At 42.2% G+C, this 144179-nt stretch overlaps 5 protein-coding genes and 1 long non-coding RNA gene across 12 annotated transcripts in view; 2 read left to right on the forward strand and 4 right to left on the reverse strand.

Annotated features, from left to right (window-relative positions):
• Window positions 1-1961, reverse strand: part of LOC113013743 (troponin T, fast skeletal muscle isoforms-like) — a 17576-nt gene extending 15615 nt beyond the window's left edge. For 3 of the 5 annotated variants that reach the window (XM_026154990.1, XM_026155134.1, XM_026154916.1), the window contains exon 1: window positions 1826-1961. The gene's annotated coding sequence lies outside the window, so the exon portion shown is untranslated. The remainder of the gene's footprint in view (window positions 1-1825) is intronic. The other 2 variants (XM_026155059.1, XM_026155206.1) reach the window with 2 other exon arrangements.
• A 21518-nt stretch (window positions 1962-23479) lies between these two features.
• LOC113014084 (uncharacterized) lies at window positions 23480-32883 on the forward strand. 2 transcript variants are annotated; one of them, XM_026155423.1, is made up of 3 exons: window positions 23480-23797; window positions 24107-24155; window positions 26582-32883. In XM_026155423.1, the coding sequence occupies exon 3, from the start codon at window positions 26588-26590 to the stop codon at window positions 32414-32416; it is 5829 nt and encodes a 1942-aa protein (XP_026011208.1). In that variant the 5' UTR covers window positions 23480-23797; window positions 24107-24155; window positions 26582-26587; the 3' UTR covers window positions 32417-32883. The 2 variants fall into 2 exon arrangements, with proteins under 2 accessions (XP_026011208.1, XP_026011271.1); XM_026155486.1 differs by lacking the exon at window positions 24107-24155.
• LOC113014197 (lymphocyte-specific protein 1-like) lies at window positions 25809-87312 on the reverse strand. 2 transcript variants are annotated; one of them, XM_026155610.1, is made up of 15 exons: window positions 87122-87312; window positions 81472-81612; window positions 78723-78981; window positions 64582-64736; window positions 63559-63853; window positions 61901-62026; window positions 44165-44188; window positions 43743-43784; window positions 42852-42883; window positions 42552-42636; window positions 38428-38568; window positions 38144-38242; window positions 36639-36722; window positions 36450-36555; window positions 25809-26076 (listed from the first exon to the last, which is right to left on the reverse strand). In XM_026155610.1, exons 1-15 carry the CDS (start codon window positions 87178-87180, stop codon window positions 26051-26053), a joined length of 1674 nt encoding a protein of 557 aa, XP_026011395.1. In that variant the 5' UTR covers window positions 87181-87312; the 3' UTR covers window positions 25809-26050. The 2 variants fall into 2 exon arrangements, with proteins under 2 accessions (XP_026011395.1, XP_026011474.1); XM_026155689.1 differs by lacking the exon at window positions 44165-44188.
• Window positions 48801-50741, reverse strand: LOC113014317 (uncharacterized). The gene is made up of 2 exons (XM_026155788.1): window positions 49832-50741; window positions 48801-49699 (listed from the first exon to the last, which is right to left on the reverse strand). The coding sequence occupies exons 1-2, from the start codon at window positions 50255-50257 to the stop codon at window positions 48935-48937; spliced, it is 1191 nt and encodes a 396-aa protein (XP_026011573.1). The 5' UTR covers window positions 50258-50741; the 3' UTR covers window positions 48801-48934.
• Window positions 87313-113265: 25953 nt separating the features above from the next.
• LOC113014083 (uncharacterized) lies at window positions 113266-115556 on the forward strand. Its single transcript, XR_003270952.1, has 3 exons — window positions 113266-113695; window positions 114385-114553; window positions 115499-115556. It is a non-coding gene; the product is annotated as an uncharacterized LOC113014083 (long non-coding RNA).
• A 15688-nt stretch (window positions 115557-131244) lies between these two features.
• On the reverse strand, window positions 131245-134626 carry LOC113028028 (uncharacterized). Its single transcript, XM_026178005.1, has 7 exons — window positions 134568-134626; window positions 132769-132862; window positions 132318-132662; window positions 132082-132199; window positions 131906-131997; window positions 131668-131782; window positions 131245-131585 (listed from the first exon to the last, which is right to left on the reverse strand). The coding sequence occupies exons 1-7, from the start codon at window positions 134624-134626 to the stop codon at window positions 131272-131274; spliced, it is 1137 nt and encodes a 378-aa protein (XP_026033790.1). The 3' UTR covers window positions 131245-131271.
• Between the last annotated feature and the right edge of the window lie 9553 nt (window positions 134627-144179).

The following is a 144179-nucleotide window of genomic DNA, read 5'->3' on the forward strand; positions in this document are numbered from 1 at the left end:
AAAATGAAAAGTATGACAAATCAGTCAAATCAGATGCTAAAAAAATGGGCTAAACAACTTCAAGCAAATGTCTTCAACAAATATGTTTATGTGCTTTAAGAGTTCGAAAAGCATGACAAACAAAATCTAATGAACCCCACTGTGAAAACCTTCTTTTAGTCCCTTTTGCAATGCTGAGTTCCAAACAACTTCCCCATGGTTAAACGTACAAGGATAAGCTCTGTTGGAGGACTGCTACCTCTCTACATAGTCTATATTCAACTATATCATATTTGATATATAAAAAGTGTCTTTGGATGACTCTTTCACACTTAGTGTGGGCACAGCTGCAGAGGACCCAGAGGATTAGCTCTGGATCCTATTTCTACCCATCAGCTGAGGAACAGTGTCCAAATAGCTTCTTTAATCCCTCGACTCCGTCCAGCGGGAGGATCCTTTCCAGTTAAACAGCCAATCTCCAGCCACCTCCGACAAATGAGCTCTTTGATCGACTTACAGCTGACAGCAGTCTCACCTCTGTGTGTCCAGCATTCATACAGCACATACCTACATTTCAGCGCTCTGTATATTTAGTGGATGGCGACTTCATTTCTTCAGTATGAGAACACTGAATGCTGAGAAGTCTTTCTGAGTCTTTCTGAAACTAAAACTTGGCGCTGAAACTGAAAGACTGACATAACAGGTGAGACGGCGGAGGAAAGTCGCATCCTGAGCCAATCATACTCAGATTTAGATTGAAATACCAACTTGATAGGAATATATAGACACATCACATCAGTCTGGGTGAGAGAAGATAGGTAGGTAGAAGATCAAACCTCTGTGTCTCCAAGATGAAACACCTGTTTGCAGTGCTTCTAAGAGTACAAAGGATATGGCATAATGACAATGATCTAAGATTAAAGAGCTACCAAGGCAAAATGCTTGATTAAATGCAGAAATCTAACAATAAGCATCTTCTCATCTACAACCTGAAACACAATGCTAAACTGGTGTACATGTGAGCATCTCTTCAAAAATCTTAATGTGTACATATTTGTGTGAATTTGTAAGTGGAATCAATGAAAATAAAAATAAATACCTGCTTGATGTTATGAGGCTCAGAGAATCTGCATATCTTTGTGGTTAGACCCCCTGATAAGCTCTAGGCTTATGTCCATTGCTCATTTGAAAGCCTCTCCAAACCACCATCACAGTATTATCCTGGAGTTACATTCATATCAGACATTTCAGAAGGACTAACTTCACATCTGAAGCCATGCTTCATCTCGATTGCAGCAGGTATGTTATTTGGGAATGACTGTAAATGTAACATAGATTAGATACTTAAAGTTGGAGTATCAAGTCCCTTCGCGTCTTCACAGTATGCAGTTTCTTGTACAACAAGCTGCTTAAACGTACTAAGTACAGCTGTCAGATTGCTTGAATGCATTTCTCCTTCATTGCAAATGATGATCAGCTTTAGAAAGCACATACATTTTGTTTCCAGCTTTCATCTTACATAGAAAATTTTTTAAGTGAACTTCCCAATCAAATTAGCCCAAGAAATTGGACTCCAGCTCTTGATATGGACTATAAACCATCCAACACATAAAGTACACATGCAGTGAACATGTCTATGTCCAAATGCTACTTTGCAGTGTTTGAGGACAAACTGTTATCTGGTGTTTATGACCCTGAGACTTCCTTCTCCGCAAATGTAACAAAACCAAAACCTCCAAAGCAGATATAAAAGAGCAAACAAAATCTCAGAAACCATCTTCAAATGTGAATCAGAAACCATCTTCAAATGTGAATCCAGGCTCTCGAGTGTCTCTTGTCATCTTACCTCAGAGATGAAGAGAAACTCCTCAGACGATGGAGATGAAGGTCTGTAAGGAACTGCAGGCTCCGCTCAGAGAATAAGTCCTTGTGTTATAGTATGTGATACTTGAGCCCATCAGGCCCTTATTGGCTGTGGGATGAGAACGAGGTGTGTGTGTAGCATATATGTTTATGTGTGGAGAAGGTGGGGAGGGTGTGGGGGGCCTGCAGCTATGACCCTGGAGAAGGAGATGGGTGAAATACTATGGATGGAAGAGGAGGGCTCAGGTTTTGGAAAGGAGCAGCTGAGAAGCTTCTGTTGCTAAATTTACAGTGATAGAAGGCTGAGTGTGGGGCTTACACATAAGCTTGGCATCCAGACAATGGAGAGAAAGTGTGTGTGTATGTGAGTGTATGCGTCAGCCGCTTCATCAGCCAGTCAGTAAAACAGTCAGTCAGAGTGAAAGAACAATAATAGAAGCGGGCTGCACACTGAATGCCCGCTGACAATCTGTCAGTTTTCTGTGATTTAAGGAACAATAAAAAAGACAATACTATGTCCTGCAGAACAAGCCTTTAATAAAACGAATAAACCTTTGAAAAACAGTTCATCAAATAGATTCAACAGACAAGATTTAAGGCTTTGTTGCCTGTTTTTGATAGTCATGGTAGTGTTGTTACTCCAGTTGTATAAACAAATACATACCATTGCATAAGGGTGGTTTTCTGTGGGGGCGTGGTGAACCATGGATGTATAAAGAGAACTGGATAGTGTGCCATTGCACTGTGCTTTGCAGCCAATGTTTCCAACAGCTCAATGGTGCTATAACAGTAAAGAAAAACCCCAACAACTATTAACTCTAAGTCTTTTATTTTCATCCATCCATGTTCTTAAACTTGTCCAATTCAGGGTCACAGGGGGGGTGGAGCCTATACCACCTGTCACAGGGCTGTACCTCATCAGTCTAACACACAGAGACAGACAACCATTCATGGCCTATTTGAAATTCACTAAGTAACCGAACATGCATGTCTTTGGACTGTGGGAGGAAGCCAGAGTACTCAGAGAGAATTCATGCAGACACGGGGAGAGCATTTGCAAACCCCACACAGAAAAGTCTCAGGCGGCTGGTGGATTCAAACCCGGGCCCCTTTGAGGTGACAGTGCTATCCTGCATCACTACTGTGCCTCTCCTCTCTCTGGCTTTCTACTCTTCATATTGTAATTATTTTTTCCAAGCTGGACTATGTGTGTAAGAACTTTATTTGCCACTCAGGCTGAATAAATTATACAAAATGTACTTAATTTTGACTATTTGAATTTTACTTTTACTCTATCAGTCATCTGTACTGTACTTTGCCAGTATGCTTGTTTCACTGAAAAATATGGACATGATTTTTTTTCAGTTGGTATCCCCAAAACTGTTAATGTCTATTTTCGACTCTAGATCCAGTCTGACACAGACACTCTCAGACCACCTCCTCAGGCTCTTGTGTGGGGACATTCCAAAGCCAGATATGCTCATAATGTCAGCATGTCCTGGGTCTTTCCGGACCAGTTGAACAAGCTCAAAACATATCACCTAGGAACCATCCTAGTAGAATGCCGGATACCCTTAGCTAATCATCACTAATTGACCATGAGAGTGATAAACAGGTACATTGTGGAGTAACTAAAAAGCAGTAGGGGCATTATTTATGCTTGAATGATTCATAGGATCATTCAAGCACAAATGTTTGTTTCATAAAGTGCTTAAGCGGTTTATGAAACAAACAAACAAATCAAGGAGTGGACTGAAAATGAATAAACAACCAGCTGATGTCCAAAGAAAACTTTGAAAGAAATTCAAAAAGCCTGAAAAACTACTTTATAAAAATAGAAATAGGAAAGAAAAAAAACATGGTTTAAATGGACTCATGAATTTATCTTACCACTTATCCTGTACACAGTGTGCTGCCCGATTAGCTGCTTCTCAAGATATTAATAAATTCTGTTAGGATTCATTAAGGCCTCCAAGGAAGAAAGCCCTAATCCACACTGACAAATATAAATACATGAGTACCAGCAGAGTAATGAAGAGAAGTCTCACCATACCATACCATACCACCTTTATTTATAAAGCACTTTAAAATAAAACCAGGGTTCACAAAGTGCTGTACATATATAAACAGAAAATAACATCAAATATGTTAAAAACAGGGGATTATAAAAAATAGAAATAATCTCTTAAAAAGTGCCAAAGACCTCAGCAAATAAATATGTTTTAAGAAGAGTTTCAAACTCACACAATAAAGTGTGTTAGATTAATCCAGCTGAGATGTAACAAAGGCATGGATTACCGTCTCAAAAAGTTATTTTGGCTAACTGCCTCAAATGAAAAAAGCTAGTTCTTACAACAGTTCTGACCTGGCTTTCAAGTTTAGGATCTGCATCTATTTTAACTCCCAGATTAGCAGTGACCAGTTTAACATAATGTGCCAAGGAACCAAATCCACCAAAAACCATCACTTCTGTTTTTTGCTCATTAAAATGTAAAAAGTTCAGCGTAAAACCATGACCTAAGCTCTTCTGAATCATTATGGTCGAGCTGCATTAGTGAATAAATGACTGGATTTAACTGGTCAGCTGAAAGTCAGAAGTAGCCATGAACATGCTATTGATTATTAAGCATGGCTAAATGATGACAAATGCTGATAATTCAGCAGACTTCAGTGCTTTGCTTGAGCAAATACCGTTGCAGGAGATATAAGTCTTTAACCTCTCCCTGAGGCAGTCACGTCCCTCAAAACATCCACCATCATTCCCATTCCTAAGAAATAAGTGGTCTCCTGTCTGAATGACTACAATCTTGTTGCACTGACATCCGTCATCATGAAGTGCCTCGAGCGGCTAGTCAAAGGTCACATCTGCTCCTCCCTCCCCGACACAATTCAATTCAATTCAATTCAATTCAATTTTATTTATATAGCGCCAAATCACAACAAAGGTCGCATCATGGCGCTTCATAGATACAGAGAAAAACCCAACAATCATATGACCCCCTATGAGCAAGCACTTTGGCGACAGTGGGAAGGAAAAACTCCCTTTTAACAGGAAGAAACCATCTGCTGTGACCGGTTGGGGTGAGAGAAGGAAGACAGGATAAAGACATGCTGTGGAAGAGAGACAGAGGTTAATAACAGATATGATTCAATGCAGAGAGGTCTGTTAACACACATAGTGAGTGAGAAAGGTGACTGGAAAGGAAAAACGCATCATGGGAATCCCTGGCAGCCTACGTCTATTGCAGCATAACTTAGGGTGGATTCAGGGTCACCTGGTCCAGCCCTAACTATATGCTTTAGCAAAAGGAAAGTTTGAAACCTAATCTTAAAAGTAGAGATAGTGTCTGTCTCCCGAATCCAAACTGGAAGCTGGTTCCACAGAAGAGGGGCCTGAAAACTGAAGGCTCTGCTTCTAGGAACAACAAGTAGGCCTGCAGTGCGAGAGCGAAGTGCTCTAATAGGGTGATATGGTACTACAAGGTCATTAAGATAAGATGGGGCCTGATTATTTAAGACCTTGTATGTGAGGAGCAGGATTTTGAATTCAATTCTGGATTTAACAGGAAGCCAATGAAGGGAAGCCAAAACAGGAGAAATCTGCTCTCTCTTTCTAGTCCCTGTCAGGACTCTTGCTGCAGCATTTTGGATTAGCTGAAGGCTTTTCAGTGAGTTTTTTGGACATCCTGATAATAATGAATTACAGTAGTCCAGCCTGGAAGTAATAAATGCATGAGCTAGTTTTTCAGCGTCACTCTGAGACAGGATACTTCTAACTTTAGAGATGTTGCACAAATGGAAGAAAGCAGTCTTACATATTTGTTTAATATGTGCGTTGAAGGACATATCCTGGTCAAAAATGACTCCAAGGTTCCTCACAGTGTTACTGGAGGCCAAGGTAATACCATCCAGAGTAAAAATCTGCTTAGATACCATATTTCTAGGCTTTTCAGGGCCGAGTACAATAACCTCAGTTTTATCTGAATTAAGAAGCAGACAGTTAGCGGCCATCCAAGTCTTTATGTCTTTAAGACATTCCTGCAATTTAACTAATTGGTGTGTGTTATCTGGCTTCATGGACAGCTAGAGCTGGGTGTCATCTGCATTGCAGTGAACATTTATGCTATGTCTTCTAATGATGCTGCCTAGGGGAAGCATGTATAGTGTAAACAGAATTGGTCCTAGCACTGAACCCTGTGGAACTCCATAATTAACCTCAGTGTGTGAAGAGGACTCTCCATTTACATGAACAAACTGGAGTCTATTAGATAGATATGATACAAACCACTGCAGTGCAGTACCTGTAATACCTACAGCATGTTCTAATCGCTCTAATAGGATATTATGGTCGACAGTATCAAGCGCTGCACTGAGGTCTAGCAGGACAAGCACAGAGATGAGTCCACTGTCAGAAGCCATAAGAAGATCATTTGTAACCTTTATTAAAGCTGTTTCTGTGCTGTGATGAGCTCTGAAACCGACTGAAACTCTTCAAATAAGCCATTCCTCTGCAGATGACCTGTTAGCTGTTTGACAACTACTCTTTCAAGGATTTTTGATATGAAAGGAAGGTTGGAGATTGGCCTATAATTAGCTAAGACTGCTGGGTCTAGAGATGGCTTTTTGAGTAAAGGCTTAACTACAGCCAGCTTGAAGGCCTGTGGTACATAGCCGATTATTAGAGATAGGTTGATCATATTTAAGATCGAAGAATTAATTAATGGCAGGACTTCTTTGAGCAGTTTTGTAGGAATGGGGTCTTAAAGACACGTTGATGGTTTGGAGGAAGTAATTATTGAAGTTAACTCAGAAAGATCAATTGGAGAAAAAGAGTCTAACTTAACATCAATGGTACTAAGAGTAGCTGTAGATAATATTACATCTGTAGGATGATTATTGGTAATTTTTTCTCTAATGATAAAAATTTTATTTGTGAAGAAGTTCATGAAGTCATTACTAGTTAACGTTAAAGGGATGGTTGGCTCGATAGAGCTCTGACTGTTTGTCAGCCTGGCTACAGTGCTGAAGAGAAACCTGAGGTTGTTCTTATTTTCTTCAATCAGTGACGAATAGTAAGATGTTTGGCTTTGCGGAGGGCTTTCTTATAAAGCAGCAAACTATTTCTCCAGGCTAAATGATGATCCTCTAAATTTGTGACACGCCATTTCCTCTCCAGCTTATGAGTCATCTGCTTTAGGCTACGTGTTTGAGAATTATACCACGGAGTCAGGTACTTCTGATTTGAGACCTTAGTTTTCACAGGAGCTACAGTATCCAGAGTTGTACGTAGTGAGGAGGTAAAATTATTAACAAGATAATCGACCTCTGTTGGGGTAGCGTTCAGAGCTGCTCTGCTCTATGTTGGTACAGGTCATTGAAGATGATAACAGTGGGTGGATTATATTCCTAAACTTAGTTACAGCACTTTCAGAAAGACATCTACTTTGATAAAGTCTACTCTCCACTGCTGTGTAATCAATTATTGTAAATGTAAATGTTATCAGGAAATGATCAGACAGGAGAGGGTTTTCAGAAAACACTGTTAAATGTTCAGTTTCTATGCCATATGTTAAAACAAGATCTAGAGTGTGATTAAAGTGGTGGGTGGGTTCTTTTACATTTTGAGAGAAGCCAATTGAGTCTAATAACAGATTAAATGCCATGTTGAGGCTGTCATTTTTAGCATCTACATGGATGTTAAAATCACCCACAATAATTATTTTATCTGAGCTGAGCACTAAATTAGATATAAAGTCTGAGAAATCAGACAGAAACTCTGTGTAAGGCCCAGGTGATAGATGATAACAAGTAAGACTGGTTTCTGAGTTTTACAGCTGGGGTGGACAATGTTAAGCATCAGGCTTTCAAATGAATTAAAAGTCTGTCTTGGTCTTTCGTTAATTAATAGGCTGGTGTGAAAAATTGCTGCCACACCGCCCCCTCGGCCTGTGCGTCGAGATTTCTGGTAGTTAGAATGACTCGGGGTGTTGATTCATTTAAACGAACATAATCATCCTGCTGCAACCAGGTTTCTGTAAGGCAGAGTAAATCGATTTGTTGATCAATTATTAAGTCATGTACTAACAGAGACTTGGAGGAGAGAGAACTAATATTTAATAATCCACATTTCACTGTTTTACTCTTTGGTTCAGATGTGGATACTGTATTGTTCTTTCTTTGTGATCGTTTATGTTTAAGTTGTTTATTAAACCAAGGGTGATAGAGCTTTTGCTACTGTGGCCGCCAGACTGTGGAATTCTCTTCCTCAGAACTTAAGATCTGCAGACTCAGTGATTACTTTTAAAAAACAGCTAAAAACACATCTTTTTAAAATTGCGTTTTGTTAACTTTTGACTGTTTTTTTTTTATACCTTGTGAAGCACTTTGTGATCTTTTATCTAGAAATGTGCTATATAAATAAAATTTTACTTACTTACTTACTTATTGCTGGTTTTTAGTTTGTTTTTCGTCTTTTTGGGAGCTCCTGCTACCCCCCCAAAAACCCATCTCTATGGAGATGGGTTTTTGGGGGGGTAGCAGGAGGAGAGAAACTGCAGAGAGGCTTGTAAGACTGCAACTCTGCTTCCTGGTCCCAACTCGGGATAGTCATATTTTGGGGGGTTTAATAAATTTGTCCATATTTCTAGAAATGAGAGCTGGCAATGCACAGCACCCTCACTCACCTGGAAAAAGGGAATACATATGCAAGAATGCTCTTCATCGACTACAGCTCGGCATTTAACACTATAATCCCCTCAAAACTTGCCATGAAGCTCGTCGACCTTGGGCTAGGAACACACCAATCTGCAGATGGATTCTAAACTTCCTCACAAACAGGCCCCAGGTGGTGAGAGTTGGTAAGCACACCTCCTCATCACTCATCCTAAACACAGGAACACCACACGGTTGAGGAAGTTTGGCAACACTAACATCGCCTCAAATTTCTACAGGTGTGCAGTTGAGAGCTTGCTGATGAGCTGCATTACAGTTTGGTATGGAAGCTGCTCTGCTAGCAGCCGTAAATCACTACAGGGGTGGTGAAGGCAGCAGAGCACATCACTGGCACGAGACTTCCTGCCATTCAGGACATTTATCTTCAATGATGCCTCCGCAAAGCACACAGCATCATCAAGGACCACAGCCACTCAGCATATAAGCTCTTCTCCTTGTTACCATCTGGCAGACGTTACAAGAGTCTGTCTGCTTGGACTACAAGACTTAAAAACAGTTTCTACCATCAAGCCATACAACACCTCAACCACAACACTTAAACACACACAACACACTCCACAGAATGCACTCAGACGCTACCCTGCAGCTTTACAAGTAAACTGTAAAATCTGCACTGGTCACTTCACTTTATTGGTATTTATATTAGGAAAAAAATGTGCAATACTGTGCTAACTGCCACTAAAGAAAATTGTACTGTTCAGTCTGTACTGCTGCTCATTCCTGCCACTGTGCAATATTCCATGTGCCCCCCCCCCCCCCACATTCCTATTTAAGATTTTCTTTATTTAATCACTAGTGTGTACATATATTTATATATACATACAGTGGGGCAAAAAAGTATTTAGTCAGCCACCGATTGTGCAAGTTCCCCCACTTAAAATGATGACAGAGGTCAGTAATTTGCACCAGAGGTACACTTCAACTGTGAGAGACAGAATGTGAAAAAAAAAATCCATGAATCCACATGGTAGGATTTGTAAAGAATTTATTCGTAAATTAGGGTGGAAAATAAGTATTTGGTCACCTCAAACAAGGAAAATCTCTGGCTCTCACAGACCTGTAACGTCTTCTGTAAGAAGCTTTTCTGTCCCCCACTCGTTACCTGTATGAATGGCACCTGTTTGAACTCATCATCTGTATAAAAGACACCTGTCCACAGCCTCAAACAGTCAGACTCCAAACTCCGCCATGGCCAAGACCAAAGAGCTTTCGAAGGACACCAGGAAAAGTATTGTAGACCTGCACCAGACTGGGAAGAGTGAATCTACAATAGGCAAGCAGCTTGGTGTGAAAAAATCAACTGTGGGAGCAATCATCAGAAAATGGAAGACACACTGATAATCTCCCTCGATCTGGGGCTCCACGCAAGATCTCATCCCGTGGGGTCAAAATGATCATGAGAACGGTGAGCAAAGATCCCAGAACCACACGGGGGGACCTGGTGAATGACCTGCAGAGAGCTGGGACCAAAGTAACAAAGGTCACCATCAGTAACACACTACAACGGCAGGGAATCAAATCCCGCAGTGCCAGACGTGTTCCGCTGCTGAAGCCAGTGCATGTCCAGGCCCGTCTGAAGTTTGCCAGAGAGCACATGGATGATACAGCAGAGGATTGGGAGAATGTCATGTGGTCAGATGAAACCAAAGTAGAACTTTTTGGTATAAACTCAACTCGTCGTGTTTGGAGGAAGAAGAATACTGAGTTGCATCCCAAGAACACCATACCTACTGTGAAGCATGGGGGTGGAAACATCATGCTATGGGGCTGTTTTTCTGCCAAGGGGACAGGACGACTGATCCGTGTTAAGGACAGAATGAATGGGGCCATGTATCGTGAGATTTTGAGCCAAAACCTCCTTCCATCAGTGAGAACTTTGAAGATGAAACGAGGCTGGGTCTTCCAACATGACAATGATCCAAAACACACCGCCACACGGCAACAAAGGAGTGGCTCCGTAAGAAGCATTTGAAAGTCCTGGAGTGGCCTAGCCAGTCTCCAGACCTCAACCCCATAGAAAATCTGTGGCGGGAGTTGAAAGTCCATGTTGCTCGGCGACAGCCCCAAAACATCACTGCTCTCGAGAAGATCTGCATGGAGGAATGGGCCAAAATACCAGCTACTGTGTGTGCAAACCTAGTAAAGACCTATAGTAAATGTTTGACCTCTGTTATTGCCAACAAAGGTTATGTTACAAAGTATTGAGTTGTATTTTTGTTATTGACCAAATACTTATTTTCCACCCTGATTTACGAATAAATTCTTTACAAATCCTACCATGTGGATTCATGGATTTTTTTTTCACATTCTGTCTCTCACAGTTGAAGTGTACCTCTGGTGCAAATTACTGACCTCTGTCATCATTTTAAGTGGGGGAACTTGCACAATCGGTGGCTGACTAAATACTTTTTTGCCCCACTGTATATAGCTGCTTCCACCAGTGTGTGAATGTGAGAGTGAATGAATAGTGGCATTGTAAAGCGCTTTCGGTGCCTTGAAAAGCGCTATATAAATCCAATCCATTATTATTATTATTATTATTAGGGGTGCAACGATACTCGTATCGATATTGAACCGTTCGATACAGTGCTTTCGGTTCGGTACGCATATGTATCGAACAATATAAAATTTGTAATTTATTTGATCAACTTTCCTTCTGACGATGCTGTCTGTGTTGAGCGCTCAGTGAATCTGCGTTCGACTACTCCGCCTAGGCTGCACTGTCAAGGGCAGATCCACTGAGCGTTCAACACAGACAGCATTGTCAGAAGGAAGAGCACAGGGCAAGCTAGCGAGACAGAAGTTAAGCTCTCCTTGCAACATGGACCTCCCCCCCAATTATTTTGGTTTTCATGTGACGTATGACCCTGAAGGTAAGCGTGTCATGGACTAAAGTAAAACAGTATGTTCAATTACATGGGTGGGAACTAGTGTGTTAGCGCAGTTAGCTCGTTAACGTGTTGGCCGTCTAGCCCCATGCACGGGGCGATCAGGGGTAGCTCGTTAACGGAGATTTGCCGTGTTGTGGCGTTAACGTCATTTCAATGAGATTAACGCTGACAGCACTAGTGGGAACACAACGAATATGACTGCACATTTACGCCGACATCATCCTAGTGCAAAGACAAGTGGAAGCAGACAAAAACAACAAGCATGCATGCTACAGACTTTACCCGAGTCGTTTAGACAGCCGTTAGCACATGATTCTCCTTATGGGGACCTGATATGTTTAATATTGTGGCAAGCTCAGACAAGGAGGAGACGGAGGTGTCGTTTGGTCTTGCTTCCCGTGAGATAGCCAGGGAGCACAGCCGTTTATTAACATCTGCAGAAGAACACTGCCGCTAGCTAACTGCTCAGCGCCGCAACCGCACAGCAGCAACAACAACAACAACAACACACAGGGCGCCCTCTGACCCCGGAAGGACACACCGTCGCAGCGAGAGGGCGTCACCCGTCACTATGGCAACATAAACAAAACATAACTGTACAAACAGAACCCCAAAAAGCCCTGAACCGCTACAATATGCTGCTTAGAATATAGCCCAGAAGAAGCGTATAGTATTTCTTTTATTTTGGAAAGAGCCATTTCTCTGTAATAAACTCTCTTTTCCAAAGATGAGTGATTCCTCAATCAGATACAGGGCTCGCAAAATCGCTAGCCCGACGTCCCGGGGCTAGCGATTTTTCCAGTTGGGCTATCAAAATCTATCTTTGCCCTGCCCGTCGGGCTATTGTAGGAAGGAAAAATATATGTCAATGCTTTTGTATTCTTTCGGAAATGTAGCTGGGTAATTACAGTATGTCATTGGCATCGGTGAGCCACTGTCAATATGTGACATATTGAAATCGCGTTTGAATTTACGCTTGTTTTTTGCTTTCACTTTGCAATCGCGCGAACTGTGTATAGAGAGCGACAGTACTGATTGGTGAGTGATGATAATTTGCGCACCATTTCCTCTGACATCGTCTTATCAATCGTTAGCTTACTATGCAAACATGACAAGTGAAATCTCCCGCAGCAAGCTTAAACATATGAGAGATTGATCGCGCAGAGAATCGCTGACCGTTATGTGTGTGTGTGTAAAAGCAGCAGGATATATATTTTAGTTCTGCTGAGCCAAATGAGACAGGTCAGGGTGAAGAAGTGACAGCCAAAGAAAAGCTTACCACAAAACGGAAAAGTTATGACAAATCAGACTATAAGGCAAAAAGAAAGTGCAGCTTTATGCTTTCATGGACAAAAGAATTTCTGTGGCTGCAATATGACGAGCTATATAACCGGGGCTGCACATAAGTGGTCCGCAGGTGCGCATTCGCTGTCAAAATAAAAAAAAACGCGCACAAGATATGAAGTTGCAACGCGTGTTTGCATACATACGATTTTCTGGAGGAGGACAGACATTTGTTTAGAACTCTTAAAGATGTCGAAGAAGCAAGCTCCTTTAAGCAATTACTTTGGTGTTCCTCCACCTCCAAACAAATGTCAGAAGGAGTCCGAACCACAAAAGAAGCACGTATTCTCGGAAAAGTGGTTGCAGGAGGTGAGCTGGCTTCAAACAAATGATGAACGCACAGAGATGTGGTGCAGAATGTGCCGTGAAAATCCCGCTCTAGCAGACAAAAACAGTGCTTTTTATATGGACGCAAATGTGCGTTGCAACTTCTTATCTGGTGCGCGTCTTTTATTTTGACAGCGAATGCGCACATGCGGACCACTTATGTGCACCCGTGTAAATAACATAATGTTCTGCCGGGTGTGTTGTTGGTTTTCTCTCGATTTCTGAGTCGACAAGCGCCTTTGTTACTGGGACCAGTCATTTTAAGAAAGGCCCCCATTAGAACCCATGAGAAATGCAAGAAATGCATTATTGCTCAGTCTGCAATATCTTTCCCAGAACAAACACCAATTGCAAATAACATACTAAAAATAAACCTGAAAAATCTGTTTAGAACAGCATACTATGTTGCAAATAGTGGCAAAATTTAGCAGTCTTTGCAAACTTCAAAAAGCAAATGGCCTAGATCTTGGTTCCACTTGTCTCTTACCCGTGACTTCAGTGGAAATTTCAAATTCAGGATCTGACACAGACTGATTCATGTCCTACACAGTTCTTACAAGTTCATAGAAATTTCTGTTCAATTAGAACCAAGTATTTGAGTTGATGATTGTAATTTTTATACAATGTTGTAATTTGTTTTTCAACAATTTTTTAATTAATGTTTTGTTTCCTTTACAATATTATACATTAAAGTATAATATTGTAAAGGAAACAAAACTTCAATCAAAAAATTGCTCTCTTTTTTATTCGGGCTAATTACATTTATTTTGGGCTACCAAAAACTGAAGAGTCCCTGCCAGAAGGGCTACCAGGGATTTTGAAATTTTGAGAGCCCTGAGATATATATATATATATATATTTTAATTAGTTTTGTTTCAGCAACATTAAATTTAAAAACTGTACTTTTGAGTTAACATATATATTTATAATTTTAATAAAAGACAAATTAAAAAGGCATGAACATTTTTTTTGTATCGAAAAAATATCGAACCGTGACACCAAAGTATCGAACCGAACTGGTTCGATACACAAAATTCACGGTTCGGTTCGGTTCGATACTTTGGTGTCACGGTTTGATATTTTTTCGATACAAAAAAAATGTTCATGCCTTTTATTATAAATATATATTTTAACTCAAAAGTACAGTTTTTAAATTTAACCCTAACCCTTGTGCGTGTTTTTTATTTTGACAGCGAATGCGCACCTGCGGACCACTTATGTGCAGCCCTGGTTATTTAGCTCGTCATATTGCAGCCACAGAAATTATTTTGTCCATGAAACCATAAAGCTGCACTTTCTTTTTGCCTTATAGTCTGATTTGTCATAACTTCTCCGTTTTGTGGTAAGCTTTTCTTTGGCTGTCACTTCTTCACCCTGACCTATCTTATTTGGCTCAGAAGAAATGAAATATATATCCTCCTGCTTTTACACACGCACTCACATAAGCTCAACGATTCTCTGCACGATCAACCTCTCACGTGTTTAAGCTTGCTGCGGGAGATTTCACTTGTCATGTTTGCATAGTAAGCTAACGATTAATAAGACGATGTCAGAGGAATTGGTGCACAAATTATCATCACTCACAGATCAGTGCTGTCGCTCTCTATACACAGTTCGCGCGATTGCAAAGTGAAAGCAAAAAAACAAGCGCAAATTCAAATGCGATTTCAATATGTCACATATTGACAGTGGCTCACCGATGCCAATGACATAATTACCCAGCTACATTTCTGAAAGAATGCAAAAGCATTGACATATATTTTTCCTTCCTACAATAGCCCGACGGGCAGGGAAGAGATAGATTTTGGTAGCCCGACTGAAAAAAATCGCTAGCCCCAGGACGTCAGGCTAGCGATTTTGCAAGCCCTGTATCTGATTGAGGAATCACTCATCTTTGGAAAAGAGAGTTTATTACAGAGAAATGTGTCTTTCCAAAATAAAAGCTATACTATCCGCTTCTTCTGGGCTATATTCTCAGCAGCATAAGGAGAATCATGTGCTAACAGCTGTCTAAATGACTCGGCTAAAGTTAGTAGCATGCTTGTTGTTTTTGTCTTTGCACTAGGATGATGTCGGCGTAAATGTGCAGTCATATTCGTTGTGTTCCCACTAGTGATTTCAGGTTAATCTCGTTGAAATGACCTTAACGCCACAACACGGCAAATCTCCGTTAACGAGCTACCGCCGATCGCCCCGTGCATGGGGCTAGACGGCCAACACGTTAACGAGCTAACTGCCCTAACACACTAGCTCCCACCCATGTAATTGAGCATTGCACGGCACATCCAACATACTGTTTTACTTTAGTCCATGACTCGCTTACCTTCAGGGTCATACGTCACATGAAAACCAAAATAATTCCAAACGCCAGATCTGAATGGGGGAGGTCCATGTTGCAAGGAGAGCTTAACTTCTGTCTTGCTAGCTTGCCCTGCGCTCTTCCTTCTGACTATGCTGTCTGTGTTGAGCGCTCAGTGGATCTGCGCTGGACAGTGCAGCCTAGGCGGAGTAGTCGAACGCAGATTCACTGAGCGCTCAACACAGACAGCATCGTCAGAAGGAAAGTTGATAAAATAAATTACAAATGTTGTATTGTTCGATACATATGCGTACCAAACCGAAAGCACTGTATCGAACGGTTCAATATCGATACGAATATCGTTGCACCCCTAATATATATATATATATATATATATATATATATATATATATATATATATATGTATTTCCCGTAGTGCTGCATTAACATCATCTAGCAGACCTTCTGAGGGTACTTCACGTAATCTTGGTAACTGGCTACGGGGGATCCAGGTTTCAAGCTTGGCCATGATCCTATTTTTCAGGTCAGTTCCTCTCGCACTCAACGATCCTTCTCCTATCGCACTTGGGGCTATGTACCCAATCTCGGGTGGGGGTGATGATATCGCCCCCCTGACCTGGCGTCCTGACTCCTCCTTGCCGTAGCATTTGTGTTGTACCTCGTCAATCTCTAGCTGTGAGAGCAGTCCCTTCTTTCGAATGTTGGAACACTGAGCTACTAGTTGTTTCGCTGTCATTGTGGATGTTGGGTATCGAAGAATCCATAGGTCCCTCATCCTATTCATGTAGCCCCTTCCGCCGGGGTTACTTGCGTAGTAGCATTCCAACAACGCTCTGTTTTCGTCTCTTGCCCACCGATGCCTTCTTGTTCCAGTAGCCCACTTTTCGTCAGGGTGCCCTGGTTCCTCAACACCTGACGCGGACCTTGTTGACTTCCAGATACAGACGGACAAAATGGTGGTGGCTAACCAACCATAGTGGTGGTAGACAAACAGAAGAAGACGGCCGTAGTGATCGATGTAGCGGTTCCGAATGACAGCAATATCAGGAAGAAGGAACACGAGAAGCTGGAGAAATACCAAGGGCTCAGAGAAGAGCTCGAGAGGATGTGGAGGGTGAAGGTAACGGTGGTCCCTGTGGTAATCGGAGCACTAGGTGCGGTGACTCCCAAGCTAGGCGAGTGGCTCCAGCAGATCCCGGGAACAACATCGGAGATCTCTGTCCAGAAGAGCGCAGTCCTGGGAACAGCTAAGATACTGCGCAGGACCCTCAAGCTCCCAGGCCTCTGGTAGAGGACCCGAGCTTGAAGGATAAACCGCCCGCAGGGGCGTGCTGGGTGTTTTTATGTATATATATATATATATATATATATATATATATATATATATGTATATATGTATATATATATATATATATATATATATATATATATATATATATATATATTTAGTCTGTGAACTGTGACTATTTTATTAATATTTTGCTCTTTACTATTTTGTTCTACTGTACCATTCTGCTGAGTGACTGTCTTCTGCTCATCAAATACATTTCATTGCAATGTTGACCCAGTGCTAACTTGCATATGACAAATAAAACTTAAAACTGAAGTGTTAAACATATTGTAACGTGCGGTGGAGATGAAGCCAGCCGCCTACAGCCAGATGCCGGACATTTATTAAAGGACTTTCTCTGCACAAAGCATGAACTGTTTTTATTGGAAAATTACAAGACCAAGCAATATGAAAAAAGTGTACTTAAACAGTGTGGCCTTAATCTATCGCAGAGGTGTGCAGGTGGATAGCGAATGAGCAACAGCTTTTGACTTTCCAAAAGTACTCATTTATTTACAATATCAAAAATAAAAGTGCTACCTCTACCACACATTACACGAGAGCACACACGGGAGCATCCATTACAGGAGGAGTGCGAAGAAGAACAAAAAGGGGATGACACACCAGTCATGAGACAGGAGGCGCCACCATGTGGTGATACACTGCATTACAATAGCAACTATTACATAGTCCCCCTGGTGAGAAAAAGGCTGTCCTCAGCCGTACACAGCTGAAAAAGCACACACCGCACCTAACAGTACCCTATACATAGAGGTTACAGCTAAGATTGGTGCACACACACAGGGCAAAAGACCATTTAAAAATGAAATTGGTGAAAATAAGACGAATATGTACAGTGGAAAATCAGTTTCCTTAGATTTTTCACTTTTTTTTTTTTAAGTAAATGCCAAGAATGAATCTTAACACACTAAAGAGCCATAAAACTGGATTAAGTAGAGCAAACAGAAACATCTTGACTCAAAATAGCAATGCAACAAGACAGCATCAAACAGGTTTAACCAAAACATTTCACTTCAGATCAAGCCTGGTTGTGTGAAAATCATTAGTCCATCTTTTGTTGCTCCAGCCAGACGTAACTCTGGGGCAACGTCTGGCCGTGAAATTATAATGTCCACCAGCAGCTGGGTGCTGGACAGATCTGGGTGAAAGACTGTCTGAAACAGCTCCCACACCAGAAGAAGAGTCAATGTCCGGTAAATCAAAGGGGAATGGCTCAGAGTCAATGTCAGTGTCTGCAGGGCGGCCAGGGTGGGTCTGAGAGTCAGAGTTCAGATCCCCTGCGGTCTCTCTCCCAGCAGGTGATGAAACAAAATGTTCTTTGGAAGTGAGAGAGTCCCAGGTATGGAACGGTTGCATGTTCACAACATGATAAACACCTGCATCCACACCGGAGTCCACCCAAGTGAGCTTGTAATTAACATCACTGAGTCTCTGAGATACACACAATGGTCCCTGAAACAGTGGTGCAACTTTAGCAGTAAAGTTAGACTGAGCATCTGACCTGGGGTGCGTCTTAACTCTCAAAAGGTCACCAACACGAAACGTGGCATGTCGATGTCTCAAGTCATAGTAATGTTTTTGTCTGTCATGGCTATAGTCCAGAGCTGCTTTGGCGTGGTCATGAGCTTCCTGCAGGGAGGCTCTCAGAGTCTCAGGGTAAGGCACACCCAGTTCATCAACACCTGCTGTAGAAGGCTGAGTGATAAGGTCAAGCGGGGTGTCTAACTCACGACCATAAAGCATCATGGCAGGAGTCATACCTGTCCTGTCATGGGGGGCGGTACGCAGAGCAAAGCAAATCTGAGGGAGAAACTTGTCCCATGATGTGTGCTTATCACCTACATAAGCGCGGATTGCAGTTTTCAGAGTCCGGTTGACCTGTTCAGTAGCATTTGTCTGAGGGTGATATGCCGTAGTGAGTCTGTGCACCGAGCCTAAGGCAGAAACAACATGTTCAAAAAGCTCACTCACAAAAGGAGACCCTCTGTCAGAAATCACGTAAGTGGGTGTACCATGTCTAGCAAAAATGTCAGTGACGAATTTACCAGCTGCTACCTGAGATGTAGCTTCTTTGACAGTGCTGGCTTCAACCCATTTAGTCAACAAACACGATCAAATAAGCATTACCAGTGGGGGTGCGGGGAAGTGGCCCAACAAAATCCACACCCACATACTCCCAGGGTTTCTGGGGGACAATGGGAACCATAAGACCAGCTGCTTTTTTCTGACTTGGCTTGGTGAGTTGGCACACTGAGCATGAAATCACATAGCGTTTCACATCAGCTGCCATTTTGGGCCAGAAAAACCTAAAACGCAGTCTAGCCAATGTCACACCCAAGTGACCTGCTGTGGAGTGGTCGCGGTAATAGTCCAGCAAGGTGCCTCTCATGGAAGTAGGGGCAAATAGTTTCAGCTCTTTCAAAGGGTGCAAAGGACATGTGGACTTGGGTTCTCTGTAATACAAAAGAGAGTCATACACAACATACTGTAACAAGGTGGCACTGTCCGAGCTGTTCAGAGAGTCTGCTTCAATGTCTCTGAGGAGTGGACCTGTGACATGATCGTCTAACTGCAGCTGTCTCAATTGTGAACGGTCAGCCAGAATGACGGGGGGCAGAGTACGAATGTCCAGGCTGCCCATAACAGCATGATCTGGTAAAAGATCAGTCGGCCTGTCACAGGTCAGAGGCAAAGGGTTGCGTGACAGTGCGTCGGAAACTTTGTTTTGTGCACCCGGTTTGTGCACTATTGTGAAATCAAAGTCCTGCAAGCGAAATGACCAGCGGGCGAGTCGGCCCGTTGGGTTTTGACGAGACATGAGCCACCTGAGACTGTTGTGGTCAGTGAAGATAGTAACATGAACACCTTCAACATATGGGCGGAAGTGTTCCAGGGCCCATATCACAGCAAGGCACTCCTTCTCTGAAGTGCAGTAGGGTAGTTCAGCTTTGTGAAGGGAGCGACTAGCAAAAGCCACAACATACTCACGACCCTTGTCATTCTTTTGCATCAACACTGCCCCAAGACCCATGTCACATGCATCAGCGTGAATGGAAAAGGGGGGGTTGAGGTCTGGGAATGACAGGATCGGGGCTGATGTGACATGGTCCTTCAAAGTGTCCATGGCCCTTCGACAGCTGTCATCCCAGTGGAAAGCATTGTCCTTTCTGGTGATGGCGTGAAGAGGTTCAGCATGGCAGGCATAATTCTGAATGAAGCGCCGATAATAGCCAGTCAAGCCAAGGAACTGACCGACGTGTTTCACCGAGGTTGGGGTTACAAACTCCTTAACCGCCTTTACTTTGTCTGGATCGAGCTTAACACCTGATGATGTGATGCGGTACCCGAGAAAGGTGAATTCATCGAGGCAGAATTGGCACTTTTTGAGCTTTAATGACAAGCCAGCAGCCTAGAGTCTGCCCAGCACCTCCTCAAGATCCACCAAGTGCTGTTCAAAGGTAGGTGAGGCGATAACAATGTCATCCAGGTAGACTGCGCATGTTTTGTAAATGAAGCCAGCAAGCACAGAGTTCATGAGTCTCTGAAAAGTTGCAGGTGCGTTGCAGAGCACAAAAGGCAGCACCCGAAACTGAAAGAGACCCCAGTGAGAGATGAAGGCAGTTTTAGGCTTCGAGTCCTCTGCTACCGCAACCTGCCAATAGCCTTGCGCTAAGTCCAATGTCGAGACAAACTTTCCCCGTGCCAGAAAGTCCAAAGACTCATCTACACGAGGCAGGGGATAAGAGTCTTTTCAGGTAACTTGGTTGAGCCCTCGAAAGTCCACACAAAACCTTGGTTCCGCGGCAGCTCTATTTACAATGACTACAGGAGCTGCCCAAGGGCATGTGGAAGGTTCAATGATGTTGTCCTTCAACATTTGTTGCACTTGTTTGTCAATCACACGTTTCTTAGCAGGTGATGTGCGGTAGGGTGGGAGATTGACAGGTGTTGCATTGCCAGTCTCTATGGCGTGCTCAGTGAGAGCCGTTCGACCAAGTTGACCATCAAACAAGGAGCTAAACTTGCTGAGCAGATTGAGTAAAGCATCCTTGTTGTTCTCTGAGAGACTTGCTTCAGACAGTTTGGCTGTTAAGTCTGAGCGAATCAAGTCCAAAGACATCAGTGTTCCAGGTGAATGTGAGTAATCATTTTGAAGGTCCTCTTCATTGTCTGCGAGTGGGCAGGGGATGTCCTCAATGTAGACTGTTCTAGTGGGAATGTGAATAGAAACAGAAGCTCTTGCCATAAAATCCATTCCCAGAATGAAAGGAGAGGACAAATCTGGTATTATTGCAAAACGCTGGTAAAGGTTTTTGTTCATGAATCCAATATTGAGCCAAATAGCACCGTCAGGGATACAGGGCGCATTATTGGCGAGGTTAACTGCAGGACAATTCCACTCACTTGTTTTTCTAGGGTAAGAGTCATTTACTTGAATGAGATCTGTTCGTACAGCTGAGAGGGAAGCACCCGTGTCGAGGGTAGCATCCACAGATGAAGCATTGAAGTTCACTTTCGTTCTTAGTGGGGTATTCCAGTGGACTTGTGAAAAATTGTCTTCCAAGTATCCAAGACTGTGTCCACCCTGTAGTGAATCGGGCGTGTGAGGCTCCGTTAGTAACTGGGGGAAGGTTGGCCTCTGTGAAATGTCCTCCCCTCCTGTAGTTTCCTGACTGCCTGTATTGTGGCTGGAATGTGGTGCTGCTTAATTCCACCTTTTCATGGCCAGGGTCAGATGGGCCAGGTACCAGCAATGGCTGGACTGGGCCATGCCTAGCGGTGTTTGAGGCTCGTTGTGGCAAATGAGGTTGGGTGTTACAGTTTGGGCAGGTGCGTGTAGTGAACCCTGGCTGAGAGCATTTGAAGCAGTAAGGTTCAGGCTTATAGTTGTCTTTGCCACATAAAGCAGGCTGTGGTCTTTGTGGTCACTGAGTGAAGCTCATGAACACGTAGCAGCAGGTCCATTACAGAAGTGACATTAGCACCATACAGGGCAACTCTGTATTTTTCAAGAGCATGTTTACTAATTAGGTCGATTCTGTCTTTTTCAGGTGGAGGACTCTTCAGTTTGTCAAACTCACTCAACATGTGAGCAACAAAGGTTGGGAGCGGTTCGTCCTGAGCCTGAACATGATCCAAAATTCCTCTCAGGATGTGTTCTTGGTTGTCGGAGGGCAGAAAAACTGTCTTAAACAGTTGACAGAATTGAGCCCATGATGTGATGTGGGAGCTCAATGCCTTGAACCATTTCCCGGGCTCTTTTGCAAGAAAGTGTGGCAGTTCGTTTAGCAATTGCCCATCGGTTAGGTTCAATGAGGCTTTGTATGTGCCAACTGCATTTAACCAGTCCTCAGGTTGCACTTTGCCGTCCCCAGCATACACAGGAGGCTCCAGTTTGACGTGATGTAAAGCTGCCGCAATTACTCTGGAAGTGCTGCTGAGCTCAAGTGAGTGAGATGGGAGGAAAGGATTTGTAGGTTGAAATGGGTTGCTGGCCAGGAATGGATTGGTACTGTTGGTGGGTTCAGTTTTGTCCCTCGCAGGAACATGAGGTATCGATGTGGCCATTGGGAAAACAGGAGACTGTGGGACAGCAGGAGGGGGAGAATTCCCCGTTGTGAGTTGGTCCCACTGCTTTAGTAAACTCTGCTGTATGTTCAGTGAGTCACGTGAACAATCACTAAGCTTATTCACTTCAGTTCTTAACTCCACCACTTGTTGGCTAAGGCTAGGAGTCACATTTTCAACTATCTGGCACATAGGTAACGAGGTAAGTTCCATGTCTGAGTCAGAGTCGTCTGGGTAGTGTGCCATTGCGATTTCAAAAAAAATATTAAGCCGCTTCAGGGCACAGCGCAGTTATTGATGTAGCAGTAAAAGAGTCAGTTAGGTCAGACTAGAAAGACAAAACTGCAAAAATGCGTTCAAGATTAAATTTAGAAAAACCACAAATAAAATTTCGCCCAACAACTGAAATTAGACTGGAGTGATCAGAACCATGTTATTACAATAGCGTGGAAGTGGAGTGGGTAGGGGTGAGCTGCCGTTTCTTTTGATCACCCATTTTCTCCTGTTTTGAATTAGTTAAGGAGGTTAGACTCTGTCTTTATTTTTGACTTTGTTTTGGTAAGGTCAGGGGTGCAAGATTTGTGTAGATTTGTTTTTGTTTATTATTTTGGCCTTGGCTCACCCTGAAGTGTTGACACTCCCGTTTTGTTGTTCCTCTTTTTTTTCACTTTGTAAATAAATCACATTATAAAGAACGGATTTGTTTCCTGTGGCTGCTTGGGTCTTGTAATATTTGCAATGCAGTGAATTGCCGAATATCCCCACCCCATCTTTTAAAACTGAGTGATAGTTAGTTATTAATTTCAGGTATCAGAGCTCAGTATTCAACAACCAGCATCCCAGCACAGTTTCACATAAATAAGTATATTGACAATACTATCTCATAGTTGCTACACTGTGCGGCACAATACTGCCTCTGGTGGTAAATTCTATATCTATACTTTCAGAGGCAAAAAAGATTGTCATACTAATTTATTAATCACAACTTTATGATTGAGTCGCTAACCATATCATTATAGTGGACAACTAATTAGCCAGGTAACCATGCATGTTTTTTCTGTATTGCATGGCTGTGATGTAAACAACAATTAAATGTGGGTTACAAACCAGTGACCCCAGTCCAGCTGATGTCCACCCGGATGACTAAGTTGCTGTAAATAAAAGTTACCACCTTTCTTCAGGTAGAGGTGGCCTTCAGCTGCCTGTAGGGGCGGCACCTCCGCCATCTCAGGTGGCATGGAAACCCCCCCATCTGCCATTGCAACACACACTGCAGGAAACATTTTTATTTTTGGAGTAGCCACGGCCACTGTAGCTTGCTCCCCAAGGCTCAAATTCACTTCAGGACGGGACGGCCCTGTGGCACCCTGAGCTGGGATTAACAAGCAGAGAGCAGTTGGTCCTGACAGCCACTCACTGAAGGTAAACCAGTCAAACTCAGTGTCTGTTTGATTGACAAGCTGGTGGTTCTTTAACATATTCCTGGGATTTGATAGCAACAAGTGCACGATGTGAAATCTTAAACGCATGATGCATATCAGACATAATATCCGTGAGAAGGAAAGCTTGCAATGCAAAGTTTAAAATGAACTTTTCAGCAGTTTTGTGCTATGACAGCAAAAATCAAAGCACGAACCAGTTTTCAATCAAAACTGTGCAACAACAGATTTATTCTTGTCTAAATTAATTCTTCAATTATTTTCTTACACAAAAATGTTGTTTGCTTTGCAGTTTGACCAATAAAACACAAACAACATCTACCTAACACTTAACACTTCAGGTAAGTGTTTCGAATATGTGCAGCACTCTGATAACAATTGTCATGCTCGGCCTCCATTTTGCCTAATTGAGCTCTTTAAAGATTGAGGTCATGACACAGTTTGAATGCAAGCAGCTAATCTTATACTTTCCTCTTTTGAGTTGCTGCTCTGGAGACCTCCCACGTCCAACCCCAGAGCCTTAAAAGGGGGTCTTCTTGAGTGTCAGCTGGCCTTCTTGTCACTGTGACAGCAGGAGTCACTTTGACAACAGGGGTTCATGATAAACATTTGCAGAAGACCTTCCAAATATCCAAGGGTGTTAAAATTTGAAGGTGGGGCAGAAGATTTCACAGAAGATTTGCTACAATTAATGTATTTAAAGGAAATCAAGCTCATGTAAGGGCTAAACGTCTGATGCTTTCTTCGGACCAAACTGGTGCAAGCAGGACAATAAAAATTTAAGAAAAATCATCACTTCGAAACATGAGGCTAAGCTCACACTGGGAGCAACTCAGAGGATTTGGCCCTGGGATTAATTTCCAGCAGACTGAGGCTGTTTCAGTGAGTGCAGGACAGCAGGCAGCAGGTGCTCGGTGTCAGGATGTTTGCTCTTATTTCCCTAAGACTAAAATTAGAGTGCAGACATTTTCTGCAGCCACCCAAAGATACTCCAGAGTTCAGGAGGAAAGGGAACGATTCAGCTCATACTCAGCAGCACAGACTGCTTGAGTCCACAACAAAACAACATTATATCCAACTGAAACTAAGCCGGTTTCAAGCCGGAGTTCAACTTTGTAGAGTAATTCTCTTTCATTTGCGTCTTAAATTTGCTTCTTTTATAGGTATGTCTGATAATCATGGTTTTAGGCTTTGACCTCTAATTCTGTTTGGTAAGGTGTGGCTTAGACAGTATAGTAGATAATCCGTGAAATGCTGTATTTGTAGATCTATCCTCAGTTGTTCTCTTTGTGCCAAAGTTTCCTATGCTGAACCTAAAGTTGCCCCTGATGGCTCCTGTTGCCATTGTTGTGTGAATGACTGTATGAACAAACACATTGTAAAACACTCTATACAAGCACAAATGCTAAAAAGTTGTTATGTAGGTGAGGACACTTTACCATTTGTGCCATCAGTGGTTGATCATTTTCAGCCGAGTTTACTCCCTCTCACTTTTTAAAACTTTGGTCATGGACTCAAAGCTACCACCCCTCTCCTCAACATGAATCTGGTCACCCTCCTGTATGTGTCAGTGAGCTTCCTTGGGTTTACTTTTATTTGGTACAGAGGCCATTTTTAAATCCTGCAGTCTTCTTGAGACACTATTTTTAGTAGCAGTTTGTCATCCTTTCAAAGCAGTCTTGCCTTAAGGAAGGACTTTACATGCCTTTCTATTTCAAATAGTGACACTTCTTGTAACTGTGCAGCATCTTCAGGACCCAATTAAAAGTTATGAAACCTGCTAATGAGCCTGCTGTCATATGAGCTCATAGTTTCCCAAACCTAGCTGAAAACTTGGCCTGGAGCCCATCCGCAGAGGTTAAATCAGTAAATCTAGCATGCAGATGAATTCTGGGCACACAGCAAAAGATTTTAAGTGCACCTAAGCAGCAAATCAATGAATGCAAAAGAAGAAAATTATAAACAGATAAAATACCATAATCAATCATCAGCACTCAGTGTAACTGAATTTATTTATCTGTAGTCAAAGATGTATTAAGTTCCATCAGATATCATTCACAGAAAAATATAGTATAAACAGAGATAGGATCTACTTTTTGCTTCACTACATTTTGCAATATTACAACAAAGTGCCACAAGAAACAGAAAATTTAAGTACTTTCCCCAACCTAAAGGCAGAAATACAGAGAATTGTCAAGTGATAGTGGCATTGTACTTTCAAAATCCAACATGCGTTTTACAAATCTTCATAGAAGTGGCCAACTGTGAAGGAAAAAACAAACAAACATTATTAGCATTTACACTTGTAGAATGAATTACCTTTATCAAACACCTATTATCTCTAATTAATGAAGATAGGTTGCTCATAATATTTCTGGCACTTCATGTGTACATTTTGTGTCAACTTTGTTGTGGAACAAAAACAACATTTGCAGCTGTGCAGCGACTGAGATTATCATGCATTGCAACATCTCATAAAAAAAAACAAAAAAAGCTGCTCTGAAGACTTAATAGTCTATTTCTTAAGCCTTAAAAGGGAATTCCAAAACCTTTTTCATCATCAGTGTGTTTAGCAATGGTGATGTCTAACATCATCACAAAAGTATTTGTTTGATGTTTTTATAGAGTTAATTTCTTTTTTGAGGAAATGTTGTCTTTGTCTAATTACAAATATTGACTAAGCAAACTAGTCTTAGTCAGAACTCTTCTTTTGCATTATTTAGACTAATCCATCATCTCTCACTGACGTATGTCACCTGTTTTGTAGTGTGAAATGCTGATGGAAATCAACTACAGCAACGGGCTGGAGTCTGACCTTTCCCAGCCATATCCTCCGCCCTTATTGCCAAAGCCGGGAAAAGACAACGCAAGACTTCAGAAACTCAAGAAGAAGAGAGCCAAGAAAAAAGGCAGCCTCACACAGACGCCAATCCCCTTTCGCTCCTGTTTGTCGCCTGTCAACGAAGCAAGCACAGACCTCGAACACAGCGACCAGTCTAGCCCACCAAAGACACCAGATTCAGTCTACATTGCTGATTCATCTGTTTTTGGTTTTCCCTTTGGTTCCCTTTATAGTTACTCTCCATCTGCATTCCCTCATTCTCAGAGTATCTCGTATGGCCAAACTGGTGGCTTCCCTCCTCAGCCCCTTGCAGCTCAGATCAGGACAGTAGACGAGCAGGTAGCTCCGCTGTATGAGTGCTCCTCTTTCTTATTTGACGATGCTACTCCTTTTACAATGCCACCTTTGAGTCCACCAGCCCTCTTGCCACCCGATAAGCCTAAAACGTCACTTCTTTCTTCTACTGTCAATGTAAACATGACACAAAATTCCCATGGGTCAGCCACAACAGTCCCTCCAGTCACTATGTTGCAGTCCAGCCCTAAAATATCAACTCATGGCTTGACCCTCTCCCCAGCTGCCACCCACTATGGCCCAGACCTGGCACCTCCTCAAGCTGCAGAACAACCTTCTGTTCCAGTGCTGAGATCAATTTACAACAGTCACACACAACCTTTTATTTCGAGCCAGAGGGAGAACGATACTGGTTCAAAGGACAACCCTCAGAGCCAGATATCGTCTTGGACCGCCAGACCTACCAGTAATAGCCACTTTGTTCCAAGCCACATGTCTCCTGAAGTAACCGCCTCAAAAATATCACTTGTTGAAGCAGTGAAAGAGCCAAAGCCTGAAGTCACACAAACTAGGATTTATACATCAAAGGCAACATTTTATGAAATTTCTAAACCTTCCTCCATCCAAGACCTCACAGCAATACATTCAGCTTACCATGGTGCACAATTATCTGCCACATTCAAGGAGAAAACAGCTGTGTCAGTGGTGAAAACAGAGGAGAACACATCATTTTCTAGGACACAGCATGGAAGACCCAAGACTCCCTCTTGCATGCCAAATCGAGTATCCACACCCATTTTTGAAATATCAAAACCTAACCCGCTTTTATTTGCCGCAAGTCCTGCATTCAGCTCTTCTGAAGATATGCAAGTACCTGCTCTCCCCAAGGAGGCTCCAAGACACAATTCAGTGATTCACACTAGTGCTATAAGTAAACCCCCAGCTGCCACAGAAGAACAAAGGCAGACTCATAATAATAACATGTCTGCTTTCAAGCAAGCCAGCAATTACAAAGAGGTAGACATTCATACCCAGAGGAGTTCTATAAATTTAAGTGTTGGCAGTTCAGAGCTGTGCCATAGAGAGAAAATGACTGTACCTAACATCCCCATGGTCAAACCAACACCAACAGGACTTGTCACTCCAAAACAAAATGCAGGACACTTTTCTGGAAATGAAGCTTTGTCTTTGCCAAAGATTCCATCATTTCTTTACGTGCCAAAGACTCCTAACCCTACACCAGTGACATCAGTCCAAATACCACCGTGTTCCAGCCCAGTGTCCACCACCTATCGCCCTCCTGTCATCGAGGCACGCAAGTCTTTGACATCACTGCTGGAGAGTCAAATGTCATTAGCAAATTCAAAGCCCAAATCACGATCTACATATTATGGGCTGACTCCAGCTGAATATGCTGCCTATGGTGGAATTAGGACTATCACATCACATCACAGCCATGTATCCCCGAGGAATAATGAAAGCTTTGCCGATAAACTACACTCAGATGTATGCATAGATGGCTCAGATATCTCAAAGCCAGAAAAACAGCTCAATGGACATGAGGTTCTGCCCTCTTCAGTTCACAGTTTACAACCTGTGTCATCATCAAACAATTCTGAACATGCAGCTGAACAGATTATATCTTGTAGGAAAGATGTCTTTGAGGAAAATTGGTCTGAAGCTCACAGTAATGGAATGCAATCACTTAAAACATCTAACGTGGACACAGTAAAACCTGAGATTCCCCTTGGCTTGGCACAGAAAACAATACAACAATCCCCAAGTGATGTATCCACACCAAAAGCCTCATACTCTGAGGCTCCAATACCAATACCTAAAGCAGGTGAGGTACTCACACAAAGTGTGGCACAGTTTTCTGTAGAGGCAGCACTAAAATGCCTCACTGATAACAATGGTTTGTCAAGTTCTTCCTCAGCCTTAACTAAAATACATCTAAATGCAGAAACACACCCTGAAGCAAAACTGGTACATTTTATAGAAAATGGTTACAAGCCCAATAAAACACCTCCAGTTTCACAGACTAATAAAAGAGACCAGTCAGGAAAAACAGAGCTAGGCCCAGTCCAAACTTACGAAACTGCTGGTGGAGTCAGTTTGCCAAATGTCCAAATCAATGCCAAGCCCGAGAAAAACCTGTCCGACTGTGAAAACCCATTAGTTCAATCTCCTCCCACACAGACAGAGTCCAAATTCTCAGAAAGCGACATAATTAATGATGAGTTCAACTCAGGAATGCAGCAGTCCAACAAAATGTTGATTAAAATACCTGCCGAAGCCACACTACACAAACAAAGGGAAGATGTCAAAAAGCAAACTAAAGTGTCCACTAAGACAAACATTGGGAACATTATGCCTTTAATGGCCGAATGCATCCCTGATATATCAATCAGTGAGCCCACTTTTTTAAATATGCACCCTAAGAAGACAGTTATCACAGCCCCAAGATCTGTGGTATCCTATGGGCCTGTCACAGCATCTGTATGTTCTGCCGAGTATAGTATCTACACACAACCTGTAGCTGACCAAAGACCCAAATTTATACAACCACCCAAAGCAGAAATGCAGGTTTATACACATAATCAACCAGTTGAAAATAAGAGCTGTCTGCCCATGTTATCAAATATGTCTGTAAATACAGAACCAAACCCTCCTGCCCTACATACCGCCATAATTCAGTCACCCAAGATTTCAAACAAAAACCCTTTAAAATCAGACTCATTCAATGTGCCAGCAAAAGAGCCTCAAAAGCTTACAAATATTAGCAAAAATATAAACACACAGACTATAGAATCCAGTAATCAAAGTAATGTTGTTCAAGGGATACGTTTTTACACAAACTCTAGCAGAGTAATTGCTCAACAAGCAACTGAAATCGTTCTTAATACTAAAGATGGAGTAATATCAAGCCAAGCAAATACAGAACCCAAACTGACAAATTATATTAATACTGATGCTAACAGAGACAAAAACTCAGCAGTTGACAAAGTACATCCACAGGCCATCACTGAGAGAGAAGGTTTATTAACTGATAATATGGCAATAGAATGTCTTTCCACTACAATTTCCAAAACAGAAAACATGCAAGAAAATTGTGAGTTTGAAACAAAACAAGCTGCTCCTAGTCTTTCAAAAGGGACCACAGCGGTTAGCATACCCTTAAATGAAAACAAACTAGCCAGCAAACCAAATGCAAACTCTTTCACAGATGCAGTTCCACCAAGATTATTAAGAAATCTGGAGGCAATTCAACTGGAAAAGACACAGTCAAACAATTTCCAGAACAGCAATACTCAGTTTATTCCTCCTGCTGAAACCAAAGTCCCCAACAGGCTTAACATGGAAACTGCCCTGCCAATAACGGCAGATGCAGCAGTGAGTGGTAATCCAATATTTAATGCTTCACAAGCTGGTAAGCAAACATTGCCTCCTAGCCCTACAATGAGGCATATGATACCAAAAGGCCCTCAGATGAAAAATGACAGATCTGAGAGTCTATCTTCAATAAAGCCAGTCATGAATACTTCTCTTTGTGGCTCTGTTGATGGTAACCAGTTTGGCAAATCATCTGACACACCTGAACAACAAATTGCTACTAGAAACCATGTGAATAAACAAGTCTCTTCCAGCGAGCCAGTTATAAGCAATAAATCTTCAGCAACTCCACCTAGAAAACTGAAAAACTCTGAAATATCTATGGATACAACAACTTCCCTTTGTACTGTTCATACTGCACCATATTGCGCATCTATGGAGCAGCAAACTACACAACTGGCAAGATCTAGTCAAATTATTGGAAATAATGCTCAGACTGTGAATTCAGTGGGCTCTCAGACTCTACTGAAACAACTTAGTTCTGCCACTGAAACAAACAAATCAATAGAAACTAACATGTGTGTTGTAAATTCTCCTATAATCTCTTATGGTGCTTCAAATAAACAGCCTGCTACAAATTTTCAATGGTTCAATGAAGCCACCAGTAATTTAAAAGTCCCGCATAGCCCCAATACAGCAACTAAACCTTCCCCTCTACCAGAGAGAAGAGTGTGTAATACACCTAAACAATCATGTACTCCTACCATACCCCTGTCCCCTCAAAGCTCTGTGACGTTAAACCATGTGACAGAAATAAACCCCTCTACTACCATAATGAACGATCAGATAAACCCTCCAATTACAGCTTTTCAAAATAATACACCTACTAGAACCACCGAGCCATTTGCTATCTTAGAGAATACCTCAAAAACAGAAATAAAACCCCTTAGAACTAATGATACTTCAGCCACTGAGGTAAAAATAAACTCCCCAATTCAACACAATAAAATTTCAGCTCAAGATGTAAAACTCCCCCAACTAAGCACTGACGCTAGTATTCTCACCCATCACAGCTATTCTTCGCTGCTTAGTGGACCTAGAGCAGAAGCAAAACCTCCCATTAAGCAGGTCGGTCTTGGGTCTCCAAGACAGTCATCAGATGTACAAATAGAATCCTCAAAGTGTCCCCAGTATGTGGCTCAGGTTAGCTCACCAACTATTAGTGTTCATTCTATGACAGAGCAACTTGTAGAGAGCATTTCCCCCACAAATCCAGCAACAGATACTGTCATGAAACCACCCATGATTAAAGCCGATGTGATTGATTCTGCCACTCCTGCCTCTCTGCCTCAGGCCTCAATCTCAGTAAAAGCTCCATCCCCAAACAGAGGAACGTCACCGCTATCTCAGCAAAAAACTGGACTCAAAGGCAAGGATGTTCTCAAGTCCAAACCAGCTGCACCAACAGGAACCCCGATAGTCGAAGCCTCCACGAAGTCAGTGACATCAACTGCATCTTCAATTGCTGACAAGAAGCCTGTTGCAGCAGAAAAATCTCCTTCATCCAGTGAGCAGAAAGCAGCCCAGAAGCCAAAAGGCCTTAAGAGTAAGCTTAGTGGTTGGACACGACTGAAGAAGCACATGGTCGTTGAGCCAGAGGAACCCCAGTTTCCAGAGCCAGAGGCTAAACCTCAGGTTAATTCCAGTGGCAGCAATAAGAAAATAGAACAAATTGATAACAAGTTGACAGCAGACCAACATGATCAGGAGGTAGCTACGAACAAAGAAGGTCCTAAAGCACTGAAGATGTGGGATGCACTCCTCTTTCAGATGTTCTCCACTAAAGAGCGAATTATGCACCAGATCAACGCCAACAAGACTGATTCAGACAAGAAAAAGTCTGCTAAAGATAATCAGGCAGAGGTTCCTTCATTTGTCAATCGTCTCCCAATTTTACTGTACAGCCCTCGATTTGACGCCAGGAAGCTGAAAGAAGCAGTGGAGAAGCCACTCACAAAAATAGCAGCAGTGTTTGAAAGGGGGCTGATAAAACGGAAATCTCAGGAGGAAGAACGGAAGGACTTCAACAGAACAGCCAAAGGATTTGGTTCAACAAAAGCTGCAGATATGTAATGATGGAAATGATAATGATTTGAAAATTATATATCAAATCGCTAATTCATAACTCAATAGACAGAACACTGAAAGTGATTTGAAAAAAACAAACAAAAACAAAACATTGGCTGACTATTCTTGGAAAGGTGATGAAGGCTGCAAAATGACAGCAACGCTGCAACAAGTGTTTGACCCAAGGCTGGAACTTTGTCATTGCCGTGGTGTAGTTTAAAGTATAAAGGTAAAGAAAGTAATGAAAAAGTAAAGAAAAAAAGAAAAGAAATCCCTGCTACACAATAGATGTTTTCAAGTACTCTTAGTGGTGAAGAAGTGCAGGTTTACTTGACCAAAAAAGTAAACTTGACAAAATAAAACATAACGCAAAAAGGAGGAAAAATATTAAAGAAACACATTATAAAGTCTAAATCTACTTGCTTAAATTTTTCTTTTTTCATTTGATCGTGGGCTAGTTGGGAGTTTTAAATGCTTTTATTGTAGACTGTAGATTTGTTTGTTTTATTTGTAATGCTTGACCTTTTTCTATTTTTCTAAACAATTTAAAGCTTCTAGTATTCATTGCTGGCAGGCAGTTTATCTGTGTAATAAAAAGGGCTTTGACATTCCTGCAACAACAGGGCAGATGGATTTTGAAAGAAGGCACACTTCCTGAGACAAATGAAGATTCAACGTGTGGTCAGAATAAATGTAGGTTTCTGTAAGTCAGATATTGATGAGAAAAAAGTGTTGGTTTTCAAGCAAGGCAGGAAACAACAATCAGTGTATAGGTTGGCATACTGCAGAGGTGGGCATTAATGAAAAAATATTGTCTTAACTACAGGAGCAATGTTTATGGGTTTAGCCATGCTAGCAACTTTAGGACGTGGATAGACCATTCTTCCAATGGTACGGTGGTCTGTTGGGTGTTCTTGACCTAATATCTTCACCTTCTACGTAAAGAAGCAATATATTTTGTACTGATATCAATGCCCCTGTTAGAACACAACCAAATTATCGTTGTTTTTATCTGCCACAAATAGTCATGGTCAAGTCTGGGACTTCATTAGGTCCAAACTTTAGTTTGTCCAGTTCTCAGATACCAAAGTACCATACATAATGGCTTATTAATTAACAATAGCATGCTAGCATGCGAACACACTAGACTAAAATGATTATGGCTGTTAAGTGTTATGCCTGGTAAACTTGTGCTAGCTTTGTCACAATGTTATCAAAGCGTAAACACTGTTGTGCCTCAGTGCAGTCTGAGAGAGCTGCTAGCATGGCTCAAAACTTTTTTCTTTTTAATATCTTAATCATATATTGCTCAGGCTGGGGGCATCCCAGAATCAAATCCCTTTTCCATCACTCTTAATTCATAATGGTAAAGATTAGCTCCTCCGTCAGCAAAGTCAGTTACACCAACAGTTGCCTCAATGTGCTTTCTATTGTAAGGTAAAAAAAAACCCTACAATAATACAACAATACAAAATGATACCTATGAAAGTAGATATTTTCCTGTATGAGCATGTTGGAGAATGATAGTTTCCACCAAACAATGATGATATGATAAACTATCTTCATCTAGTTTGATAGTTAAAACAACATGAACTGTTTTATTGGTGAGGATTAGTTTTCTGCATTGTTACAAATTGTTAAGGGCTTCTGACTAAATTGCAGGAAGGATGTATATATATAACCACTGGTAAATGATGATGACAGTAAATATGGCTGATGTAGGAAGACAAACTGAAGGAAAATGAGTGAAGAGTAGATTTGTGATATTTCACGTGTCTGTCTATAGGATTGTGCTGGACGGGATGCTGTTTTGTTTAAATCTTTCTCTTACATTACTGGGATTCAACATCTGTTTAGTTTGGGTTTTTTTCTGAGATCACCATTGTGATGTGGAATTTCTTCATTGAAGGGACTTAAATCACGTAATCTAAAAACAGACCCATTTATTATGCTGATGCTTAATATATCTTTGTGTGATTTTTAAAAATATATAAAGTTTTGTGAAACTGTTGGATTTTTCTTTTTTTTTCCCTTCTCTGAGGAAATACTGTGAAAGTTCCAAGTGGCGGCACATCAGAGAGGATAGCTCATTAGAATGTTCCACTGTTATACTTATTATTTTCAGCCCCTCCAAAGTCTTAACATTTGACTTCCCCGTTTGGTCAAAAACAGGGAAAGATCTTTTTTTTTTTCTGATGGCAGTTTCCTGATGATGACAGTTTTGATGAAAAAAAATGCAAACAGGTAAAAATAGAGAAAATGTGACAGACTAATATAACACATTAGTTCACATTTGATGGTCAAGTGATTAATTCTGGAAATGGGCTAAAAAAAAGTTTCAGTGTGCATTTGAGCAAAAGCAACAAATCTTTTATTTGTTACTCAGACAATTGGGTTTAAGTAATTTAATTTCCAAATTTGAGTGTAAATATTGTTCAAGACTGAACCAATTTTAATTCTAACTTACATTTAAGATTCATACAGTAAAACCTTTAGCCAGTATTTCACATTTTAAAGTAAAAGTAAGGCTTTGGTATGTGGAAAAGCCATGGTTAAACTAACTGTAAAAGTACTTCCTCCCATTGCTCAAAAATTAAGCTAGATTATTTTCCATCAATATTCCACACATAGATTGTCTCATTTGAGCCCCGCCCACAATGTTATGACTTAGGGCTGGGCGATATGACCCAAAATTCATATCTCGATATATTTTAGCTGGATGGCGATATAAGATATATATCTCGATTTTTTTTTTTAAGCCATAAAGTAAGAACAAAAAGAGAGTTCTTAGTCAAAGCTGTTTCCCAGATGTCACACAGGCACTTTTATTAACATACAGCACAGATGTACATGAAAAATTACTCAAAATTAAATTATGAGCATTCATTAAATAATAATGCTCCATAAATAAAAGAAAACAAGGTTGTTTTTGTGCTAAACAAAGAGCTCACAATTGTGCAGTCAAAATGTAAACTAAAAGACGCTGAGCGTAATAACAAAGACAGACAGATTTCACAGCTGCTCTGTTCCCAAGTTTTACTGTGTGACTGATAGCCTGGAGTTTGAAATCCGCTTCATAACCACGTCTCTTACAGGTGCCATTTATGGTCCTTATACACACACAATACGGTAATATTACGTTGATGCACAGTACGTATAACTCCGCGAAGCTCCTCGGTAGCCGTAATGCGCTGACAATCTATCAAGCGGTGCAGCTTACCAAAGTCGTACTCAAACATTTTTGACAGATTGCTGAGCGCCGTGTACCACATAAAATTGGTTCGCGGCCATCAAGCACAACCAGAATTCATACATAAGGCGCGCTATCAACTTTTGAGAGAATGAAAGGATTTTAGGGTTAGCGTGGTTAGCTCGTTAGCGCAGTTAGCTCATTAGCATGTTTAGCTCGTTAACACGTTGACGCCGTCCAGCCCCACGCATGGGGCGATGCGCAGTAACTCGTTAACGGAGATTTGCCGTGTCCGTCTTGTCGCTGCCTGCACGTGAAGCGATGGGGGAGGAGGGGGAGTTGTCTTCAGTGAAGGCGAGGCGGAGTAACGTTGCGTAGAGACAAAAGTGGACGAAAGGGAGGCAAACTTGCGGCTCCACAACTATAATTATAACGTAACATAGACTATATCGATATAAAGGATATTGTCACATCTTATATCTCGTATAAAAATATATCGATATGTTTTAAAAACTCGATATATCGCCCAGCTCTATTATGACTCTATAAGAATATTTAATCACTTTTTCCCTGATCAGCTATCTCTCGATTATTGTGTGTTTTATCGAGCTCTTCATCATTTTCTATTTTGTATTTTATTGAGCTCCTTTTCTTTCTCCTTTTTGCTTGTTTTATTTTTATTTATTTTTATTTTTAACTTTTCCAAGCTATTTGCTGTTTCATAAAATTGTACTGAGCTGGGTCATTTTTGACATTCTGGCTGCTACGACATGACAAGTGTCCAACATTTTCCATTACAATAGTGCATCGTATCTAATGTTAGCATTACTAGTTAAAGGATTCTCTCACCTGACTGGCAGTTTATGTCCTCACTGCATCCGCTGTCAACAGAAACCTTCTCATACTTGCCGTGACCTGTCACCACAAATTTATATCTTTTGCCAGTGGAGCTCTCCTGCAATTCAGTCGATAAAAGAATATTGATCAAGACAAACGTTTAAAAGTTTCTGTTCCGCTATCCTCCATGTGAGCGTGTACCTTTCCTTCTTTCCCAGACGATAACGTGTCTCCAAGGCTCTCCCATAAATTTTTCTTGTTTAAAACACCACCAGGGTTGATTTCCTGAAAACAGGAACAGTAAACAAACCACACTTTGGTATCTCTGTCTGAAAGAGCAACATGTAAAAGCTGCTGATGTTGCCATGAGGGGGCAGACTTTCACTGCCTAGCCTGCAAACCTGAGGCTGATTTACACCAGACAGAAGAGAAAGTGGGAAGCGAAAACTTCAAGTAGAAAAGAACAGAGAATGATGTGGACTGAAAGACTTTAAAGAATAAGAAATAGTAAGAAATTTAGAGAATAGAGGAAAAGCTGAAACTGTATGAAACTGACAATAATAATAAAAATAAAAATAAATAATGATAGGAACGGAATCATAGCTAATTTTAGAGATTTTTGTGAATCTGACAATAAATAAATAAGAACAACAACAAAAAAGACATTTTAAGGTCACAGGATGACGAAAAATCTTAAAAATGGGCTTTTTAAATTATATTGGCATGAAAGACTGCCATGTGGGAATAGCTGAGCACTCTTAATGTCAAGCACTATCAATGTAGAAAAAACAACAATGTGCATAGCAAAGCCTGGCAGTGAAAGCAGATGACACACACATGAAGAGCGGGGCAAAGTTTGATTTGCTCTTTTACCAAATACTCATGACATCATTCCCTTGCAGATGGCAGAATTCAACATTGCTTCTGAAATCAAACTTTTCTTCTTTTAAGGTTCACTATTTTGTACTTTATTTTGTATTCACTTTAAGGATTCACATTATATGAATCTTATTTATTTACTGATTTAGAGAGGTCTGAAGTCTGAGCTTTTGGTTTTATTTATACAAACTACACTGACCTCATGATACTTTGGGTATGTTTAAGTTGAGCATCCACTGCTATAGCAGTATATACAATGACAAAAAATATGAAATATGAAAAAATATGAGCAATGGGGTACCCTTTAAACAAAAGCTGATAGCAGCTGACACCGTGAACAGTGTGATACTTAAAGAGTGTGTTATAAGCAAGAAAATATTCATGTTCAGAGAAACATCCATTAAAGCAGAAGAAGTAGTTTTGTGTAAAAAGCACTAACCACTAGCTTGTTGAATAAGAAGTTTTTCTTTTTGCTGTGTGTGTGGGTTTTTTGTTTTTTTTTAACTGTGACAAAATCTGAACAAAAACATGCTCTTAGAACCATAGAAATCTTCCTGGGAGGATTAATAAACATGGAAGCAGAGGACATCATCCTGACATCCTGGTAAATGTTGACTTTTGAGCCACCCAAACCGACCGTATGAACAGCATGCATTAAAATCGTAAATTAAACTTTTGGTTTTGTATATTTTTAAAGTAGTTGTTGCCTTTCCATTTTTGGTTGGAAAAAGACATAAAGACTGGGCAAAATACCTGTTTAAAAACTGATGTAATCAATTTAATGTAATTCATGTAGAAATAATAATAATAATAATGATATGACTTACGGCTGGTTTGGAGGGGGAGCTAGATCTGCTTCCGTCTTCACTTCCTTTCACCCACTGGTTGATGAGATCAGCAACACCCACTTTTAGAGCATCTGCGTCCTGAGAGGAAAGTGAGAAACATCATGTATTACAGTAATATCAAAATCATTCCCCTAGGAAATCTTCCCTCCTGTTTTCTGTTTAAAATATATTATTTTGGAAATTATTGGAAACATAAAGGAACAACACCCCCCCCCCCCCCCCCCCCCCACACACACACACACACAAGTTATGTTTCCATAAACCTTAGATGCTGTGATCGAGGTGGCATTTTGGTTCCAGGCGTCTCCGGCCTCAAACAGGTTCTTCTTGGATGCAACTGGTTCAGTGGGAGCAGTGAGATCAGTCACTGTCTGGCAGCCTGATCTGCCTTCCTTTGAGGAGAGCTGAGAAAAATAAGATGACAGAAAGAAAAGTAGAAAGGTTTAGGTCAGTTCTGAGAATCTAGTGAGAGAGTCACTGTGTGAGCGAGTAAAGGAGTGCTAGTTTGTAAAGCAACCAAATATTAGTGGAATTTTTTTTGCCTTCATTGTGAAACGATGATACTCTACACATACACAAAAATGAAAACTCATTTGCACAACAGACCAATTTCTTCTACAACACGGGACTCACGACGGGGGACATGGACCCGTACAAAGCGTGCGGAGGGTGGTGAAAGAGGCGAAGCAGCGCTACGGGAGGAAACTAGAGTCACAACTCCAACAGAGTGACTCTAGGAGCCTGTGGCGGGGACTAAGGACAATAACCGACTATAAAGCACCAACAACCGGTATGACGAACGCGGCCGTGACTCTGGCAGACGAGCTGAACACTTTCTATGCTCGCTTCGAGGCTGCAGCTAAGGACTCCAACAATGCTAGTGCTAGCGGCGCTAACGGCTGCAGACAGGAAGATACTGCCAGCACCGGAAACGTGCTCGTCATCTCCAAGCATGAAGTAAGGAGAGCCTTCAAAAGAGTGAACACCAGGAAAGCAGCAGGACCAGACGGCATCCCAGGTCGTATCCTAAGAGACTGCGCATACCAGCTAGCTCCTGTGTTCACTGAGATATTCAACATCTCTTTATCTCAGTCGGCGATCCCCACATGCTTCAAAGAGTCCATCATTGTTCCTGTCCCGAAGAAACCCCACCCTGCTCCTCTCAATGACTATCGCCCTGTAGCCCTCACCTCAGTAGTGATGAAGTGCTTTGAACGCCTGGTCAGAGACTTCATCATTTCTTCACTACCAGACACACTGGACCCACTACAGTTCGCTTACCGTCCAAATCGTTCCACAGACGATGCCATCTCTCATCTCCTCCAAACATCACTCACTCACTTGGACACTAGAAGGGGGAATTATGTTAAAATGCTCTTCATAGACTACAGCTCTGCATTTAACACCATAATTCCCTCCACACTCACCACCAAGCTGGAGCATCTGGGACTCAGCTCATCTATGTGTCAGTGGATCTCCAACTTCCTAACTGGCAGACCACAGGCAGTAAGGATGGGCTCAGCCTCCACCACTCTCAGCACTGGAGCCCCCCAGGGGTGTGTTCTGAGCCCCCTGCTGTACTCTTTGTACACATGACTGTGTGGCCACTACCAGCTCCACCACCATCATCAAGTTTGCTGACGACACCGTCGTGGTGGGCCTGATCTCTGATAACAACAAGACAGCCTACCTGAAGGAGATTAGGAATCTGGAGAACTGGTGCCAGAGGAACAACCTCCTTCTAAACGTCAGTAAGACAAAGGAGCTGATAGTGGACTTCAGCACTAAGCAGGAGAGGAACTACCAGACCCCCGTCATCAACGAGTGCCCAGTGGAGAGAGTGGACAGCTTCAAATACCTCGGAGTTCACATCACGCAGGACCTGTCATGGTCCTGTCACATCAACACCGTGGTGAAAAAGGCCCGACAGCATCTCTACCACCTCAGACGCTTGAGAGACTTCCAACTGCCCTCCAAGGTGCTCAGGAACTTTTACTCGTGCACCATAGAGAGCATCCTGACGAGAAACATCTTAACCTGGTTCGGGAACAGCACCATGCAGGACAGACGAGCTCTACAGAGGGTTGTGCGGTCAGCTGAGCGCACCATCCGCTCCGAGCTCCCTGACTCAATCTACAGCAGGCGGTGCTGGACCAAGGCCAGGAAGATTGTGAAGGACCTCAGCCATCCCAACAACAGACTGTTCTCTCTGTTGAGGTCAGGAAAGCGATTCCGCTCCCTGAAGACCAACACAGAGAGACTGAGGAGGAGCTTCTTCCCGCAGGCGATACGGTCTCTCAATCACACCACCACACAGTACTGACCCACACATATAGTTCTTACACACACACTGGACATTCTGGACATTGTTTTCACTTCATCACTTAAATCACTTGTACAGCTGCTGTTATTGTGTATATATTTATTTATATTTCTTCATACATTCTTATATATTTCTATATTGTGTATTTTGTTGTACAGTTATTTTATACAGTTATTTTATATATTTTATCTTATTCTTTCCCAGTTAAATTTACCCTTCATTCTAATTTGTGTTGTACAGTTATTTCATTTTTAACCTTAATTTATATTTTATTCCTTCCTAGTTAAATTTACCCTTTTTAATTTTTCATATTTATTTCCTATCTTATTCATAGCCTTTTCCTTTTTTGTTTTCTTTAGGTCACGAGCAGTTGTCCAAGCATTTCACTACATATTGTACTGTGTATGACTGTGTACATGACAAATAAAATTTGAATTCTTGATTTTACATCCTTCACTTTAATACTTTACCTATTATTGCTATATATATATATATATATATATATATATATATATATCCATAGGTCCCTCATCCTATTCATGTAGCCCCTTCCGCCGGGGTTGCGTAGTAGCATTCCAACAACGCCCTGTTTTCGTCTCTTGCCCACCGATGCCTTCTTGTTCCAGTAGCCCACTTTTCGTCAGGGTGCCCTGGTTCCTCAACACCTGACGCGGACCTTGTTGATCCGGGCGACGTCCGAGCCGGCATGCCTTCATATTTATTTGTCTCGCTCATGTCTGCGGTAGGCTCGCTTAGCATAGGGGGTCTAGCCTTAGGACCCTTACTGGATACAGACGCCCCAGGCAGGAATCGAACTTGCGATCCTCTGTTCCAAAGGCGTGTAGTCAATATCAGGAAGAAGGAACACGAGAAGCTGGAGAAATACCAAGGGCTCAGAGAAGAGCTGGAGAGGATGTGGAGGGTGAAGGTAACGGTGGTCCCCGTGGTAATCGGAGCACTAGGTGCGGTGACTCCCAAGATAGGCGAGTGGCTCCAGCAGATCCCGGGAACAACATCGGAGATCTCTGTCCAGAAGAGCGCAGTCCTGGGAACAGCTAAGATACTGCGCAGGACCCTCAAGCTCCCAGGCCTCTGGTAGAGGACCCGAGCTTGAAGGATAAACCGCCCGCAGGGGCGTGCTGGGTGTTTTGTTTTTATTTTTTTATTTTATATATATAGCAATAATGATGTGTGATTCACAAGACAATGTAAACCAGTTTATTTAAAAAATGTTTTTAATGCAATAATTGTTGCCAGTCACAGGCAAATTGAATAGATGTAACTGTTTTTTCTCCACTTTCTTTATGTTTTATTAAACACCATCACCTTTTCGTTAATTTTAGAATTCTTTTTATTTGGATAAATACCCAGAAACACTTTTTCCCTGTGATCAATGATAGCCGTATTTTCAAACGAGCCAAGACCACACCATCTTTTTCACACTCAGGTTAAAATATGTTTATTTTAACAAAGACCTCACAATGTTAAAAAGAAGAACAAGGAAGAACTGCATTTTTACAGGAAGAAACCTCCAGCAGAAGGAAGGAGGATCAGGGAGGGAGGGAGGGATCCTCAGGGAGGATCAACCAACCGCTGCTACTAAAAAAAAAATTATAGCAGTCTAAAGCAGCGGTCCCCAACCTTTTTTGCGCCGCGGACCAGTTTATGCCCGACAATATTTTCACGGACCGGCCTTTAAGATGTCGCGGATAAATACATCAAAATAAATCTAGTACCGGTACCGAAAAAAGAAGATTTATTCATAACACACCTGAAAAGACCCAGGAAAACTGAGTTAACGATAAAAGCGATAACAAAATAACCTGAAAACCGATAAAAACCCTGAAAACCATACATTTCACACCTGAGGCTCAACTCTCGCGGCCCGGTACCAAACGACTCACGGACCGGTACCGGTCCGAGGCCCGGGGGTTGGGAACCGCTGGTCTAAAGTATCCTCTGAGATTTCAAGTGATTAGTCTGCAGAATCTGTTAATGATTACAAAAAATTATCCCACGAATATCCTCTTACTGGTTGAGAAGAAAAACACTCTGCAGTTTTACCTCCAGGGCGTGTGTATATTGTTCCAGTCTCTTGTCGATCTTGGAAACAGGAAGAGGTGGCAGTGTCTTCTTTATGTTGCTGGTGCTTTAGAAGAATGCATAAACAAGTGAATCAGTCATGGCAAAAGTGTAATTCTGTCTGATTTTAGCATGTGGTACAAACTCTTTATGTCCTTCCAGAGGAAAGTTTGGTGTTTCTACGTGTAAATGGTGATGGACATCATATCACACTGAAAGAAAGCTTCCTGCACGTGTTAGATTTTGATCATTCTTGTGTGTGTTTTTTATTGGTAGGCCTACCTTCTCCTCAGAGACTCTGTTCGCTCTGTGATCTGAGGAATGGAAATTTTCTGTTTATTAATTTGCATTTCGCAGATCAACAATTTAAACAGGAGTAAAAAACCAAACAAAAAGGAGACACAAAAACTTCAATGTTCTTTCACAAAGGAAATCAGCTGTCAAATAATATTCTACTAACAATTACATAATTCCTGTCTTCATGACAGTCCAAAACATTACTCTGATAAATTCTCTGTCTTCCTTCTCAAGTCCTCATCTCAGGTCCATACAACAAAGATAGTAAATGTTCCCTCTTCAACCAGGTTCAGTTTAACAGGATAAACCTTGATCCTATAATGTTTCTAATAAGAGTTGTTCAATACTTGACCTGTTAGACCTTTTGCAAAACACTGCAGGCAATTTGTTATCAGAAAACAAAGGTGTTTTATGCCTTGTTTTTACCCTCTGATAGAAATCCTTAACTTTCTGAGGCCAAAGTCATCTTTAACAACTCCCAAACCCAACCCTAACTTTAACCCTAGCCCTAGCCTTATATGTCATTTTTGTTTTTATTGAATTGTTTTTCCAAGTCTTGACTATCAGGGAACAAGGATTATTCTAATTGACACGCATGACTCCTATTTACATTTGTTTAGAAAAACGTCTCTTTTGACATTCTTCAAAATATCGGGTTAGTCATATGTCATGACTTCAGGGGGTTAAGTTACCTAATACTTTTATTACCGAGACAGATTTCACTTTGCAGCTGTAGGTTTTTCCTCTTGTAGCAGGTCAAATTATCAGTAGTTTTGCAGTCTTTCTAATAGCAGTGCTGCCAGATTCTGGGTGTATCAGGGTGTGTTTGCTTGAGTTTGCTTGAGAGTAGGTCTGCTGTTTTTCATCCTGACTCACCTTGAATTTACCATCTGCTGTGATGCGGCTGCTCACTTCATCCTGTAAAGAGACAGAGTAAGCTGAGACACAAATTCCTATAGAAGTCAGTGACACTGCACCAAAAGACACTGCAAAATAAAAAAATATATATCTCTGTGGTTCAGAGTTCATTTTACCCTTTCCCTGTTCTGAACTTTTTAACATCCATCAGGTCACCAAACCACTGAGGGTTAATGTTAGGGTGGTATAAACTTCAAATTTCAAAGAGGTTTTTTTAACCAACAATAACAGGTTTTCTCACCATTTAAAAATCCTACCAATAAAACTGTGTCATGCAGTTCATGGCTGCTCTTTAATCAGTGCAATCAAACCTTAAGTTTGACAAATGACTCTCTTCCATTGCTGCACAATAGGTCAGCTGACACATGCAGGTTACTTACTGGGTAAAACTGTATGAGGAGTTTCTTTTGGGACATCAGGAGGCATTAAAGAGACAATGGGTTTAGACATGATTAATACAATGTAACATAATAATATGAGGTGCCATAAGGAACATTATTACTGAAACGCTCTCTCACACACAACTGAAACGCTCTCACACACACTACTGAAAAACCAAGGTATTTCACTTGAACAGGAAGGTGTTTCAGTTAAACAGGAAGGCATTTCAGTTAAAAAGGAAGGCATTTAAGTTGAACAAGAAGTCATTTCAGTTAAACAGGAAGGCGTTTCAGTTAAACAGGAAGTTGTTTCTTGACAAGGAAACTGAAAAAAGTGGTAGATTTCAAACAAACCACTACACAGATGTCTACTCAGCAACCTGCTAGTAGCCTAAGCGAAGCAGCTGCATTACTTAATATATAAGCCTCAGCATAAGTCAAAATTTTGAATAGCAGACACGCATTATCCTGGTTAATTTTTTTTGGCATATGTGCTTTTTGTCTTTTTTAGCAAAGAAAAAAATATCTTAAAATTATTAATAAAACCAGGGAGAGAAGGCTTAGTGTTCCTCCATTTAGCACAATGGATATGATATTTACTCAAAAGTATGATGATGTTAATGATGTCTGAGACACCCAATGCTAGACGATCCATGTAAAAAATTTATGATGTAATTCAAATAGTGGCACGTCATTAATATTTAGGGAAATCCAATTTTTTAAGTTGCACCAAATGCATTGTGTGATAGGGCATAGAAAAAAAAGATGTTCTAGGGTTTCATTTTCATCAGTACAAAAAGAACACTGATCCACCTCAAAGCCAAATCTCTTTTTTTTTGAAATTCTGCCACAGGATTAATTTTGTTTATTACTTTAAAGTGTGTTTCTTTAACTTTAGGTATAGGCTATTTCATAAATTTTTAGTAGGCTTTATCCAGTGTATATGAAATAACTAAATTAGAACCATGCAATGTAACCATTCTGTTGTAACTATGAAATATTTTGTCTTTGAAGAAACTACTAATAAATTTATTATTGCATTTTTATCAAACAGCTGACATTGCCCTAGCAATAAATTTGGGAGCACTGATGAGAAATTATTGTATATTATAACATTTTTAATCAAATGAAGCAGAGGCAGTGGGACCAGTTCACACAATTTGTTATATTCTCTTTGAGAACAGTTTAGACAATATTTTTCTGAAAAGTCTGTGTAACTTAGAATGACACCGTTATCATCCAACAAATCTGTTATGAATATAAGCTTGTTTAAACCAGTCGCTCTCGAAAATTGATTTTTGATTAAGTGTTATTACCCTATGATTTCATAAGGTTTAATTATGGGGAGAAGTTGTGGGTATAACTCATTATCTCAGATTTTAACCATTTAATTCTAAGGGTGCCAACCATAAATTCTAATTCTGGAGTTTTGATACCACCTTTATTGTATTCCTTCACAAGCTGAGATTTTCAATGTAAAGGGTTTTATTCCTCCACAAAAATTCGAAAATAACTGTGTTAGCCTTATTAATGCTTTTAGAGGAGATATATAGAGAATGACAAGGATAAATCAATTTGGAGATGCCTTCAGCTTTAGATAGGATGTTTCTGCCAAAAATAGTGAGGTCTCTGGTTAACCAATGGCTAAGTGATTTCTTCATCTCCATGATACAGTTAGAAATATTAGTGTCTTCTCTGCTAATTGTTTTTTTTTTTTTTTTTTTTAGATATTATCTACGGAAGCGTAGAGCTGCCACCCAGGCAAAAGAAAAATACAAGTGCATCACGTTATAACGTGAAAAGTTTGTTGTTCTAACAAGATACTTTTCCTGTTTGTACAATATACTTTTCACGTTTGAACAACATAATATCACGTTATTACAATATACATAATTATCACGTTCGTACAATATAAATATCATATTGTACGAACGTGATAATTATATTGTTTGAACAATAACGTTTTCACGTTATAACATATATTTTATTGGTCGAGCATGATATATTGCCGTAAAGATACGGAAGTGTAAAACATAGTGAAGTGGGTGACAGTGCAGATCAGAGTGCGAGAAAATGGCTCGTTTATTGGAATTAATTAAGTTCTATTTTATGCTTGGATTGAGGCATGGGGAGATTTTGCTGTTATTGAGCAGTTTGGACAGTATTGTGATAAGCATGCGGACACTTAGAAGAAACCTAAAACACATGGGACTGTACAGGAGAAAGAATGAGTCCGATCCGATTGAGGTGGCACGATTTCTTATTGATCAACTGGAGGGACATGGGAGGCTCCATGGATACAAACTACACCACCTGAACTGCATTCAGGCAGGTTATGTTGTCACGCAGAGTACTGTGAGACATTTACTGAAATATCTTGACCCTTACGGTGTTGAGCAACGACGCAGAAATCGCCTAATGCGACGCACGCATGTAAATCCTGGACCAAATTTTATGTGGCATGTTGACTCCTATGACAAACTGAAGCCTTTTGGAATCTGTATAAATGGAGCTATTGATGGCTTTTCGAGAGTTATGATTTGGCTTCATGCCTATTCAACAAACAATGATCCCAAAGTCATTGCTGGATATTTCATAGCAGAAGTTGAAAAGAGGATGGGAACACCTGCTAGGATTCGCTCTGATTTGGGAACAGAAAATGTCATAATGGCTGAGATGCAATGATTCTTGCGCTGAACTATGGATCCGAACGTCAGAAACTGTTTTATTACTGGATCCAGCAATCACAATCAGCGTATTGAAGGCTGGTGGGCCTTTCTGAGACGACATCATGCTCAGCACTGGATAAATCGTCTCCAGGAACTAAAAGACCATGACTGCTTTTCTGGATGTTTTTTGGACAAGCAGCTCATATTGTTTACGTGCCTGAATGTCATCGAGGTATGTAACCATGTTTATATTCTTTTAATGAGTCATTGTGTGTGTGTGTGTGTGTGTGTGTGTGTGTGTGTGTGTGTGTGTGTGTGTGTGTGTATGTGTGTGTGTGTGTGTGTGTGTGTGCGTGTGTTAGAGAGAAAGAGAGACACGGAGAGAGAATAAAAAGTTTGCTTTAACACCCACGCACCATCCCTATTATCACTCCGTTCAGGATATGAAAAAAAATGCATATTTCACTGGCCAGAAACATAAAATCGCACTGTCTAAAACAATTCACGTTTAATAATTACTTAAAATTTTCCACAGTATCACGTGTCTACCACTGTTATTCTTGTTGTTGAGTATTTTTGATAAACTCTGTTTTTCCGACTGCTTTTGATTGATTGATTGATTGATCGTACTTTATTCATCCAAGGGAAATTGGGTTAAGGCTGCCAGCCTTGCCAGCGTGTTCTTTTACTGATATGAGATTTTTAAATTTTTAATATTTAATAGGAAGAGCTGCAGCAAGTTGCACATATGTGGAACACCCACATAATACGCAGAAGCAGAAATGCAGTTGCTCCAAGTGGACGTCCGATTCTCATGTACACCATCCCTCATCTCTTTGGAGGACAGGATCATCTGAAAGAGGTTTCTCGGGAGGCAGTGGATGCTTGTAAGAAAGAATGTCAACAGAGAGGAGGACCTTATACCTGTGATGAAACCGTTTTCAGCTTGTGTTGCCTTATAATGTCAGAGAACTTCTTACTTCCACCAAGCACAGCAGATGAATCCATTGAACTGTATTTCTTCCTGAGAGCCTATATACTGAAGGACTTATAAACCTAAATATAATTGGGCTTTGGGAGTTTTTACGCATATATTTTTGGGTACAATGTTTTATTTGTGCAATAAACAATAGAAAAGACATTCATTATTATTTTGTTTGGATTTTCGGTTCAAGATAGTAGCAAGCAAGCATGTCTAAATATATTTAACCAAATCCGCGTACTCCAACCTTTTGGCATTTCCAATTATTTTTTAACTGAATTTCTATTATATCTGATTTCTGTTTTAAGACTGTCGAAAAAACATTTTTTAAACTGCTGATCCTATACATTATTATTCATGAAATATTGTTTTCAATTTTACTGAACACATTGTGCAACTGCTATTCATCCACGAACAGTTTCTTGTAAACTGGTAAATGTACAAATTCTGCATTATGTAATAATTAACAAACAGTGTTAGATGTTAACCTCCCTTTTATTTGTGTTCAAGGAGAAGAAAACACGGACTCTTGATAAACACTACAAAACTTAACTTATGTGCCAATTTTCTGTCTTTTATTCCAGTCAACTATTGCATCAAACACATTGCCTTCCTATTGCCTATGTTCTAAACAAATGACTGGTGGAAAGGTAAAAAAAATATACTTGAAATTAATTAATATTAAGTCTTTTGAATTATTACTAAACAAAACATCCCCTCTATAGCAGACATTTTGTATCCTACAAAACTGCACCACAGACCTGTGGAAAAGGACCTTGACACATGATAAGAACTAATAATAAGCATAGTTCACCTCTTGCTGCTAACCATATGAACTTATTAAACATAATTAGTTAACATTTAAACTAGTAAAACTTTTAAGTATGAAAACTTAAACTGAAATTTACATTTTTCATGGTGGAAACAAATTGATGTTGTCCACAATTTTTGAAAATAAATTCAAATATGAAATAAAACACTTCCCTGAAATTTAAGCTCTTTCTTTTTTTATACAATGATGTGTTCCCTGTTTGTGGGTTTAACAAACTTTAGAGCTTCATAGCCAGTCATTGTTAGTGCAAACCTTTCATTCTTTGGTTTAAACATGATGGACTTTAATCAAGCTATGCTGAACTCATAAGAGCTTTTAGCAGCCAAAACATTGTCCAGTTCATTTCGTAGTTCTGGGTAGGACGTGTATGTCCATGGTAGTTCCAGAAGAGGGCCACATGTGTGTGCCACAGGTCGTCGTGCCAGTCCATCCACAGGCGTGAACAGTACCTCAACCTTGTCAACACAGATGACATCTGACCCAGTAAGAAACCTGAACATCCTTCTGAGCCCTGTATCGTCAAGTCCTCTGATGTACTGGTGCAGAAATCTGAAGCTCTGCTTCTCTGCTTGAGTGGTGGGAGAGACAGTAAGCAACTTCAAAAGCTTTCTCGTTGTTGGCTTTTTATCCTCATACATTTGTAGGGCATCTTGTGGGCTTTGAAAAGCTTCTTTTAGGAAGTAGCTTGCAACTAAGGACATTTTCTCTGCGGCATATGCTGGTTTTTGGATTAATTGTTTGTGTGCGACTTTCAGAAGAAGGCCTTTTAAGTTCTCTTTGGTTGGAAGCACTGATACATCCAGGCGATCCATGAGATCCAGCACTTCATCCCTGTCTTCATCTGTAAGATCTTCTTTTAGTGCCCTTGTTATCAGATCCCTATCTGATTGACTTAGGTAAAAGAGAAGACTTTCAAACAGCAGATCATCTGATACTTGATTCTCACCGAAGATGAGTGCCACTGTGAAAACAGGAGCAAGGCGACAAGGGAAATATCCATGGTCTTGAAATCCCTTCAGTAAAATTCTACCCATGGATTTCCACTCTTCTTCCTTCACACACTCTTCACCAGTGTGTGAATGTGTGCGTGAATGGGTGGATGACTGGATATGTAAAGCGCTTTGGGGTCCTTAGGGACTAGAAAAGCGCTATATAAATACAGGCCATTTACCATTTACCATTTCCTGCCATTTCGGAGACAGTGATGGCACTCTGAACTCCTCTCCTTCAGCTGTGTTGTCCACAAACTCTGACCAAAATGCAGCATACACATCTCTTGATATGCCATCTGCATCAGCTCCTTTTTCATCAATGTAGGTGTATTTTAGAGGGTGTATGAGGAGTGCTGGATCTTTGAACTGGCTGATCATCTCCTCCAGAATAGTAATCCTGTGAAGTTTGATGGTAACACAGACAACATCATATGATCCTGCAGAGCTTATTGCTTCATTGCTTATAGATGTATCTGGACTACTGACTGCTGTGTTTGTTGGAGGAAGTGTAATGGATGTGATGACCAGATCATCTTCCTCAAACTGCAGGAATGGTTCATCTATTACAGTGTCATCAAGTTGACAAGGCAGAGGCTCTCCAAGGTAGGGTCCAATCATTACCTCAGATGTGTCTAATAATACATCTTCATCAGCATTCCTAGATTCTGATGATGAGATCACAACAGTGTGAGAAGCTTCTTAATCTCCTTGATGTGAGTCAGTCAGTTGTGTAACATTGTTTACATGTGTTTTCCCTCTATCATAAACTTCTTCATCATCTTCATCATTGGAAAATCTTCTTGTGCACAAGTAAAATTTCAACATTCCCATTTTAAGTGCTGAATAGAGTTCTCCAACTGTGACATCTTCATCAAATACGGCCTCTTCCTGATAGTCTAATATGTCATGACTGAACACCTCCCATCTTCCAAATTTGCTTTTTCCACTTGGAAAGAAAAGATCTTTTGCATACTGTAATATGTCAGCTTTTTTGGAGTCTTTGGGCACATCAAAGGTCCTTGTTCCTCCTCCTCTGTGCTTTCTCACTTGCTTACCTTCATGGATCCACCCTAACTCAATTTTTCGAGTCTTTTTCTCAGCTCATTTGTTGTTTTTTGCATATGTTCTTTTTCTCTTAGAAACAAATGCCTCCTCATGATCAGATTTCTTCTCATTTTCATTGATTCCCATCTTTTCCTTCAATTTTTCGAGCAATGAGTTTTTTCTTGATTCCTTAGTACTTGCACCACTGTTTTCCAAGCAGAACCGTCTGGCAGCTATCCGGTCACCATATGTTGGGATGTAACAAGACAGGGTCTTGTCATCCATGAAATCAATCACTGTGGCATCAATCTGTAATAACAGAGATATTTATTACTATACAGAAGTACAAGGTATGCCTGCTGCCACACCACATGAGGTACCTCACTAAAAAAATGTATGTACATTTCACATGTGTTTTGATAATTGTCTGTTATTATTTTAGTGGCAGCCATCAATATTTAGCATTTATTCTTTTCCTCTCTCTATGCCAGCAACATTAATGAGATTCTCTAACATGTTATTAATAGAAATATTACAGTATATACAACGCCCACCTTTGAAAAAGTAAATTAGTATTCACGTATCTTTCAGTTGCACAGAGCACAAAGGGTTGAACTCAGTGTTTTTTTTTTAAATTGAAGCCAAATATCAATATAAACACAGTTTAATTCATTTGTTTTTAGATAAACAAGGAAACATTGTGCATCACATAATATAGCGATATATTTAAGAAACCTGGAATCTGCATACGGGTTAAGTAGTAACATGTGGTCATACAACGACCCAGTTTTATACAGCGGGTTAATTTGTTTTACATTCTCCATTCCATATTAAAGATCCACACCAATGCAGCCTACCGTTACGTCCTTACGCAGTCAAAGCGAGAGAAGCGAAAACCGCTGTGGTTGTTAACTAAGCAATATGTCACATTTTTAGACGCTGTAACTTCGTAAAAAGCGAGTTTTACAAGTTTCCCCCTCAAGAGAGCACTTACGTGTTCTTGTAGCATTCGTAAGAGACAGTCCTCAGGTACACCACGATTCCAAAGAAATCTCAGAAGTGGGCTATCAGTGTTTGTGTCCATGTTGAAAGCAGGGCATTCAAAGTTAAGTGCCAGTTCTGAAGAGCGTGAGCTCTCCACAACTACCATGGATTTGGGTTTCCGAATGCAACACGTTTTACGTTCTTACAATAAAAAATGTTATTGTAATGGTATTTTTTTTAACGTTTGTACAATATATGATCACATTCGTACAATATGATATTTATATTGTACGAATGTGATAATTATATTGTACGAACGTGATAATTATGTATATTGTAATAACGTGATATTATGTTGTTCAAACGTGAAAAATATATTGTACAAACAGGAAAAGTATCTTGTTAGAACAATAAACTTTTCACGTTATAACGTGATACACTTGTATTTTTCTTTTGCCTGGGTGGCAGCTCTACGCTTCCATAATTATCAGCACTATATATTTAACTTTAGATTCAACTCTAACCAAAGCTATTGAGGAGTCAGAGCTTGTATGAATCGGTAGTAGTTCACATTTTTTGATACTGAGAGATAAACGAGATGCTTTAGAAAAAATTTAGTTTTCTCTACCACGTATTTATCTTTCAAAAAAATAGATGTATCATCTGCGAAGTGACTTATTTTGAAGTCTTTATTAAAAATTGATATTCCTTGTATGTCTTTAGAATTTTTGATTAATAGTGTTAACAACTGTATATATACCAATATAAAAAGCTTAGGGGAAATAGGACATACTTGCCGAATTCCCTGTTGCACCTTGAATCCATTCCTGGATTCAAGGAAGCTAAAATATTGTTAAGTAATGCGGCTGCTTCACTTAGGCTACAAGCACAGCCATCCCCAACCCCCAGGTCCTGGACCAGTACCGGTCTGTGAGTCGTTTGGTACCAGGTCGCAAGAGTTGAGGCTTGAGTTTGAAATTTATGGTTTTCAGGGTATTTATAGTTTTTTTTTAAATTTTTTATATCGTTTATATTGTTAACTCGGTTTCCCTGGGTCTTTTCCCGTGTGTTATGAATAAATCTTCTTTTTTTGGTAGCGGTACTGGTTTTATTTTATTGTATTTATCCAAGACAACTTAAAGGCCGGTCCGTGAAATTATTGTCGGCCATAAATGAAACGTGGCGCAAAAAAGGTTGGGGACCGCTGTATTAGCAGGACGCTGAGTAGACATCCTTGTAGTGTTTTGAAATATATCGCTTTTTCCATCAGTTTCCTTGTCAGGAAACAACTTCCTGTTCAGCGGAAATGCCTCTGGTTTCAGTGGAGTGTGTGAGTACCTTTCAGTAGTGTGTGTGAGAGCGTTTCAGTAGTGTGTGTGAGAGCATTTCAGTTGTGTGTGTGAGAGCTAAAAATTTCAATAGTGTGTGCGAGAGCGTTTCAGTAGTGTGTGAGAGGTAAAATTTCAGTAGTGTGTGTGAGAGCGTTTCAGTAGTGTGTGTGTGAGAGCGTTTCAGTAGTGTGTGTGAGGTAAAATTTCAGTAGTCTGTGTGAGAGCGTTTCAGTAGTGTGTGTGAGAGGTAAAATTTCAGTAGTGTGTGTGAGAGCGTTTCAGTAATAATGTCCCTTACGGCACCTCATACAATAAGACTTTATCATCAGAAGTTCATTACATTATATCTGAGCAATTAAACATCATCATAGGTAAAAAGTGCTGGGTGCAACTGAAGCTGACCCAGACCGATCCACGTGGTACACACCTGCTTCATTGTTAAAAAATGAAGAAGGAACTAGTCCATCTCAGATGAGTTGCAACATCCTCAAACAGAACCAAGGGAATTTTACAAGAAATTTAATTTTTGAAGGAAACACTTATAAAATCTGTAAAGTAATCAAAATTCACTTGCACATAACATATCACATGAAAACTTTGCATTGAACTTTAGCTTTAGTTGTTTTCTGTATTCTGATTGAACAATATGTCAATGCAGGAACAGTACAATCAATGTTCCCTCTAATTTTCCATGTGTCTGAGTGAACACCAGGGCTGGACTGGGACCAAAAATCGGCCCGGGCATTTTGACTAGAGACCGGCCCACCAGAGGAAAAACCATAAAGCCTTTGAATGAAAACAAATGCTGTTGTCACAGTGATGTACACTGTCTTGTTGGTATATATGTATCAGTCTAATACATCATCCTCCCTATTCTGGTATTCTAAACAGTACCCGAAAGTAGACTGCTTGGTCGAGTTAACCTCCTGAACTATCTACAACCCATGGTGAAAACCTGAAATTAAGACTGAGAAGACTAGAGGGGAGACATGATCATTACTGATTACTGATGACAGATTTAGATATATTTTCATAAACCATTCATTTGCCACATCAATAAACAGCATGGCAGGGCAAAACATTTTTTCTAACATGGCAACCTTTAAAAAGCGATAGGAGATAGAAAGACAGGTGAGAAAGAATAAAACTTAATTGACTTTTTGATGGCATTTTACACACAGTACTGGTACAGTATCTAGAAAATGTGGGTAAATACTGGCATCATATCACTTGGCATCATCACTTGGCTACTTCTGAAGAAATTATGATGGGACCCTAAAAAAAATTACTATGTACCATAATGGATTTCTATACATTTTACATTAGATGAAAACGTTTGTTGTAAGATTGTAAGATTGTAAGATTCAGATTATTATTTTTTTAAAGCGAGACATATACGTATATGTAATCTGATTACTTTTTTCAAGTAACGAGTAAAGTAAAGTTTCTTAACAACTTGCCATATCATTTTTTGATTGGTCGACATGGTACTTTTTTCGACCAATAGGAAAGGGTGCGGGTGTTTTTGGTTTTGTTTTTGCTCACAGGCGGAGAGTGCTTTCGAGCGTTTTTTCTTATAGAACGTTTCTTCCCGCAGTAAATATAAACAACGATAGTATTCAGGAAGAAAACCAAACATTGCACATATTTTTTAATCATAACTCTGGTTTAATGTGGCCTATCAACACAATTTAAAAACTGGTATAAAGTCCACACTTTTTCCGTCAATTGTTCCGTCTGTCCTGCTCACATCTCCAATGGTTGTACACGTTGTCATTAACGTGGCTTCACTCCACATCAGCCACGCCGCTTTGCTAGCTAAAACACCGATGTCGGCACATAAGGACGCTGTCATAGCCTGCCGACGACGTGGATTAGCTGCGTATATACGAATGTGAATCCCATTATTGGCTGGACTATGGGATAAGGTGGCATCGTTCTAATCCCATACGGGAGCAGCCAGTCACTTACTTGTGGTGTAATCTATATTGGTGAATATCATGCGCCACTAGGCGGCAGTACTTACCCTTCTAGACAGGAAGGATGCTATGTGATGGATATAGAGTGAGCTGGAATAAACATGGTGGGATTCCACGTTATCGCCTAAACGAGGAGTTTTATTAAAAGAGCCCAACACAACATGGTGTCAGAAGTGCACTCGCTCTAGGCGGCGAAGAGAGACAGTGGAAAAAATAACCATCAGCTTGGCGAACGGCTAGTGACGAAAATGACGGAGCAAGCAGCAGCGTTACCGGCGACTCCTGGCCCGGTTACGGCAGCTCCACGAGCGGCTACTTTCACCATCAAGCCACCGGAACCGTTCGACTTCGCAAAGCCCCAAGAATGGGAGAAGTGGATCAGACGTTTAGAGCGTTTCAGAATGGCAAGTAATCTGAATGGTTCAACTGATGCTAACCAAGTGAACACATTAGTATACTGCATGGGAGACGAGGCTGACGACGTGCTAAGGGGACTAGACCTAACAGACGGGCAGCGCCAGCAGTACGATGCGGTCAGAAACGCATTTGACAGACATTTTGTCCCCAGAAAGAATGTGATTTATGAAAGAGCAAAGTTTAATAAGCGAGTACAACAGCCAGCGGAAACAGTTGACTCCTTCATAACAGCTCTATATGCTCTCGCCGAAAACTGTGAATATGGTGAACTCCACGATGAACTTTTGAGGGATAGGCTCGTTGTGGGTCTTAAAGATTCATCACTGTCGGAGAGAATGCAGCTCAACAAAGATTTGACGCTAACCAAAGCTATCACAATGGCGAGACAATCTGAGGAAATAAAAAGACAGCAAACTGACCTCAGAGGCGACAGCAGCACAGGCAAAACAGCCATGGATGCCGTGCATGTCAGAAAGTCACAGCCCAATAAATTCAGAAGCAGAGAGCAAACGCAGTTCAAGCCACGAAAACCACAAATAATAAAACAAGAGAATAAAACGTGTTTTAAATGTGGAAAAACACAGATGCACCCGGCAGCACAGTGCCCAGCTAAAAATGCAGAATGCCACAACTGCGGGAAACGTGGACACTATGGGAGAGTTTGTAGGTCTACAGCTGTGCATGTGGTGGCAGCAGTGCTTTAAGTGGGCCGGTACGCGCCGGTACTCAGTACCGCCACTTCTAAATATAGCTCTTGAGAGTACCGCCACCTCTCCATGCGCCCAGAACGTGCTTTTAGCGTACCGGTACTCTCATTTGCACATCTGTTATAATCGTTTGGCTGCGCTGCCGCTTTTCAGAGCGCCCTTCACAAGCACGCTTCCTAATTCGTCCCACCGAGAGCAGAGACTACATTACCAATGTGTTTTACAAGTGAAAAGCGCATGCGTCGCTTTTGCCGTTGTCATGTCAACTCAACGTGGTCCGGAGAGGGTGTGTAAAACGCGCAAACAGCTGCTCGGTTAAAATACAAAAACAATGAACACTTAATATGCTCTCCTGGCTTCAGACTCTGAGTAGTAAAAGAACAAGGTCAGAATCAGAGGACTCGCTGGCTGACACCCCACCAAGCCAGAATGATATCGCTGCAGGTCAGACGCAAGCTAATGAAAGCTGCACTAGTGCCGCAGCCGCGGACGACGGCACTTTTTGCGACGACGAGGACGAGAATGACACCATTTCTACCGATGACAACAGCCGCGTTAGCGAGCATGAGTGGCCAGAATGTTGGTCCCAAGCACAAGTCCGGTATTTCTCCACAAATTACAAGTGGCTGATCAGCAGAAATCAAAAGTTGGGTCGTAGTGTGTGTAGTCAAGTTTGTGCTCGCGTGGACATGCAGCAAGGGCAGAGAGTGTCGCAGGAGTGGAGTGGGTGCTTAATCTCGTCTTTTGGAAGGGACAAGGCTGCACAACAAAACTCACTACGAAAGAAAATAAAAGAGCACAGAGACTCAATTTATCACAAGAAAGCAGTTGAAATAAAAGAGAAGGCAACACAAAATACAATGCAAAAACACAATGAAGATATGAGAAAGGCTGACTACGCTTCAACTTGCAATGTGTTTAGAACAGCTTATAAGATTGGCAAGCATGGGCGTCCCTTTACAGACATGCCAATAGATGTCCAGTTGCAAGTCTTAAATGGTGTCAAGATGGGCAGAGTTTTGCACTCTAATAACTCATGTGCAAATATACTGGATCACATTGCAGCTGAAATGAAAAAGAAGGTAGTCAATGACATAGTGATGAATGAAAGAAAATTGTGTGTGCTCATTGATGAATCCACTACAATAAGTGGAAAGTCTGTGCTTGTCGTGTGCCTGCGGTCAGCTATTTCCAGTGAAAATCCAGACACAATATTTTTTGAACTGATTGAGCTGCAGGGGACCACAGCAAAGGACATCACTGAAGCACTGTTAGGATGTCTTCATAATAATGGCTTTGACCCTCACTACCTACAGGAACATTTGTTGGCATTTGCTTGTGATGGAGCCTCAGTGATGCTTGGGAGGAAAGCAGGAGTTGCTGCGCAGCTTTGTTCCAAATTCCCTTACCTGTTTGTCTGGCATTGTTCCAATCACAGACTGGAACTGGCAGTTTGTGATGTTTTGAAGGAGGTAGGAGGAATCAACCACTTTAAAATATTCTTAGATCAGCTTTACTCCCTCTGCCATGCATCACCAAAAAACCAAAGGGAGTTAACCGAGAGTGCTCACAATGTTGGACAACGTCTCCTTGTGATAGGCCGTGTTTTATCAGTGCGTTGGGTTGCTTCAAGTGAGAGAACAGTGAAAGCAGTAGGGAGAACTACCAAGCTCTGCAGGTACACTTTACAAGTGCTGCTGCTGATACCAGCAGTGACTCAAGAGAGAGAGCAAAATACAAATTATTTTATAATTTATTTTATATACATTTTGTTAAAAATAAATTTCAATACCTTTTTGCACATTTTATTTATGTTCAGTAGCTCTTTCTAGCTCAAGCAAATCCGCAAACTAATAAAATGATTTATTATTTTGTATAAGGTTGTCTGACTGTTGTATATAAAACCCATTCAATAGTTGTTGTTACCTCAGGGGAGGCGGAAAAAAAATAGAGTACCGGCACCTCTTTTGGGCCACTTAAAGCACTGGGTGGCAGACTGTGCAGATGGACTCCTCCTAGGTGAACTGGATTCAGGAGAAGACCCGTGGCTTGCTAACATCTGCGTGAGAGGCAAAAGCATGACCTTCAAATTAGACTCGGGGGCAGATGTCACAGCTATCTCAGAAGAGACATTCAAAGACATTAAGCAGCCAAATGAGCATCTGCAAAAAGCTGAAAAGCCACTGTATGGACCAGGAGGTGCAGCACTGACCATGCTTGGGTCCACAAAGGAGGACATTTCCTACAGTGACAGGAGCACTGCAGAGACAATCTATGTAGTCAGAAATCTGCGTGTAGCTCTCTTAAGCAGGACAGCTTCTGTGAGACTGAAATTAATTGCCCGAATGGACAATGTTGACCTTGAGACAGTGAAGAAAGCGTACCCGAAGCTATGGGATGGGCTCGGGCTTGTTCAAAAACCGTACACGATTAAGCTGAAGCCCGACGCTAAACCTTATTCACTGAAAGTGCCCAGGCGTGTTCCGCTCCCACTACTGGGCAAAGTCAAAGCAGAGCTACAGAGGATGGAACAGTTGGAGGGGCCCACAGACTGGTGTTGCGGCATGGTCGTAGCCCCTAAAAAGGACAAAGAGACAGTCCGCATCTGCGTGGACATGACACCTTTAAATGGGTCGGTGTGCCACGAAAGATATATCCTTCCCTCTTGTCGACCAAACACTAGGCATGCTCACAGGGGCGCAGTATTTCTCCAAGCTCGATGCTAACATGGGCTTTTGGCAAATGCCGCTATCCAAAGAATCTGCTCTCCTCACCATGTTTATCACGCCATTTGGTAGGTACCATTTCAACTGTCTGCCATTTGGTATTTCCAGTGCACCAGAGCATTTCCAAAACATGATGGTGACAGAAGTGGCAGCCGGCCTCGCGGGAGTCGTATGCCACATGGACGACATCCTGGTCTGGGGATCTACGAGAGAGGAGCACGACATGAGACTCCACGCTGTCCTCGACCGTGCAGAGAAGGCAGGCGTCACCCTGAACATGTCAAAATGTGAGTTTGGCAGATGAGCGGTGAAATTCTTAGGATTCATTGTGTCATCTGAAGGCATGAGTCCCGACCCTGACAAAACTAGCGCGGTGCAGAAGATGAAAGAGCCAAGCACTGTGAGTGAGCTTAGGAGCTTCTTAGGAATGGTGAACCAGCTGGGGAAATTCATCCCAAACCTTTCTGAGAAAGACAAACCACTGAGAGACTTGCTTTCAACTAAAAACATGTGGTACTGGGGGCATGAGCAACAAAACGCCTTTAACAGTTTAAAACACGAACTGTCATCTGCACCAGTGCTACAGCTCTACAACTCAAACAAACCCCAGAAGATCTCAGCAGATGCCTCTTCATACGGGTTGGGGGCAGTCTTACTACAGAAAGACAATGATGTGTGGTCACCTGTCGCGTATGCCTCGCGATCATTGACAGCCACAGAGCAGCGCTACGCTCAGCTGGAAAAAGAAGCGCTAGCGCTCACCTGGGCCAGCGAAAGATTCAGTGACTTTATTCTAGGGCTACACTTTGAGCTTGAGACCGACCATAAGCCACTAGTGAGCCTACTCGGAGGACAAGCCCTGGATTTGCTTCCACCACGGATACAGAGATTCCGCATGCGCCTGATGAGGTATTCTTACACTATAAGGCACATTCCAGGCAAAAGCCTCACCACAGCCGACACGCTGTCACGGTTGCCGTTGGCAGGCAACGTGATTCCCAGAGACAATGACCTTATGGAGGACACTGATATCTACGTTGACACAGTGCTGGAGGGCCTTCCTACTAGCAGCAAATACCTTTCAGATCTCCGTGAGCAGCTGCAGTCTGACAGCGTCTGTTCGCAAGTCATGAAGTACTGTGCAGAGGGCTGGCCGGACAGGAACCAGCTGCAGGGAGTGGTGAAGCACTACTGGTCTGAAAGAGCAGTTTTGAGTGTACACAATGGACTACTACTGAGAGGTACAAGGTTGGTCATACCTGCAAACATGCGAAACGCAGTTCTGGACAAAATACACGAGGGACACCAAGGAGTAGTCAAGTGTAGAGAACGTGCGTGACAAGCAGTGTGGTGGCCAGGCCTGAGTAACCAGATCGGTGAACTTGTCCTTAAGTTCAGGCTGTGCATTCAGGAGAGAGTTAATGTGAGGGAACCTCTTATGCCCACACGTTTACCTGAGAGGCCATGGCAGAACTTAGGAGCTGATCTGTTCACACTAAAAGACAAAAACTATCTGTTAGTAGTGGATTACTTCTCGAGATATGTCAAGATTGCTCAACTCAGTCCAACTCGTTCAGCCAATGTGATTGTGCATTTAAAGTCAATATTTGCACGCCATGGAATCCCTGAAGTATTGCTCACCGATAATGGGCCACAATTTGCATGTCAAGAAATGAGAGACTTTGCAAAGGACTACTGTTTTGAGCATGTCACCAGTAGTCCCAGATACCCGCAGAGCAACGGCGAAGCGGAGAGAGGCGTCCAGACCGTCAAGAATCTCCTCAAAAAGGCTAGCGATCCATACAAGGCGTTGCTGGCATACAGAACAACAGCACTGGCAAATGGCTACAGCCCGGCTCAACTTCTCATGGGGCGCAGGCTTCGTACTACCTTGCCAATGCTTCCTGAAACCTTACAGTCCTGTCTGCCTGATTTTCAGCAGGTTAGTTGTTCGGAGAGAGAGAAACGGCTGAGACAAACCGAAAGTTTTAACAAGAGACATAGAACGAGAGAACTGGATAAATTGGTGCCAGGACAACCAGTCTGGATCACGGATGCAAGAGCACAGGGCACAGTGACAGCAGTCCACCCGACTCCACGATCGTACGTCATCAGTGGGCCCCAAGGGACAATTAGAAGAAACCGCAGTCATCTTGTGCCGATCCCGCAAACAGAGGCTCAAACCGAAGCCACACAGATCCAAGCTACTCCTACAGAGAAAGTTTCTGAGCCAAGCGCACCCCATACACCAGGTGTGGTTAGAACCCGGTCTGGTAGGGAGGTGATTAAACCCAAAAGACTTGATCTGTGAAGCTGATTGTTTGAAAACGGAAAAGTGTGTTTCAAATGCTGAGTTGTGGTTTTGAGGGTAGCATGTTGAAAAGAAAAAAATGTGTTTATTCTGTTACAGGTTGAAAAGAAAAAAAGTGTTTATTCTGTTACGGGTGGAAAAGAAAAGAGAAAGTGATTATTCTGTTACAGGAGGATAATAGAAAGTGTTTATGACAATACTGACTTTATGTTTCCTGAAATGTTGGGGTATGCCTGTATTGAAAAAAACTATATGCAGTTATGTTTTGTTTGAAGAACAAAAGAATGTACCAGTCTGACTTCAGTAAGGGGGATGTGGTGTAATCTATATTGGTGAATATCATGCGCCACTAGGCGGCAGTACTTACCCTTCTAGACAGGAAGGATGCTATGTGATGGATATAGAGTGAGCTGGAATAAACATGGTGGGGTTCCACATTATTGCCTAAACGAGGAGTTTTATTAAAAGAGCCCAACACAACATTACTGACTAGCACTGCAAAACAGAATTGTTAAAGTTTTAATTTTAATTTCACTTCAGGTTAGATTTTTTTTTTTGTGCGCAGAGACCATGCCAGCAGTGCGCAATTGCGCACGTGCGCAGCTTAGAGGGAACATTGAGTACAATACATCAAATTTTGTACCGGAGCATAGTAGATGTTACCTTTTCTGTAAGGAGGTTTACACTAGACACCATATGATTATGGAGACCCAGTAAATACCAAAAGAAGTCCTACAGATCACCCTCGGTTTTACAAGTTACCTTGAATGTTGGACTCATGGGACCGTAGCAGTTTAATGACTCTTCGCCTTCACTGCTGTTGCAGAGAGAAATGGCAGAGCTTCTGTTTTCCAGCTCGCTCCACTGGTCTCTGCTGTCTGTCAGTCGCTAGGAAAAAAAAAAGAAAAACAGAACATTTGTATTTGATAGACAGATGTGCAGTAAAAGTACTTTCTGTCCTTAATTTGTGTACACTGAAGGCAAGGTAAATATATGCCTCAAAGCAGTATAAAGCACATATTTGCATTGTTTCTTTTCGAGTTTAAGATGATTTAAATTAATAAGCTTTCTTATTTCTTCAAGGCACATTAGTATCCACTTCACCCTTGGGTGGGGAAAAGTAAAATAAAACCAGATGTTGCTAGTTTTGGTATCGCAGCCTTTGTACATTATGGCAGAAAATTTTCCTAAGAGGATCAAGGTTTGTTTCCATAAAGCACAAACCACAATTGTAACAAATAACTACCCCCCATCAAAGACACAATGACAGCATCTTAAACAATAACACTCCAGACATAAGCTGTCGTAGGATTAATGGTACAACAATATACCTCTCTGAAAGTGTAGCTGGCGTTTGGTACTTTTAGAGTGCACCCCTTTCAAATGTTGGCGGGGCTGGGTGTTGATGCATAATTTTGACACTTTTCCCCAATATCGCCCAATTTTAAAGTGTGAAACTTTTAAAACTTGTTTTCACTGTTCGCTCAAACTGCATTAGTTGGTGGCAAAAGCCTAATGAATACCTAGCCCACTGCTGGTGATAAAAACTGGAATTTCCACAGCGCCTTACATCATTGGTGCTTCATTTTGACACCCTCTAAGCCAAAGCAGCATTCTTTCACTTTATTGCTTCAGATCTGGAGCCAAATTCTATGAAATTGGAGTTGTTTAAAAAGCTTGCGTGTACTTCATGAAACACTTTTTATGAAACACTAGGGGAAACAGGACATTTTTCTGGAGCTATGTCAGTAAAGTACTGACATAGCTGCTTTGTAGATGTCTGAATAACAAAATGAAATGCCTAAATCCCAACTTCTTAACATGTGAAACTGTTGGACACATTTGACAAATTGTGTGAGAGATTGAATCATGGAGGCAAAACTGAAGTTAGTTTGTCCTTGATGTTATTATCTCATGAAGATTTCATGAGATTCATTGTTTTTATGTGCACACGATGGATTATAAATGACATAGCCAAATATAAAATTTCAAAATTGTTTCCAGAAGAGTGTAATTCTAGTTGATTTGGAACCTGTGTGCTTGCTGCATGACATCTATGTCAACAGTGTTTTATTGAAAATGGATCTTCAGTCTGCCTTTATTGATAGACTCACAAACCTCCTGACATTTTCTGAGGTAGCATTTTGCAAATCTTACATGAAAGTATGATCTTATTCTCAAGATTGCTCTACATTGATCTTATTGTGCAAAAAGGACAGTTACCTAAGTAAATTTAAATATATATATTTTAAATATATTTTATATGTAATATATAATAAATATATTTTTAATTAATTCTCTCTATATATAATATATATACATGTGTGTGTGTGTGTGTGTGTGTGTGTGTGTGTGTGTGTGTGTGTGTGTGTGTGTGTGTGTAAATCCATAGATTTCCTTACAATCTGTACAAAGCAAACCTTGTTTTGCAGTGTTCTTTCTTCTTCATTGTCCTCCCTCGCCTCATTCTTGTCATCCCTGTGTCGCCACACCCTTATGTGGTGGAGGTCTTCCTTCACTTCATGTGTGAAGTCCACCTCTTCCTCCTGTTCATCATCTCTTGGAGTCTGTCTGCTTTCTGTCGGCCTCCTCTCTTTCTGCAGAGTTGGCTGCACCTCTTCTTCTTCTCTCTCCTGCTCATGCTTGTTATTCTCATTCTTCTCCTCCTGTTCCTTTTGCACCTCCACCTCCCCCTTCACCCTGCAGGCTTCTTCACTGTGGAAAAGACAATTACATTGAACTGACCAAAATGTTGTGATCCAGACACATTACCACAAGTAAAAACCTTGGGGAAAACAACAAAGAAAAAAACTCTACATAACCTACACAAATGACTGCATTTCAAAATGTAAAATCACTTAAGTACTGTACTTGAGCAAAATGAGCAGGGTGTAGTAGAGGCTGACAGTCATACTGTATGATTTCACCTCACATGATATCATCTTTCCCTAACGTTTTCTTAAAAATATAGCAATTATGTTACATTTTACAACTGCAGGAAAAAAGAAAAGAAAATGTTGAAGAAAAGTAAAAAAAAACATATTACTTTTCCTAAAACATCTGCCTGGCTTCCTACAGAAACTACGCAACACTTTTTAAAAGCAGGCATTTGCAAAATATCACCACCAAAATATAATTTTGTATTATTGCAACAAGATAACCCACAATTTTCATGACTGTGACTTATTTATTTTCCTATATTTTCATCAAATAAAGTTTTATTTCATTCCTTTTGTTAAGCAAGCTCACTTCTAATTCTTTTTTCATTATTATTATTTAATTATTTTGTCAACCCAAATACAATATAGCAACATGCTATGTTATATTTTATTTGTAGCTTTTTGTGTTTAAGAATTAGAGAAGATGAGTAATGCTGTGTGTCTATTACCTAGATTGGGCACAGCAAGACATTAAAAAAAAAGAACAAGGAAAAAAAAACTAACAGTGAGTAGGGAGCATATCGTGGCTTCATTGTTCCTGCTGCCAAATACGATGTCATATCTGCTGGCCGGCAGGTTGTGTGCTGCAACCTTGTGTCGTGTGCCAAGAAGACCGATGAGCTGTAAGATGTCCTGACTTCCTTTTTGTCATTCGAGGTCTATAAGAAGTCAAATGCAGAGAAGGGAACACAACATCTTTAATAAATTAATGCTATATACCAAGAGTGTGCAAAAGATGTTTACATCAGACCATGCATTTTTTCTTAGCATTGCAATAATTATTTATTAGAATTATTTACTGTTTCCCCACATAAACCCCTAGGTTACAAGTTATGATTAAAAATCACTACAGGTAATAATAAACATACTTAAATTCCTCCTGTGCTTGCAGAGCAATTTCCCTAACAATCATTATGTAGAGCATTATTAGTGTAAATGATTGGGCAACCAAAGTGCAGATTTGGGAACCATAACAGAGTGTAGATATGAATGTCATGGTAATTTGAGCTTTTAATGATTTCCTTGAACTTTTTCCACTTTGCAAAGCATTTAAGCATTTAATGACTTCACTAAACAAGAATTGGTGCACAAGTTCTACAAAGGGTCAAAGGTATACAGACGAGATCAAATAATTATATACCCCCACTATTTTTTGGTTAAATCTCCCTCAATAACTCACATCTTGCCGGGGTGGTTTTAGAAGTCATTAGATCCAAGTGGTTGTCATACTTCTTGCTATATATTTGTCTCAATATTTAAACTCTACCAGGGCCTGGCAGAACTGGTAGAGCTCATTTAAAATTGTTGATTTCTTGGCACTGATCTGGCTTTTAAAACAAACTTTCAATACGGTTGAGCTCAGAGCTTTGAGTGGGCAATTTCAGCAGCTTAATGTAACCCAGTTCCTAAAATCATCTCAAACAAAAGAGAAGAAAAAGCAAAACATTTAATGTTCATTGTTTCTGTTCTTACTGTCCTTGTTTAATGAAAGTGAAACGAGATCAAAATATTTATTTAAACATACACTCAACAAAAATATAAACGCAACACCTTTGTTACTGCTCCCATTCCCCATGGGATGGACGTAGAGACCTAAAATTCATTCCAGATACACAATATAACCATCCCTCCCAAACAGTGGTCACAAATCAGTCCAAATGTGTGGTAGTGGGCACATCTGCTATATTGAGATAATCCATCCCACCTCACAGGTGTGCCACATCAGAATGCTGATCTGACATCATGAGTAGTGCACAGGTGTACCTCAGACTGCCCACAACAAAAGGCCACCCTGGAATGTGCAGTTTTTTGCGCTATTGGGGGTCTGGGGACCCAGAACCGGTCAGTATCTGGTGTGACCACCATTTGCCTCATGCAGTGCAACACATCGTCGCATGGAGTCTATCAGATTGTCAATTGTGGCCTGTGGAATGTTGGTCCACTCCACTTCAATGGCTGTGCGAGGTTGTTGGATATTCGTAGGAACTGGTACACGCTGTCGTATATGCCGGTCAAGCACATCCCGAACATGCTCAATGGGTGACATGTCCGGTGAGTATGCTGGCCATGCAAGAACTGGGACATTCTCAGCTGCCATCTGCCCTGAACAATGTGAACCATGATTCATCCGTGAAGCGCACACCTCTCCAACGTGCCCGACGCCATCGAATGTGAGCATTTGCCCACACAAGTCTGTTACGGCGACGAGCTGGAGTCAGGTCAAGACCCCGATGAGGACGACGTGCATGCAGTTGAGCGTCCCTGAGACGGTTTCTGACAGTTTGTGCAGAAATTGTTTGGTTGTGCAAACCAATTGTTCCAGCAGCTGTCTGGGTGGCTGGTCTCAGACGATCTTGGAGGTGAACCTGCTGGATGTGGAGGTCCTGGGCTGGTGTGGTTACACGAGGTCTGCGGTTGTTAGGCCGGTTGGATGTGCTGCCATATTCTCTGAAACGCCTGTGGAGACGGCTTATGGTTGAGAAATGAACATTCAATGCACGGGCGACAGATCTGGTTGACATTCCTGCTGTCAGCATGCCAATTGCACGCTCCCTCATTGCTTGTGGCATCTGTGGCATTTTGCTGTGAGACAAAACTGCACATTCCAGGGTGGCCTTTTGTTGTGGGCAGTCTGAGGTACACCTGTGCACTACTCATGATGTCAGATCAACATCCTGATGTGGCACACCTGTGAGGTGGGATGGATTATCTCAATATAGCAGATGTGCCCACTACCACACATTTGGACTGATTTGTGACCACTGTTTGGGAGGGATGGTTATATTGTGTATCTGGAATGAATTTTAGGTCTCTACGTCCATCCCATGGGGAATGGGAGCAGTAACAAAGGTGTTGCGTTTATATTTTTGTTGAGTGTAGATGGGACGCAGATTATATATGATATGCTCTGGTCAAACAAGGGTTAAGTTTTCTCAGAGGGTTGATGAGCTCTGATGAGAGCCTATTGTTTTACTCCACTCCTCGCATGTCAGCCAATCGGTGAAGCTCTAGGCAGCTCTTGTCCCTCCTTAGTACCAGCTCCCAAGTTTTCACTCTCTTGATCGTAAAGCCGAACAGAGCAGGCGGACTAAAACTTTGTTATCGGGCAGAGCGAAACCGGAAGGTTTACTGAGCTGTGGCTTCACGTAAACGCTGAGCATCCACTCGACGGCGATCAGGTTTTTATATGGGACGAATCCAAAGACCAGGTCAGCGATTCCAGAACCCAGAGTGTTCCACTGTTCACTGAATGGCGAGCCAACCCAAGATCCTAGGAGACGATATACATATACATGCACACTCATTTGCACATTGATGGACTACAATCCTCTACTGTACAAGTACTACGGTAGGACAGACAATCACACACACACTCCTTGTCGGACGAATTCTATTGGAATACACCCGTTTGTCATGGGCCCCACCGGTACCATTTGGACTTAAAAAAAGACTAATTCTTTTACTTGTGCACAATTTTATTTTATTCTATTTTTTTTGCTACTTTGGGGGAAATTTTTATACTTGACATTCTGTTAAAACCTGTTGAAATACTGTGTTGTTTACAAATTTATTTTACAAGGCTTAACATCACTAAAGTACTTTTGAAGCCACACAACTGTGTTTGTCTGGTTTCTCTGCCATTCGTGTACCAGAGCTCTAAGAGTCGTTCTTAATCTTCTGATGCTAGCCCAAATTACTTATTACCTTGGTAATTATCCATTGGTACTTTATATAACTCCACGTGCTACAAAAGTGGCGAGCCAGCCAGGAGCTCTTTGGTGCATGAATATCAGCAGTGAAACCTCCTTAAAGTGTGTATTTTCATTTAAACATCTTTTGCTATTGCCACAAGATGGATTTTGTATTGAGCTCAGGTATCAAAGTCCCCAATGCAGTAATTGTTAGTGGTATACTCAATTCATCGGATGATGAAGAGGTTCTTGACTTTTTGAAGCAGTATGGTACCTTTAGAGCCGTCCCAGTTGTAGACTCCAAACTCCGAATTTTTCAAAAATCTGATCGTTGAGTACCGAAGTGGTAACTCCATTGATGCCTTAACTGATCTTTTGCCATGAAGTTGAAGGGAAGCCCAGTGTAAAATACCATGTAAGAGCTCTCTCCAGCGTTTACACTGCCACCGGACGTTTACACCGGACGTTAGATCGTTCAGCGGTTTCTCAATACTTGAGTAGCCTTTAGGAACTGGGTTACACCCTCCCCTGGGTTACACCCTCCCCTCTTGAATTCATGCAAGTCCCTTTGCATGCCTACTGCGAACTGCATCATCTAAGAACAATAATTCCACTTTAGCATTTAAAGATTCAATGAAAGCTGTGGTTAAGCCCTGAAATAATGATTTGACCACAGTGACAAGGGGATTTCCCAATTCAGGGTAGTCTAGCCTTTTTGGTGGCTGGCAACTTCTTTCAGATCGTCGGACAGGAATTTCTTTGCTTGTTTGTTCATCTCTCTCCTTGTTTACTGTTTCTCTGTCAAATATCAAGTCCCCTCCTTCCTCATCACTCCCTAACATGTCTGGGGGAAGTAGGATTTGTTCATCCCTCATGTCAGGGCAATCCGTAGAAGGTAAGTCTTTTTCCTTTTCAGATTCATCATTTCCAGGTAAGTCTCTTTCCGTTTCAGGTAAGTCTTCTTCATATGAGGCTTCTCTATAACTTGTGATCTGATTGTCATAAGGTTGGTTGTGGTCAGCATGACTGGCTGGAACAACATCGGATATGGTGCACAAGCTGGAGTATTACCAGCCAACTTGTCTTGATCTGCAGTCACATTATCTTGACCAAGACTTGATTTATGAGTCAGCAGAACATCTCGCTTGACAATGTACGCCGAGTCATTTGGCACTGATCTATCTGCAAACCAGTGGATTGAAACAGTATCATCCTCGTCCGAGGGGTGATCTGCTCTTTCATTGTCTTTGTGAGTGGTCTGTTGCGTTCTGGGCCTTTTCTTTGGTTTTGGTTCTTCAGGTTTCACTTCCTTGGCTGCAGAGAGGAACCCACAAGGGAGTAAGAGGTCTCTGTGTAGGGTGCGTAAGGGGCCATCCCCGCCCTCTGGTATAACGGTGTAGACGGGGAGGTCTCCAGCTCGTTTCACCACCACGTAGACGGTCTGCTCCCATTTATCGGCGAGTTTGTGCTTCCCTCGAATGCATATGTTCCTGACAAGGCTGGACTGGGACAAAAAATCGGCCCGGGCATTTTGACTAGAGACCGGCCCACCAGGATAAAGATTGAAAATGTGACGTCATTCAGGGGTAAAACCGCAAAGGATTCTGGGAACTTGTGGCAAGAGGTACTAGCGCACGCAGGCTTTCAATTGAGCTCAGTTACACAGCGATAATAAGAAACCCAAAAAATGGCAAGAAGCTGTTGTATTATTAACTGCAATAGCCGGTCGCATGACAGCCACGGGAAGCCGACGGGTAAAGAGATCGTTTTTTTTTTTTTATCGGATTACGTCCTTGAAGAGAAATTTTTTTAAGCCATGTTTCCGAAGTAAGAGCCGACGGATGGTCTGGATATGCCAAATATAATGTCTCAGAACACTCCAGCTCACATGTTAGTCTGCTCCAAGCATTCCCACAAAGGTCAGAGTTTTGTAGTAGTTAATACGTCATTTTTCTTAACATAATTGGTGATATAGGTTACAAGCAAGTCTGGCGCTGAACAGAAATTGTCGCGCTATGCTATTTATTGTGCATAAATAGTGAATTGTCCTGACACAATATTGCGTTTCGCTTCTGTTGTTACCATGGTACATTGACAAAAACATATACTTTTATTCACAGGATAAAACAGTTGTTTTGTATCACTAATTGTCCAGTACGATTACAGCATACAATATTATTGTCACTGCTACATTTCTGTAATGCTACCAGAAATTATTTCCACTGCTAATTAATTACGGTTGAGCTCAAAGGTTATATTAATAAACGGTTAACGAATGTGTATTTATGACGACGATTTGTGAGACTGGTAAACTTACCTTTGTTCGTACGATGGTCTTTCGTTCTACACGGTGCATTTCAAGGTCCTGCACCCATCCGTCGGTAAACTGTACCTGGGCTTGTTGCAGTGACCTGAAGTTACTAAACTTCATGAGTGTATGCACTCACTCCAAGAAAAACAAGAAGGTATTGAAACCGGAGAATGAATGTTTTGCGGTGCTGCAAATGCTTGCATTTGATGCGGTACTTGGATTGTTTTGCCACGAGTTCCTGGCATGCAATGTGCGAAAATCACGTGATTGCTAAACAAGGGGGCGGGTGCATCCGGCCTCCTCGGCTGTAATTGGTCCAGCCCAGAGTCGATCATGACCAATTGGCCAATCCAACACCTTTCATTATATATACCCTGAAAAAAAACAAAAAATCCATCGGCCCATAAAAACAAAAAATCGCCAGCGGCCCACTGGGCAAATGCCCGGTATGCCCGATGGCCAGTCCAGCTATGATTCCTGACCAGCACTCGGTCCCCAATTTCCAAGGTAGATGTGGTCACATGTTTGTCAAATCTGGTTTTGTTCATTTCAGCTACCTTTGCAGCACTCCGTGTAGCTATTTTATAGCTCTCCTCGAGATGGAATTTGAGGTCCTTAACATATTGGAAGTGTGACTTTTTTCATTGTTCTCTCACAGGTAAACCAAATGCTAAGTCGACAGGCAACCGTGGCTGACGCCCAAACATCAGCTCATACGGTGTGAATCCAGTCACCTCGTTCTTGGTATGCATGAACTAAAGGCTTTACAAAATCCTTCCAACGTGACTTGTCTTTGTTCTCCAGAGTTCCAAGCATACTTAAGAGTGTTCGGTTAAAACGCTCCACCGGGTTGCCCCTGGGGTGGTACGGCGTAGTCCGAATCTTCTGTACGCCTATTACTTCACACAGCCCCTTGATCAGCTGAGACTCAAAATCAGGCCCTTGATCGCTGTATAATTTTTCAGGAATGCCATAGTGTACTATGAAATGGTCCCACAGACACTTTGCGACAGTCTGAGCTTTTTGGTTCGATGTTGGGATAGCGACTGCATATTTAGTAAAATGATCTGTGATGACAAGAACATCTTTCACATTACTGCTGTCTGGTTCAATGGATAGGAAATCCATGCAGACTAACTCAAGGGGTCTTGATATTCACCAAAGGTGCAGCCTTCTCAGGTAACGTTTTCCTGCGCACACACCTGTGGTAGGTCTTTATCTTTTTCTCCACATCTGAGGACATTCTCGGCCAATAGAACCTTGCTCTGACCAGATCGAGTGTGCACTCTATTCCCATATGACCCATGTTGTCATGTAGGCTTGTCAACACAGACTCTTGCAGGTCTTCAGGTAAGACCAACTGATAATGTTTACTACCACCTTCATGGCGTGTTCTGTAGAGAATGTCATTGCACAGCTCGAACCTGTTCAACTCTCTCAGCAATAGGACTACGTCTGGAAGTTCTTTCCTCAATGTGGGAGGGGGTTTCTTCCCACTCTCCATCTGGGTGATAATATGTCTGATGCACCGATCAGATCTCTGGCTGTCTCTGAGATCTGCCTGTGAGAGTTTGGGAATGACTTATAGGCCTCCCAACGTCTCTTCGTGCTCAAAACTGTCAGGTACAGCATCTTCAGAAATGGCAAGACTTTTGACAAGGGATATACCTGCATCATCACCCAAAGCTTCAGAGGTGGTTGAATGATAAACAAACTGTTTCTCACAGATAGCATGAACAACATCCTGATGGACTGAGTCAATATTGTCTGGATCTGACAGATGTTATTTTGCGAACTCTCTTTTTGAGATGTAAGGTCATCAGGTAGCTTGCCATGAGGACGACGCGAGAGTCCATCGGCATCTCCATTTTGTTTTCCAGAACGATACTGGAGTCTGAAATTGAATGTAGAGAGGGCCGCCAACCACCTGTAGCTGGTTGCATCGAGTTTTGCTGAGGTGAGGATGTAGGTCAGAGGGTTTGAAACTGTGACAACGGTGAACTGATTGCCATAGAGGTAGTCACTCAGCTTCTCTGTTACAGCCCACTTTAAAGTCAAAAACTCGAGCTTATGTGCTGGATAGCGGGACTCACTACACGATGAACCTCAACTCGCGTAGGCGATAACCCACAGCTGTCCCTCCTGCTCCTGGTATAAGGCTGCTCCAAGGCCCCTAGTGCTCGCATCTGTATGAAGGATGTAAGGCAGCTTTGGGTCAGCAAAGGCCAGGACTGGAGGCGATGTTAGCTTGTCAATGATAGCCTCAAATGCTTTCTGGCATGCAGGGGTCCACTGTCCGTAAAACGGCTCCTTTGGATCATGATACTGATTACTCCTCCCTTTTGATTTGCAATGCTTCCTCAGTGGTGGATAACCGGACACTTTGGGAAGGTCTGGGTTAGCCGATGATGAGCCGGAACCATGGAGGAGCGCTAATGGACTTCAGCTTGGGTTGAAGCCCTCCAGCGCTTCCCAGGAAGATGATGACATGCTGGACATCGGCCTGGACATCCATGGTTTGTCGGAGGATGAGCAGGAGAGCTCATTGTCTGCCCAGTGTGCCGCTACTGCTGCACCGGTTGGCCACGATGACGCCTCTCTTTTTTCCCTTTTTCACCGTGCTGCTGAGAAGCTGCAGACCGATTTTTCCTCCGAACGGAGCCCGCAATGGCCAAAATCCCTCAGGCCGGCACTGTGCCATGAGCTCCGTCACTATGCTCCAGACATGCCAGGCGATGTGCCTGGCGGAGCTCGGATCTCTGGTTCCTGATGACAGCCCGCTGGCACCTTTTCTTAACAAGGTCAGAGTCGCCACGGATTACATCCTCCGTGCATCCTGCTGTGCAGCGCTCTCCCTGGGCTTCAACAGTAGTGGCACAGAGGTGTGGCTGACCCTCTCTGACGTCCTGGATATGGACAGGGTTTTATATCTGTGTCTGCGGCTGGGTTATTCGGACATTTAAGCTCTGCGCGACATCATCCCCTGACGTCAGGCGAGGCCCAAGCCTGCAGCTACCCCTCACAGGCCCGCCACTCCTTTGCCGACTGGCAAGAGACCAGCACCTACTGCCGCAGTGGGTGTGCTGCCAGCAGGAGCACATCCTCCAGTCCGAGCTCCACGCCAATCGGTCTGGAGCCCCCGGTGGAACCCAACGCCCAGAAGGAAGAAGCCTCAGCCCTCCTAGCTGTGGTTCCGAGTGGAGAAGGGGTCCAGCAGCAGGAAGACGCTACTTTAACCCCTCTGTTGCCGCCCAAAAGGTGCCACTTAAGTTCTCTCCAAGCACAAACCCCCTGCACACAAAATGCCTCAGGTTGTAACTCCCTGTTCAGGTGTGTTAAATGTTCAGGTGACCACATTAAGTGTCGCCGCTGTTTTTCATTGTTGTACCAATGGCCAGACATGCTCCTGTATGCATTTCCCCCCAGTGGAAATGATATCTCCAGTTCTAGAGACAGTGTGTCGGCAGTCTCTCTCTCTGATTCTAGTGGCCCCTTGGTGTCCACAAGGTCATGGTATGAAGAGATAATCAGCCTGCTAGCAGCAGCGAGTCCTTGGCAGATTCCAATCCGCAGGGACCTCCTCGCTCAGGCAGGAGGAGAAGTGGTTCATCCACGCCTGTGGCGTGATCTGTGCACCTTCATGCTTACCTCCTGAGAGGTCAAACTTGATTGCTAAGGTTCTGCCACCTAGTAGCAACAATTCAGAGCGCTAGGGCCCCATCTACTAGAGGCTTGTATGCTTACAAATGGCGAGCCTTCGAGCAATGGTGCCAGGACCGCCACACTCTCCCATTTCAGTGCTCTATCCTTCCTGTTGTGTTCAGGTCAAATTTGACCGATTTACAGCTTAAAGCACTCATAAATATTGTGTTTTACATCCGATTGCCTCAAGGCCTTATGCATCCTCCACACCATGCACTAGAACATTTCACAGTGATTATCGCCTCTTTTGTTGAATTTTGAGTGTTTGATTACATCTGTGGTGTTCCCGGTCAAAGGTGATCGCCATAGGAAATGAATGGGAATCCCACTGAATAGTCCACTGAACGACCCATTGAGTGGGCCACTGAACGACACCCACTGAACAACACCACAGAATGGGTCTCTAAACGACCCATTGAATGGGCTGCTGAACGACACCCATTGAATGACCCACTGAATTGGCCACTGAACAGGTGGGTGGAGCGCCTACCAGTTATGTTATGACTGAGAACCTTCACAGACATACCAGCTATGTACAATGCAGGCCCTGAGGTGACAGTTGATGAGCACCTGGTACCTTTCAGAGGTTGCTGTTTCTTCAAGGTGTACATTCCAACAAACCAGGAAAAAAAGAATAAAGATCTGGGTAGCAGATCTTTATACACACACACACACACACACACACACACACACACACACACACACACACACACACACACACACACACACACACACACACACACACACACACACACACACACACGGCTTCTGTATTTTGCTTCTGTATTTTGTAATACATTTTCAGTGCGTATTTGTATTTTCAATGCAGTTATTTTATGTCTAATTCTATTTATTCATGTTAAACACTACTTTGAGACATTGTTCAGAGCTAAAGAAGGTTGAGTAAATTAATAAAAATAACCGAAGGGCTATTGTGGATGTTTTGACATTCCTGCAGGAGCTGCTCAATAAGGGCCTTTCATTTTCAACAATTACGGTTTATTTAGCACCTATATCTGCTTGTCATGTTGGCTTTGACAGGCTGACACCAGGTGCACATCCCCTTGCTATACATTTTCTGAAAGGGGTTCGCTGGCTGAGAGCCATGCTTAAGTCCAGTGTCCCTGCTTGGGACTTGTCTTTGGTGCTGTTTAAACCCATTGAATCTGTGGATATGAAATTTCTTTCAAATAAGACTCCATTCCTTCTTGCTTTGGCTTCGGCAAAGCGGGTGGGTGTCCTCATGTGCTGTCTGTGCATCCCTCCTGCACATAGTTCTCTCCTGATGGCCACAAAGTCATAATGCGTCCAAATGCTGCCTATTTTCCCAAGATCATGCCTGCATTTTATAGCTCAATGGAGTTTGAGGTGCTGAGCTTTTGCTCCCCTCCTTTGGCATCTGAGGAGCAGAGGAAGATGCATTCTCTTTGTCCAGTGCGTGTGCTACACACCTACATTGAGCGCGCTTAGAATGTGCATTTGTGTGACCAGCTGTTTTTCTGCTTCGCTAATCCAACTAAAGGTAGAGCTCTGTCTAAACAGAGGCTGTCCCACAGGATTATAGAAGCTATCTCACTGGTGTACAGCACCAAAGGCCTTGCTTTGCCCCACTTACAGTGGGGCAAAAAAGTATTTAGTTAGCCACCGATTGTGCAAGTTCCCCCACCTAAAATGATGACAGAGGTCAGTAATTTGCACCAGAGGTACACTTCAACTGTGAGAGACAGAATGTGAAAGAAAAATCCATGAATCCACATGGTAGGATTTGTAAAGAATTTATTCGTAAATCAGGGTGGAAAATAAGTATTTGGTCAATAACAAAAATACAACTCAATACTTTGTAACATAACCTTTGTTGGCAATAACAGAGGTCAAACGTTTACTATAGGTCTTTACCAGGTTTGCACACACAGTAGCTGGTATTTTGGCCCATTCCTCCATGCAGATCTTCTCGAGAGCAGTGATGTTTTGGAGCTGTCGCCGAGCAACACGGACTTTCAACTCCCGCCACAGATTTTCTATGGGGTTGAGGTCTGGAGGCTGGCTAGGCCACTCCAGGACTTTCAAATGCTTCTTACGGAGCCACTCCTTTGTTGCCCGGGCGGTGTGTTTTGGATCATTGTCATGTTGGAAGACCCAGCCTCGTTTCATCTTCAAAGTTCTCACTGATGGAAGGAGGTTTTGGCTCAAAATCTCACGATACATGGCCCCATTCATTCTGTCCTTAACACGGATCAGTCGTCCTGTCCCCTTGGCAGAAAAACAGCCCCATAGCATGATGTTTCCATCCCCATGCTTCACAGTAGGTATGGTGTTCTTGGGATGCAACTCAGTATTCTTCTTCCTCCAAACACGACGAGTTGAGTTTATACCAAAAAGTTCTACTTTGGTTTCATCTGACCACATGACATTCTCCCAATCCTCTGCTGTATCATCCATGTGCTCTCTGGCAAACTTCAGACGGGCCTGGACATGCACTGGCTTCAGCAGCGGAACACTGCGGGATTTGATTCCCTGCCGTTGTAGTGTGTTACTGATGGTGACCTTTGTTACTTTGGTCCTAGCTCTCTGCAGGTCATTCACCAGGTCCCCCCGTGTGGTTCTGGGATCTTTGCTCACCGTTCTCATGATCATTTTGACCCCACGGGATGAGATCTTGCGTGGAGCCCCAGATCGAGGGAGATTATCAGTGTGTCTTCCATTTTCTGATGATTGCTCCCACAGTTGATTTTTTCACACCAAGCTGCTTGCCTATTGTAGATTCACTCTTCCCAGTCTGGTGCAGGTCTACAATACTTTTCCTGGTGTCCTTCGAAAGCTCTTTGGTCTTGGCCATGGCGGAGTTTGGAGTCTGACTGTTTGAGGCTGTGGACAGGTGTCTTTTATACAGATGATGAGTTCAAACAGGTGCCATTCATACAGGTAACGAGTGGGGGACAGAAAAGCTTCTTACAGAAGACGTTACAGGTCTGTGAGAGCCAGAGATTTTCCTTGTTTGAGGTGATCAAATACTTATTTTCCACCCTGATTTACCAATAAATTCTTTACAAATCCTACCATGTGAATTCATGGATTTTTTTTTCACATTCTGTCTCTCACAGTTGAAGTGTACCTCTGGTGCAAATTACTGACCTCTGTCATCATTTTAAGTGGGGGAACTTGCACAATCGGTGGCGAGGTGGACCCACTGAGCATTTTGGCTCGGTGAAGAGCGGCTATTGAACTGAGGGATGACTGTGATGACAGCGGTTATATGTGCAGGTGGGCTGTATCCCAATTCAGGATCTGCAGCCTTAAAGTACGCGGCCTCAACAATCCTCAAGGGCCACGTACTTAAAGACCGCTAAGGCCGGAAGTGCGAGGCTTGTGAAATGGGACGGTCCAGCCTCCGTTGCGCTGCCCAGGTTGCCTAGCAACCATAATACTAACAGCTGGAAACGTTTCATACAGCATTGTTTGACAGAATTGAAGGAGAAAATCTTTTGTTCATTTGTTTTTTTGTTTCTACATGAGCTTTGATCATTCTTTGTAAGATTAAGGTCAGCTATTGAACGGCGTATATTTTAAAGTACAGGCTTTAAAACCAAGTTAGTACAAACATCACTAATGTCACATAATTTTGCCGACATGTGGCCAACAGTAATGTTTTAATGTTCTTCGTTATTAAACATTTGCACATAAATAAGTGACATAATATTCAGTACTTACTTAAAGTTTACTCTTCGGGCGCCCCTCATCCGCAGTTTTTTTTCGGCAAAATTATCCACACCCACCGCCGCGCTATGCATTCTGGGATATGTTGGGCCACGAAGTCTACACCGCCACGTCCTTAAAATTCAGGGAAATGAAGGACGCATTTGAGGGCCGCATTTTGAGCATCCTTCGAATTGGGACAGCCTTCGTCGCGTCGCTGTGACGTAATCGGCCTTAAAATGCGGCCTTTAAGGCTGCAGTCCTGAATTGGGATACAGCCCTCATCTGCCTTAAAGACGTGAATAAAGGTTTCTTCAGCCAGGACATGCGAGGGCGTGATATCCCTTACTTATGTGTTGTACCTCGTTCCTCTCCTTCAGGGAACAGAAGTTATAGACATAACTATTCGTTTCAAGTCTTTAGGTTTTGTCACTGTGCCTCCCCTGTATTACACGTTTCATGTCTAGTCTCCCTTGTCTTCATGTTTGTTTATCGCCTGTGTCTGTTTTGTGTCAGTTATGTTCCCATGTCTGATTCTTCCCCAGTCCCTGTGTCAAAGTGTGTGGCTCATGTTTCCTGTTTTATTTTGATAGTCCCTTGAGATGTGTTCAGAGTGTTCTGTTTTGCTTCCTCCCTGTCTCATTGTGTCAGATGAGTTCCAGCTATGTTTCCCTCCTGATTCTCATCCCCTCATTATCCTTTGTGTATTTAGCCCTCTGTCTTCCTTTGCCTGTTGTTGGACTGTCTGCCCTTTGTTTCCTAGTCCCATGTTTTTCTTGTTCCAGGTAATTTCGATCCATGTACTTAGTGTTTAGTTAGTTGAATATTAGTCTTCCTTTGCTTTGTTTGCATTTCATGCAGCCAGAAATAAAGGCTCACTTTTTGTTAATATTAAATTGTGTCTTGGTAGTCTGAATTTGGGTCTACTCTCTCTCTACACTCTTCACCGTCTGCCACTGCAGACATGACAATTTGAGCCTATATGAATGCTTCAACACTATGCACGCAATTCTTGTTTTTAAAGTCATTAAAGGCGTACGCTGTATAATCATTCCACTCTGAAAAAAATAACAAAATGACATGGCAATCATGCCCATGATGAGTGTATGTAAACATCTTACTACAACTGTAAACCAGAACTCTTGTGTCTGAATGAACCTCAGATCACTATAGTGAGGTAAATCTGCACTGAAGATGTAGGTTTAACACTATGTTAGTATGCCATTGAAGGTACAAATCTATTTGACCTTCACTGGAGCTTCTGTTGAAGTGTCCTGGGTCCTACTCCTTGGTTCTAGTCCTCCTGCCTCCTCCTGTCCCTCTTCATCCACCTGATGTTGGTCACTCTGAGGGTTTGGTGGTGATGCTGAAGGTCTCTGCTCCTTTGCCCTGCAGCCATTCTGCATCTCTTGCTCATTACGGGTTTCTAGCCTGTGGCTCCAGTCACTGAAACCTTCATCTTCATCCAGGCCCACGGAGCAACTGGGCTTCAGCTCCTCATCTGACCTAAGAATAGAGCACAGAAAATGTATCACTTACCTGATCTCAGAAACCGAAGCCTTGGCCTTGGGTGCAGTGTTTTTAGTCATGTAGTCTTTGACATGTAGTCTTTGACTGTGTTAGGGAGATTTGGACATTTTCACAGTACTCATAAGTAATTGGTCCTTTAAACAGAGGAAGGAGAAGTATCACATGCCTTTATGGGAAAGCCTGAAAGTCTCACAACATAGTATAACCAAAAACAATGTGTAAATAATTGTCAGAAAATAGCTTTAATACTTAATTTATGTATTGTAATTTAACCATGTTTTCATTATTGCTAATCTTAATGACATTCATAGTCCATATGGCAGACATCCAGGTTTATAATATCACTACAATAATCACTATCAGTGGTGCAAAAGGTCAATGTGAAGTTAGGCAGAAGATGGAAAATAACTAATCAGTAAATCTGGCAAAAATGGTCAGAATCTTACTAACTTTAATAAAATAAAATCTTGACAGCAGACATGGAGTTCAGGACCCAATCTGATCATTTGAAATTTTCTGACTCTGTGTGTGAGAGCTCACCTGTCTGAGGTGTAGAAAGGTAGAGCTTTTAATCTACTATCCTGAGTGAGCCCATCCCAGTCAAGAGAAGAATAGTTATCAATAATTAATACGGTTTTCTCTCACATTGGGAACACCCTTACACAAGTTTAAATGATTCCCTCTTATGATTACACCCCCTCCACGACTTGAAGTCTTATGCACAACATCTGATGACCTGTATGTACCAACCATGCTGAACTGATTTTTTTTTCCAAACTGACCACATAAGGTAGGAAAATATAAAAGGAAAGCCAGTCAGTTTTCTTATTTTCAGTTAATTCTGCTATTCACATTTTCAGAACTTGATAGTCAAGTTTAGATTCTGTTTAGTTAAATTTGTTAGGCAGCAAGTGAGCTTGCTTCGGAGCAAACAAAGAAAATATATTCATGGGGGCAAAACTGTTGAAAGATGGCTGGCAGGTGGCATATGGGATCTTAGGTTTCAAGCTCCATGGAAACAGAGACAATAACTGTGGAAACACCAAACAGAGGCACTGCTGCCTCCAGTTTCAGAAAACCTCAAGTCAGCAAACCAACCTTATAAGCAGCAACAGATTAAAAGCTACTGATGTCTCTAAATAACTCCAAGTAGAATTTGTTTTTACACAAATGTTTCTCTTAAAAAAAGCCATTTTCAGATTGTCCCTTGCTAGAGCAGGAGGCACTGGATGTCCTTTGGCAGAATGTCTTACACTGGATCTTCTTCCTGATGCAAACTCAGAGGGGATTTGTGTCTCTCACTGGAATCAAACTGTCACCCTCATACTTGCCAAGCATATGTGTTAACCATTACACCACTGGAAATTCCAGAGTACCCTAGATTTCTCTATAAAGGTTCATATTATATTCAGCATTTCAGATTTTAGCAACTGGAATTCTATTTAGATTCATCTAATTCAAATCTTGTCCTTTTAGCAATCTATAATAACAGGTGTCTCACAAACTAATTATATGTGACTGGGTGGTAGTTAAGGCAATGGGTCAGGAAAAGAACTTACAGTTGTTAATACAGACATTTTCTGATAAGAGGATGAGTGAGTTGTGCAGTTTTTGCTGAGTATCATAAACTCAAGCGATGGGAATATTTCCTCCAGAGATTCCCTTTCTGACATCTGCCCATACAACCGGAAGCTGATGGTGCAGCAGCTTTTTCAGCTCCTTTACCTGCAGCATCACTGGGCTAGGTAACTGGGCTGAATGTACTGATGACACCAACACACGCTTTTCCACAACAATCAGCACAGACAGGCTGAGCTGTAAACATGAAGAGCAGCCCGTCTTCAGTGTTTGCTGTAAATGCAATGGTTGGGTTAGTGAGAGAAACCAAGCCTTGTTGGAACAGATAGTATCAGCTGAGAAGTCTTGCTAGAAAGCAATCCAAGCAAATTAAATATTCTTCTTGGTTGTCTTATTGGTGTACTAATCCCAGCTTCACTTGATTAACATTCCTAAGTTTTATAAACTGCTGCATAAAGACTAAACATGCATGCAACTCATTAGAAGAGTCTTTAACTTGGACATTTTGCAAAGTTTGTGATGTGAATTCTTGTTGTTTTAAGTTTATCAATTTATTACTGTGAAGTATTCACAGAGCACAAGCTGTCCTTGTGTTTAATGAAAGTACAGCCTCTCTAAGCAATAAAACATATTTTTTAAAAGTGATGTAAGTGGATGGATGGATACATATCCTTTTACAGCTCTGTAACATTTCTTTGGGTGGAAGACTATAAAAAACTCAGCTTAAGCCTAAGATAAAAGGTTATTTGTTATGTGACGAGAAAAATTACATACTTTTATATTTTCTGTTTCTAGACAGACTTGTTGATATTTACGTAGCAAAAGCTGTAAGAAGCTGAATAAGAAGCTGGAGGCCTGACAAACAATGTGTGCTACAACATTACTTACTCTGTGTTTTGTGTGTAGTGGTTCTGTTGGGTGGGCTCGAGCCAGGACGGGCTCTTCTCTCCTCTCTGCTTTTCCCTGGCCCTTCTCCTTCTCTCCCGCTCAATCTCTTCAGCATCCTCCTGGCTCCGCTGTGCTGTCACCCTGCAGTTCGCACAAATATCATTACACTTACAGGACACACAGTGTATACTGCAAATGCAATGTTATACATTTTAGAAAAGACCTTTTAAGAGGCTATATGTAGCTTATCCAGCCCTTACTGGATAAGCGCAAGGACATGGATGGATGGATATATTAACTCTAAATGGAAATCAATTCTTCATTAATTTTTACATACATACATACATACATTTCCAAAAAAGTGTATTTGAAAAAAAAAGCCATAAGTAGTTGTAAAATTCTTCTCATAGTTTTCATGTAATTACTGTTGGTGGACTTTTAAGCTGTTGAAGAGATGGTAAAGTTGGCTTCCCCTCAGTGTGTGCCCATGTAACTGCCCAAGGCTCCCCAACCTTCCAGATTTGCTACATTGTTCTGAGTTTGTGGACACCTACTGTGAATATTAGAACAACATGTGATTATTTAGAAGGTTACTCTGCCAGGAAATATGCTGCTCTGAAAGCCAGTGTTTTGATTCAGTATTTCCATGAGAGCGCTGATGTTGAGCAATAATGCCTGCATTGCTCCAACTCATCCCAAAGCTGTTGAATTGAAATGAGGTTGGGGCTCTGTGGATGCTCTTAGAACTCGGGGAAAAAAATCTTTTGGGAACTTGCTTTGTACACAGGGTGCTACAAAGATGTCACTGAACTAAAATTTCCTTTAATTTAGTCTAAGAGGCCAAACCCAGGATGATATAGTGAGGATTGAAAGTTGTAAGAAATGAAAAACTGAACTGACCTTATTAGCATCGAGCAGCCACGCTGGCACCCAGATCTATGTTATGCACATTTGCTATTTATCTGGTACAATGTTGAAATGAACCTATGGAAAAGTCTATGCATGATGAGTTTTTCACACATAATTTAAAATTCACTGGAAAGAACGAGTTCTTTCCCATCAAAAGCGCATTAGTTCATTTGCCCGATTGGTTTTAGCTTCCAGTGGGTGTGACCTGATAACAATAACTCCTTTTATTGTCCAAGAACATCTGGTGGAGTTTGAGCCAGCTGCCATGCTTTTTCACTTAATTTCAATCTCGAGAGAAAAACAGAGAGAAGGAGAGTGAGGAGGTGGAGGAGGAGGTCAAGATATGGAGGAGAAGGACAGAGAGAGACCTTAATGCTCCATCTTGTCATACAACTCGAGGTCTGGATAAAGTCTTGTCTGGAAATTGGAATGAGCAAAACCTCAGAAATATTTATTCATCTGATTGGCTGGGAGTTTGACATCACCTAAATCTCTGGACTTTCTATTGTGTACAGAAAGGGTCTTTGGAGTGTGATGTCATTGTTTTGAAGGAAAATGTCAGCTCATTACAATTTGGATACAGTTTTAACAGCCACAATGGCAGTGAATTCATCACTTTAATTGCTTCTGTTTGGAAACATAACAACATTGTTGCATATTCTTTATTTCTGGCATGCAACAAGAGACGTTGGGCTTAAAATAAACACCCTGGAAGCATTAAAAAAAAAAAAAAAGACAATAAATGATTAAGTTTTAGCACTGTGTGTAAACATTCAACTATTCAGCTTTGATTTCTTTCTCTGGAATGGGATGGTAATGCTAATGTCCATGTTGTAGTATAGTATACACATCATTACATGATTAGCTTGATGAATGATACATATCACCTATATATCACATTGAATTTATTCCACACTAACTTGTTTTGGAAATTGTTAGTCTGTGATCAATCTGTTTGAACCGTATGCATTGGTAGAAAACTGCACCAAAGAAAAAAAGCATCAAAATAAATGATGGGTGTAAGTTTAATAGTGAGGTAGTCGATTCAACGCTATGTTAAAATATGACTACATAACATTAAATATCACATTTACATCCTGGTGCAAATAATTGGTTTCGTTTGTTTGTCAGATTTTTATTATTATTTTTTTTAAAAAGGGATATTATCTAGTTTATGGATTTAGTTTGCTATTAAAGCTAGCATTAGCTGCTAACTTATCATTCTTGACTCTTGTCCACATATAATCACTGCTGGCCCATGCCAGCAGTCAAAAAGCTTCAAAATACATTACTTTATTTTTAGTGTCTCATTTTGAAATATTTTTTTCTGACGTTTCATAAAACTGTACAAGAACAGCAGGAAAAAAGAAAGGCAAAAGTGTGATCTTGTTGGTTCTAACTGAAGGAATACATAAAACATGCAGAAAATTTGCCAGTGCAATGCAATGCAAAAGGCTTAAATATAAATCAGCTCATCTGTGGATAAAATCTTTGTGAAAGTTTTTAATAAGCAACTGAAGAAAATCTCATTGCTTAAGACTTTTAGTGAGGACGCTGACCATAAGTTCTAAGTCAAACATGCTGTGGTTGTTATGTGGGAAAGTGACCTACATAAGATTGTACTCACTAGAGATGTAGTAGGAGTCATGTTGTCAAGTCTGTCTTAAGTTTGCTGTAATCTGATTTGATGTGTGACAGGGCTGTTTTGGCTTCGCAGTCAGGCTATGGGGAGAGAGAGAGTGGGTGGTGATGGGTCAATTGGAGATCAGGTTTGATTGTCTGGACCTCATCACTACTGCATGAAATGTAACAAGGGGAAGAAGCATGAAATCTTTATATGTCCATATGTGTTGGCTATTTGCTCGCTGATGTTTGATGTTTCTGTTGGTGTCTTTTGGAGCATTTTGAATGAAATTATCTGACAAATAATATGACCTATTGTGAGGTACAATGCACTCAGAAACTAAAGTATTTTTGATTGGATGTTGCTTATAACTAATTAGCACCTATGCGGTTTTTGAATACACGATGGCAACAAGCTAACTAGCATTTTCTGACAACTGTTAACCTCTCATCCAGATTTGTTACATAAACTTCTGGCTCCAAAAACAAAAATGGCAGCTGAACTGCTAACCTGAACAGATTAAACATGTAGGAGTCTAGAACTCTTCTCCAGAAGAAGTCACTAAATGAAGTGACCTAATGTTTCTCACACTGGAAACGCAACATCCAGAAGAACAGAGTCAACTTTTTGAGTGGGCTATGCAAATGTTTTGGAGCCTTTTGGAAAATGATAGCCTGTTATCTATTTAGCATAATTTGTTGCCTCAAGGACAGCCTACCTGCTTCCTAACACACACACTTTTTGCTTATCTAAAAGCTATGTTTAGGAAGTGGTATAAAAAACTGTGTCAGGTTAAATTTCAGAATTAGTTGATCATGCTTGCTGAATTATTATTTCTGTGCAAAGGCAAATGTAGTCTTATCAATTCCTGTTAAAATTTAAATTAACGCATGAAATAATTGCAATTTTACATATGTTGGCCAAACTGTAAATATAGTACTCTCACATAGTCTTTAATTTTTATGGTTTGTGATGTGATCTAAAATTAGATGACATCCCACTGACACTATGTCCTTAAGTAATTGCTTCCTTTGAGTAAATAATAATTATGTACCTCTCTGGAAGTTGATTAGGCAGTATTGCGGCTGTATAAACTGCATATTTGTGTGGTGAGGTTTATAGAGTCACATCACTTTGTTTAAGGTGAGTTGAACTTTATGGTTTCTGTCAAATGTTAATACTGGCAAATGTCATGCCTTTGTACTTATTTGAGCACTCAAAGTATTTTCTTACTAGAAATCTCATTCACCAATCACACACATTCATACGGTGCTTTATAACATTCACGCACACACATAGTCCCATATGGTCCACTGGGGTAACTGTTGGGGCAACTGTTGTTGGAGGATACTGGCGGAGTCAGGGATGGATTCACCAATGTTTTGACTGGTGGATGACCTACACAATCAATCCATGCAACGTGTGGTATAACATCAGCAGCACTTAATCTATGCACACAAAACAGTGGACAAAGAACTGACCAACAGCTGGCTTGTCTGCTGACTTGTTGCATTCTACACGACTGCTTTTAGATGCAATAACAAATCAGTCTGGCAGTGTGAAACTGTTTGTGTGATCTGCCAAAAAGCACAGTTTTGTATTGTTGCATTTTCTTCACATGCTCAGACAATGTATTGTCTCTGCAGAGTGGTCTGAACTACACGGTATCCTTGGGGTCTGCTGGGGTATTTAACACAATGTTAATAACCATAAAATTACAGAGGATGTCTGTCTGATTAGCATAATTTTTTCCACCATTTACACAATGAGGCAATGCAGGCCTGCAGAACAGGATTTTCTTTGTGTGTGTGTGTGCCTGTATGTGTGTACGTAGTAGAGCAGGAGGGGGTTCAGGAGTCAGCCAGATGATGTCATAGACATTAAGAAAGTTGCAGCTATAAAGGAAGCCACTGAACTCAGCCTAATGTCATTTTGAGTATAGTCACATAGCTGTGACTATACTCATGGAGGAAACAAGAAATACAAGAAATACAGAGACAATGATTGTATCACTGATTCAGGGTCCTGTGCCTATTAGAGGTGAAAAATTAGAGCAGATTGCTGTAAATGGCCAAATTAGGCAAATAGAGAACAGAAAGCAACAAATGGCTGGTTGAATTAAAAATCATTGTGATGATAAAAGTAACTTAAATTGAGCAATTACCTCCATTGTTTTAAAGGAGGAGCTGCAGAAACTGTTTAGAACTCATTTTACAAACTTCTATTTAATTCTTGGTAACTTGTCAGGTCATGCTCCAAAACAGTGGTTAACAACTAGTCAGCAGAAGACACTTCTTTACGTTTTCTTTAGAAAAATACTTATTTTTTGTCTTATTTTGTTTAACACTAAAACTACTAAACTATACATTTAAATTTCTCCGTTACCACATTTCTGGTTTAGAAGTATACACAATTTCAGTAGGATGTGAAATACGATTCAGATAAATGTGGTGCAAACTGGTTGCAATAAACCTAAACAGGGGTGAGGTGACATGTAAGTACAAAACAGAGATACTGGACTGCTTTGTTATAAGCTTTTCACTCACATCATTTGAAAAAACAGTCACAGCTTCATGTTATTTGCCAAGTACTCCATTGTAATGCTGAAGTCATGAGGATGAAATGTCTTGATTTTCAAAAAACCCACATCACCCATCTTCAAGGACATAATTTAAACCATGAGACCTGCATGCATACAATTGCATATTAAAGATAAAGTAGAAAGGACTAAGTTGAAATCGAAACATAAAAAAGCCATGCTGCTTTTCTGCTGTAATCAGTTCATCTCTTCATTTTTACAGTTTTTCAATTTGTACATTACAGCCAATATAGATGACGCTTGGTTACAAACAATATGGTCATATGATCATAATATAAGATGTATTACAAATATTGCACGTTCAAAAATGTATCTTGCTTCAAAGTATGGCTGATCGAAATTTTAGCTGTACTCATAGGTTTTTAATATCTGCTAGATATGCACTTATCTTAAGTTTATCGCTAGCATTTAAATATGCATTTGCATTCTTCTACTGTTTTGGCTGATGTGTCATTATGTATCTACTCATTTTATTGTGCAGGTGAAGAATCTGTGACCAAAAAACATTTCCCACTGACCTGATGAGGTTCTGCAGAAGCTGCCTGCTGGAGCTTCTTCTTCTGATGGAGTCTGACATGGTGAACTGGGCCGCTCCTGGTCGTGGTCCTGGATTCAGTCCTGCTTCTGAGTTTGGTGTACTCTTAGACCTTCTTTACAGCTTTTTTCTTTTATCTTACTAGCTCAAGTGGGCCTCTCTCTATTTCTGTCTCCCCCCTCCCCTCTCTTTCTGGTCTCAGGTCTCTCCTCCCCCCATGTGGTTTTCATTGAGGCACTTTAACCCCCTCCACCTCCTCTTGCCCTAACAAATGTCATGTGACTTTCCCAAGGGGGAAAGTGAGATGATATCATAGCACTGAACTGGTAACAATACTATATGCATGTAACTCTGTGTTTTCTTTCATTTAATTATTACTTATATTCATTTAGTAACACTTCAGACTGTTAATAATGCACAAATTTATACTTCCTATGTTGTTTTCTAATGAAAAAGTACATTTTCTTTACATTACCTGAGAATATTCAAACACTCGTTACCAGTCAATATCTCTCATTCAAAATCCACAGAGCCTGAGCTGCTAAGTCATTTATGTCAGCCCCTGCAAGTGAAACAGACTAAAAAGCACTGGTATCACACTTTTTAACAGATTCCTTCAGCATGTGCTCTAAAGGTTAAAGGTCATGTTGACTTTTGGTAATTGATGAGCTGTCACTTTTCTGTTCTCTTTCATGTAGCACAGCAAAAACAACTGGAAATGTCTCTGTGATCTTTAGTGCTCACAGTCCTGCCTGGAACTGCTTAACACCAGTGAGAGTAGCTCAGTCAGAGCTCGGAACTTATCAGTTTTAAGGAAGTTTGTGTATATTTTGGATTTGATAAGATTGAATTGTTGTTTTATTTATCAATTACATTTTAAGTTCTCAGTTTAAATGCAGTATATAAAAATATATGTGAGTTAAGAATTTGCTAGGGACTACAATGATGTTTTTGCACCACTGGCACTGCTGGCTGTCATGTCTAATCTCTCATTGGTAGAAAGCATAGACAGGAGGGTAGGGCTGTCAAAGTAATCTTAGTTCAAAGGTCAAAGTCTCAAAAAAAATAAAATAAAAAAATAAAAAAGCAAAACAAAAACCTTCCCTGACTTGTAACAAAAAGAAGCATAAGTGCATACTGAAAATGTTCATGTTTAATGGATGATTAGGAGGGCCATTACAAAACCAGCTGTTGTAAATCAAAGCAACACATCAACGTCACTGCTTGGCTTTCACTGAGTTTTCTCAAAGCAACCCTTACCACTCGACAGCTAAGGATTTATCTGGACAGTGATTTTCTATTCAGTTCAGTTTAGTTCCGAAATTACAACAACAGTCACCTAAAGGCACTTTATAGTATAGGTAGTTCATACAATAAGGGAGTGAGGGAGACAGAACAACAGATATGCTGTGGAAGAGAGCCAGAGATTAATAGTAACTAAGTGCAAAGTGGTGTGTAAACACATAGTGATAAAAATCTGAGTGAAGAAGAAACACTTAATGTATCATGGGAAGTCTCCAGCAGCCTTAAACCTATTGTAGCTTAACTAAGGGAGGAATCAAGATCCCCTGATCCAGAACTAACTATATAGTTTGTCAAGAAGGAAAGTTTTAGGCCAAATCTTAAAAGTAGAGAAGGTGTCTGTCTCTGGAATCCTAACTGGAAATCCCAACTTTGCCTCCAATTGTACTTTTATATACCCTTGGAGCCAAGTAAACCAGTCTGAGAGTGAAGTGAAACATATACTATTTGAATGAAATGGGAATATGAGGTCTTTAAGATAATGTGGGGCCTGATTATTCATGAGCTTGTATGTGATGGGAAGGATTTTAAATCCAATTCAGATTTAACAGGGAGAGGCCAGTATTGGCGGACTATGCTCTCTGTTTCTAGACTCTGTCAATACTCTTGCTCTAGCTGAAGGCTTTTCAGTGACCTTTAGAACAACCTGAAAATAAAATAATAAATTACAATAGTTAAGCATAGAAGTAATAAATGTATGAACTAGTTTTTCAGTATCATTCTGAGACAGGACAATTTTACCAATATTTTTGTTTGTTTGTTTAATATGGGCACTGAAGAACATGTCCTGGTCAAAAATAACTCAATTCCTTACAGTGTTACTGCAGGTCAAGATAACCAGGATAAATATTTGATTAGACACTATGTTTCTAAGATTTTTGGGTACAAGAACCTCAGTTTTATCTGAATTCACAAGCAGGAAATTAGAGGTCATCCAGGTCTTTATGTAATCAAGACATTTCAGCAGTTTAACGAACTGGCATGTGTCATCTGGCTTCATGGAAAGATACAGCTGTGTATCATTTGGGCAGCAATGAAAATGTATACTATACTAAAAGCCACTGAGTGATACTGCACAGGGGAAGCATGCATAATATAAATTGAATTAGAATTAGACCTAGCACAGATCCCTGTAGAACTCCATAATCAACCTTAGTGTATGAATAAGAATCCCCATTTACATGAACAAATTGGACCCTATTAGATAGAAATGATTCAAAGCTCTACAGCCCAATACAAATAATATGTACAATGTGTTCTAATCTCTGTAATGAAACATTGTGGTCAATAGTATAAAACGCTGGTCTATGAGAATAATCACAGAGATGAGTTCACTGTCAGCAAACATTAGTAGGTCATTAGTAACTGTCATAAGCGCTGTTTCTGTAATGAATTTTTAATCCTGACTGAAATTCTGCAAAGAAACCATTCCTCTGCAGACAGCCACTTTGCTGTTTTACAACTAAATGGTAAATGGTAAATGGCCTGCATTTGTATAGCGCTTTTCTAATCCCTAAGGACCCCAAAGCGCTTCACACTACATTCAGTTATTCACCCATTCACACACACATTCACACACTGGCGATGGCAAACTACTCTTTCAAGATTTTTTTTAACTAGAGAAAGTTTAGAGATTGGTCTGTCAATTGCTTAAATTTGAAGCACATGAATAAGGCAATCTGAATCACCATTCGAATTTGAAATAACTAATGTGGCTTTTCACAATTTATTTATTTTTTTTAACAAATGTATGTCTTTTAGTGGACATCATAATTCTGCCACCACATTTGCTGTAGTGGAAGTCTGTAGATTATGAAACTGATTCATAATAAGCCATCCATCCATCCTCTTCTTCTTATATGTTTCAGCGTCTCGGGGCAGATGGAACCTATTCCAGCTACAGATCTATTTTTACCAACTTGAGGTAAAATGCATCCTGATACAAAACAAAGTCAAAAATTGTGTCCCTGACCTAGACCCTTTGGTTGGGTGGTTTTGGACTGTGAGACTGATAGACCTGCTGTGTGTAAAAACAAACAAACAAATGGTTGTGGACTACCATTTCAAAACTTCAAAGCAACAGATTTAAAAATAATGCAAGACCTGGAAGGATTAAGGTGTAAGAATACTGAACTACTTTTTCCTATAATGGGACTTGGTGCTTTTTAATTACATTTCTGAAAGTAAAATGAATAGTATGATAATAGGAAAGAGCTGGATAAGAATAATAAACACACTAGATAAGTGAGATGAAATAAGTAAAACTTCAACTCAGAGATAAAGCTCTTTCTGGCATTGAGAAACTGTAGAACAGCTTGAGAATGAGGCTGAAGAACTAATGAGTTGGTTGGATCTGGTTACTATTCTGCAGGTTTATTAATAAGATATGGCAGCTTAGAACATGAGCTGCTGGTGGAGGGGGCACGATAACCTTAGTCACATCCCCAGTGTCAGAGCATTGGGGCCCGATAACACACTGCTTGTTTGTTTGCTTGATGTTTTGTCCTAAATTAGACTTTTTTAATCCCTCGATTAAAGTTGCTGTTCTGCTCCTCTGCACGGAGGAGACTTTTAGACTTTTAAACGCTCTCTGTCTATCATTCCAACAACACAGATGTGCATTAGGTCACCCAGGCATTTCCAGCCAGCACTCATTTACACACACACACACACACACACACACACACACACACACACACACACACACACACACACACACACACACACAGTTTCTTACTTGCCCGCCCCCTGAATCCCGTAGGAGCTTGAAACACTCACAAACACTCCACAGAACCGTTACCACAGCAACACTCCCACAGCACTTAACTCAGCCTAACTCTTGTACGACTCAGTATGAGGTTGATGGTGGTGGACAGAGACACCACCCCGACCGCCAGCTTCGACACTGTTTCCAGTATTTCCCCAAAGGAAGAGTTTTAGTTTTAGAGCAGTAAAACCCAACACATGCAGTGCTGCTACAGTAACTGTGTACTTCAAGCTTTCTTCATGGCAATCATCATTTCTTTAAACAGTTGATTAGTCTCACTTAAAGCTTTAAATTCCATTGTATTTTTCAGAGTTAGACTAAAGTAACAAAGTTAGCATCCCTTGTATTTTCATGAAACTAAACCCTGTCTTTATTGTCATATTCCTTCAACAGTCATTCACTGTATTTCATGACTATCCTTTTACGTAGTGATCTTACACTGAATAAAAATTGCCTTCACACAGACTACAGGATTTACAGGATTTATAGGATTCTAAGATAATGCTTTGAATTTTAGCTTAAATATGTATCAGCATAACATAGATGTATTTACTGTTAATGTATTGCAGACATTAGCTTGTGCTGAGACTTCACATTTAAAAAAAAAAAAGGTGACAAACCTCAGGGTAGCTTTTATTGTGGAACCACTACCAAGCCAGGAGGAGGTGATAACAAGGTTAGTCTGAAAATATTGTGTGATACTCTGTTGGCACACCATTCTTTCTTAGAAAAGTGCAATGGAACAAGAAGAACCCTAATAATGTCGTCATCACTGTGGCGTAATTCAATCAAGGCAGGGGAGCTTAGTTGCCCTAAAGTGGGATCAATTTAGATGTGTAGCTTTCTTTTTATTTAACTAAACAGACAAGAATGATTTAGGATTTTCTCCCCATGTTTTTCCTTTGTGATTAAATTAGTCAAAGCATAATGTGGCTTGTGTCTTTAAACACACAACCCATGCACACACTGTAATGAAGTAATCCCTTGTTAGGTCAGTAGATGCCGCTACGGTACCATTATGGATCCACGATAAATTTGCTTACATATTCTCAAAGTTGTTCTTAGGGCAAGTGATAAGTGCTACTGGTTAAGCTAGTAGCATAAACAAATTCTGAGAGTAGACAAAGATAAGATGCTAAATGCACTAATGACACAAAAGGTGAAATTTTTTGAAAGATTTGAGTCCTGTTAGATCTGACTTGAAGCTAACACAGCGTTTCATTAAAAGATCATCATACCAACAGTCAGACATGGTGATTATAGCATGCTAGGGCTCCTTTGTAATTGATGTAACCATGAATTCTGCTCCTTGCCAGAACATCCTGAAAGAGAAAGATCAACTGTCAGTTCATGCCCTGAAACTCAAGCACGCTTGGGTTTTTCAAAAGGACAATAGGAATCATTTGGCATGACCTTGCTCAAAAACCCTGCAATGTGTTTCAGTTAAAACAGTCCTGAAAAGAATAGGGGGCCAGAATTCCTCCACAGTGCACATTTAAAGTCATTATAGGGGAAATATAAAAATTTCATACTCTGAGCTACCCATTAGGAGACACTGAAAGACGAAAGAAAGTGGCATATTGAAAGCAATGCCTGCATGTAAAAAAAACGGTGTGTGTGTGTGTGTGTGTGGCTGTGTCTTATAGAGGATTTGTTCCAGTTAGAATAGTGCTATTTTTCTGACCACTTTCAAGCATTTGCATTTGGTTCATGGTGGAATTAAACAAAGTGAAATACAGATTTATTTTGTTGGTGTTTGTTTTAGCTTTTTAACAGTTCTTCAAACATCACCAAACAATCTGAGAATTTCCGTCTGAGTTTTGCCTTAAGGTTGCAGCTCAGTCCTCAACTACTGGCCCCAACTCCTCATCAGTCTTTCACACTGCAGTAAACGTTGCCAGCTGCCCCATAAAGACGCCGTCACGAGCAGGAAACCAGCCACTGCTGGTCTGATCCAGACAGATGAGGGAATGGATTCAAGGTGAGTGACATCAACAAGAAGCATTCAACAGTTAATCCAAGAAAGTCTGATGTTACTCCAGCTTGTCAGAGATGAAAGAAAAAAAAAGGCATCTCAAGAATAAGTCTTTGTTCCAGAGTAATGATAGAATAAGGCATTCAAAAAATTTGCCACAGGGAGAGAGTGGAAAATAAGAACTCATCTGCAGGGCAACCTTCAGATACCTTACAGGGTAGAAAAAGGCAGCTTAGTTTAAAAGGCATTGATTTAGAAAGGTTTGCATTCAATTTAAAACACCCCTCCCCAACCACCCACTCATACACACACTCTCTCTCTCACACACACACACTGCTATTCCCCTCATCTCTCATCAACCTAAAATATTGGCCAAGAAACCAGATCATAGCTCTGTGATCTGGTTTCTTTTAGACATGAACCCTAACAATAAAATGTTTCTGATTTATTTCAACCTGTTGTATTTCTCACTGATCAGGTTTTTCTTTCTCTTTGGCCACAAGTAGTGGCAGAAAACAGTAAGAGTTGTAATTTATGGGGGCAATCCATGTGCTGAATTTTAGAAAACTGATTATTATTTAAAGTGTACTTAAATATTTGCTTTTAATATCACTCTTTCTTTTAGTATTATTAAAAGCAATTTGAACCCATTGTTACAACCCCCTCTGCTAGGCGACAGGTGGGGAGAAACATACACAAGCCCTCTCACGAAATCAGAGAAAATAAGGGGTTTTATTGCAAACGTTAAACTGAAAACTGATGGGGCTGTTCAACAGACCACCGGGCAAACAATTAATACACAAAGAAAAGAACAGGCAAGAATAAAAGCTAAGGGTTAACTAAGGTGAGCCAGCAAACACAAGACTCTTATAAAACTAAGGTCAGCTGAATATCAGGGTTTACAAACACAGTTCAAATGCTAGGCAGACGAGGGAGACACTGCATGTTCACTTCAGAGCAGCAGTTCCCCGCAGTGTGAAGAATCTTCAGCCTTTTTATACTCACAGGTGTAGACAATCAGCCAGTCAGTTGGTCTTGGAGTGTCATGGGATCTCCAGGCAGGCAATCGTCCGCATGGTCTGGCACACTTTGATCTTCATAAAAGAAGGATGGCACAGGACTCCCAGCAGCCAGTCATCCACGAGTCCTAGCACACTTGGATTTGCATAAACAAAAGGGTGGTCTCACTTCCTCCAAGGCCCAGGGCCGTAACACCCCTCCCCTTAAAATAAAAGACTACGTTTTGTATACACAGATTTCAATATTCGTGACAGACAACAAAACAAGTCATACTCACAACCGGGAGAGACCATCAGCTCGTACATTTTCTGATCCTTTTATATGCCGAATCTCCAAGTTGTACTCTTGCAGCAGCAAGGCCCATCGCATGAGTCGTTGATTGTGGTTAAACATTCGGGCAAGAAATACAAGTGGATTATGATCAGTGTACACTACAACAGGTAATGTGCCAGACCCCAAGTACACATGGAAGTGCTGAAGAACTAGCAACAAGGCCAATGTCTCCTTTTCAATGACAGAGTAATTTACCTAATGCTTGTTAAACTTGCGGGAGAAGTAACAAATGGGATGGTCCAATCCCTGCAAGTCTTCTTGCAATAATACTGCCCCAGCCCCAACAGCACTGGCATCAACCTCTAACTTGAATGGACGCGTCAAGTCGTGTGCAGTTAACACAGGAGTGTGGCATAGGAGGGCTTTTGCACTTTCAAAGGCATTCACCAGGCACTAGGAAATCAACCTTAGGACTCAGTAGGTTGGTTAACGGCTGGACTACGGAGGAGATTCACCAACCTCTGGAACATTGCAGGTGCATTACACATCCCAAATGCCATGACAGTGTACTATAGTGATGTGTCGGTCGCAAACGAAACGGCTCTTAGAGACGGATCTTTGACATGAACGACGCGAGCCGTGGGTTTTTTATTTTTCTTTCTCTCACCCTCTCTCTCGCACTTTTTTCATCCATGCATTCTCAATCATCCAGGAAAGTAAATCTCCAAAAAGTTGATTCTGTTCATCTGGATGTAGCGTTTTGTGGGAGAGACGTTTTGTCACTCATCCAAGTGACTTCTTCAGTCTCAACAGACTGCAGGTTTCCCCAATCTTATAAACAGTACATTTGTATAATGACTGAAACCAGCCCACTGAGGGAACAATGAGCTGGGAGGTCAGTGGTCTTTGACAGTGGTTGTTGATCAATGGCCATGAGAATTTGCATAATTAAGATTAAGGAACTGACCTCCCAGCTCATTGTTCCTTCAGTGGGCTGGTTTCAGTCATTATGCACCTTCACAGACATTATGCAAATGTACTGTTTATAAGAGTGATGTTTTGGGGCTGTCGCCGAGCAACACGGACTTTCAACTCCCGCCACAGATTTTCTAAAGAAACATAATTTACTAGACATGTGCCTGTAAACAGAAGAGAATTCAGATGATCTGATGGTTAGTAGTGTTTGCTTTAAAACACATGCATGGATGTAAAGAATGTAACTACTGCTACCACAAACAAAACCCGGGATATTGTGTGTTAAGAGAAGTTACACCAGCAATGTCTAAATTAAAGCATTATGGCTGACTGTAAAATAACAGAACACAGAATAACAATATACGCAAGTGACAAATGGCAAATGAATTCTGTCCTAGCCACTTTGTCACAGGCCTCAGCTAAAAACAGTGGCCCTGGTGAAATGTGGATGGTATTGGCCAGCACCACAGGCCCTGGTGTGGTGATGATGGAATCACAGGAAGCACTGTCCCTGGTGTAATGTGGATGGCCCCAGCCAACAACACTGGCCCTGGTGAAATGTGGATGGTATTGGTCAACACCACACACCCTGGTGTAATGTGAATAGCCTTAGCCAACACCACTGGCCCTGGTGAATTGTGCATGATATTGGTCAGCACCACAGGCCCAGGTGTATTGTGGATGGCATCAGCAAGTAGCACAGGCCCTGGTGTGGTGATGATGGCCGCACAAGAAGAACTGTCACTGGTGTAATGTGGATGTCCTCATCCAACAGTACAGGCCCTGGTGTGGTGAAGATGGCCTCACAGGAAGCACTGTGCCTGGTGTAAAGTGTATGGCCTAACCCAACAACAGTGGCCCTGGTGAAATGTGGATGGTATTGGCCAGCACCACAGGCCCTGGTGTAATGTGGATGGCCTAATCCAGCACCACAGGCCCCTGTGTTTTGTGGATGTCATCAGGCAGAAACACAACCCCTGGTGAAATGTGGATGGTTTCGGACAACACCACAGGCCGTCGTGTAATGTGGATGGCCCCTGACAGTAACACAGGCAGTGGTGTGGTGAAGATGGCCTCACAGGAAGCACTGTCCCTGGTGTAATGTGGATGGTAGAAGCCAACAACAGTGGCCCTGGTGAAATGTGGATGGTATTGGTCAGCACCACACACCCTGGTGTAATGTGGATGGCATCAACGAGCAACAGAGGCCCTGGTCGGGTGAAGATGGCCTCACAGGAAACACTGTCCGTAGTGTAATATTACTGGAGCACCTGGAACACAGGAACACCTATGCACGGCTCCTCTTTGTAGACTACAGCTCGGCTTTTAATACCATCCGGCCATATAAACTCTGTCCCAAACTCCACCAACTGGGACTTAACTCCTCTCTGTGCAACTGGATTGTGGACTTCCTCACTAATCGCAGACAGAGTGTCAGAGTGGGTAAGAACACCTCTTCCACCCTTGTGGTCAACACCGGTGCCCCTCAGGGGTGTGTCCTGAGCCCTCTGCTATACACTCTCTTCACCCATGACTGTATTTCCTCCTGCGCGTCCAATCCCATTGTTAAGTTTGCCGATGACACCACAGTGCTCGGACTTATATCCAACAACGATGAGACAAACTACAGGACAGAGGTGCAACAACTAGAGTCATGGTGCCACGACAATAACTTGGTCTTAAACACCAAAAAGACCAAGGAGATCATTGTAGATTTCCGGAGGAAGGGTCATAACAACCATCTGCCTCTCTTCATCGGCAGTGAGGCGGTGGAGAGGGTGAGCAGTTTTAAATTCTTGGGGGTAACTGTGACCGAGGACCTGTCCTGGGGCAACCATATCACCTCAGTTGCACGGAAAGCCCAACAGCGCCTCTACTACCTGAGGAGACTGCGGAGCGCACACATTCCCAGATCTCTGATGTTGAACTTCTACAACTGTGCCATCAGCAGCGTTCTGACGTATGGATTTCTAGTGTGGTTCCCCAGCTGCACCAAGGCCGATCAGCAAGCACTCCAGCGGGTGGTGAAAGAAGCTGGCAGAATTATTGGAATAAGTCTGCCAGAGATTAGTAATATCTTCCCCACTCGCTGTCTGAGACGGGTGCACAGTATTCTGCGGGACCAACATCACCCTGCGCGCCACCTTTTCCACCTGCTGCCCTCAGGGAGAAGGTACAGGTCTATACAGGCCAGAACATCCAGACTGGCCAACAGCCTGTATCCACAGGCTGTGAGGCTCCTGAACTCTCTGCCCCCCTCTCACGGACAATAACCATATCCAACTTCTTAATAGCACTGAACTTACTTGTCAGGTTCTCATGTTTACTTGTCATGTTCTCATGTTGTTGCTAAGGATTGTCTTATTGCACTGGAGTCACACTGGGTTAAATTTTTACACTTGGGTTTTAAGGGGTATTTATTATTTTCTTCATTATTTTATTTACGGGTTGTACGGAAGCCCCAAATGCAATTTCATTGTTCTCTGACAATGACAATAAATAAATAAATACTAAATACTAATACTAATATGGATGGTAGAAGCCAACAACAGTTGCCCTGGTGAAATGTGGATGGTATTGGCCAGCACCAAAGGCCCTGGTGTAATGTGGATGGCCTCAGCCAACAGTACAGGCCCTGGTGTGGTGAATATGGCCTCACAGGGAGCACTGTCCCTGGTGCAATGTGGATGGCGTCTGCCAGCAACACAGGCAGTGGTGTGGTGAAGATGGCTTCACAGGGAGCACTGGCCCTGGTGTAATGTGGATGGCATCAGCCAGTAGCACAGGCCTTTGTATGTTGTGGATGGGATCAGCCACCAACACAGGCCCGGGTGAAATGTAGTTGGCCTCAGCCATGACAACAGGCCCTGGTGAAATGTAAATGTCCTCAGCCAGTAGCACAGGCCCTGTTGTAATGTGGATGGCCTCATCTAACAACACTGTCCCTGGTGAAATATGGATTGTATTGGACAACACCACACACCCTGGTGTAATGTGAATGGCCATAGCCAACACCACTTGATCTGGTGAAATGTGAATGAAATGGTTCAGCACCACATGCCCAGGTTTAATGTGAATGTCCTCAACCAACACCACTGGCCCTGGTGTAATATGGATGGCATCAGCCAAAGGCACAGGCCCTGGTAAAATGTGGATGGTATCAGCCAGCAGCACAGGCCCTGGTGTGGTGAATATGGCCTCACAGGGAGCACTGGCCCTGGTGTAATTAGGATGGCCACAGCCAACAACACTGGCCCTGGCGAAATGTGGATCGCATCATCCAGTAACACAAACCCTGGTGAAATGTGGTTGTTTTCGGCCAACAACACAGGCCCTTGGGTAATTTGGATGGCTAGCAGCACAGGCCCTGGTCTGGTGAAGATGGCCTCACAGGAAGGACTGTCCCTGGTGTAATGTGGATGGCGTCAGCAAACAACACTGGTCTTGGAAAAATGTCGATGGTATTTGCCAGCACCACAGGCCCTGCTGTAATGTAGATGGCATCAGCCAGTAGAACAGGCCCTTGAGTATTGTGAATGGCATCAGCCAGCAACACAGGCCCTTGGGTAATATGGAAGGCAAGCAGCACAGGCCCTTGTGTAATGTGAATGTCCTCAGCCATGACCACAGGCCGTGATGAAATGTAGTTGGCCTCAGCCATGACCACAGGCCCTGGTGAAATGTAAATGTCCTGAGCCAGTAGCACAGGCCCTGTTATAATGTGGATGGCCTCATCTAACAACTCTGTCGCTGGTGAAATATGGATGGTATTGGTCAGCACCACACACCCTGGTGAAATGTGCATGATATCGGTCAGCACCACAGGCCCAGGTGTAATCTGGATGGCATCAACGAGCAGCAGAGGCCCTGGTGTGGTGAAGATGGCCTGACAGGAAGCACTGTCCCTTGTGTAATGTGTATGGCCTTTGCCAAAAAAAGTGGCCCTGGTGAAATGTGGATTATATTGGCCAGCACCACAGGCCCTGGTGTAATGTGAATATCCTCAGCACGTATTCAAGGCCCTTGTGTTTTGTGGAACGCATCAGCCAGCAACACATTCCCTGGTGAAATGTGGATGGCCTCATCCAGCACAACAGGCCCTGGTTTGGTGATGATTGCCACACAGGAAGAACTGTACCTGGTGTAATGTGATTGGCCTCATCCAACAGTACAGGCCCTGGTGTGGTGAAGATGGCCTCATAGGAAGCACAGGCCTTGGTGTAATGTGAATGGCCTAGGACAGCAGCCAGGCCCTGGTGAAATGTAGATGGCCTCAGCCGGCAACATGCGCTCTGGTGAAAGGTAGTCTGCCTCAGCCAGTAGCACAGGCCCTGTTGTGGTGAAGATGGCCTCGCAGGGAGCATTGGCCCTGTTGCAATGTGGATGACCTCAGCCAACAACACTGGCCCTGGTGAAATGTGGATCGAATCATCCACTAACACAAACCCTGGTGAAATGTGGTTGTTTTCGGCCAACAACACAGGCCCTTGGGTAATTTGGATGGCTAGCAGCACAGGCCCTGGTCTGGTGACGATGGCCTCACAGGAATCACTGGCCCTGGTGTATTTTCGATGGCATCAGAAAGCAGCACAGACCCTGGTCTGGTGACGATGGCCTCACGGGAATCACTGGCCCTGGTGTATTGTGGATGGCATCAGCCATCAACACAGGCCCTCGTGAAATATAGGTGGCCTCAGCCAGCAGCACAGTCCCTACTGCAATGTGAATGGCCTCAGCCAGCAACACAGTCCCTGGTGAAATGTTAATGTCCTCATCCAACCCCATGGCCCCGTTGCAATGTGGATGGCCTCAGCCAGCAGCACAGGACCTGGTGTAATGTGGATGGCATAATCTAACAACACTGGCCCTTGTGAAATATTGATGGTATTGGTAAGCACCACACACCCTGGTGTAATGTGGATGGCCTTAGCTTACAGCACTGGCCCTGGTGTAATGTCCATGATATCGGCCAGCATCACAGGCCCTAATGTGGATGGCATCAACGAGCATGAAAGGCCCTGGTGGGGTAAAGATGGCCTAACAGGAAGCACAGGCCCTGGTGTAATGTGGATGGTAGAAGCCGACATCACAGTGTCTGGTGTAAGGTGGATGGACTAAGCCAGCAACAGTGGCCCTGGTGAAATGTGGATGGTATTGGCCAGCACCAGAGGCCCTGGTGTAATTTGAATGGCATCAGCCAGCAGCACAGGCCCTCGTGTGGTGAAGATGGCCTCACAGGAAGCACTGTCCCTGGTGTAATGTGGATGGCCTCATCCAACAACACTGGCCTTGGTGAAATGTCGATGGTATTGGCCAGCACCACAGGCCCTGCTGTAATGTAGATGGCATCAGCCAGTAGAACAGGCCCTTGAGTATTGTGAATGGCATCAGCCAGCAACACAGGCCCTTGGGTAATATGGAAGGCAAGCAGCACAGGCCCTTGTGTAATGTGGATGGCCTCAGCCATGACCACAGGCCCTGATGAAATGTAGTTGGCCTCAGCCATGACCACAGGCCCTGGTGAATTGTAAATGTCCTCAGCCAGTAGCACAGGCCCTGTTGTAATGTGGATGGCCTCATCTAACAACTCTGTCGCTGGTGAAATATGGATGGGATTGGTCAGCACCACACACCCTGGTTAAATGTGCATGATATCGGTCAGCAGCACAGGCCCAGGTGTAATCTGGATGGCATCAACGAGCAGCAGAGGCCCTGGTGTGGTGAATATGGCCTGACAGGAAGCACTGTCCCTTGTGTAATGTGTATGGCCTTTGCCAAAAAAAGTGGCCCTGGTGAAATGTGGATTATATTGGCCAGCACCACAGGCCCTGGTGTAATGTGAATATCCTCAGCACGTATTCAAGGCCCTTGTGTTTTGTGGAACGCATCAGCCAGCAACACATTCCCTGGTGAAATGTGGATGGCCTCATCCAGCACAACAGGCCCTGGTTTGGTGATGATTGCCACACAGGAAGAACTGTACCTGGTGTAATGTGATTGGCCTCATCCAACAGTACAGGCCCTGGTGTGGTGAAGATGGCCTCATAGGAAGCACAGGCCTTGGTGTAATGTGAATGGCCTAGGACAGCAGCCAGGCCCTGGTGAAATGTAGATGGCCTCAGCCGGCAACATGCGCTCTGGTGAAAGGTAGTCTGCCTCAGCCAGTAGCACAGGCCCTGTTGTGGTGAAGATGGCCTCGCAGGGAGCATTGGCCCTGTTGCAATGTGGATGACCTCAGCCAACAACACTGGCCCTGGTGAAATGTGGATCGAATCATCCACTAACACAAACCCTGGTGAAATGTGGTTGTTTTCGGCCAACAACACAGGCCCTTGGGTAATTTGGATGGCTAGCAGCACAGGCCCTGGTCTGGTGAAGATGGCCTCACAGGAATCACTGGCCCTGGTGTATTTTCGATGGCATCAGCAAGCAGCACAGACCCTGGTCTAGTGAAGATGGCCTCACAGAAATCACTGGCCCTGGTGTATTGTGGATGGCATCAGCCATCAACACAGGCCCTCGTGAAATATAGGTGGCCTCAGCCAGCAGCACAGGCCCTACTGCAATGTGAATGGCCTCAGCCAGTAACACAGTCCCTGGTGAAATGTTAATGTCCTCATCCAACCCCATAGCCCCGGTGCAATGTGGATGGGCTTAGACAGCAGCACAGGACCTGGTGTAATGTGGATGGCTTCATCTAACAACACTGGCCCTTGTGAAATATGGATGGTATTGGTAAAGCACCACACACCCTGGTGTAATGTGGATGGCCTTAGCTTACACCACTGGCCCTGGTGTAATGTGCATGATATCGGCCAGCATCACAGGCCCTAATGTGGATGGCATCAACGAGCATCAAAGGCCCTGGTGGGGTAAAGATGGCCTCACAGGAAGCACAGGCCCTGGTGTAATGTGGATGGTAGAAGCCGGCATCACAGTCTCTGGTGTAATGTTGATGGCCTAAGCCAACAACAGTGGCCCTGGTGAAATGTGGATGGTGGTGGCCAGCACCAGAGGCCCTGGTGTAATTTGAATGGCTTAGGCCACCAGCACAGGCCCTCGTGTGGTGAAGATGGCCTCACAGGAAGGACTGTCCCTGGTGTAATGTGGATGGCGTCAGCAAACAACACTGGTCTTGGAAAAATGTCGATGGTATTTGCCAGCACCACAGGCCCTGCTGTAATGTAGATGGCATCAGCCAGTAGAACAGGCCCTTGAGTATTGTGAATGGCATCAGCCAGCAACACAGGCCCTTGGGTAATATGGAAGGCAAGCAGCACAGGCCCTTGTGTAATGTGAATGTCCTCAGCCATGACCACAGGCCGTGATGAAATGTAGTTGGCCTCAGCCATGACCACAGGCCCTGGTGAAATGTAAATGTCCTGAGCCAGTAGCACAGGCCCTGTTATAATGTGGATGGCCTCATCTAACAAATCTGTCGCTGGTGAAATATGGATGGTATTGGTCAGCACCACACACCCTGGTGAAATGTGCATGATATCGGTCAGCACCACAGGCCCAGGTGTAATCTGGATGGCATCAACGAGCAGCAGAGGCCCTGGTGTGGTGAAGATGGCCTGACAGGAAGCACTGTCCCTTGTGTAATGTGTATGGCCTTTGCCAAAAAAAGTGGCCCTGGTGAAATGTGGATTATATTGGCCAGCACCACAGGCCCTGGTGTAATGTGAATATCCTCAGCACGTATTCAAGGCCCTTGTGTTTTGTGGAACGCATCAGCCAGCAACACATTCCCTGGTGAAATGTGGATGGCCTCATCCAGCACAACAGGCCCTGGTTTGGTGATGATTGCCACACAGGAAGAACTGTACCTGGTGTAATGTGATTGGCCTCATCCAACAGTACAGGCCCTGGTGTGGTGAAGATGGCCTCATAGGAAGCACAGGCCTTGGTGTAATGTGAATGGCCTCAGACAGCAGCCAAGCCCTGGTGAAATGTAGATGGCCTCAGCCGGCAACATGCGCTCTGGTGAAAGGTAGTCTGCCTCAGCCAGTAGCACAGGCCCTGTTGTGGTGAAGATGGCCTCACAGGAAGCACTGTCCCTGGTGTAATGTGTATTTCCTCAGCCAACAACACTGGCCCTCTTTAAATGTGGATGTTATTGGCCAACACCACAGGCATTGGCGTAATGTGTATGTCCTCAGCAAACACCACTGGCCCTGGTGTAATGGGGATGGCATCAGCCAGTAGCAAAGGCCCTTGTGTATTGTGGATCGCATCAGCCAGCAAGACAAGCCCTGGTGAAATGTGGATGGTTTGGGCCTGCACCACAGGCCATGGTTTAATGTGGATGGCATCAACGGGCCTGTGGTGCTTGCCAATACCATCCACATTACAGCAGGGCCTGTGCTACTCGTTGATACCAACCACATTTCACCAGGGCTTGTTTTGCTGTCTGATGCGATCCACAATACACAAGAGCCAGTGCTTCTGGCTGAGGACATTCACATTACACCAGGGCCTGTGGTGCTGGCCAATACCATCCACATTTCACTAGGGCCACTGCTGTTGGCTTAGGCCATACACTTTACACCAGGGACACTGCTTCCTGTGAGGCGATCTTCACCACACCAGGGACTGTGCTACTCGATGATACCATCCACATTTCACCAGGGATTGTGTTGCCGGCTGATGCGTTCCAGAAAACACAAGGGCTTTTACTACTGGCTTCACCACAACAGGGCCTGTGCCACTGGCTGAGGCAGACTACCTTTCACCAGAGCGCATGTTACCGGCTGATGGCCAATACCATCCACATTACACCAGGGCCTTTGGTGGTGGCCAATACCATCCACATTTCACCAGGCCCTTTGGTGCTGTCCTAAACCATCCACATTTCACCAGGGCTTCTGTTGCTGGCTGATGACATCCACAACACAGAAGGGCCTGTGATACTGGCTGATGCCATTGACATTACACCAGGGCCAGTGGTGTTGGCTCCACATTACACAACGTCCTTTGGTGCTGGCCAATACCATCCACATTTCACCAGGGCCAGTGTTGTTGGCTCAGGCCATACACATTACACAAGGGACAGTGCTTCCTGTGAGGCCATCTTCACCACACAAGGGTCTGTGATTTTGGCTGAGGCGATCCACATTACATCACGGCCTGTGATCCCGTCTTCTACCATCCACATTACACCAGGGGCAGTGATTGCCGTGTGGCCATCTTCACCCCACCAGGGCCTCTGCTGCTCGTTAATGCCATCCACATTACACCTGGGCCTCTGGTGCTGACCGATATCATGCACATTTCACCAGGGCCAGTGGTGTTGGCTAAGGCCATTCACATTACACCAGGGCCTGTGGTGCTGGCCAATACGATCCACATTTCACCAGGGCCAGTGTTGTTGGATGAGGCCATTCACATTACACCAGGGCCTGTGGTGCTGGCCAATACCATCCACATTACACCAGGGCCAGTGATGTTGGCTGAGGACATTCACATTACACCAGGGCCTGTGGTGCTGGCCAATACCATCCACATTTCACCAGGGCCAGTGTTGTTGGATGAGGCCATCCAAATTACACCAGGGACAGCGCTTCCTGTGAGGCCATTATCACCACACCAGGGCCTGTGGTGCTGGCTGATACCATCCACATTACACAGGGGCCAGTGCTGATAGCCTTCCACATTACCCAAGGGCCTGTATTGCTGCACGAAACCATCCACATTTCACAAGTGCCAGTGGTGTTGCTGGCTGATAACATTCACAATACTCAAGGGCCTGTGCTACTGGCTGATGCCATCTACATTAAACCTTGGCCTGTGGTGCTGGCCAATACCACCGACATTTCACCAGGGCCAGTGTTGTTTTCGCTGAAACCATCCACATTACATCAGGGCCATTGGTTCTTGCCGATGTCATCCACATTTCACCAGGGCCAGTGGTGTTGGCTAAGGTCATCCACATTACACATAGGCCTGTGGTGCTTGCCATTACAATCCACATTTCACCTTGGCCAGTGTTGGTAGATGAGGACATACACATTACACCAGGGACAGTGCTTCCTGTGAGGCCATCTTCACCACAACAGGGCCTGTGCTACTGGCTGAGGCAGACTACCTTTCACCAGAGCGCATGTTGCCAGCTGAGGCCATCTACATTTCACCAGGGCCTGGCTGCTGTCTGAGGCCGTCCACATTACACCATGGCCTGTGCTTCCTCTGAGGACATCTTCACCACACCAGGGCCTGTACTGTTGGTTGAGGCCATCCACATTACACCAGGTACATTTCTTCCTGTGTGGCAATCATCACCAAACCAGGGCCTGTGGTGCTGTATGACGCCATCCACATTTCACCAGGGATTGTGTTGCTGGCTGATGCGTTCCACAAACCACAAGGGCCTTTACTACTGGCTGAAGATATTCACATTCCACCAGGGCCTGTGGTGGTGGCCAATACAATCCACATTTCACCAGGGCCACTGTTGTTGGCTGAGGCCATCCACATTTCAGGAAGCACAAGGGACAGTGTTTCCTGTGAGGTCATCTTCACCACACCAGGGCCTCTGCTGCTCGTTGATGCCATCCACATTACACCTGGGCCTGTGGTGCTGACCGATATCATGCACATTTCACCAGGGTGTGTGGTGCTGACCAATACCATCCATATTTCACCAACGACAGAGTTGTTAGATGAGGCCATCCACATTACACCAGGGCCTGTGCTACTGGCTGAGGACATTCACATTACACCAGGGCCTGTGGTGCTGGCCAATACCATCCACATTACACCAGAGCCAGTGTTGTTGGATGAGGCCATTCACGTTACACAAGGGCCTGTGGTGCTAGCCAATACCATCCACATTACACATTACGCTGAGGCCATACACTTTACATCAGGGACAGTGCTTCCTGTAAGGCCATCATCAGCACACCAGGGCCTGTGGTGCTGGATGATGCCATCAACATTACACCAGGGCCTGTGCTACTCGTTGATGCCATCCACATTACACTAGGGCCTTTGGTGCTGGCCAATACCATCCACATTTCAACAGGGCCAGTGTTGCTGGCTGAGGCCATCCACATTACACCACTGCCAGTGCTTCCTGTAATGCCATCATCACCAAACCAGGGTCTGTGGTGCTTGCTAAGGCCATCCACATTACACCAGGGCCAGTGCTACTCGTTGATACCAACCACATTTCACCAGGGCTTGTTTTGCTGGCTGAGGCGATCCACAGTACACAAGGGCCTGTGCCACTGGCTGGGGACATTCACATTACAACATGGCCTGTTGTGCTGGCCAATACCATCCACACTTCACCAGGGCCACTGTTGTTGGCTGAGGCCCTACACTTTACATCACGGACACTGCTTCCTGTGAGGCCATCTTCACCACACCAGGACCTTTACTTTTGGCTGAGGCCATCCACATTACACCAGGGCCTTTGGTGCTGGCCAATACCATCCACATTTCACCAGAACCTTTGGTGCTGTCCTAAACCATCCACATTTCACCAGGGCTTGTGTTGCTGGCTGATGACACCCACAACACAGAAGGGCCTGTGATACTGGCTGATGCCATCCACATTACACCAGGGCCAGTGGTGTTGGCTGAGGCCATCCACATTTCACCAGGGATTGTGTTGCTGTCTTGGCGAGTGAGGTGAGCCGTGTGGAGGAAATGAAGGAGGATCCAAATGCAGGCAGTCGTGAAGGTGTAAAGGTGGTTTATTGAACATGAAAGTAAATACAAACGGCAAATGGAGCTAGAACTAAATTATACAGGGATCAACTAAACATTTCACCAGGGATTGTGTTGCCGGCTGATGCGTTCCACAAAACACAAGGGCCTTTACTACTGGCTGAGGATATTCACATTCCACCAGGGCCTGTGGTGCAGGCCAATACCATCCACATTTCACCAGGGCCATTGTTGTTGGCTGAGGCCATACACATTACACAAGGGACAGTGCTTCCTGTGAGGCCATCTTCACCACACCAGGGCCTCTGCTGCTCGTTGATGCCATCCACATTACAGCTGGGCCTGTGGTGCTGACCGATATCATGCACATTTCACCAGGGTGTGTGGTGCTGACATATACCATCCATATTTCACCAGCGAAAGAGTTGTTAGATGAGGCCATCCAGATTACACCAGGGCCTGTGCTACTGGCTGAGGACATTCACATTACACCAGGGCCTGTGGTTCTGGCCAATACCATCCACAGTACACCAGAGCCAGTGTTGTTGGATGAGGCCATTCACGTTACACAAGGGCCTGTGGTGCTAGCCAATACCATCCACATTACACATTACGCTGAGGCCATACACTTTACATCAGGTACAGTGCTTCCTGTAAGGCCATCATCAGCACACCAGGGCCTGTGGTGCTGGATGATGCCATCCACATTACACAAGGGCCTGTGCTACTGGCTGAGGACATTCACATTACAACATGGCCTGTTGTGCTGGCCAATACCATCCACATTTCACCAGGGCCACTGTTGTTGGCTGAGGCCATACACTTTACATCACGGACAGTGCTTCCTGTGAGGCCATCTTCACCACACCAGGGCCTGTACTTTTGGCTGAGGCCATCCACATTACACCAGGGCCTTTGGTGCTGGCCAATACCACCCACATTTCACCAGGCCCTTTGGTGCTGTCCTAAACCATCCACATTTCACCAGGGCTTGTGTTGCTGGCTGATGACATCCACAACACAGAAGGGCCTGTGATACTGGCTGATGCCATCCACATTACACCAGGGCCAGTGGTGTTGGCTGAGGCCATCCACATTACACAGCGTCCTTTGGTGCTGGCCAATACCATCTACATTACACCAGGGCCAGTGTTGTTGGATGAGGCCATCCGCATTACACCAGGGACAGTGCTTCCTGTCAGGCCATCATCACCACACCAGGGCATGTGGTGCTGGATGATGCCATCAACATTACACGAGGGCCTGTGCTACTCGTTGATGCCATCCAGATTTCACCAGGGCCAGTGTTGTTGGCTCAGGCCATCCACCTTACACCAATGCCAGTGCTTCCTGTGATGCCATCATTACCAAACCAGGGCCTGAGGCCATCCACATTACACCAGGGCCTGTGCTACTCCTTGATACCAACGACATTTCACCAGGGCTTGTGTTGCTGGCTGAGCGATCCACAATACAGAAGGGCCTGTGCTTCAGGCTGAGGACATTCACATTACACCAGGGCCTGTGGTGCTGGCCAATATGGTCTGGTGTCCTGGTGCAGCCACAACAACCTGGTGCTGAATGCCCAGAAGACAGTGGAGATTATTGTGGACTTCAGGAAGCACACAGCCCCACTCCCCCCCATCATCCTGACTGACACCCCCATCACCTCTGTGGACTCATTCCGCTTCCTGGGTACCACCATCACCCAGGACCTGAAGTGGGAGCCCACCATCACCTCCGTCATCAAGAAAGCCCAGCAGAGGATGTACTTCCTGAGGCAGCTGAAGAAATTCAACCTGCCAACACGGACGATGACGCAGTTCTACACTGCAATCATCGAGTCCATCCTCACCTCCTCCATCACCGTGTGGTACGCTGGAGCCACTATCAGGGACAAACAGAGACTGCAGCGTGTTGTGCGCTCTGCTGAGAAGGTGATTGGCTGCAGACTCCCATCTCTGCAGGACCTGTACACCTCCAGGACATTGCGGCGTGCAGCTCGGATCTCAGCTGACCCTTCTCACCATGGACACAGTCTGTTTGACCTGCTCCCCTCAGGCAGGAGGCTCCGGTCCATTCGCACCAGAACCTCTCGCCATAAGAACAGTTTCTTCCCCTCTGCTGTTGGACACATGAACAATAACCATATGACTGTTCCCGCCACTAACACATGACCCTACGCTGTGTCACTGCATCATTCCATGTTTGGCACTGATCACCACCTGCACTCATGTATATATCTTTCTACGTAGCACTCTTAATTCTTATTCTCATGTATATATCTCATGTATATCTCATGCATATATCTTTCTACGTAGCACTTTTAATTCTTATTCTTACTTTTATTTTTTTCATGTCTATTTAAGCGCAACTTATGACACTATGTTTGCACTGAAGCACCGCAGCAATTTCCTGATGTTGTAAACCTGCTCAACATTTGGCAATAAACCCCTTTCTGATTCTGATTCTGATTCTGATTCTGATATAGTCCACATTTCACCAAGGCCACTGAGGCCATACACATTACACAAGGGACAGTGCTTCCTGTCCCTGTAATGTGTATGGCTGTGTATGGCTGAGGCCATACACATTACACAAGGGACAGTGCTTCCTGTGAGGCCATCTTCACCACACAAGGGCCTGTGCTTTTGGCTGAGGCAGACTACATTTCACCAGGGCCTGGCTGCTGTCTGAAGCCATCCACATTACACCATGGCCTGTGCTTCCTGTGAGGCCATCTTCACCACACCAGGGCCTGTACTGTTGGATGAGGCCATCCTCATTACACCAGGTACAGTTCTTCCTGTGTGGCAATCATCACCAAACCAGGGCCTGTGGTGCTGGATGAGGCCATCCACATTTCACCAGGGATTGTGTTGCTGTCTTGGCGAGTGAGGTGAGCCGTGTGGAGGAAATGAAGGAGGATCCAAATGCAGGCAGTCGTGAAGGTGTAAATGTGGTTTATTGAACATGAAAGTCAATACAAACGGCAAATGGAGCTAGAACTAAACTATACAGGGATCAACTGAACATTTCACCAGGGATTGTGTTGCCGGCTGATGCGTTCCACAAAACACAAGGGCCTTTACTACTGGCTGAGGATATTCACATTACACCAGGGCCTGTGGTGCAGGCCAATACCATCCACATTTCACCAGGGCCATTGTTGTTGGCTGAGGCCATACACATTACACAAGGGACAGTGCTTCCTGTAAGGCCATCATCACCACACCAGGGCCTGTGGTGCTCGATGATGCCATCAACATTACACCAGGGCCTGTGCTACTCGTTGATGCCATCCACATTACACCAGGGCCTTTGGTGCTGGCCAATACCATCCATATTTCACCAGGGCCACTGTTGTTGGCTTAGGCCATACACTTTACACCAGGGACACTGCTTCCTGTGAGGCGATCTTCACCACACCAGGGACTGTACTGTTGGATGAGGCCATCCACATTACACCAGGGATTGTGCTACTCGATGATACCATCCACATTTCACCAGGGCCAGTGTTGCCGGCTGATGCGTTCCAGAAAACACAAGGGCCTTTACTACTGGCTTCACCACAACAGGGCATCTACCACTGGCTGAGGCAGACTACCTTTCACCAGAGCGCATGTTGCCGGCTGAGGCCATCTACATTTCACCAGGGCCTGGCTGCTGTCTGAGGCCATTCACATTACACCAAGGCCTGTGCTTCCTGTGAGGCCATCTTCACCACACCAGGGCCTGTACTGTTGGATGAGGCCATCCACATTACACCAGGCACAATTCTTCCTGTGTGGCAATCATCACCAAACCAGGGCCTGTGGTGCTGGATGAGGCCATCCACATTTCACCAGGGATTGTGTTGCTGGCTGATGCGTTCCACAAAACACAAGGGCCTTTACTACTGGCTGAGGATATTAACATTACACCAGGGCCTGTGGTGCTGGCCAATATAATCCACATTTCACCAGGGCCACTGTTTTTGGCAAAGGCCATACACATTACACAAGGGACAGTGCTTCCTGTGAGGCCATCTTCACCACACCAGGTCCTCTGCTGCTCGTTGATGCCATCCAGATTACACCTGGGCCTGTGCTGCTGACCGATATCATGCACATTTCACCAGGGTGTGTGGTGCTGACCAATCCCATCCATATTTCACCAGCGACAGAGTTGTTAGATGAGGCCATCACATTACAACAGGGCCTCTGCTACTGGCTGAGGACATTTACATTTCACCAGGGCCTGTGGTCATGGCTGAGGCCAACTACATTTCATCAGGGCCTGTGGTCATGGCTGAGGACATTCACATTACACCAGGGCCTGTGGTGCTAGCCAATACCATCCACATTACACTAGGGCCAATGTTGTTGGCTGAGGCCATCCAAATTACACCAGGAACAGTACTTCCTGTGAGGCCATCATCACCACACCAGGGCCTTTGGTGCTGGCTGATACCATCCACATTACACAAGGGCCTGTGCTGCTAGCCGTCCATATTACCCAAGGGCCTGTGTTGCTGGCTGATGCCATTCACAATACTCAAGGGCCTGTTCTACTGGCTGATGCCATCTACATTACAGCAGGGCCTGTTCTACTGGCTGATTCCATCTACATTACAGCAGGGCCTGTGGTGCTGGGCAATACCATCGACATTTTACCAAGGGCCTTTGCTTCCTGTGAGGCCATCTTTACCCCACCAGGGCCTTTGATGCTCATTGATGCCATCCACATTAGGGCCTGTGATGCTGGCCGATATCATGCACATTACACCAGGGACAGTGGTGTAAGCTAAGGCCATCCACATTACACCACGGTGTGTGTTGCTAACCATACCATCCATATTTCACAAGGGCCAGTGTTGTTAGATTATGCCATCCACATTACACCAGGTCCTGTGCTGCTGACTGAGGCCATCCACATTGCACCGGGGCCATGGGGTTGGATGAGGACATTAACATTACACCAGGGACTGTGTTACTGCAGATAAAAACTAATTACAGGCTGTTATTTGTGTATCGGTTCTTGCATTGACGGAGTGAGCGATGTATGCTGGGTAATGGCACAGCTAGCGATTGGGTGAATTTATTGCACCGGTTTTATAAACTGTTCTACAATCCTTTTGATATTTGGAAATCTGTCGATCATTCTGCTACAGCTGTAAGATATCTTCTCCAACTCCTCTGAATACATGCAGTCATTTTACCGTCTGCTTTGGCTAATCACGCTCTTACGTATTAAATTAAATTAAATGCCTAATAAAAAAGCTGTTCTTTTTTATTAGGCAAAAACATTTTCGGCAAAAAAACATTATGCAAAAACATTTTCGGCAAAAAAACATTATGCAAAAACATTTTCGGTGCTGTTAAGGAATTCACAGCGACTCACTTGTTTATTTTTGAGAAAGTTTATTTTTTTATCATATCAGATGAGCGGCAGTGACGTCAACGTACTCGATCGTACCACAGGTAAGTGCGAATCTGAATCTGTAGATTTTTTAAAATTATTTTTCTTATTTAAAACCAAAAAGAAAACCCCGAAACAGTGAGCTCACAAAGCTGCTTTTAGCAGTTCCATGGGTTAAGATTAGCAATTTCGTGGAACAGCGAATGACTTAACATTTAATAGCATATATGTTACCACACCACATGTGCTGTAAGTTAGCTAAATTCATTTCTGTTAGCCAATCAAGTTAAGCTTATCATATATCATCATCCAGGGTACAGTGATAGAGAAGTGTGTGCTGACGTTTGCTGTTGTTGCCACTTTGTAAAGTTTGAGGGTTCTAATAAGGGTCAGTGTTGCCAGATTGGGTTGATGCTGAAATTGAAGATAGACGTTATCTATCAATCTAGCTCTCTCTTTATGGCTCTCTCTCTCATTCTGGCTCTCTCTCTCTCTCTCTCTCTCTCTCTCTCTCTCTCTCTCTCTCGATTTTAAACTTAATAACAGCATTACATAATCATTAAATAGCAGACCGATCATCTATGCTGCAAATGAAATACAAATGGACACTAAACAGGGTTTATCTAAATCGTTACAATAGGGTTTAATGTATATATTTATTTATAAGGTGCTTCTGAATTCTGAATACTTTTTTTTTTCTAAACAGGTTCTTCATCAGTCAGCCTATTATTGATTGATTCCTTCCTACATCTGCTTTTTGAAAAACTCCTAAAGGCACTTTTAAGAGCCACGTCAGTCTGTTTGTATCTGTTCTTACTGCTGTCCTTATTGGTCTGTCTCTCTGTTTCTATCCGCATTTCTGTCTCTTTAACTCTTCAGCTTTTTTCTTGTTGTCAGTGTGCTGGTTAACCTATAATTTGCCTTTTGTCTGTCTGCTGCCTTTTCTGTCTGTAATTATTCTTTGTTTCAACATGACACGCCCCAAATTCAGGCCCTGTACATTTTGCCAGACTCCCAATCAGGCAAGCAGAAGAACCTGCTATGTCTGCTTCGGAAGTCTGTCCAGCAAAAAGAAGCTAAAAGAAAAAGTAGAATCATTGGATAGCCAGTGAGCAGAAGTTGTCTTGAAAAACAGAAATGTTTGCCGGATAATTGATTCTGCCCGTATTGCAGTAAGTAAAATTTTTTTTGTTTCATATATTATCATTAAGTTGTTATAAGATGTTGCTGGCACATTAACACAGCTCATCATATGTGCTTTTGAGAACATGCAACAATATTTTATCTACATTTTGCTAAAGACAAACAATTACTTTAACTGTAATACATCAGTGGTGGCTGTATGTATTCATATCAGTATGAATGTGTAAATGGCCTGTATTTGTATAGCGCTTTACTTAGTCCCTAAGGAACCCAAAGCACTTTACACTACATTCAGTCATCCACTCATTCACACACTGGTGATGGCAGCTACATTGTAGCCACAGCCACCCTGGGGCGCACTGACAGAGGCGAGGCTGCCAGACACTGGCGGCACCGGGCCCTCTGACCACCACCAGTAGGCAACGGGTGAAGTGTCTTGCCCAAGGACACAACGACCGAGACTGTCCAAGCCGGGGCTCGAACCGGCAACCTTCCGATTACAAAACGAACTGCCAACTCTTGAGCCACGATCGCTGTGTGTGAATGCTTAAATGGAAACTTCTAAGAAGCTGGTGTGAATATGGGTTAATATTGCATGTTGTATAAAGCACTTTTAGTGCTCCACGAGAAAACGCTATATAAGAGTCATTTCGTTTACCATTTAACAACAGGCTGTGTTTGACTAATTTGTGCCAACTATTTTTTTTATTAATTTCAGGTGCAGAAACTTGAGTCTATAGGCTACAAGCCCATTTTATTCATTGGTAAAAAAGACAAGAATTCACATAAGTGGGTAGCAGATGTTATTACCCATTTGGACCCCACTTCTACTACAAGAAATTTCCTGGAGAAGATGCAGAGGGCTTATGAATTTATACTGTCTAAGGGTAAGAGTGAAGTCTGTTGCATACTTTCAGTCCAGTTAATTAATGCTAATTTATATAGCAACTTTTCACAACAAGTCGTCTCAACTTGCTTTCACAATCAGAATACTTCATTAATCTTTAAGCAAATTGTGTAAGTATATTTTAAGGTCATTAAATAACCATTGAAGGATATGTTATCAAAGGCTTCGTTCACACTGCAGGTCTTAATGCTCAATTCAGATTTTTTTGTCTGCTCGTTCACACTACAAATAAAATGTGACAGCAAACGCGCTCTAGTGTGAACGCCCAAAGCGGCCGCATGCGCAAAAGAAGACGTCACACACATTGCGCTCTGTTTAGACCCAGACCAAACAGTATTTTTTGACTGATGGCCCTTATTATAAAGACTTGTTTGAGACTTTATGTTTCCCAATTTTGCTTTAAGTTATTTTGTTATTTACATATGGCCTAATAATGATCCTTATTGCTGTTTTAGAGAGGAGCGGTGCTTCAAAGGGTAGTTTCAGACTTCTGTCAGAATCTGCAAATAAAATGTTCACGTTTCTCCAACGTTGTCTTACCAACAGTTTAGCTGGATGGCCAGGAAGCGTTCATGATGTCTTCTGTGGTGCTTCTCTGGCGCTGATAATTGGCGTCTGTCTTGTGTCAGTGACGTGGAAGATCGATTTAATGTGACAGGACCGTTCAAACAGCAGTCGCTTTCTAAAATATCAGCTATGTATCGGATTCAGTAACACATACGAACGTGACCCAAATTGGATTTGAAAATATCGGATTTGTGCCGTTCACACTGTCAGACCATGATCGGATATGGGTCGCAGAGGGTCAAAAAAATCGGATTTGCTGCGCTTTCGCCTGCAGTGTGAACATAGCCAAAGTGTAGTTCCTGCTAAATATAAGGCCTTTTTTGAAAAATATTTTTATGAAAGTAAATATGTTTTATAGGAACCTCCACACCAGTGCACCCCAATACCCCCACAGAACAGTAGCTTGTGCAGTCCAAGAATGCCACCAAGGAGCATTGTGCCGACAAACAGACCCACATCAAAGAACACACAGAGATCCCCAGTGAAGAACAGGCAGAGACCCTGATCAACAAGCAAGCAGAGAGCCTCGCCAAGGAGCAGCCTGAGATGACCACCCAGGAACATCAATCTTCTAGGCTCCTCGAGGAGCACCCAAAGAGCCTGTCAGACGAGCAGACAGAGACTGTTTTTGTTCTCAATCTTGTTCCTTTATCTCCTTCTTCTGTTCCATGCTCCCAGTCTTTCCAAAAAAAGAAGAGAGACAGAAGCACCTCACAAACAACCTCTCCCACCTCTCCACCACCTTTTAAACCCGCAGACCAGCCATCTCTGCAGTCTCTTCATCCACCTGCTAGCCACGCGATCTCCCAGTCCTTAAGTGAGGGTGGCCAACATGAAAATAAGAAGAGAAAGAGTAAGTATTGCTTTGCATGTTATGTCTTGAGATTTTTAAGTTTCTTACCCAAAAATGATACATATGTTGTCCTAGAGAACTAACAAACCATTGCAAAGTATTATTCACTAGTTATTTAGCTGCATTTTGGTGTACACTATAAAAAGACTATAATTAAATATGGTCAATCCCTTACTTTAGTTAAGAGGACTTTGTAATTCAACTTGATTGGATTGAGAAAACTAAAACGCACTTTGAGAGAACATTTTAGTTTCTCTCAACAAATAGTGTATGCATTTATATAAACAAGGTCTGGTGGCACTCAATTGCAAAATGAAGGGTGAATTTTTTTGTTAATTTGTTGGTCCTAAGTGAAACTAAGTTTTTACACAGAATTGATTCACAATTTATGGTATGTACTTTAAAAAAAAAACTCAACTGAGGTGGGTTCACTTTTTGACCCCAGAGGACAAATGGAGTATGGCAATCAGGAGGATATTACAGATTTTCACTTGTTGAGTGAAAACTCATATTTGATTTCTTGTGTATACAGAGTCTTATGTTTTTTTTAAATGTAATTTTTCATTTCTTAGGCTGTCGAAGATGTAGTAGGCAGAAGGTGTTCCAGTTTGAAGAAGTCACTGAGAGCAGGATAAATGAGGTAATACTTAAAATGTTTTAATTTGCTTTTCAGTAGACTTTTTACAGTAAGCCTATCTCAAGTTGTTTTCATCCATGCACTACAGCCATGAACTGTGCTACATGGGTAAATTCAAATGTACTTTTGAGATTAGTGAAGGGAAATGATTAATGGAATTACATTAAAAGATTGTATTGTATTTCATGTGTTTGTTCTTAAACAATTCTGCAAAATTAATCACAGACATTGAATACTGCTACATCTTGCTACAAAAACCTACATGGCTAACATAGAAATGACTGTATATGAGGAAGGATCATATTTTTTTCTGTGTAAGCCTATATCCTCAGTTGTTCTTGTTGAATCAGGATCATAGAAAGCACAATTTATAGATCCTGATATATGCTGACCAGCCCTGTCTCACTATAAATAGTAGATAATCATGTGTAGTTTGAAGTGTTTAAATGGACACAATTCAAACAATTCATAATGGGATGATGTTAAGAGATTTTCTACATTATACACTATAACCAAATCTCTATAATACAATATAATCAAGTAGGCCTTATATTCTAACCAAGTGTGCCTTATATTTAGTGTGTTCATATATTTTCACATAACCAAGCCTATTGTTGAAGAATCAGCTAACCAAGTTTATTGTTAAAGAGAACATAATGCATTCCTTACTTAAGTGTCTGAAATGTTTGAAATGTTTTGACAGCATGATATAATGATGCATTCTTTCCTATAATGTCTGTGATGTCAGATAAAGCATGATATACTTCTGTATTTTTATCCCAGTGTGTGAAAGATCAGATAAGTTGATTTAATGCTTAACCTCTCGTCAACATCTGTTAAAAGAGGAAGTACTATGTAACCCATTTTTGCCTTATAAATAAAGCAGCGAGCCTGTGCTCGGTGTGGTGTCTTCTCAGAGAGACATTCACCCGTGCGCACGTTTTCTAATTACTCTCTGAGTTGGTCTGCAGTTGTCTCATTTCTCTTACTTGTGTTTTGAACAAATGTCTAAACCCCTGACATTTAATTGGTCCTTCGTAGCCGGAGAACTGACTGTTATTTTTAACGTCTAGTTTTCCACAGCGGTCTTCATCGGATCCTGACGTCGTGACGCCTGCGCTGGAAAAGAGTCTGTGCACAGCAAAAGAAAAACCGGGAGCGTGGAATTCGACCTCCGGTCAGCGTCTTATACAGGCCCCACGGCGCCAGGACCAGATGAACCGGACCCAAAAAACGCAGCGCCACAGTAAGGTGAATATGAAACACTGCATTCCATCAAGCGTTAAAATACGTTGATATTGAGATTTTCCTTTAAAATAGTGTAAGCCTGGTGAGCGCCGACAGATCCCATAGTCCAGAGAGGGACTTAAGGAGACAACAGGCAAGAGCGATAATCTAGAAATCGCTATTAAAAGTTCCGGTTGCTCTGGGTAGCAGCTGTAACGGAACGAGTTCCGGTCACTCTAGGAGTGGCTGCAACGGAACAGGTTGAAGGTTACATGAAATAGGCCTATGGAAAATCTCAATAAAAATTATAAAAACGCGCTTTGTTTGTGTTGAAATAGAGGAGTGAGTTGTTTTTACGACCCAATAAGCGGTCGAACCACTTCTCAAACTGTTTTCCTGTGTACACTCACGTATTGGTTAAAGTGGAAAAAGGGTTGTGCGTCATCACGTAAAATCAATAACCGCTCACTCGAATAGCAAGTGAGTAGAAGGCTGTTATTGAAAACCCATTCTCACTTTTGCATGCCAAAGAAGGTGTCACAGTTCTGACGTAATCAGTTCAAAATGGGTAATTCTAAAACTAAAGTAAAATTAACAGCAGATGAAGAAAAGCTTGAAAGAAACTGTCAAAATGCAGGAAAAGTCAGTGCAAATAGGTGGAGAAATCCACATAAAATTTATTGTCCAGCCTGGCAAGGCAAATGCAATCAAGAGTCAATAACTGCTTTAAAAGCTGCTTTGCAAAAAGAACTATTTGAGGAAAAAAGTCAACAGAAAAAAGCAAAACGTGTAGCAGAATGGCGACTTTTCAAAGCATGGGAAGCAGAAAATGATAAACGCAGTGCTAAACGTGCCCAAAAACAAGAAAATAAAGATAAACAGAGAGCTGCAGGAGAGGAAAAAAACCCCCCTCCTTATGCACCTTCCTCTCAGCCCACACACACAGCAGCAGCAGCAGCAGCTGCACCAACCCCTGCGTCACCGCTTCCTGTAATCTCTCCTCACAACCCTTTTGCTCCAGATCCCTATGCTGAGGCAAAACATCAGCTTAATTTTATGACTAAACATAATCACTACAAAAAAGAAGGAACTGTAGGTCAGTTTCCAATGGTTGCCTTATCAAATCCTAGGTATGGGCAACCCAGTGGGCCCGTAGACGCCCAAGGAATCATACCAATAGATGGAGAACCTCTGATATACGCATTCAGACCCTGGTCCCATAAGGACAGAGAGAATGTGCTAAAAGATGTCCCACCCCTTAATGAAGGTTTTCAACAGTGGCGACATGCAGTAGAGTTGATTCGTAGAGGTTGGGGTTTGAATGGTCATGAGATGCTCCAAGTTCTTCAAGATTTATTAGGTTTACGTTTTCCTAGAGTTAGAGGAGCCTACACAGGAAACGACCAAAACGGTGATGTCCTAGGGCCAGATACTCCTCAGTTAGATCAACAAATGAATGACTTGTACGGCAGAATAGAAATCAATTTAGCCCCAAGGCCAGATTATGGAAAAATAGGAGAGTGCAAACAAAAGGAAGGAGAGACAGCATCAGACTATCTGGATCGCTTACGTCCTGTTTTCGGGCAAAATTCAGGACTGAATTACGATCCAAATCCACAGTCTGCTTTTCAACAACAATTAAAAAATGCCTTCCTGAATGGCCTAATGCCCAAAATAAAAACACACGTAGACAAACACTGGGTGACACAAAACACAGGCACTCTGCCTGACGCCCTGCAATATGCTGAGCATGCAGTTAAAGTGCATAAACAGAAAGAAAAAACAGAAGGAGTTTTTATGATTGACCCAGAGACAGGCTTCATAGCTTTCTCAGGACAACAAAAACTAGTCCTACAACACCTGTATGTAACACAGAGTGGCAATGCAGTATGCTCAGTGTTGCAGACAGATGCAGTGCAACGCATAAATAAAATGTTGAACCCTCATGTCTCTGTTGCATGCAACGACCAAACACCTTGGTCTGAGTTAGGCACAGTGCTGAGAAATGTAGAAATGGACAGATATGACAAAACAGAGTGTGAGGGCTGGCAAAAAGGCCGTAGAACAGGGTGCATGAGACTCACGCTGTGTTGGCCGGTGACAGCCACACCGGCTACACATTTAGCCACAACAGAGCAAGACGAATGACAAGTGTTAACAGTTGAAACACATCCTGAACTAGAAAAGCTACCACAAACATTATGGTCTCAAGGACCCACAGACGTAGGCCTAATAAAAGAAGCAGATCCAGTAGTGGTGAAAACTACAACCACATATAGGCCTGTGAAACCACAATATCCTTTGAGTGCAGAGGCGAGAGAAGGAATTGGACCAGTCATAGCAGATATGCAAAAAGCAGGTATTCTCGTGAAAACTAATGAAGCCACGTGTAATACACCAATTTTTCCAGTAAAAAAGGCTAATACAGGAAAATATCGCCTAGTTCATGATCTAAGAGCAATAAACGAGGTAACAGAGCAAATACCTCCGGTGGTTGCAAATCCACACACAATTTTAAATCAAATAACGCCGAAAGAACAGTGGTTCTCTGTAATAGACTTGTCCAATGCTTTCTTCTCTGTGCCTCTACACCCTGACTCACAGAAGCTATTCGGATTCACCTTTAACAATCAAAAGTATACTTATACAAGGTTGCCTCAAGGATTCCAGAATAGCCCCACTCTTTATGCTGAGGCTTTGAGAAAATCAATGTCATCTTGCTCCCTTCCTGCTCCAGGGCAATTTCTGTTGTATGTAGATGATATATTGATTACAGGCCATACACAGGATGAGTGCAAAACAAACACACTGACAGTTTTGCAACATCTCGCAGAGCAAGGCCATAAGGTATCACAGCATAAATTGCAGTTGTGGAGCCAGGAAGTGACATACCTTGGCCACAAACTAACAGGACAAGGCAGACAGCTGTTAGACAGCAGAAAAGTAGCTGTACAAAATGCTCCAAAGCCAATTACTAAACAACAAATGATGAGTTATTTAGGTCTGTGCAATTTCTGTAGATGCTGGATTCCAGAGTATGCACTGCTGGCCCAGCCACTACAGAACCTCATTTATGGTAAAGACCTAGCATTAAAAGACAAAATACAATGGACCCCAGATGCAGAAAAAGCTTTTGTTGATTTAAAAATAGCATTGCAGACATGTACCGTCTTAGCTTTACCTGACTATGAAAGACAGTTCATTCTCCATGTTGATGGTGCAGGAGGGTACATGAAAGCAGTGTTAACTCAAGCTTTTGGAGAAAAACAACGCCCATTAGCTTTCTACTCATGCAAACTTGACTCTGTAGCTGCTGGATTACCTACCTGTGTTCAGGCGTGCGCAGCAGCAGCAGAGGCAGTTAAAAAATGTGCAGACATTGTTTTGGGACATAAGTTGATCATTAAAGTCCCACATGCTGTGACCTCTATTTTGCTCCAAGCAAATCTCTCTTTCCTCACACATGCCAGACAACTTTCTTATGTGGGGATTTTACTTTCGCAATCACATATCACAATAGAGAAGTGTGGCCAGCTAAACCCAAGCACACTTTTGCCGACCCCTCTGGATGGAGAACAACATTGTTGCATTAAAAAATTAGAGGAAGACACAAAGCCTCGCAATGATATACACAGTTCCCCCCAGAGCAGTTTCAGTAATGTTTTTGTGGACGGCTCAGCGTCAAAAGATATTTACGGTAGAAATTGTGTGGGTTACGCGGTCACAACTGTTGATGAAGTGGTAGAGGCAAAAGCTCTCAGTTCCTCAAACTCTGCTCAAAGCGCAGAATTGACCGCAGTCATCAGAGCATGTACACTGTACAAAGGTCAAAGTGTCAATATACACACAGACAGCCAATATGTCTATTCAGCAGTTCATCATTTTGCAAAAATATGGCATAACAGAGGAATGACAACGTCCTCAGGCAACCCAGTTCAACATGCAAACCTTCTAAAAAAGCTATTAGAAGTAATAACGTTGCCAAAAGAATTAGCACTATGCAAATGTGCAGCTCATCAAAAGGATGACACAGAAATAACAAGAGGAAATAATTTTGCTGACAAAGCAGCCAAAGCAGCTGCAGAAAAACACATTGATGTTTTAACAACAGAAACCATAGATTTAATACCATTAGAAATACTAGCAGATGCACAGAAAACAGCATCGCTGAGTGAACAAAAATCTTGGTTGAAAGATGGAGCAGAATTAAAAGACAATCTCATGATGTGTAATGGCAAACCAGTACTTCCGAAAAATTTGCATAAAACTGCTGCATTAGTGACACATGGCAGAACGCATGTGTCAACGGGTGGAATGGTTTCTATACTCAATAAACAGTTCTATACAAAAAATTTTGAAAGTTCAGCAAAAGAGTTTATTAGAACATGCATGATTTGCCAAAAACACAATGCTCAAGGTAATTTACGACCAAAGCGAGGCCGGTTCCCTAAACCGCCACACCCATTCCATACTATCCACATGGATTTTATAGAACTAAATGAATCTCAATCCTCCAAGTATGCACTTGTGATAATAGATGTATTTTCCAAGTGGCCAGAAATATACCCAGTGAAAAAAAGCAGATGCAATCTCAGTAGCAAAATGTTTGTGCAACCATTTCATTCCAACATATGGCATTCCGTCTCTGATAAGATCAGACAATGGCACACATTTTGTAAATGAAGTGATAAGTAAAGTTTCTGAAGCTCTAGGCTTCAGCATAAAACATCATTGTTCTTATCATCCACAAAGTGCAGGATTAGTCGAGAGAACTAACGGCACAATTAAACAAAGATTGAGAAAATGTATGGAAGAAACTAAAAAACCATGGCCTGAATGTCTAAGCTTAGTAAAGTTATGGATGAGAATAACTCAAGGAGCAGGTGGTCTAACGCCATTTGAAGTTGTACATGGCAGACCCTTCCCTCTCCCCATAACTAGTGAGCCAATTAATAAATCTATTGCAGAAACAACAATGGCAGAATGGATGACAAAACTGTTTGAAAATAAAGAAGTGATTTTAAACAATCAACTGCCGAGTGATCTATCTCCAGTCTCTTGCAGGTTGAACCCCGATGATTGGATTCTGATTAAAGTCCTCCAGCGGAAAAACTGGAGTGCTCCGAGGTGGGAGGGTCCCCATCAGGTGCTGCTTACTACACCAACAGCTTGTAAAATCGCTGAAAGACCTTCTTGGATCCATCAAAGTCACGTGAAGAAAGTGTTTGCACCACAATAAGATGCCGGTTCCCCCGACTCTCAAGTGATCCCCTGGTGAAGGGAAGGGCTGATTGGGTATACCCCGCCCTTTACCTTCTCGCCAGTGGTCTCCTCACTTGGAGCTCAGGTGTGCCTGGTCGCCCTGAAGAACAAACACATAATAAAGAGTGACCCATCCCACCAAAGAGAGGAACCAATGACAACACCGGGGACGCCTAGAATGCAGAGAGCCAGCATGATGAATCTAGAAGAAGAAGAGCCACCAGCCCCAGCCCCAAAGCTGCTATGCTTAAGTGCTTGTCACTTTCAATGGAAACGGTTCATGTGCCGCCTGATCTGTCTGGTGGCCGGTGTCATCTTAGGGGTGATGCTCCTCTGGCTGATACCTGGAAGAGCCCGCAGGAATAACACCAACTATTCCCCGTCTCAAGAGGTGGACCCATGACAACTCCCATCTAACTGAGATGACCCAAGATCACATTCACCCTTGGATGAACAATGCCTGGTACCGATACCTACACAACACCATAGATGAAAAAGAATGTTATGTCTGTTCTCACATGCCTTCAACTTCAGTCTACCCCACCATATATGGTCGCAAAATGGACAGTCACGTGCAAAGTGAATGTGCAGCAAGTTTCGCCAGCATTGGAAGACAACACTTTACAATCAGCATGACAGCTTCACTCCTAGGTGCAAAAGGCCTGAGTAAGGATGGAATCTGTGACGACAAATTCTGGGTAGATATGACAGTAAAAAACAGAAATGCTTCTGTCCCTTTCCCTGTTTTTATGACCCATACAGAGACATGGCATCCTCTGTGCTTCTACCAAGCGTCAGCGCAAGGACGCCACCCTCTGGGCCATACCGACAACTGCAACACAACCTATGGAGGAGTAGGGTATGGGACAGTCAACCTAAATCAACAGGTAAATGGCACCTATTGGGTACAAGGTATGGCATGGCTGTGCGGACAGCGTGCGTACTTTATGTTGCCACCCAACTGGTCAGGATGCTGTGCACCTATCTTCATTTCAGATCACACTTTTAAGATATCTGTGTACAACAAGACCAGAGTTAGGCGTCATATAGAAATCAAGCCTCATGATTCAATCCTTGGAACAGACGTGCCAGAGGAATTCAAACTCTGGAATACCGGCGACAAGGTAATGCACGCTCTGTTGCCCTGGACAGGAGTAGGAAAACACGCACTACGAATTGAGACCTTAGACTATCGCTTTGGACTGTTTTTGAATGCTTCCAGCCGCATTGACAAATCACAGAATGAAGAAATTGATGCAATCCGCATCACTGTCATGCAACACCGAGTAGCTTTGGACCTTATTCTTGCAGAGAAAGGAGGTCTTTGCGTACTGTTCAACAAGACATGTTGTACTTACATACCTGACAACATACACTCATTAAACATGACAAATGCTTTGAATGTTCTGAGACAACTAAGAGACGCTCAGCAACAGGACTACGTAACCGATGAGCATGGCTGGTGGGACTGGTTGCTGAGCGGCTCCTGGAAATCTTTGCTGATTAAAGGCCTGTTGGCCCTATGTACTATGATGTTCCTATTTTGCATTTTTGTTTCTTGCATTATTCCTTGTCTGAGACGCATGGTGATGAGTATGTTTAATCGTACTTTAGGAAATTTTGTTTTGATCCAGAGAGATATGGAGGATCCCTTTCGCCAGTATGATATGCTAACTAGAGAGACCAGAGTAGAGAATGTCTATGATAATCTTAATCTTAACAGAGCTGATGTTTAGATACTTCACTGAATGATATGCAAGTTGAAAATGTGATTTAACAAGTGACTATGCATTGATATTGAACATGTGAAATATATTAACAACAGGAGGGAAATGTCAAGAGATTTTCTACATTATACACTATAACCAAATCTCTATAATACAATATAATCAAGTAGGCCTTATATTCTAACCAAGTGTGCCTTATATTTAGTGTGTTCATATATTTTCACATAACCAAGCCTATTGTTGAAGAATCAGCTAACCAAGTTTATTGTTAAAGAGAACATAATGCATTCCTTACTTAAGTGTCTGAAATGTTTGAAATGTTTTGACAGCATGATATAATGATGCATTCTTTCCTATAATGTCTGTGATGTCAGATAAAGCATGATATACTTCTGTATTTTTATCCCAGTGTGTGAAAGATCAGATAAGTTGATTTAATGCTTAACCTCTCGTCAACATCTGTTAAAAGAGGAAGTACTATGTAACCCATTTTTGCCTTATAAATAAAGCAGCGAGCCTGTGCTCGGTGTGGTGTCTTCTCAGAGAGACATTCACCCGTGCGCACGTTTTCTAATTACTCTCTGAGTTGGTCTGCAGTTGTCTCATTTCTCTTACTTGTGTTTTGAACAAATGTCTAAACCCCTGACAGATGATATTGATTATGTCAGTGTATGATGTATCAAGTACGTCAAACTTTCCGAAGAAAAGAACATAGCCAGAGTCAAAAACAGATAGACGCAGTTAACTAAACCTGTGATCAAAATAATTTTTTGTGAATGCCACAATTGGATACATGCTTTTCAAAATCCTATTATTATTTTTTTTATAAACAGAAATGCCTTACATACACATACCTACACATCTATCAAAGTGTGTTTACATGGGTCTGTGTGTGTCTCAGGTGTGCACACTGGATTACACACAAGCTTTATGAAGACACCTATCCATTAACCATGTTATTTAACGATTGCCTCTCTGATTCCTTCTGTCTAGGGGAACACAGAAGTAAAAGTGCGTTGGTTGCCTTGCTCTGTTTGGTAAGAAGCTCTTGATATTTCATTCTCTGAGAATGTTCTGTTTCCATCTATTACCTTTTTGGAGCACAAATGAAAATGGAAAACCAGGTGTTTTGTCACGTCTTACTTCTCGCTTTTTTTCTTATCCTATCTCAATTATTTAATCAATTAAGGATTATTGCAAAGTTTTTTGCCATCTTTGTCGAATCATAAAATAACAAATTTAATAAGAAATATATTTGAAACTGTTCAGAAAACACACGTAGTGTCTCACTTAGATGCAAAAGTACTGGGAATAATTCCAGCTGGACTGTGCTGGGGCCATAAGAGCACTCACATTAATTGTAAGAAATATATAAAAGCTATCAGGATTTTGACAAAGTGGAGAGAATTTGTCCATGTCTTACACAGATTTATGTGTGCCAAAGGATAAATCGCCTAAGCAGTGGAGGGAGTATTCAGATTCTGAACTTTCCAAAGAAGTACTAATATCACACTGTGAAAGCTTTCAGTTGTTTTGCATACTGTATTTCTAGCATTACAATTGTGTGACAGCAATGAATCTCTACAAATTAAAGAGTAAACAACAGCCTTTATAATAATCCAAAAGAAACTAATTATCACATTTGAACAATTTTTATTTTCACTTCACAGAAAGGATATTATGAACTGTTCAACTGAAAAACAATAACTAAGTCTTTCATATGTGTCGAGTGTAACTGTACAGTAGTGTTTTGTTTGTAATCCATCTAAATTACAAATAGTGTAGCAGAAGTTGAAAATATCCATAAAAATGACAATTTGCATTTTGGTACAGTACTTAAGGAAATGTCTTTATCATGTTCCACCTCTGGTGTTAAACATAAAAAGCACGAAGTAATCCCCAACACGATATTAATGTTTTTGGTGTTGTTTCTTTCAATAATTATATTTTCCAGTGGGAAAATCTGGGATGACACGTGGGAGCCAGCCAGTGAATTTCAACACCACTTTGCCATGCCAGATGTGCCACCTCCTTCAGCCACTGAGGAAGTCTTTTTATGATGTTGTGATGTTTGTTTTTCCATGTTACAAACAAGTAAGATATAATGTCTGAAAACTGAAGTTGTGTACTGTCTACAAGGAACACTTTCAGAAATATGTGGAACCAAAGGTCCATACATCCAGATGTCACATTGATCTTCTCTGTTCACAGACTGGATATGTTCATTTTCAGCAGTTTGATTGTTTAGAAATGTTAGACAGATATTTATACTTGTTAAAATGCATTGTGTTACGTAAAAAAAGACTTTATCTTATGTCGTTAACTACAATAGTAGTTCTGTGTTCTTAACTTGAATGTTTTTGTACGGCATTTATATTTGCTACATTCTTTAAAAAGTGAGTGTAGACTGTTAAAATTGTTACAGTGAATATGACCCACAGCTAGCAACTGAATCCATAAAACCCATCAGTCTGTTTCCCTTTGTTTCTCATATGAAGTTGTTATTGTAAACAGGTGTTCTGTTTAGTTTAAAGTATGAAGGCTGGTGAAATTGTACTGAGTACTGTCAATGAAAAGTAAAATAAAAAATCAAAGGTCTATTGAGATATGAGAACTTGTAGTACTGTTTGATGTTGAGACTGAAAGTTTCCATTACTAGTAGTATCAACTTTCATAATTTTCTTAGATGCTCAACATTGACTTGGCCTTGATCCACCTACACTGTTATATAACTTCATTCTCTATGCAAATATTATTTTTTCTGCTTTGCACATATAATGTATACATAGAACACAGAAAATGTCAAATTGCACTACCAGTAATCATTTCAAGTGTGATGTCCCCACAAATAATAAGCATGTTAGATTATGTACACATATTTTCAAATTAAAATCAACATTGAATGTGGCTTTGTCCCATTACCACTGACAACATTCTTTTGAGTATTTTAACTACATTGATTATTAGAGGTTTAAGTCAACCCTCTGAGCTCTAACAGCACTTAACCCTGTATATTGGGACTATGTCGTTTTTGGCTTTAGAATATTACTAACAAATATTGGCCGTCATAGGAGAAAGAGAATTAAGCTGTTTCTGTAGAGAGATACGACCTGAACTACTATTTAGGGTTAGGGGCCAGTACAATAGCAAAACTGCTTAAAGAGATTGGAGCCAGAGGACAGGTGCTGCTGCAGGTTATAAGAAAATTAGCTAACACTGCTGAGTGGGCCAATCACTGGCTGTGGTTAAAGAGGGCTGAGATCACTTGGGCAGTCAGCTATCCGCAACACACATGCCCAGAATTGATCAAACTGTGGTGGAGCTACCTAAGCAGGGGGCATCAAAAGGGTAGAAAACATAACACTATAATTTGTACTGTGATAGACCTGAAGCCTTGTTGACTGATACAGCTGTTTCAGGGCTCCTGGGGCTGTGCAGTTAACCTCATGGTAGTGAAACATAAGGCAGGAATGAAAAAACGTTTTGCTTCTACCCTCAGCTCTTTTTCCTGTTTGTGGGAGGCAGTGGAGATGTAGAGGGTACAGCCCGATCTGGGCGCGGAGGTATGGGATGCCAGATCACATGCCCCAGTTCCGGCTCTCCTCTCTCCTATGTTATCTCTTTTCTCTTTCACCTTTTCTATCTCTTTAAGAAGTGAGGCTCTTTAAGCACTAAAGACCTAAATAGTACTTATCGTTTTGCAGTGAAGTGATAGAAGAAAATAAATTGTAGAAAACTAAATAGGAAAAAGTAGAAGAGAAATAGCAATTTCACATCAACCAGTGACACACCCCGGGGCCTGATCAACCCTGGCAGGGCCTCCATTTATGAGGGTGTCTACTGGTAAGGGCCAAAACACCCAATGAATCCAAGGCCCACTACTGATGATGTGTCACAATATTTTTATATTATAATCTGGATTTGGTCTTTAATCCCTAAACCTAACCAAGAACTTTAAAAGAAACTAAAAAATGGCAAATATCTTTTGATAAAAGACCAAAAGACACTGTGAAGTTGATGCACACAACGATTTGTCCTCCTGATGAAGTTTCAGGACTGCCTTTCTCCATAGTGGCCATCCATCTATTCCTTTTGTGGAATAAATGTATGTGCTGTATGTGTCACAAATACCTAAATTTGATCTGGTGTGGGCTATAGTATTGGAAGGGTTGCATAATAAGAAATTGTTTTTGTTTGTGAAATAGATTTCTACGTTCTTTTTCACAAATTACTTACATGATTGGCAGTCATTGATAGGTTTGTAGCTTGAACCCATCCGCTGGAACGTTGAAGACAATATAATTACACTGCAAAGCAAGACACAAGTAGGCAAAGTTCTTCATGTTACTCGTGCACGGGAGAGACCGGACAGAGTGCCGTTCCTTCACTTGACCCCAGTTGCTCTCGTCCGTTCTCCCGTACCACTGCCCTTTTATTGAGGTTACATGAATATGCATAGGTTCATTAACATATGACGTCACACATGTGTGTGTGTGTGTGTGTGTGTGTGTGTGTGTGTGTGTGTGTGTGTGTGTGTGTGTGTGTGTGTGTGTGTGTGTGTGTGTGTGGACTGCTGATCAAAATGTGTGTGGACTGCTGATCAAAGGGTCAAACATCCTTGGTCAGGAAGAGGGTAGCCTCCCCCTCACCCTAGATGGTTCATCCTAGATAACACAGTAAGGAAGTCCAGCAGTTCATTTATACACAAAAGCACTTAGACTAGAACAGACGTAGCTACGTTAATCCTACCATAAAACAATTAAGCAAGGTACGAACTTTCCCATGCTCCCAGGATGTAGGTGTGCATTCTAGTGTGGAATGCACACCAAGCCTCTGTAGCCTGTTAAAGATCACACAACCTATCACTACACAATTGATTATACACCTCTAAGCATCTATGGTTAAATATTTCTAAGCATAAATGACAATCAACAATACAAACTCTAACAGTCATTTTCAGTTTTTACATATCAAGTCTACAGTCATAACTATATTAAACAGAAATGTGTTTTATGTCTTTGTCATGGAAATATAAATGTTGCTAAATTTTAACTGTGGTGACAAAATGATCCATTGAAACTGCATGAAAACATCAAACTGACAGTTATTTTTCAACTTTATTTGATTGTGGTCATTGGTAATATAAAAACAAATAAACTACAGTGATACAGACAACTTAATGAAATTTGGTGGGGGTAAAATGACAATGATGTTGGTCCACCCTAAGACACTGTAGGCTTAGTAACCACTGGATCAATTAATACTCTAAATTTAAAAAAAGATATGGTTGAGCACATCGCTGTACAACTGGAACTAAACAAAAAAAGTTATATATCCAAAAGTTAATTTGTGGATCAGGGTTGTTGTGACAGAATCAGCTGAACTGCCTACTGTACTGTAGTATGATTATTTTAAAAATAAGCACAAGTACTAGTAATGCACTCAAACATTATTGATACTGTTGATATGAATGATACATACCATGAAAATATCCTTAACATGTACATCAAAATACTCAAGAATGAAAACTCTCACCTGTGACAAGCATACTTGAAATTTGCTTACAAAGTTCTATCAATCACATTTCAATATGTCTTGTAAATTCTGTGAGCCAAAAATATATTACAGTAACTTAACATGACAAAAATGTAAAAAGTACAAAATCTCCCTCTGATACATAACAGTGTACTATTATGTATTACCAAAATGCATGTTTAAAAACAGTGTAACAGGGTAGTTTTTAGCTCTACGAATGACATTAAATAAAAATGTGCCAGCTGTCTTTGTAAAAAACTATATGCATTGATGTGATGAAGTCTTGGGAATGCACTGTCAATGACTGGTCTATGGCCAACTTGAAAAAATTGGGGCCCCCAGCATTAAACCTGCAAGGTAGCAAGTTGATATAACTTTGAGGACAAACTGATATATTACAGATATTTATTACCGACTTTAATCAGAATATTCAGAGTCACTGTAAAAGTCATCGTCGGAAGTATGATCAAGGTTAATGTTCTTTGCTCCTGACAAAACTTGCATGTAACACTATCTTGCGTGCAGCTTGTTTTGTTTCACATTCTGTCGTTTTCTGAGGATGATGCTCTGTAGACCTCTCAAACCCTCCTCACTTAGGCCACAATGCGAACCTTAAAAATAGAACATATAATTTAGTCTGCTTTAATGCCTTAAGAAACAGTCAGTGTTTTGTATGCATTACTTAAATACATACTTTTAAATATCTCACTGGAAAACAGGCCGGACAGCTCTTTCAGGATATCATCATATTTTGAAAGAGATTTCCAGTGATGGTCCATCTCTGTAACAAGAATCTTCTTTTCCTCCTCAAGTCTTCTTATAAATCAATTCACAAAGAACGTCTGAAGTCATAAATGATTTTAGGTCAACACCTGAAGCTTAGGGTTTCATTATATGTCAGATATGCTGAAAGTAGACAACATATATGTACAACTACCGCTGTGTGCCCGCTGCCACGGCCAGCTTGTGTCACCAGACAGAATTTCTTCCAAGCACAGAGTTTCTTTGTCTGGAAACATTCTGTTGTATTTTTCCACAGCAGAAGTCAAGATTCCTTTCTCTTCTCTGATCTTGCGACGAATCTTGGCACGGGCTTTATTTCCATCGGTGTCTTTGTACAGACGCTGGGATCGTCTCTTTATGCTCGCTACGAGCACTTCGATTCTGCTCACCAAGGGATCAATATCACTTGTGCTTGTTGTTGCTGCTTAGAAGAAATAACACAGCTACACTTACATAAAGTCATTGTACAATTGCATCACATTTTTGAATCAGTTTTTGCTCACCTTCTGCCCAATCCTTTACATCACTGACCCATTCATCCAGTTGACTGTCAGTCACTGCTAATTGGACTTTTAAGGACTCCAGGTTCTGAAGCTGGGTTAGAAGAGCTTTTGTGGCCTACATTGTCAATTTGAGATTAAAAAACATACAAACAAACAAAAAACACTAAACACATGTTTACTCCAAATAATAAGAACACAGAGGAGTAATCATCTAAAAATAAAGTAACAATATCATTACCTTCTGATATCGATGGGTCAGAGAGGTGGCCAACTGGTCTAGCTTTTGTTGATTCCAGCGCATGGCCATAAGAGTTAGCATGTCACTCCGTCCTGCAAACACAGAAAACGTAGTGTTACCACTTTCATCATAATTACACACTTAAAATCTAACTAGTGCAGGATTTGCCTTCTCACCTGCTTTGGACATATGTTTTGTGGTAACTGCAATCCTTGACAAAAAGGCATTACATTGCTCTACCTCCTCCCCTAGAGTCAAACCAGCCCCATCTTGATATGCTCCACTCCATTTCACCTGAAAAAAAACACACACACACACAGATGCACATACACACACACAGATAAAATACAAATTACACAAAATGTTGATGTGCAATTGTTCAGATAAAGTCATTAAAGTCAGAATTTCATACCTCACATTTGAAATCGTGGGCTTTAGCATGAAAGACTGAAAGAAATGGCTTCATGCTAAGAAGGTGCTGGAGCTCTGGACAGCTTTTTGTTACTCTTTCAAGATATGGCCAATACTTGCAGGTAACATCCATACAAAAAAAAGTGATATGTCTATTGGCCAGCTTTTGTTGCAGGTACAAGGGATAAGCAAAAATTTCACCCCTGTACATATTTAGAGCACGGAGCAGCACTCCATGCCTACACACTGCAAGCTCCAGTCCCTCCTCATCCACCTTGCTGCTGGATCTTTGGGAGGTCTCTCTGGCTGCTGACCACTCCCCTCCACAAACACCTCGTCCGGAGACCTAAAATGCATTAAATAGCTGGTGACAATGTCTTTTCACAATCTCTTCAACAGAGTGTTAAAGGTTAACATAATTATGTCTATGTAATTAGAGCGTTCAATCTTACATGTCTGGATGTGCTGTGTATGTAGTCCACAAATCTTCCCACATCTTCATCCTTTGCTATGAAGGCGTCTTCAAAGATGCCCAGTTCCTCAGATCTGAACAAAATAGCAATACAGTATACTTTATGGTGTCATACAAAGTAAGTCCAAAGTTAATTGGTGCACCTTATAGTCACATTGTCTGAAACAAACGTTGGTATTACACATATTTTGCTGTACCTCAAATCAAATCAAATCACTTTTATTGTCACATCACATGTGCAGGCACACTGGCACAGCACATGCGAGTGAAATTCTTGTGTGCGAGCCCCACAAGCAACAGGCTTGTGCAAACACAACAACACAAACGAGCAAAATACAAGAATGGCCAACCTGAAACTAATAAATATATGTACAATATATAATAGTGTATGCATTTCTGGATGTGTATACTAAATATTTTCCTACGTGTGTGTGTGTGTGTGTGTGGTGTGTATGCACATTTTTACAAATTAAATAGTTAAAAAAAAATTACAAAAATAAATTAATAATAATAATAATAATAATAATAATAATAATAATAATAATAATAATAAAATATATAAAATATACAGAGTTGAATATGTGCAAAACAAGTGGCATTTATATACAGTGTGGAGTGCATAATGTTGAAGTTCCAGTAGTGAAGCTGAGGTGTCTATGACGTGTTCAGCAGTCTGATGGCCTGATGGAAAAAGCTGTCTCTCAGTCTGCTGGTACGGGACCGGATGCTGCAGAACCTCCTTCCTGATGGAAGCAGTCTGAACAGTTTATGGCTGGGGTGACTGGAGTCCTTGATGATCCTCCCCGCTTTCCTCAGGCACCGCTTCCTGTAGATGTCTTGGAGGGAGGGAAGCTCACCTCCAATTATCCGTTCAGAGCACCGCACTACTCGCTGGAGAGCTTTGCGGTTGTAGGCGGTGCTGTTGCCATACCAGGTGGTGATGCATCCAGTGAGGATGCTCTCAATGGCACAGTGATAGAAGGTCCTGAGGATGCGGGGGCTCATGCCGAATCTTTTCAGTCTCCTGAGAAAGAAGAGGCGCTGCTGCGCCTTCTTCACTGTTTTGTTTGTGTGTACTGACCACGTAAGATCCTCAGCCAGATGTACTCCAAGGAACCGGAAGCTGCTCACTCTCTCCACAGCAGCGCCGTTGATGGTGATGGGGGTGTGTACTTCTCTGCACCTCCGGAAGTCCACTATCAACTCCTTTGTCTTTGCGACGTTGAGGGTGAGATGGTTGTCTTGACACCAGTGGGTCAGGGCGCTGACCTCCTCCCTGTAAGCCGTCTCATCACCGTTGGTGATAAGACCCACCACTGTAGTGTCGTCCGCAAACTTCACAATGATGTTGGAGCTGTTAGTGGCTGTGCAGTCGTAGGTGTAGAGTGAGTACAGGAGAGGGCTCAGTACACACCCCTGTGGAGCACCAGTGTTCAGTGTGATGGGGGATGAGGTGATGCTGCCCAGTCTGACCACCTGGCGTCTGTCAGACAGGAAGCTAAGGATCCAGCTGCAGAGGGAGCTGCTCAGTCCTAGATCCTGCAGTTTCCTGTCCAGCTTCGAGGGAACGATGGTATTGAATGCTGAGCTGTAATCTACAAACAGCATCCTCACATACGTGTCTCTCTTCTCCAGGTGTGACAGGGCAGTGTGTAGTGTCAGGGCTATGGCATCATCAGTGGACCTGTTGTGGCGGTATGCAAACTGTAGAGGGTCCAGTGAGTCGGGTAGTGCAGAGCAGATGAAGTCCCTGACCAGCTTCTCGAAGCATTTGCTTACCTGGCTGCATTCTTGAAACGGTAATGCTTGCGGTTTCCATCCACTGAAATTGCAAGCATGTCAGGGGCACATGCATGACATGTGAAGGGATCCTCCTTTAAAATCTTGTCTAATTCATATCTCACGGCTTCCCACTCAAAGAAACTTTTCTTAAAGCCATCTGCAGAGATCTTTCCCGTCTGGTTTAAAATGAAAGACATAAACAGAAAACAACTACGCTACAAGTGACTTTTAAATCCTGAATAACACAGAAGAACCATACTGTAAAGGATGCATAAACTAAAATGCTCACACGGCCAAAGTGGAGAGTTCGTTGATCAAGCATTTTTAAAAATGCTTTGCAGGAGAGTCCGGGTGATGCCATCTTCATTTCTTCAAATGTGAAGAAGACATCTGTTGCGTACAAAGTAGAAAAGTGAAGGGTAGCGGGCCAGTAATCACTTAGATTTAGGTCATCTACTCCAGCAGTCCAAGAAGCTTCACATGTCTCACACCTCAGCTCTGGCATGCTGAGATTGTAACGTCCTAGAAAAGTGAAAAACTCATGACTCCAGAGTAAAAGTTTATTATCTTTGGGTTAGGTCTTCTTTTTGTCTCAGAATATACTGCAACAATGCTTGTGAGGGTTTAGTTTTAGGTGAATTATTTACAGATGGTTGTCAGTCAGGACAAAATGAAGTTCTTCTTACCATTCATTGTGACCACAGCAACAACCTTTCCTGGTCTGACCCTCAAACACTCTGGTGGACAGCCGCAGATTGTGACTGGGCTCTCCTCAGGTACAAGTCGTGCTAAAGAAGTCAACATGTATGCGTAACATATGATTTAAATAAGTTTATTAACTATGAAGTAAAACGTTGAAATGTGACTAAGATATGGTAGGACAAACTGAGCCTTACTTGAAACAATAAAAAAAACCAACTTAACAGCTCAAAGCTAACAGTGTAGTTGAGAGCTGAGGAAGCATCAACTTTTTTAAAAAATGAGATAGAGAGAGAGAGCGTAAGGGAAATGTATAAACAGTAAACATAAGTTTAGTCACAGAACTTACCATCATGGCAAAGGGTCTTATTTACAATGTAAGTTGTTGGAGGCAATGGCTGGAAGAATCCGGCAGTCATGGCACGTCTATTGTGAAGGACATATCTGGTGTGCGTGATGACATCACATTTATCACAAAAAAGGGGGCGTGGTAGACAGTCACGACAACGAAGCACAGCTGGATTGCTCCCACATTGTTGGCATATATGTTCCGACACACTTTCTTGAGCTGCCATGGTATTCACCAGATGGGGTCTTTTGGCCCTCCAACTCTCTGAAAAAAGAGTTTTTCTTGTGCTCCAGTTCAAGGAAGCCAAAAGAGGAGCTTTTGGTGGTGGTGCTTCATGGTGATCGTCTGAAGAATCATTCAGTGAGCTCTGGAGTTCTTGTAGAAAGTGCTCTGTTAAAAAAAACAAATACATTTTCTATTAAAATTGATTAAATTATAAAAGTGTAATGGACAGAGTAGCTATGAGAGTAAAGCTTGATGGCTATAAATATGCTAGCAATTGCTGCAAACACATGAACATACTGCTTTGATCTAGTGAAGACACAGTGGAGTACATACCAACAGTCTCTGGGGCAAATGCCACCTCACAGTGACTGTTATTAGTGGTAGAATTGGTCTTCTGACTGTGGGCAGCTGTATAAAACATCAACAGTATATCAAAAACACAAATCAAATCCACATTTATAACACAGAAACAATTTAGAATCACCAATTAGCCAAACTCCACATCTCGGGCCTGTGGGAGTAAACCAGGTAACCTGCGAGCAGAGAAACAAGGGAAGAACACGCAAACTCTACACGCAAAGACCCTGGTCTGATAGTGGAATTGAAATCAGGACATTTTTTGATGTGCCACTGTGCTGCCAAGTACCAATATCTTTTACCAAAATCCTTGTGAGGAGGTAACTGTCAGCCACATTTTGTTACTGGACTAACATAACGTAATGAATGCCATACTTGCTAGGGGGGGATCATTCAGTTTTAAGAGATAATTCTGTGGTTTATTTAATGTCCTTTTGTGTCAAAACAAACAAATTACTTTCCTGTTTGTCTTTACAAATATTTAAATTAATTAATACGTTAAATTTATGGTTTTGTGTCCATACAATCTATATCTTCAAATTATCTTGTATGAAAGAGTACTGACCCTTATGTAATTGACTCCGGATTGATCTTGGCCTCGCATAGAGTTGGTTTCCATCTTTGTCTCTTTTTTTCCATTTTACTGTTAGTTCAGGTGGCTTCACAGGTACAGGAGCTACCTCTTGCTTCAGCTCACCAAGCATGTCATCGAGGTGTTGGAGCTCATCAATTTGTTCCTGCTGATCAGTCAGATTATCTAGGATCCTTAAAGGATCTTGAATTTCGGAGTCACTCATGGCAGAAAGAAGAACAAACAAACAAACAAACAAACAAACAAACACACAAACAAACACACAAACAAACAAACACGCACGCACGCACGCACACACACACACACACACACAAACAGAATAATCAAACAAGACAGAGACCACTTACGTATTAATTTAATTTAATACGTAAGAGCGTGATTAGCCAAAGCAGACGGTAAAATGACTGCATGTATTCAGAGGAGTTGGAGAAGATATCTTACAGCTGTAGCAGAATGATCGACAGATTTCCAAATATCAAAAGGATTGTAGAACAGTTTATAAAACCAGTGCAATAAATTCACCCAATTGCTAGCTGTGCCATTACCCAGCATACATCGCTCACTCCGTCAATGCAAGAACCGATACACAAATAACAGCCTGTAATTAGTTTTATCTGCAGTACTTTTCTCTCAGATAGTTGCCTGCATTATATAATTTATTGTGTTCAGTATAGGTCGTTACAATGTGATTTGGAAAATGTCTAAATATACCGACAAAATCTCTTCAATCGGAGGACCCTTCACGTCAATTCCCGACGCCAGAGGGGTACCCTGCGCGTCCATATGTGCAGCAGAGGGGGCCTGACCATGCGTCACACGTTTGACGAGTTGGGAGTGAGAACGTGTTGAAATAATTGATTACACAGCAGTGGAAAGTAGACTTTATCAAAGTAGATGTCTTTCTGAAAGTGCTGTAATTAAGTTTAAGAATATAATCCAACCACTATTATCATCTTCAATGCCCTGTACCAACATAGAGCAGAGCAGCTATCTGAATACTACTCCAACAGAGGTCGATTATCTTGTTAATAATTTCACCTCCTCACTACATACAACTCTGGATACTGTAGCTCCTGTGAAAACTAAGGTCTCAAATCAGAAGTACCTGACTCTGTGGTATAATTCTCAAACACATAGCCTAAAGCAGATGACTCGTAAGCTGGAGAGGAAATGGCGTGTCACAAATTTAGAGGATCATCATTTAGCCTCGATGATCAGAAAAAAGTCAGAGCTCTTTTGAGCCAACCATCCCTTTAACGTTAACTAGTAATGACTTCATGAACTTCTTCAGAAATAAAATTTTTATCATTAGAGAAAAAATTACCAATAATCATTCCACAGATGTAATATTATCTACAGCTACTCTTAGTACCATTGATGTTATATTAGACTCTTTTTCTCCAATTGATCTTTCTGAGTTAACTTCAATAATTACTTCCTCCAAACCATCAACGTGTCTTTTAGACCCCATTCCTACAAAACTGCTCAAAGAAGTCCTGCCATTAATTAATTCTTCAATCTTAAATATGATCAACCTATCTCTAATAATCGGCTATGTACCACAGGCCTTCAAGCTGGCTGTAGTTAAACCTTTACTCTAAAAGCATCTCTAGACCCAGCAGTCTTAGCTAATTATAGGCCAATCTCCAACGTTCCTTTCATATCAAACATCCTTGAAAGAGTAGCTGTCAAACAGCTAACAGATCATCTGCAGAGGAATGGCTTATTTGAAGAGTTTCAGTCAGGTTTCAGAGCTCCTACAGCACAGAAACAGCTTTAGTGAAGGTTACAAATGATCTTCTTATGGCCTCTGACAGTGGACTCATCTCTGTGCTTGTCCTGCTAGACCTCAGTGCAGCGTTCGATACTGTCGACCATAATATCCTATTAGAGCGATTAGAACATGCTGTAGGTATTACAGGTACTGCACTGTAGTGGTTTGTATCATATCTATCTAATAGACTCCAATTTGTGCATGTAAATGGAGAGTCCTCTTCACACACTGAGGTTAATTATGGAGTTCCACAGGTTCAGTGCTAGGACCAATTCTGTTTACACTATACATGCATCCCCTAGGCAGCATCATTAAAGGACATAGCATACAATTTCACTGCCATGCAGATGACACCCAGCTCTATCTGTCCATGAAGCCAGATAACACACACCAATTAGTTAAACTGCAGGAATGTCTTAAAGACATAAAGACCTGGATGGCCGCTAACTTTCTGCTTCTTAATTCAGATAAAACTGAGGTTATTGTACTCGGCCCTGAAAAGCCTAGAAATATGGTATCTAACCAGATTCTTACTCTGGATGGCATTACCTTGGCCTCCAGTAACGCTGTGAGGAACCTTGGAGTAATTTTTGACCAGGATATGTCCTTCAACGCACGTATTAAACAAATATGTAAGACTGCGTTCTTCCATTTGCTCAACATCTCTAAAGTTAGAAATATCCTGTCTCAGAGTGACGCTGAAAAACTACTTCATGCTTTTATTACTTCCAGGCTGGACTACTGCAATTCATTATTATCAGGATGTCCAAAAAACTCGCTGAAAAGCCTTCAGCTAATCCAAAATGCTGCAGCAAGAGTCCTGACAGGGACTAGAAAGAGAGAGCATATTTCTCCTGTTTTGGCTTCCCTTCAAACCCGGAATTGAATTCAAAATCCTGCTCCTCACATACAAGGTCTTGAATAATCAGGCCCCATGTTATCTTAATGACCTTGTAGTACCATATCACCCCATTAGAGCACTTAGAGCACTGATCCTGAATCCTCCCGTAGTTATGCTGCGATAGACGTAGGCTGCCGGGGATTCCCATGATGCATTGAGTTTTTCCTTTCCAGTCACCTTTCTCACTCACTATGTATTAATACAGCGGTCCCCAACCCCCGGGCCTCGGTACCAGTCCGTGAGTCGTTTGGTACCGGGCCACGAGAGTTGAGAGTTGAGGCTCAGGTGTGAAATGTATGGTTCTCAGGATTTTTATCGTTTTTTTATCGTTAACTCGGTTTTCCTGGGTCTTTTCACGTGTGTTATGAATAAATCTTTTTTACGGTACCGGTACTAGGCCGGTCCGTAAAAATATTGTCGGGCATGAACCGGTCCGTGGCGCTTAGGGACCGCTGTGTTAACAGACCTCTCTGCATTGAATCATATCTGTTATTAACCTCTGTCTCTCTTCCACAGCATGTCTTTTATCCTGTCTTCCTTCTCTCACCCCAACCGGTCGCAGCAGATGGCCCCCTCCCCTCCCTGAGCCTGATTCTGCTGGAGGTTTCTTCCTGTTAAAAGGGAGTTTTTCCTTCCCACTGTCACCAAAGTGCTTGCTCATAGGGGGTCATATGATTGTTGGGTTTTTCTCTGTATCTATGAAGCCCCTTGAGGCGACTTTTGTTGTGATTTGGCGCTATATAAATAAAATTGAATTGAATTACGGACTAAACCTGGGACATTTGTGGCCCCAGTGCATGTGCCCTATCTGCCTTGTTGGTGTCCTTGATTTTTAAAAGTAAAATGTCTTATTATGCTATAAATAAAGCCAGAGAGTGAAATCTGTGCTGATCCTAATACAAATACCTGAAGACAAAGTGCCTTGGTTGTTTTCGATTGTTCTTTTCATCAGACATAATAACTACTCAGATCTCCTGGACTTCTTTCTTTCTTTCTTTCTTTCTTTCTTTCTTTCTTTCTTTCTTTCTTTCTTTCTTTCTTTCTTTCTTTCTTTTCATTCCTGAAGACATGCACATCTTCAGGAACAAAGCTACAACCCAGATGACATTGTCAAAAGTGTCTTTAACTGAGCTTTGAGAAAAGGTGGAGTGCTGAATGAAAGTAAGATTTGCATTTGGTTTGGAAATCAAACTCCTCGACCAATACTTAATATTCCTTTTCCATATTTTCTAACACACACACACACACCAACAGATATTGTGTATATATAAATGGTGAATGCTCATATCGAACATGGGCCAAGTTTCAAATAATGAGGTCAGTATATGTACAAGTAATCCCTTCTCCCTTCAGAAGTACCACCCACCTGCTATTCAAAACTTCTGAGGAGCAGCCAATAAGACAAAGTTTGGCTCAAAGAGAGGACAGCTAAACTGGCATATTTCAAATGGAAGATAAATTGAAGGACTGCACCAAGACTCAGTATAGGATAAATAAGCATATTTTCAGCAATGAATCACACAAATTTGCTGTAGTGCACAAATTAAAGTATGGAGCTGGAAACAAACATAATTAGCTCTCTTTAAGGGACTAAAACATCTCTAGATTGTATTTTGAATAGATCATGAGTGGTCCATTTTTTTTGTCATTTGCTATAATAAAATCCCCCTCATAATGTAGTGAAGAGTTGCCAAGGCCATCTATCTGCAGCCGTGGTTTTTAAGATGCGGTACTTTTTAAAATACACACAGTGGGACACTGCCATAGACTGGTGACCTGTACAGGGTGTACCTTGCTCAGTCTGTGACAGCTGCTCCAGCCCTTCATGACCCTGAATCAGATACACCATTAAAAAGGGGGTGGATGGCTTGACAGGGGATCAGAGGTATGGTGGACTATAACTAAATAATTAAATAGAAAAAAATTAACTGTAAAAATAAATCTGTTAGGGTGCCTGGGTTCGTTGACCCAAAATTTTGAGTTTTACATTATTATTGAACTTTGATTTTGCCATTATTTATCATTTCTAGTCTTTTGGTTTCTTAGAGTTCTATTTTCTGGTTTCTGTCTCTGTGTTACATAGTTGTTCTGTCTCCCCCTGTGTGCTGTATCCCCTCGTCAAGTCCGCGTTGTCTGTGTTATGTTTCCTGTTTTACTTTGAAAGTCCATGTCTCATGTTAATGTATCTGGATTTGCTTCCCTTGTCTCGCTACCCTTATTTGTCCCAGCTGTGTTTCTCTGTTGTCTCCCATTCCCTGATGGCTCTCTCTGGGTATGTAAGCCCTGAGTTTTCTTTGGTCTTTGTTGCGATCTCCCTCATCCTATGCTGTGTGTTCTGTTTGGCTGCCTGTGTAAGTTTCTTTTGGTATTCTTGCTTTTGTTATATTTGTGTTTAGCGTTAAAGCTGTTTTGAGTTCACACTTTTACCTCCAAGTGTCTGCACATTGGGTCCACAGTTCCTGCCTGCACACAGCACATGACAAAATCATTGTGTAAAAACAAAACAAAATGCTGTCTTCTTTATTGACCATTTACCGTCAAACACATTTCAACTATAAGCTTTCATCAGTGCAAACCAAAGCCACATCCCCAGATATAGAACCATGGGAGGTTTAAACACTAATTAGTGTGAATGCTTGAAAAGTTAAATCAGAAGAGCAGGCTGTCTTTACACTGTCACCACGTCCATATAATAAACTCCACAGGCATGAAAAATGAGAATTCAGTAGACATGACATATGTGAGTGAAGTTGGCCCCCCCACCTTCTTCAAATCCAACAAAAGTGGTATCAAACGTTTGTGCTGGTTTGTGCTGCAAAAATTGTCGTTTGTGCTGCTATCATTTTAAAGATATTAATCAAAATTTCTAGAGGTCATCAGAGGTCAACCAGCCCCCCCAAATTAATTAAATCAAACAAAATGGGTGTCAATCAACTGTGCTGTGTTTGTGCTGGTTTGTGCGGCTTCTGTTTTAAAGATATTAATGAAAATGTAAAGGTCAACCAGCCCCCCCCCCAACACACACACACACACACATTAATGGAATCGAACAAAACTGGTGTCAATCAACTGTGCTGTGTTTGTGCTGGTTTGTGCTGCTAAAATTGTCATTTGTGCTGCCTCTGTTTTAAAGATATTAATGAAAATGCAAACGTCAAAAGGTCAACCAGCCCCCCCACATCACCCAAATCAAACAAAAGTTGATGTCACAGGTTTGTGCTGCAAAAAATTTTGTTTGTGGTGCTATTATTTTAAAGATATTAATAAAATTCCATCCATCCATCCATCCATCCATCTGCTTATCCTTTTAAGGGTCGCAGGGGGTGCTGGAATCTATCCCAGCTGTCATAGGGCAAGAGGCAGGGTACATCTTGGACAGGTTGCCAGTCTGTCACAGGGCCAACACACAGGGACAGACAACCATTCGCACTCACATTCACACCTATGGGCAATTCGGATTAACCAATTAACCTATCACCACAAGCTGCATGTCTTTGGAGAGAGCCCGGAGAGAGCCCACGCAAACATGGCGAGTGAACCTGCAAACTCCACACAGAAAGACCCTGGCGTGATGGTGGAATTGAACTCAGGACCTTCTTGCTGTGCGGCAACAGTGCTAACCACCGTGCTGCCGTAATAATAACATTAAATAACATTTATGAAGAAATTAAAAGGGGCATGCCAGTAGGTGCGTATCAGTTTATAATTGCATAAGGTGTTTTGAGCCATTAAGCATGTGAGTGAAGTTGGCCCCACCACCTTCTTCAAATCCAACAAAAGTGGTATCAAACGTTTGAGCTGCTAAAATTATCATTTGTGCTGCCTCTGTTTTAAAGATATTAATGAAAATGTAAAGGTCAAAAGGTCAACCAGCCCCCCCACATTAATGGAATCAAACAAAACTGGTGTCAATCAACTGTGCTACGTTTGTGCTGGTTTGTGCTGCTAAAATTGTCGTTTGTGCTGCCTCTGTTTTAAAGATATTAATGAAAATGTAAAGGTCAAAAGGTCAACCAGCCCCCCCACATTAATGGAATCAAACAAAACTGGTGTCAATCAACTGTGCTACATTTGTGCTGGTTTGTGCTGCAAAAATTGTCGTTTGTGCTGCATCTGTTTTAAAGATATTAATGAAAATGTAAAGGTCAAAAGGTCAACCAGCCCCCCCCCCCACATTAATGGGATCGAACAAAATTTATGTCAAGCGTTTGTGCTGGTTTGTGCTGCTAAAATTGTTGTTTGTGCTGCCTCTGTTTTAAAGATCTTAATGAAAATGTAAAGGTCAAAAGGTCAACCAGCCCCCCCACATTAATGGAATCGAACAAAATTGATGTCAAACATTTGTGCTACGTTTGTGCTGCAAAAATTTACGTTTGTGCCGCTATCATTTTAGAGATATTCAAGAAAATTTGTAGAGGTCATCAGAGGTCAACCAGCCACCCCACATTAATGGAATCAAACAAAACTGGTGTCAATCAACTGTGCTACGTTTGTGCTGGTTTGTGCTGCTAAAATTGTCGTTTGTGCTGCCTCTGTTTTAAAGATATTAATGAAAATGTAAAGGTCAAAAGGTCAACCAGCCCCCCCACATTAATGGAATCAAACAAAACTGGTGTCAATCAACTGTGCTACATTTGTGCTCGTTTGTGCTGCCTCTGTTTTAAAGATCTTAATGAAAATGTAAAGGTCAAAAGGTCAACCAGCCCCCCCAC

This window comes from Astatotilapia calliptera, chromosome 1, assembly GCF_900246225.1.
Source record: "Astatotilapia calliptera chromosome 1, fAstCal1.2, whole genome shotgun sequence".
Lineage (NCBI taxonomy): Eukaryota > Metazoa > Chordata > Actinopteri > Cichliformes > Cichlidae > Astatotilapia > Astatotilapia calliptera.

Coding starts and splice junctions, on each gene's coding strand:
- LOC113014084 (XM_026155423.1), top strand. CDS start 26,588: ATGCTGATGGAAATCAACTACAGCAACGGGCTGGAGTCTGACCTTTCC.
- LOC113014317 (XM_026155788.1), bottom strand. CDS start 50,257: ATGATTGGACCCTACCTTGGAGAGCCTCTGCCTTGTCAACTTGATGAC. Junction 49,700..49,831: donor CACTGTCTCCGAAATGGCAG/GAAATGGTAAAT, acceptor GAGTGTGTGAAG/GAAGAAGAGTGGAAATCCAT.
- LOC113014197 (XM_026155610.1), bottom strand. CDS start 87,180: ATGTCAGACTCCATCAGAAGAAGAAGCTCCAGCAGGCAGCTTCTGCAG. Junction 42,637..42,851: donor ACAGAGTCTCTGAGGAGAAG/GTAGGCCTACCA, acceptor ATTCTTCTAAAG/CACCAGCAACATAAAGAAGA. Junction 38,569..42,551: donor AATATACACACGCCCTGGAG/GTAAAACTGCAG, acceptor TATTTTTCTCAG/CTCTCCTCAAAGGAAGGCAG.
- LOC113028028 (XM_026178005.1), bottom strand. CDS start 134,626: ATGCTTGCAATTTCAGTGGATGGAAACCGCAAGCATTACCGTTTCAAG. Junction 132,663..132,768: donor TACACAGCACATCCAGACAT/GTAAGATTGAAC, acceptor AATGCATTTTAG/GTCTCCGGACGAGGTGTTTG. Junction 132,200..132,317: donor CCCACGATTTCAAATGTGAG/GTATGAAATTCT, acceptor GTTTTTTTTCAG/GTGAAATGGAGTGGAGCATA.